Source organism: Salmo salar, chromosome 01 (assembly GCF_965601325.2).
Source record: "Salmo salar chromosome 01, fSalSal1, whole genome shotgun sequence".
Taxonomy (NCBI): domain Eukaryota; kingdom Metazoa; phylum Chordata; class Actinopteri; order Salmoniformes; family Salmonidae; genus Salmo; species Salmo salar.
In genome coordinates this window covers 36,909,553-37,053,731 of record NC_138291.1, presented here as the reverse complement: position 1 = coordinate 37,053,731, position 144,179 = coordinate 36,909,553, and the positions used below count along the sequence as shown (strand labels likewise).

At 41.9% G+C, this 144,179-nt stretch overlaps 1 protein-coding gene across 1 annotated transcript; it reads right to left on the bottom strand.

Moving 5' to 3' along the window:
* Positions 1–35,685: 35,685 nt before the first annotated feature.
* LOC106601106 (leucine-rich repeat and fibronectin type-III domain-containing protein 5-like) lies at positions 35,686–92,919 on the bottom strand. Its single transcript, XM_014193038.2, is given in 4 exon segments — positions 35,686–37,347; positions 44,136–45,298; positions 45,300–45,544; positions 91,936–92,919. Coding segments are annotated over 3 exon segments (2,382 nt in total). The 5' UTR covers positions 45,525–45,544; positions 91,936–92,919; the 3' UTR covers positions 35,686–36,353.
* Between the last annotated feature and the right edge of the window lie 51,260 nt (positions 92,920–144,179).

The following is a 144,179-nucleotide window of genomic DNA, read 5'->3' as shown; positions in this document are numbered from 1 at the left end:
TAATATGGAATTCCAGTTCATTAAATACCAAAGCACAAATCGAAATAATGCATAAAGCAGCACCTAAAAATTATGCAAAAAGTATACATAGCCTTTGTTAATCAAAAGTTAATGTGTTTAGATGGGCACAATTTTTTTATTTTTGCATCCACAGCCGACTGACCAGGCAGGCCACCTAGGACACTAATTAATTAAGCTCTGAATTCATTACTTATTCATGTATGCTATATCAGTGAATGGTAAGCAGCCCTTACCTTTGTCATCCCCGCTTAATTATTTAATATCCATTCATTTGCCTCCCCTGGTTTTTGTCTGACACATGCATATTATCTAGGGTGTGCTGACAGGTGCCATTCTCTCCCGCTGTATAGTAGAACAGAACTGCCCTAACCCAAAGTGTAAAATAAACATGCACAGATAATATCAAACTGGTAATGCAGGTATTAGTATTAATGCCAGTTCCCTATTTAAATATGGATGTGATTCAGTATCAGCAATGACATTTATGACAACTTTCAGCTCTCGTCCGAGTCTCGGTGTGCTTACCAACCTTCAACAAGATAGAGAGGTAAGGATAGCAGGGGCCAAGGGGGTGACACACTGAAGCAGGAGTCAGTGGTGGAGGGCACCCTTTAGATATCAAGAGCAGACAAGGCTTTTTAACCTCTCTGGTATCATTGGGACGCTAGCGTCCCACCTCGACAACAGCCAATAAAATTGCAGAGCGCAAAATTCAAACAACAGAAATCTCATAATTAAAATTCCTCAAACATACAAGTATTATACACCATTTTAAAGATAAACTTGTTAATCCAACCAGTGTCCGATTTCAAAAAGGCTTTACGGCGAAAGCACACCATGCGATTATGTTAGGACTGCACCTAGAAACCATACAGACATTTTCCAGCCAAGGAGAGGACTCACAAAAGTCAGAAAGAGTGATTAAATGAATCACTAACCTTTGATGATCTTCATCTGGTGGCACTCCCAGGACTCCATGTTACACAATAAATGTTCATTTTGTTAGATAATGTCCCTCTCTATGTCCAAAAACCTCTGTTTTGTTGGTGTGTTTAGTTCAGTAATCCAAAAGGCACAAAGCGCGCTCTCAACATCCAGACGAAAAGTCAAAAAAGTACAATAAAAGTTCAAAGGAACATGTCAAACAATGTTTAAAATCAATCCTCAGGTTGTTTTTGTCATAAATAATCAATAATATTTCAACCTGACAAAAGCTTTGTCAATAGAAAAGGAGAACCAAGAAAGGCGTGCTCCCGATCACGCGCTGGACTCATGTCTGGAAATTTCCACTGTCGACTCATTGAAAGTGCTGTATCTCCATCATTTTTCAGAGTAAACGCCTGAACGAATGCCTAAAGACTGGCCACATGTAGAAGAAGCCATAGAGATCGTGAACTGGGTCCTAAGTCTTTGTATGGTGGATAGGCTTTCAATGGAAAAACAGCCTTTCAGAATAATAGTACTTCCTGGATGGATTTTCCTCAGGTTTTTGCCTGCCATATCGGTTCTGTTATACTCACAGACATTATTCTAACAGTTCTGGAAACTTTAGAGTGTTTTCTATCCAAATCTACCAATTATATGCATATCCTAGCTTCTGGGCCTGAGTAGCAGGCAGTTTAATTTGGGCACGCTTTTCATCCAAAATTCCAAATGCTGCCCCCTTCCCTAGTGAAGTTAAATGTTCTTTATACAGTATAGGACTTCAGGGCATATGTTACAAACACACGAAAAAAAGAAAACAGTTTAGGAGTCTGAAAACAAACACAGCCCAACTTACTGAATCCACCTGCTGGTTGCTGACTCTGTGGCTAAATACAACACTGCCTTGGCTTCCATACTGGATGAAGTTTCCCTTTTGAAAACCTGCCTGGTGTCTTTCTCCAAATTTTCTCCCTGGCACACTAAGGAGCTACGCTCTCTCAAAGCAACTGACCATCGTCTAGAACAGCAGTATAAGAAAACTGGGCTAACTGTACATGCACATATATAGACCAACCTCAGCAAGACTACAAACGGGCCATAATAGCAGCTCATACATTATACTATTCCCAACTGATCAGCAAAAGCAGAAACTTCCGGGAGCTGTTCTCAACTGTGAGCTCCTCCGACCTGTGAACAATTCTGCTACCTCAGCATCCCCAGAACGGTGCAAGCAATACCTATGCTTCTTCCAAAGCAAAATTGGAAACATCAATTACACCATATTGTCCTCTCCAGCCCCGGTAGTTGACCTACCCAGTTCTACATTCCCCACTTTCACCACAGACACTGCAGCTGATGTAACCAAACTGGTTAGGGCAATGATGCCCACCACTCGCTCACTTGACTCTATCCCCACCTCCTTTGTCAAGACCTGCTTACCTTCTCTGGTGCCTTTCTTCACAGAACATCAACAAGTCCCTCATCAGTGGATGTGTCCCTCCTCAGCTCAAACGGGCTGCAGTCACAACCGTACTTAAAATCGAACTCCAAAACCATTTGGCCACTAACAACCTACTTGAGCCCTTCTGGTCAGGTTTCAGAGCTAGAGACAGCACAGAGACTGAATGCAGACTCTGGGGCTGCCAGCATCCTCATACTGCTGGACCTCAGTGCAGCATTCGACACGGTCAGCCACGGCATCCTGTTGGGCCACATAGAGAAGCTCCTGGGCCTGCCAGTCCTGGACTGGTTCAGGTGCTATCTCACTAATCACTGCCAGTTTGAAGTGATTAGTTCTAGTAGGTCAGAGACAGTTGTGGAGACAGGGGTCCCTCAAGGTTCGGTCCTGGGGCCACTACTGTTTTGTATCTACATGCTGCCACTGGGAAACATCTTGAGGAAACACGGACTGGCCTTTTACTTTAATTCTGATGACACTCAGCTGTATGTCTTCACAAACATGGATACTGTCAATGCCACTGCCACTGCACGCTGTCAGCTGCCTGCAGGACATCGAAGCGTGGATGTAGTTGAGTTTGCTGCAGTTAAACTGCAAAAAGATAGAGGACCTCCTGATTGGCACTCGCACCATTAAAAACAACACCAGCAGCTACAGTCTCAATATTGATGGTGTCAAGGTCCTCCCCTCCAGTGAGGTTCGCAATCTGGGTGTGATATTTGATTGTCAGCTCTCGTTTGAAGCCCGTATTAAGATTAGACCAAAGTCAAATTTTTCCATCAATGAAACATTATCAGGTTATAACCTATGCTATCACAACCTGCAACTGAGGCCTTTATTTAATCTGCCAAGTTCTTAAACAGGCTACAACATGTCCAGAACTGTGCTGCACATGTCCTTACCCACACCTCCCCCGCAAGCATATCACTCCATTGCTGTTCAACATCCACTGGCTCCCTATATGCTCATGCATCGACTTCAAAATCCTGGTTCACACATACCAAGCAATCCACAACTCTGGACCCAAGTACCTGTCTGACCTCATTCTACCCTCCTGCCCCACACGCACCCTTCGCTCCGTCTCCCTTCAGCAACCCCGCAGCAGACTGAAAGCTATTGGTGACATGCATGTCTCTGTGGATGTGAAACACACTTCCAGACACTTTTAGGGCTGCAGAGTCTCTGTCTTCTAAGGCACAGCTCAAGACTGTGCTGTTCAGAAAAGCTTTCAAGGACCCTTTCTAATTCTGATCTCCGGATCTGATGGCACCTGTAAATGGCTTTGTTTATTGTCTGTTCTATGTTTGATTGTTTTTAATATTATAATAAACAAATAAAAAAAATGTAATTGCACCTTTAGTGTGAGAAAAGCGCTTTACATATTTTATAAATTATTTTTATTAAAAATGTCCACGAGACAAGGCCCCAAAAATACAAACAAAAAACACACAGTTCGTCTCTCATGGTTTAGGCCTAGTTGTTGCGTTACGGGTCAATTTGAGGTATGGACTCAGCCGCCCGCCACTTCAATGGATACTGAACATGCAGAGGGGAGAAGCAGAGCAAGGGTAAGTAGTAGGTCATTCTCACGGAATCATTCAGTCTCACTCACAAGGTAATAATTTGTCCCTATCTGGGATGTGGCTTGAGTTGCAAAAGTCACATCTCTATGTCATAGCACATTGGTTGGTCTGGTTCGGCTCTCGGTCTGGGTCCAGGCGGTAGCAGTGGAGGCGGGGTCAGCAGCAGCTTCATGGCGGTTGTGTTTCCCCAGTAGCAGCTCTGCAGAATTGAGCTCTCAGCTCCGCTTTCAGCATTGGCTCATTAAGGTGATTGCGCACAGGTGCGCCAGTCCATGGGTTGGCATGTCTCGAAGGAGACCAGCCAAAAAGGAGTAACTAAATAAATAAATTTGTGAAACACACAAAGAAAGAGAACAGCAAACCAAAAGGATCATGCGTAATACAAATTAAGCACACATTAATTACTTAAGGTTACTGCCACTCAAAACAAGTATATTACACAAAAACGCTGATCTTTATGAAGGGCAAAAATAAACTGACTGGAACCTCCCAACATTTAAACATAGTTTAAGTTAAAAGTCATACTTGATTAACATTCAAGTCATTTACTGTAAGTGACTGGCATCCGAATGTTTTTACTTTTTTTATGAACATGGATTGAACACAGTCGGCGACAGGATACATCCCTGTGTTCCAAATTACACCATATTTCTTATATGGTGCACTACTTTTTAATAGGGATAGGGTTCAATTTGGGATGGAGCCTCTGTAAACTGTTGTCTTTACCGGCTGCCTTACCACCTATTATCAGGTCACACTGTAAATACTGCTATATACACTAACCTACTGTGGAAATGGAGAAAAGTATTAAACATATTCCCTGCAGCGTAAAAATATAATGTAATAACGTGATAGAGTGTGGATGTGATTATGTTTCTAGCCAGGGAGCTATCCAGCCAAGTATCTCCCCTTTGCCAGGCATGGGTGCAGCCAAACGATAACGGTCTGGAGCCTGAAGGAGGCTTTGTTTGCTTTCTCAGGCTGTTTGTTTGTTTCTGCTGCCTGTCTGCCCAGCGCACCAAACATAAGATCACTTTTTATTTCGTTTTCATCCGCATGAGTGGAAGTGCTTAACAGCACAGACACTCCTCTTATCTAGCCGGTCTCTCAATCACAGGAGAACTGAACACAGAACACAGAATACTGTCTGTCACTACTAGTCACCAAACTGAATTCCATATTATAACACTCACTGATACTGTTTACATCCATCATAGAGCACCATACATTGACATTTAGAGGGAAATATTTTTTTCCCACCAATAAAAACACACAGTTCGTCTCTCATGGTTTAAATCTAGTCTTGGAAATTCCACCATTTCAAATTTACAATGTATTAATGCAATAATGCATACTTGCATGTAATCAGAATATCACAATAAGATACATCTAAAATTTTCATTAAAAGGTTCAACATTAGAAAAAAGCAAAAGGCAAAATCATGTTTTCATTTAATTGGGTACCAAAATAAATACGTTTGTGGCTACTAATTCTTAAACATCTAAGTCGTTGGGAGCGGATGGGGTTGGTGGGTTGGGGGGGTTCTAAGCTGATATATGGAATTGTTTTAAGGTCAAACCATGGATCATTTAGCTATTTTAGAATTTTAGGACCCCTTTAGGTATAACAACAACAAAGAAACTATAAAATATAGAATTTGGCCTTTACGACTATAGAAACACATTGAATAACACATTCAAAAAATGTATCATAAGGAATAAGGTTTTGAAGTGTCTGTCCTACATGTTGGAGATAAAAGAAAGCTCAGGGAATCCACTATATACCCAAAAGTATGTGACACCCCTTCATTCGGCTATTTCAGCCACACTCGTTGCGGACAAGTGTATAAAATCGAGCACACAGCCATGTAATCTCCATAGACAAACATTGGCAGAAGAATGGCCTTACTGAAGAGCTCAGTGAATATCAATGTGGCAGCGTCATAAGATGCAACCATTCCAACAAGTCAGTTTGCCAAATTTCGGCCCTGCAAGAGCTGCCCAGGTCAACTGTAAATGCTGTTAATGTGAGGTGGAAACATCTAGGAGCAACAACGGCTCAGCTGTAAAGTGGTAAGCCACACAAGCTCACAGAACGGGACCGGTGAGTGCTGAAGCACGTAGCGCGTAAAAATTGTCTCTACCGACTTCCAAACTGCCTCTGAAAGCAACATCAGCACACAAACTTTTCGTCGGGAGCTTCATGAAATGGGTTTCCATGGCCGAGCAGCTGCACACAAGCCTAACATCACCATGCGCAATACCAAGCATCGGCTGGTGTGGTGTAAAGCTCGCCGCCATAAAACTCTGGATGAATCACGCTTCACCATCTGGCAGTCCGACGGACGAATCTGGCTTTGGCGGATGCCAGAAGAATGCAACCTGCCCCAATGCATATTGCCAACTGTAAAGTTTGGTGGAGGAGATCTGGGGCTGTTTTTCATGGTTTGGGCTGGGCCCCTTAGCAAGTCCCCATTGCAATGTTCCAACATCTAAGCCTTCCCAGAAGAGTGAAGGCTGTTATAGCAGCAAAGGGGTTCCATCTCCATATTAATGCCCATGATTTTGGAATGAGATTTTCGACAAGCAAGTGTCCACATACTTTTGTTAATGTGGAGTGGAGAAAGTAAAAAGCTTCAAGTTCCTTGGCGTACACATCACTGACAATCTGAAATGGTCCACCCACACAAACAGTTTGGTGAAGAAGGCTCAACAGCGCCTCTTCAACCTCAGGAGGCTAAAGAAATTTGGCATGGCCCCTAAGACCCTCACAAACTTTTATAGATGCACAATTGAGAGCATTCTGTTGGGCTGTATCACCGCCTGGTATGGCAACTGCAGCGCCCACAACTGTAGGGCTCTCTAGAGTGTGGTGTGGTCTGCCCAACGCATCTTCAGGGGCACACTACCTTTCCTCCAGGACACCTACAGCACCCGATGTCACAGGATGGCCAAAAAGATCATCAAGGACCTCAACCACCCGAGACATGGCCTGTCCACCCCACTACCATCCAGAAGGCGAGGTCAGTAAAGATGCATTAATGCTGGGACCGAGAAACTGAAAAACAGCTTCTATCTCAAGGCCAACTTAAAACTCTCCACCCTCTCCACTACTGTCCCATCAAAGTAGATAGGGGGCTGCTTCCTCTGCTGTTTCCTGAAGTCCATGATCATCTCCTTTGTTTTGTTGACATTGAGTGTGAGGTTATTTTCCTGACGCCAAACTCTGAGGGCCCTCACCTCCTCCCTGTAGGCCGTCTCGTTGTTGTTGGTAATCAAGCCTACCACTGTAGGGTTGTCTGCAACCTTGATGATTGAGTTGGAGGCGTGTATTTCCACTCGTTCAATTTGCAAAGTAAGGAATCTGTGAAAATCGAACCCTAACCGTTGTTTCAACCAGCCATATCACGAGAACGTAACCAGACTTCACTATATAATTAGAGGTGTAGTATATCCTATAGGACACCAAATTTGATCAGAGAGCGACGCCTTCATGGCACGCCGATGACGCAGGCGGTCTTCACTTGAGCAACTCTAACTTTGTCAAATAAGCACCAATCGTGGTCAAGCCAATGAGCTGGGCTTTACAGGAGTATCCGGAAACCCTGTATCTGTTGTAAAATGTAGCTACTAACCTTCTGCGACAGCATCCCTTTCCCTTTTTGACCAAAATTATAACAATATTCAGAGTTATGAAGTTATGAAAACTGGTTGTTTTGCAAATGTTGAACTTATAATATGGCTACTAATACTGGAAAAGATAAATCAAAGTCCAGATTTGATGATATGCTTGCAGAAAAATGTAATATGAATGCAAATGTCTCCTTCACGATTTGCCCAAATGTACCTGGGTGACTTTACACTAAATGTCATGTAGTTCGTTCATACTTCAAGTTATCCGTCTGAAACTTTGTACATACACTGCTGCCATCTTGTGGACACCATTGGAATTAACCAGAGTGATGGCTAGAACTTGGACCTTTCTCTTGCATTTCAAAGATGGTGGTAGAAAAAAAACAGATGTTTTTTTTCTTTGCATTTTCTTCTACCAGATCTATTGTGTTACATTCTCCTACATTCAATTCACATTTCCACAAACTTGAAAGTGTTTCTTTTCTTTCAAATGGTACCAAGAATATGCATATCCTTGCTTCAAGGCCTGAGCTACAGGCAGATAGATTTGGTATGTCATTTTAGGTGAACATTTAAAAAAAGGGGGCTATCGCTAAGAAGTTTTAAAACTACCACCCCCAGTTACTCAACTCTGCAACTTAGAGGCTGCTGCCATATATACATATTGACATGGAATCACTGGTTACTTTAATAATGGAACACTAGTCACTACAACCAAATAATTTCTGTACGAACTGTCAGAAACCGTCTCAGCGAAGCTCATCAGCGTGCTTGTCGGCCTTACCAGGGTCTTGATCTGACTGCAGTTCGGTGTCGTCACCAACATGAGTGTGCAAATTCTCACCTTCAATGACCACTGGCATGCTGGAGAAGTGTGCTCTTCACAGAATCCCGGTTTCAACTGTACCGGGCAGATGGTGTCGTGTTGTGTGAGCGAGTGGTTTGCTGATGTCAAATCAAATCAAAGTTTATTTGTCAGGTGCGCCGAATACAACAGGTGTAAGACCTAATGTACAGTGAAACACTTACAGGCTCTAACCAGCAGTGCAATTTTTAAGTTAAAAAGGTATTAGGTGAACAATAGATAAGTAAAGAAATAAAAACAACAGTAAAAAAAGACAGTGAAAAATAACAGTAGTGAGGCAATATTCAGTAGCGAGGCTATAACAGTAGCGAGGCTATATACAGGCACCGGTTAGTCAGGCTGATTGAGGTAGTATGTATATGAATGTATAGTTAAAGTGACTATGCATATATGATAAACAGAGAGTAGCAGCAGCGTAAAAGAGGGGTTGGGGGGGGGCAATGCAAATAGTCTGGGTAGCCCCACTGATTAGCCCCAGTGATTTACTGGGCCGTACGCACTACCCTCTGTAGTGCCTTGCGGTCGGAGGCCGAGCAGTTGCCGTACCAGGCAGTGATGCAACCAGTCAGGATGCTCCCGATGTTGCAGCCGTAGAACCTTTTGAGGATCTGAGGACCCATTCCAAATCTTTTCAGGTTCCTGAGGGGGTATAGGCTTTGTCATGTCCTCTTCACGATTGTCTTGGTGTGTTTGGACCATTCTAGTTCATTGGTGATATGGACACCAAGGAACTTGAAGCTCTCAACCTGCTCCACTACAGCCCCGTCAATGAGAATGGGGGCATGCTCGGTCCTCCTGTTCCTGTAGTCCACAATCATCTCCTTAGTCTTGGTTAGGTTGAGAGATAGGTTGTTATTCTGGCACCACCCAGCCAGGTCTCTGACTTCCTCCCTATAGGCTGTCTCGTCGTTGTCGGTGATCAGGCCCACCACTGTTGTGTCGTCTGCAAACTGAAAGATGGTGTTGGAGTCATACCTGGCCACGCAGTCGTGGGTGAACAGGGAGTACAGGAGGGGACTGAGCATGCACCCCTGAGGGGCTCCAGTGTTGAGGATCAGCGTGGCAGATGTGTTGCTACCTACCCTCACCAACTGGGGGCGGCCCAACAGGGAGTCCAGGATCCAGTTGCAGAGGGAGGTGTTTAGTCCCAGGATCCTTAGCTTAGTGATGAGATTTGAGGGTATTATCGTGTTGAACGCTGAGCTGTAGTCAATGAATAGCATTCTCACGTAGGTGTTCCTTTTGTCCATATGGGAAGAGCAGTGTGGAGTTCAATAGAGATTGCATCATCTGTGGATCTGTTTGGGTGGTATGCAAATTATTGTGGGTCTTGGGTTTCTGGGATAATGGTGCTGATGTCAGTCATTACCAGCCTTTCAAAACACGTCATGGCTACGGACGTGAGTGCTACGGGTCTGTAGTCATTTGGGCAGGTTGCCTTAGTGTTCTTGGGCACAGGGACTATGGTGGTCTGCTTGAAACATGTTGGTTTTACAGACTCGGTCAGGGACATGTTGAAAATGCTGCCATGTTGAAAATGTCAGTGAAGACACCTGCCAGTTGGTCAGCACATGCCCGGAGCACACGTCCTGGTAATCCGTCTGGCACCGCAGCCTTGTGAATGTTGACCTGTGAGATAGGCATCCCGCTAGCGGAACACCAGCCGACAACATCCGGTGAAATTGGAGGGCATGCCATTAAAATAAATAATCGTAATATTAAACATTCATGAACATACAAGTATCTTATATAATTTAAAAGCTTAAATTCTTGTTAATCTATCTGTGTTGTCCAACTTACAATAGGCTTTACGCCGAAAGAATTCAATGCGATTGTCTGAGGACGGCGCCCCACATCAACATATTTTTCAACCAGCACAGGCTTCATAAAATCACAAATAGAGATTAAATAAATCACTTACTTTTGAAGATCTTCCTCTGTTTGCAATCCCAAGGGTCCCAGCTACAACATGAACGGTTGTTTAGTAAGATAAACTCCTTCTTTATATACAAAAAAGTCAGTTTAGTTGGCGCCATCGATTTCAGTAATCCACTCATTCAACCAGCAGACAAAGGAGTCCAAAAAGCTACCGCTAAACTTCATCCAAACAAGTCAAATGATGTTTCTATTTAACCTCAGGTACTCTAAAATCTAAATAAACTATAATATTTCAGACAGAAAGTAATATGTTCAATAGGAAAGGAAAATTAGTAAGCGCACGCCCTCTCCCTTGCGCACCGAAAGACTGAAATTGTTCCGGTGCTCTTCTCACCAAAACTCCAAATTCTTCCTTGTTTTTCAAAAAACAAGCCTGAAACCTTGAATAAAGATTGTTGACATCTAGTGGAAGCCATAGGAATTGCAATCTGGGAGACGGATTTACATAGGAACAATAGGTTTCCGTTATAAGAGCCTGGGACCTCAAAATAAATATTCTGGTTGGATTTTCTTCTGATTTTTTGCCTGCCATATCAATTCTGTTATAGTCTCAGACCTTATTTTAACAGTTTTAGAAACTTTAAAGTGTTTTCTATCCAATGGTACCAATTATCTGCATATCCTGGCTTATGGGCCTGAGTAACAGACATTTTACTTTGGACACATCAGTCAGGCGGAAATTCAGGAAACTAGAAGTTTTAAAGGTCTTACTCAAGTCAGCTACGGAGAGCGTGATCCCACAGTTATCCGGAACAGCTGATCCTCTCATGAATGCCTCAGTGTTGCTTGCCTCGAAGCGAGCATAGAAGTGATTTAGCTCGTCTGGTAGGCTCGTGTCACTGGGAAGTTCGCGTAGTCTGTAATAGTTTGCAAGCCCTGCCACAAAGACTAGCTTTGGAGCCGGTGTAGTACGATTCGATCTTAGTGCTGTATTGACGCTTTGCCTGTTTGATGGTTCGCCGGAGGGCATAGCAGGATTTCTTATAAGCTTTCTGGTTAGAGTCCCGCACCTTGAAAGCGGCAGCTCTACCCTTTAGCTTAGTGCGAATGTTGCATGTAATCCATGGCTTCTGGTTGGGGTATATTCATACAGTCACTGTGGGGACGATGTCCTCGATGCACTTATTGATAAAGCTAGTGACTGATGTGGTGTATTCCTCAATGCCATCGGAAGAATCCCGGAACATGTTCCAGTCTGTGATAGCAAAACAGTCCTGTAGTTTAGCATCAGACCACTTTTTTATAGACCAAGTCACTGGTGCTTCCTGCTTTCATTTTTGCTTGTAAGCAGGAATCAGGAGGATAGAAATGTGGTCAGATTTACCAAATGGAGGTCGAGGGAGAGCATTGTACACATCTCTGTGTGTGGAGTACAGGTGATCTAGAATTTTTTTCCCTCTGGTGGCACTTTAACATGTTGATATAAATTCGGTAGAACTGATTCAAGTTTCCCTGCATTAGTCTCCAGATGAGTGGTTTTGTTTGCTTTTTGTCCTTATACAGCTGACTGAAGCTGGTCTTAGTGCCAGCATCCATCTGTGGTGGTAAATAACTTATTCTGGGTAGGGGGCAGTATTCGGAAGTTTGGATGAATGAAGTTCCCAAAGTAAACTGCCTGTTACTCAGGCCCAGAAGCTAGGATATGCATATTGGTAGTATTGGATAGAAAACACTCTAAAGTTTCTAAAACTTTTAAAATAATATCTGACAGTATAACAGAACTAATATGGCAGGCGAAAACCCGAGGAGAATCCATCCGGATCATTTTTTGTTGTTGAGCTCACCACTGATTATAATGGCTCTCTATGGGAATATAAAAGGAATACCTCCCAGATTGCAGTTCCTATGGCTTCCACTAGATGTCTTTAGAATGAGTTTCAGGCTTGTTCTTTGAAAAATGAGCAAGAATTTGTAGTTTTTGTAAGTGGCTCCCATTTTGGCTGTAGTGTTTTCACGTGAGTGTTTTCACACTTCATTATTTATCTCCGGTAATGAACATACTATTCTCCGTCTTAAATTGTATCATTTATTTACATATTAGGTTACCTGAGGATTGATTAGAAACTTGTTTGACTTGTTTGGACGAGGTTTATTGGTAACTTACAGGATTCATTTGTATGCATTTTGAACGAGGGAAACCGGTGGATTACTGAGTCAAGCGCGCCAACTAAACTGACTTTTTTGGGATATAAAGAAGGACTTTGTTGAACAAAAGGACAATTTGTTATGTAGCTGGGACCCTTGTGATTGCAACCAGATGGAGATCTTCAAAGGTAAGTTATTTATTTTATCGCTATTTCTGACTTTTGTGACGCCTTTGCTTGGTTGGAAAATGTATGTAATGCTTTTGTGCGTGGGGCGCTGTCCTCAGATAATCGCATGGTGTGCTTTCGCCGTAAAGCCTTTTTGAAATCTGACAAAGTGGCTGGATTAACAAGAAGTTAGCTTTTAAATTATGTATGACACTTGTATTTTCATGAATGTTTAACATTACGAATTTTGTAATGTGAATTTCGCGCTCTGCAATTTCACCGGATGTTGGCCAGGTGGGACAGTAGCGTCCCACCTACCCCAAAGAGGATAAACAGCCACAAAAGTATAGATGAAAACTCAAATAGTGTGGTCTGCAGTTTATCATAAGATGCTCTACTTCAGGCGAGCAAAATCTAGAGACTTCCTGAGGCCCATTGTCATGCCATTCATCCGCCGTCATCACCTCATGTTTCAGCATATTAAATTCCTGGAAGCTGAAAATGTCCCAGTTCTTCCCTGGCCTGCATACTCACCAGACACGTCACCCATTGAGCATGTTTGGGATGCTCTAGATCGAGGTGTATGACAGCATCTTTCAGTTCCTGCCAATATCCAGAAACTTTGCACAGCCATTGAACAGGAGTGGGACAACATTTCACAGGCCATAATCAACAGCCTGATCAGCTGGCTGGTTTTCTGATCCACATCCCTACCTTTTTCTAAGGTATCTTTGATCAACAGATGCATATCTGTATTCCCAGTCATGTGAAATTCATAGATTAGGGCCTAATGAATGTATTTCAATTGAATGATTTCCTTACATGAATTGTAACTCAGTAAAATCTTTGAAATTGTTGCTTGTTATGTTGATATTTTTGTTCAATGTAGTTTGTAGGCCAAACATTTCGGATGCTACAGATGTTTTCGATTTTCGGGATGTCTCCTGGGCAGAACTACAGTGCTGTAGTTCTGCCACTTTCCACCGCAGATGCAAACAGACGACATATACCTCTAGCTTAAACTGATGGATGTTGATGGGGATTTTTTTATTATGTTTCTTAGATTGACACACCAGTTTTTAAATAGTCTTTCAGCTAGCTCTCAGTGCATGCCTGTACTCTGAGTGGTTGAGGAGGCAGTGTATGTTTTATTCATTTGCTGTAGATCTTACCGCTGGCATAGATGGGGATTATTGTTCATCACTAACATAGGAAATCTCACACACAGCTCCACAGGGGTGGCTCTGCTTGTCAGGTTTGCTTGGAGGAGGTTGAGATTTTACATTCAATGACTCCTCTTGTATCTCCCCACATTTGTTTTGTAAAGCATTTTTGATTGTGACATAAGTCTTTATTGCAAGCAGGGCTCTAAAGCTGCGCAGAAATATTTTTCTGTGCTACCAGGAGTTTTATTTTGGGAGCCACAGCGCGACTAGGAGAAGAAATCTCCCAGATAATAATTGTTGTAATGATAAGGCTTAGCTGTACTGTTGTTTCTGAGTGCCCTAAAGAAAATAGCGAGTGTAGCTTTGATAACGTCATGGTTGCACTATTACTGCAGTGAAAACGGCCTGCTTCTCAATGGGAAAATAGTGCTTTTACACAATGTAGAAACCTAATATTCCACAAATTACTAATTTCAATGACATGTATTCATGTCAAAGTTTTGCTTTTATATTAAACAAATGTCTTTGAGGTGTTATATATTATATATTTATTAGGCACAACACATACTTCAAAAGTAGCTAGAGTTCATACAGGCCCAATATAGGCTATATTTCAATCAATTAATAAAGTTGGATTTCATTTCATTTAGAGTTTTTTTCTGAATGAATGAAAAAGGCTATGGTGCTGATTTATTCTATTTCTCTCACTCTTTCCTTCTCTCCGTCTCTCTCTCTCTCTCTGCAGAGTGTAACTCTTGGAAAGCCCCTTGCCTTATTTTCATATGGCTCAGAAAGTCAATAGTTGTGCTCGATCATCATTTCAACAGTGAGCTGCTTTTCTGAAGATATTCAGAGGACCCTGACTTCTCTTAACAATTAATGGCAGAATCATACAACTCTAAGTGAAAGTGGTGGTGTTTGAGATCAACATACATGAACACATGTTAATCTGGAAGAAATATTTACAATGACTATTGAGAATATACTTTGTCATGGTTGAATACATTGGTACAATGTAAAAAAAATGTTGGAATATATACAGCGTTGTCTATGTATAATGAATGGTGATACATTTTCCAGTATGTGAAATGTATTCAGTAGCATCCAGTGTGCTAAAACAAGCTATTTGTAAACTACGTTAATATTGTCAAATCTGTTGACTGTGTCTCTGGTGTCCAGTGTCTCTGGCCAGTTGAGGTCTGCCATCAAGCCAATTAAATATTACATCTACTTACCTGTAGGAGTGTTATCCATTTTATTCAATTTCAAGTTTGAGGCGGAAATACTAAAGCCTATCTGTGCATCTCACTACCTTTAAGCAGCTGAAGGAAGACCATCATTATGATTCCCAGCAGGGTAAATGGAGAACGATTAAAATAACTGTAGTATTCTTAATTTCCCACCTTTCAGAAAAGTGAATTGGACTGCAGTGTTTAGTTTTGTTCAGTGACAGAACAAAAATGGTCACACATTAGCCTCCCAATACCTGCTTTCCTACGCTTTCATTAATGATGAGACTGCATTAAATGAGAAAAAATTATTTGTTTCATCTCTGTGGCAGGAATGAGTGATTTAATTTTAGATACCGTACCTCTGGGACATAGTCATAATCAACACCAAACACAAAATCAGGCCTCAGAGCTGGAAATGTACTTTCCAAACTAGCTAAGGAGAGTGTGGTTGTAACATTTAGAAGTAACAGAAATGCAGAAATTGGAGAATGAAGAGAAGCAACCACAGTCCATACAACATATTCAGCACTCATAATCATCTTTGCTATCACTAATATCTGACTGTGAATGCTGGAAAATCTCAGCTCCTTCAGCTTTGAGTAAAAGTTTCATAATTTGAGTCTCATGCAGCTCCCTATTCTGCAGAATATCTAAAAATGAATTCTCTGACAGGCAATTGATTTCCGAAGTCAGGCTTTCTGCTTTGACATTGTTTTGGGTTTCCTTTGAAAATGAGCAAGATGGCCAGAAGTTCCCAAAAGATACCAGTATTTGCATAGTGCACACCTGCAGTTCTTTCTAATGGATTCCTAAAGTGCTTACTCTTGCCCAAAAATCGGGTAACTTCAATAAGCAGAAAAAGCTACTAATAATGGCCCGGTGAAGGTTCTCTACCGCCTTTATGCCATAAGCTCATAAGATAATGAACAAGGTAGCCAGTTTACTTCAAGTAGGCTGAATTACATTATTTTGTTAGAGCCTCCCTTTGATCAACATCTGTGACTAAATAGGTAAGGCATTCAATGCCATCCTTCCACGTATTATCCAAACATCCACTCATTCTGCCCCACCAACATTTCCATGCTAAGATCGCCACTGAACGGGTATTTACCGGGGTTTTACATGGTTGTTGATGTCTTTTTTCCTTGTTGTTTCTGTTACTTTCCGGTTGTTATCCTGTTATTTCAGCACTGTAAACCAAAGTGCTACCCACTTCAACAACAATGGCCAGTGGCAAACCAAAGTCCTTAGTGACATTTTCTGTAACACTGAACTACTAGAATTCGCATTGTTTGCATCAGAGTTTTTCCTACTGTAAGTATATCTGTTTTCCTGATGTTTGTATGTCATCCAAGTCAAGAAAGTGGTTGAATTACAGTTAAATCAAATAACATGTTTGAACAATACATTAAAGTTCATTATTTACGAAATATGTTATTTGTTTTATTCCTATTGAATATACCTTGTTATAGAAGAAGAAAATATTTTTCAACAAACTTTATTTGTCTCCAGTACCCTCCATTTTGAGCTCATGGACAAAATGTAACTAGGATGGATTCCTCTGATCCCGTGGGAGACTAGTCTGTTATCGCATAAATCTTCCTTGATAAGACTGAACTGTTGTTAAAACCAAAACAAACTAGTCAACGTACGACCACCGACAGTGTTTTGGACTAAAGCCTTAATTTGACGATTTGAAGATATATAGTTTGAACAGTACTTTCATTACAGGCCCGAATACATTTTAGCAAAATGCGACAACAGCAAATTCTCAAAACATGTTCTTGTTTTTCTCATGTTGAGACATTCTGTGTCTATCTGTCGCTTCAAACCACATTTTCCTTATTCATCTCTATTATACTAAAAACCCAGAAGGGTTCTCTTTTGTAAGCTCTAAGGGGATAAAGTGTCAAACAGACAGAGCAAAGAACAAATGACTAATTGCTTAATAGGTCATGCAGCCATGTCACTTTGGAATTAACTGCAGTGTCATGTCATGCAGCTAGCTTGTCCTTTTAAAATCCTTAAGCACCTGTGCGTCAATCTAAGTAACATACAATAATAAAAAAATCCAGCTCAAAATCCATCAGTTTTGCATGGGCTGCGTCTTAATCGACCACATCCACCTATGTCAGCCTTCCTCATCTGCGTTGGAAGGTGGCTGAGCTACAGTGGTCTTTGTCAGACCATGAGACATCCCGAAAATTGGTCTGTAGCGTCCAAACAGTTTGGCCTACAATATGACCACTCTATGCAAAGATGAGAATTTTCCTTTTTGCTCTATGGCCCCACTAGCGGTTCGGGGGGGGGGGGGGGGGGGCAGTGCCCCTGTGACCACAATTTTGGCCCCCCTAAATGTGGAGTATGAAATAATTTTTACATAACACATTTTTGCTATCGTTCTTTTTTTACATCCGTTATTAGACAGTAGCAACGTGGAACATGGTCATTTGCCTGGTAATGCCTGCAATGCAGTGAAGAAAACGATATGAAAACAATAACGTCTAATGTAACTGGCCCCTCTAACAGTACAACTGGCCCCAGCTTGGCCCCCCCGGTTGAAATGTTCTCGAACCGCCACTGTATGGCCCCCCAAGTGCCACGGGACTCGTCTGAAGGTAACCTATACAAACGAATGGAAGTACGGAGGTAGTTTTGTGGCAACAAAAATAAGGGGTTAAGCCTCCCAAGTGGCTCAGCGGTCTAAGGCACTGCATCACAATGCTTGAGGCGTCACTGCATTTCAGTGCTTGAGGCGTCACTACAACCCTGGGTTCAATCCCAGGCTGTGTCAAAGACGGCCATGACCGGGAGACCCGAGGCGGCGCACAATTGGCCCAGCGTCGTTCGGGTTAGGGGAGGTTTTGGCCAGGTTAGGGAAGGGATTTCCTTGCCCCATCATGCTCTAGCGACTCCCTGTGGCAGGGCGGGCGCCTGCAAACTGACTTCGGTCGCCAGTTGTACAGTGTTTACTCCGACACAGTGGTGCGGCTGGCTTCCGGGTTAAGCAATCAGTGTGTCAAGAAGCAGTGCGGCTTGGGAGGGTCGTGTTTCAGAGGACGCATGGCTCTCGACCTTCGCCTCTCCCAAGTTGCAGCGATGGGACAAGACTAACTACCTATTGGATATCACGAAATTGGGGAGAAAAAAAAGGGTAAAAGTATCAACAACAAAAAATAAATAAGAATAAATAACAAAATAAGTGTTTAAATATGTGCCCAAAAAAAATAAAATATTTCCTGACCTTTCTTATCTCCTAGATAAAGGACGGACACTTCAAAACCTTATTCCTTATGATTTATTTCAATTGTCTTTTTTGCCATTTATGAATGTGTTATTCGATGCATGTCTATGGGCTAGTAAAGCTCAAATTCAATATTTTATCAAATAATACAAATATATCATAATTTGATACCTGAAGGGGTCCTAAAATTCTAAATCAAATAGCTAAATTATCAAGATTTGGATTTGATTTGAAGACAGGAATTTAGTGACAGGTCATCAGAGGTGTGAAATGTACACAACCTCTGTGTATGGCTTTGGCTAATGGTGTGTCTCTCTGTGAGTGAGTGAGTGAGTGAGTGAGTGAGTGAGTGAGTGAGTGAGTGAGTGAGTGAGTGAGTGAGTGAGTGAGTGAGTGAGTGAGTGAGTGAGTGAGTGAGTGAGTGAGTGAGTGAGTGAGTGAGTGAGTGAGTGAGTGAGTGAGGAGAGAGAGAGAGAACGAACTGACTTTTACCAATAATACTTCCACCTGTGCAATAGAGTTACCTAAAAGAGGATGTGGTGGGTAACAAGATGACTGTGTTCTTACAATGAAACACTATGAATGTGTGTACTACAGTGTGTTCATGTCTAAGAGCCGTAGGAGGGATGGAAAATAGATTGTTGACATCAGCCTGACAAAATTGTTTATCCTCAACATTTCAGCAGGAAATTAGGAGTTTGTTCCGAGGACAGGAAAATAGTGACTTAAAGCTTTAAGAAAAGTGTTGTGATGATACATAGAGACATAACATAAGCCTTATCATAAGACATAAATGGACATAGATGCTTATATTAATTTACAAAGCATTATACCTGCCAGGCTTTAACGCTTTGCACTGGTGGAAATTGGCATATATGGATAGGGTCAAATTGAAATATTTCTAACACAAGAAATACAAGAAGCATATGAATAACTATGGTACCAATTGAAAGGAAACAGTTTGGAGATTATCTGGAAATCATTACACCAAAGCTGAGGAAACAACAGTTCACTTAACACAAGACTGAATCCAATCATTACACTGTTGATTTTATGTGCATTTTACATTTACTGTACTTTTTGCCGCATTTGTCAACAACGAAATCTGAAAATACTCAGGATACATTTAGTAGCATTGAGGAACACTTGCACACTTGCTTCAGTCATAGTTTATTGTCTTGAACACAGCCCTGCTTCACCACCATCACACAATTATGGTTGTTTACACAGTCCAAAAACGGTCCATTACTAGCTAAATTCTAAAATACGATTTTACAGTGTTAGGCTTTCACAAGGTACTTCAGAGAAACAGATAGTAATTTTGATGTGCATAGAATGGAGTCTGAGTGCATTCACGTGTTGGCTACAGCAAATGGTCTTACCAATATGACAAACATAGGTTCACTCTGTTCAGAACAACCTAGGGTATGATGTCGCCAATTAGCAGGATGGATGGGGCCATCTTCTTGTGCTGCTTGGTAGTCACGTTTTAGAACAGCTTTAAGTTAAATCCTATACAACGCTTTATATCAGAGACCCTGAGCTCTGATGTCATATAGCATTTTACTTTACAGCCACTGTGTTCCAATTTAGGTGCTTATCAGTGACCAAATCTGTTATTTTAAATCCATTATCGGTAAGAGAGTAAAGGGCTACGTAAAGTATTGCTGAAACTATGATCTGTGGAGGTTATTGACACACGCGATTAATGTATCATACTTTAAATGTCTTTCATTTTTAACCACCACTTATAATCAATCGTAAATCCATAAATGGAACGTTTGTTTATTTTTTTTCCCCAATGTGTCATCACTTCAAAAGCCCTGTGTCCAGTCCTCTGGGGTCTGAAGTCAAACACTGAATGCCTGGTTTGTGTCAGATGAATGAATGCTGTGGTTTATTTCAATTTGGACCACATTGGTTATCACCCCCTCCCCCTTAATCCTCCCTCCCTTTTAACCCTCTCTTCCTCTTTGCCCCCTTCTCATCCCAAGCTGACACACACTCATTAGGAAGGCATTCTGGACAACAGTGGAGGGATTAAATAATGATGATATGGCTTGTTATGCTGAAAATGTTTGCAAGGCCAGGAGGTGTGGGTCTTTATATGTGCCTGTGGAGAGAGAGAAAGAAAATGGAGAAGAGAGAGGGAGAGGAAGAGACAGAGGGAGATACAGATAGAGGGAGATAAACAGACAGAGAGAGAGAGAGAGAGCGGGAGTGTTGTCGCATGTGTCTTTTCTCCGCCCTGTTTTACTGTGGCCGATGGTGGAGGAGGAGAAGAGATCCTTACAAAGCTACTTACAATTAAGTGTTTAGTACTTAAGAATGCCAGAGCAAGGTCAGTAAAGTTGTGAAACACGGCAGTTATTGTCACCATTGGGTGATTCACTGGAGCGCTGATAGGAACAGTCAGACTGCATGAAAAGCAGTTTCTCGGTAAAATCGTATCTGCTATATTCCTGTGAAATTTGAGGTGAGCGGTCATGGGTGGAAATTGTCCAATGCGAGTATGCAGACTCCTGTAGACTCCCGTGCATCCCTGAACACTTTCATGATGGAATTTTTTGGGATAGTAAATTCCCAGTTATGCATTAATACGTTTCTGGAAATTTACAGACCGTGCACGTGACGTAAATTCTCAGCTGTTCGAAGAGAAGCCCAGTGAAAAGAAGACAACTCTCTGTCTTCTTATTTATCCTGTTTTCAGGTTTGTAACATTTATAAGCATGGTTTTGTTTTTAAAATCTAAAGTGTGATGTGTATTCTGGTCATTTTGATGTATAATTTAAGTGTTTCGACCGAGTGAAAGATTTGTGAGATTTTCTCATTCAAATGAGTGTATTCAAGCTAAACTAGCTGATTTGTATGTAAGTTAATGAGAACAAGATGTCACAGATCATTTTTTATTTCTGTTATAAACGTTTGTACATGTGACCAACACTAATGATATGTATTTTTGTATCTAATGGTTGCATGCTAATTGCTAACCACTAACGTTCAGCTCAGCACAAGGCATTAGCTAGCCTACCATTTCTCCCTACAAGCTAGATACTTTTAGCTTTTGTTGTTGTTGGCTAGCTTTTCAGGAGGAATGGGCCAAAATTCACCTAACTTATTGTGGGAAGCTTGTGGAAGGCTACCCGAAACGTTTGACGCAAGTTAAACAATTTAAGGCAATGCTACCAAATACTAATTGAGTGTATGTTAACTTCTGATCCACTGGGAATGTGATGAAATAAATAAAAGCTGAAACAAATCATTCTCTCTACTATTATTCTGACATTTCACATTCTTAAAATAAATTGCCGATCCTAACTAACCTAAGACAGGGAATTTCTACGACAATTAAATGTCAGGAATTGTGAAAAACTAAGTTTAAATGTATTTGGCTAAGGTGTATGTTAACTTCCAACTTCAACTGTATAAAACCAACTGGACACAGTGAAAGGAGAGCTCAAAAAACTTACAAGGACAACTGTCTACCAACCTGTTTTACAGATACGAACTGGGCAGAGAGATTCTATGTAAAATTTCACATTGTGCACTTTTGGTGCCATTTCCTTTATGTCTATGGTGAAGATGGAGTAATGTCCATTATTATTAACTGAGCTTAACTTGTTAGCTATTAGCAGTGGGCACTCAAGACACTACCAGGGTGCAAACGGGGCACTCGTATGAGCCTTCTGAATCGTACAAATTGCGTCAGTCAAGATTCAAGGGCTAACCTCTGTCCTTTAAAACAAATTAAAATATTTAACCTCTTAGGGATCCCTTAAGCTCGAATCCTGTTACCGGGATAGATTTGACAACATCTGGTGAAATTGCAGTGCGCCAAATTCAAACTACAGAAATATAAATATTTAACATTCATATAAATACAAGTGTAATACATCAAAATAAAGCTTAACTTCTTGTTAATCCAGCCGCTGTGTCAGATTTCAAAAAGGCTTTACGGCGAAAGCAAACCATACAATTATCTGAGAACAGCGCCCAGCAGACAAATCATTACAAACAGTACCCAGCTAAGTAGAGGAGTAACAAAAGTCAGAAATAGCCATAAAATGTATCACTTACCTTTGATGATCTTCATATGATTGCACTCCCAAGTCTCGCTGTTTGATAAAGTCCCTCTATGTCCAAAAAATTCCGTTTTGTTGGTGCGTTTTGTTCAGTAATCCATTCAAACAAAGCGCGGTCACAACAGACAGACGAAAAATCTAAAAAGCACCATAAGAGTTTGTAGAAACATGCCAAACGATGTTTTTAATCAATCCTCAGGTTGTTTTTGTCATAAATAATCGATCACATTTCAACCGGACAATAGCTTCATCAATAGAAAAGGAAAAACAAGAAAGGCACACTCCCGGTCACGCGCTGGACTCGTGTCTGGAAATTTCCACTGTCCTCTCATTGAAAGTGGTGTTTCTCCCTCATTTTTCAGAGTAAAAGCCTGAAAGAATGCCTAAAGACTGGCCACATGTAGTGGAAACCACAGGGATCGTGAACTGGGTCATAAGTCTTTGTATGGTGGATATGCTTTCAATGGAAAAACAGCCATTTCAAAATAATAGCATTTCCTGAGGTTTTCGCCTGCCATATTCGTTCTGTTATACTCACAGACATTATTTTAACAGTTTTAGAAACTTTAGAGTATTTTCTATCGAAATCTACCAATTATAGGCACACCCTAGCTTCTGGGCCTGAGTAGCAGGCCGTTAATTATGGGCATGCTTTTCATCCAAATTTCCAAATGCTGCCCCCTATCCCAAAAAAGTTAACGAGTAGAATGCGAAGACACCCGACAAGGCCCAAGTTCTGGTCATTAGTATAAAGAAGAGATGGCCATATCGAGGACGTAGGTCGTGGTGCCTTGTAAGGATCGGACGGCGAGTGTGTAATCCGCCTCTACCATCAGTCCTATTAGCCAACATGCAATCATTGGATAAAAAAATAAATGGATGAGCTCCGATCAAGACTATGTTACCAACACGACATTAAAAACTGTAATATCTTATGTTTCACTGAGTCGTGGCTGAACGATGACATGGTTAACATACAGCTGGATGGGTTTTCCGTGCATCGGAAAATAGAACAGCTGCCTCTGGTAAGACAAGGGGTAGTGGTCTGTGTCTGTTTGCAAATAACAGCTGGTGCACAAAATCTAATGTTAAGGAAGTCTTTAGGTTTTCCTCACCTGAGGTAGAGTATCTCATGATAAGCTGTAGACCACACTATTTACCAAGAGAGTTTTCATGTATGTTTTTTGTAGCTGTCTATTTACCACCACAACCCGATGCTGGCACTAAGACCACACTCAACGTGCTGTATAAGGCCATAAGCAAACAAGAAATTGCTCATCCAGAGGCGGCCCTCCTAGTGGCCGGGGACTTTAATGCAGTTAAACTTAAATCCGTTTTACTTCATTTCTACCAGCGTGATACATGTGCAACCAGAGGAAAAAAAACTCTAGACCACCTTTACTCCACACACAGAGATGCATACACAGCTCTCCATCGCCCTCCATTTGGCAAATCTGACCATAATTATATTCGCCTGATTCCCGCTGACAAACAAAAACTAAAGCAGGCAGTACCAGTGATTCGCTCAATATGGAAGTTGTCAGATGACGCAGATGCTAAGCTATAGGACTGTTTTGATAGCACAGACTGGAATATGTTCCGGGATTCTTCCTATGGCATTGAGGAGTACACCACATCAGTCACTAGCTTCATCAAAAAGTGCATTGATGAATCGTCCCCACAGTGACCGTACGTACATACCCCAATCAGAAGCCATGGATTACAGGCAACATCACACTAAGCTAAATGGTAGAGCTGCCGCTTTCAAGGAGCGGGACTCTAACCCGGACACTAGTCATAGACGGTTCTCTCTGCTACCACACAGCAAGCGCCAAGTCTAGGTCCAAAAGGCTTCTTAACAGCTTCTACCCCCATGCGATAAGACTCCTGAACGGCTAATCAAATGGCTACCCGGACTGTCCCCCTCCCCGCCACCGCTGCTACTCTCTGTTTATTATCTATGCATAGTCACTTTACCTCTACCTACTTGTACATATTACCTCGACTAACCTGTGCCCCCCCACATTGACTCTGGATCGGTACCCCCTGTATATTGCCTCGCTACTGTTATTTTATTGTTGCTTTTAAATTATTTATTTTTCACATTTTTTCTTTTTTTTACTTCATTTTAGTAAATACTTTCTTAACACTTATTTTTCTTAAAACTACATTGTTGGTTAAGGACTTGTAAGTAGGCATTTCACTGTAAGGATGTTGTTGTATTCAGAGCAAATTTGATTTGATTTCATTTACATGTTTTATTTGCGCCAACAAAGAAAAGGCTAAATAATATTGTAAAAGTAACAACTTGCTTATTTGAAAAGTAACTAAGTAAATTATTACTTAAATTGAAAAATGAATGAAGTTACTCGTTACCACAAAAAAGTAATCTGAGTACTCTAATGTGTTACTTTGTAACGTGTTTCCCCCAACATTGCTAGTAAGATATACATTTTTTGCAAAGGCAATTAGCTAGTAAAGTAGATTATTCTAGAGATTGTTAAATTGAGTTGTGACATTTACACAAATGTAACACTTTTGCATTCTGACACACAGATTTAACTCCCAGCACAATGTGTCTGTTCTATGTCAAAGTGCACAAACGTCACCGGATGTTGTACTAAATTTTCTCTGCTCATTCAAACACTGAAAAAGAATGATACTCTCAAAGGTATGTTTAATGCTCTTTTTACATGCAATAGCAAGGCTCTGCACCAAAACAATATAAAATTAACCTTGTGCTTATTTCCATTGCAGGTTCTTGTGCCATCTATTACGGGACGTGCATATCTCTTAGGTTTACCTGAGAACATAGGGGACACAATCTTGAAGAACCATGCAAAGAAGGGTCGCCAGAGGAGAAAGCCTTTTTGTAAAAGTAGTTTCTGTGTAACATTAAGTTTATTACTCCTGTATTACTCCTGGTCCTTGGAATACAAAATGCACACATGACCCTATTACATGTTTCAAGTTATATGCCATGGCGTTTATTCATGGATGCCAGGCTTCCCCAAATATTTGACCAATAAAACATTTTAAATTATAAAATAATTTGTATTTCATCTCTGTGTTTTCATAATTTTCAGTTAATTCGCAATTGGCTGAATCTCACCAGAAAAATAATCTGAACGAGGGAAACAGCGCCCCTCCGTCTCAGTATGTGTAGCCCATGTATCTGATGCCGTCTGGACCAAAAGAGTATGACATTTTGCCGCCGTAGCATTTGATTGATTGATTGATGTCAGAAAGAATTTGGCCTCCCTTAATAAAAAAGTATAAAATAATTAGCCAATCAACTGTGGGGTTGCCCTGGTGCAGCAAACCTTGTTTCTAGTCTGCTTGTGTTGATATCCTGCATTAGCTAGCTTGCTAAATCGGCCCTTTCCTAGGCCATGGATGGAGATGGAGATTTGGACTTCATTCTCTGTACAGGCCAATGATTATGACTGCGATTCTGATCTAACCATGAATTCATATACTGTGCCACTGGTCTGAGATGACTGAAGTTCAATATGTAGCCTAGATGTATCCTAGTAGACTCACATTAACTAGCCTGCTAACTGAGCTGGTTCATTGTTGCCTATGCGAGGAAGTTAAGCTAGCAAGGTTTTTAGCTGGGTAGCCTATGTCAACGAAACTAAAAGCGTACTGTATGATAAAGCCATAGACCGTTTTGTCTACATCAAAGAGAGGAGGGTGGCGTTCAACTAGTCTACAAGTAGGGGGATTCAACATATTTTGTTTTACCTGCACACACACTCACACAGACAGACAGAAATCAGTCCCATAGACAGCCACATGATATTTAGCAACATTGACTGGACAACATTTTTTCTGGTATCTTTAAGTTTGTTTTCAATGTATTAAACTAAGCATATAGCCTTGTTGATTAGATTATGTTTAAATGTTTAAGTTGAAATGGTGCTGGAACAGCGGAGGCAGTAATCTTGTTTTCTTTGTGCTGACTTGGGCTAACTCAGTGGTTCTAAATCAGTTTAGCAAACTGTTTAAAACATTAACTTACTTGACCATGCTGCAGGTCATGTAACATTTTGTTACATGCAATATTTGCTTTGTAGACTTTACCGGACAGATGTTGCTTTCCGGTTTTGTGACTAAACAAACATATGTGTTGTTCAATTTATTCTACCACTGTGGGACTGTTGTCTTTTTGTTGTCTCTGCCTTATTGTATATCACTGTGGCGTGTGAACGAATGGGTTATAGAAAAAACAATTCAATTATCACAAGATACAGAGCATTCGGAAAGTACTCAGACCCCTTCTATTTTTCCACATTTTGTTACGTTACAGCCTTATTCTAAAATTGATTAAATAAAGGTTTTCCCTCATCAATCTACACACAATACCCCATAATGACAAAGCGAAAACAGGTGTTTAGACATTTTTTGGAAATGTAAAAAAACACACAAAAAAACACTTATTTACATTACAATTCAGACCCTTTGCTATGTGACTCAAAATTGAGCTCAGGTGCATCCTGTTCCCATTGATCATCCTTGAGATGATTCTATAACTTGATTGGAGTCCATCTGTGGTAAATTCCATTTATTGGACATGATATTGCAAGGCACACACCTGTCTATATAAGGCCCCACAGTTGATAGTGCACTTCAGAGCAAAAACCAAGCCATGAGGCCGAAGGAATTTAATAATCGGGGGAGAAAGGCCTTGGTCAGGGAGGTGAACAAGAACCTGATGGTCACTCTGAAAGAGCTCCAGAGTTCCTCTGTGGAGATGGGAGAACCTTCCAAAAGGACAAACCATCTCTGCAGCACTCCACCAATCAGGTAGAGTGGTCAGATGGAAACCACTCCTCAGTAAAAGGCACATGACAGGCCATTTGGAGTTTGCCAAAAGGCACCTAAAGGACTCTGACCATGAGAAACAAGATTCTCTGGTGTAATGAAACCAAGATTGAACTCTTTGGCCAGAATGTCAAACGTCACGTCTGGAGGAAACGTGGCACCATCTCTAAAGGGAAGCACGGTGGTGGTAACATCATGCTGGGGATGTTTTTCAGCGGCAGGGACTGGGAGACTAGTCAGGATCGAGGGAAAGATGAACGGTAAAGTACAGCAAGATCCTTGATGAAAACCTGCTCCAGAGCGCTCAGTACCTCAGACTGGGGCGAAGGTTCACCTTCCAAAAGGACACCGACCCTAAGCACACAGCCAAGACAAACCTAAACACACAGCCAAGACAAGCCAGAAGTGGCTTCGGGAAAAGTCTCTGAATGTCCTTGAGTGGCCTAGCCAGAGCTCAGACTTGAACCTGATAAAATATCTCTGGAGAGACCTGAAAATAGCTGTGCAGTGAAGCTCCCAATCCAACATGACAGAGCTTGAGAGGATCTGCAGAGAAGAATGGGAGAAACTCCCCAAATACAGATGTGCCAAGCTTGAGCTTCATACCCAAGAAGACTGTAGGCTGTAATCGCTGCCGAAGGTGCTTCAACAAAGTACTTAGTAAAGGGTCTGAATACTTTAGTAAATCTAATATTTGTTTTTATTTGTAATACATTTATTTTAAATTCTAACAACCTGTTTTTGCTTTGTCATTATGGGGTATTGTGTGTAGATTGGGGGAAAAACTATTGAATCAAATTTATAATGAGGCTGCAATGTAACAAAATGTGGAAAAAGTCAAGGGGTCTGAATACTTTCCTAAAGTAAGTTGTAATATGGCTTCTTTACTGGCTTGGCTTCCCCACACACTGCTACTGGTTCTACATTGGTCTAGAGGAGTAGAATGAAAACGGACTTTGAATTCCACACCCCTGGTCTAGAGTGGCTGCTTTCGCCCCCGTAGTTCCATTAATCACCCATTGCTGTACTTTGTTGGAACACTAATTGCCTATGTATCAGAACTGCATTGACTGTTTTACTCAAAATAACAGTAATCATGAATTTGCTACACATTTGGCAGAAATTATGTTTCCTATTCTAGTCCATATGCCTGAAGCTTTGCACTGTCAGTATCACATGCAAAAATGGTAGCATATATTTTTTGATTATATACTGAATAAAAATATAAATGCAACATGTAAAGTGTTGTTTCCATGTTTCATGAGCTGATATAAAAGATCACAGAAATATAAAAAAATACATTTTCCAAAAAAGCGTATTTCTCTTAAATTGTGTAAACATATTTGTTTACATCCCTGTTAGTCAGCATTTCTCCTTTGTCAAGATAGTCCATCCACCTGACAGGTGTGGCAAATCAAGAAGCTGATTAAACAGCATAATCATTACAGAGGTGCACCTTGTACTCAAGACAATAAAAGGCCACTAAAATGTGCAGTTTTGTCACACAACACAATGCCACAGATGTCTAAAGTTTTGAGGGAGTGTGCAATTGGCATGCTGACTGCAGGAATGTCCACAGAGCTGTCGCCAGAGAATTACATGTTCATTTCTATACCATAAGCCGCCTCCAATGTCGTTTTAAAGTTTTTGGCGGTACGTCTGAGACCAGCCACCTTGACAAACTGAGGAGTATTTGTGTCTGTAATAAATCCCATTGTGGGGAAATGTCACATCCTGACCAGTAAAGGGGTCATTTGTCATTGTAGTATGGTCAGGGCGTGGCAGTGGGTGTTGTTTTTTGTGTGTTTTGGGGTTGGTTTATTTAGAGGGGATTTGTTCTAGTTTTCATTTTCTATGTTCGTTTTCTATGTGTGGCCGAGTATGGTTTCCAATCAGAGACAGGTGTCTTTCGTTGTCTCTGATTGGAAGCCATACTTAGGCAGCCCTTTTTCCTTTGGGTTTGTGGGTGGTTGTTTTCTGTATAGTTTGTGGGTCGTTTGTTTATTTTGTTTGAGATTTCTCTCTAAATAAAGTAAGAAGATGAGCACTATATCCTCTGCGCCTTGGTCTGTCCCTTACGACGCTTATGACAGGAAAAATTCATTCTGATTGTCTTGACCTGGCTCACTAGTGGGTGGGCCAAGCTGGATGACTCCTGTCAGTACTGTGCTTGATTCTTTTAAATAGACTCGTACATATTCGTCAATATGCGATATGCACCCCCATCCCCCTTTAACACTAGAACCGCAAAAGCAGTCATTTTGACTGCTTATTATTTATTTATTTTTATTACTCCCCATTAGTCTTTAACTTTTCCTAAATAAGTCTATATATCACGCTGTCGATGTTAGAATCTTAATATCAGTTTTAAGAGGGCATGTCCTTTTTTGGGAAAGGTTTTCCCTGTTTCCTCTCCTTCTCCCAACAGCCTTAATAAAAAGCCTTAAATCAGCATTTTATAGATGATTGCAGTTTATTTGAAAAGGTTCAAGATCTAAATGAGCCCCCTGTGAATTTACCTGAGACCCTGTGCACTCCTTCGTCAGGTTCTCCTTCTCAGTTTCAGAAGTGCTTAAAGGCCTGAAAGAAATCCCCTGTTCGTGATGATCTAGACCCCCGCCTCTTACACCTAGCTGCAGACATCATTGCTCCCCCTTAACATGTATTTTTAACCTCACGCTTGACGTTAATTTAAAACTTCTTAGTGCTAAGCCCACCTGTCGACAATTTTCGGTGAAATTGGAGGGCACGCAGGTCAAATAAATAATCGTAAAAATTATGGATATTAAACATCGAGGTACATACAAGTGTCTTATATCAGTTAAAAGCTTAAATTCTTGTTAATCTAACTGCATTGTCCTATTTACAATAGGCTTTACAGTGAAAGCATGCCATGTGATTGTTTGAGGACGACGCCCCACATCAACATATTTTTCAACCAGCACAGGCTTCATAAAATCACAAATAGCGATTAAATAATCACTTACTTTTTGAAATCCAATTTGCAATCCAAAGGGTCCCAGCTACAACATGCATGGTCATTTTGTTAGATAAAATCCTTCTTTATATCCCAAAAAGTCAGTTTAGTTGGCACCATCGATTTGAGTTCAACATGCAGACAAAGGAATCCAAAAAGCTACTGCTAAACGTTAAAACAAGTCAAACTACATTTCTATTTAATCCTCAGGTACCCTAAAATGTAATTAAACTATAATATTTCATACGGAAAGAAGTATGTTCAATAGAAAAGTAAAATTAGCAAGTGCACGCCCACAGACTGATTTCCAACTGTGACTCCCAGTACCAAAACTCTAAATTCTTCCTCGCTTTGGAGAAAACAAGCCTGAAACCTTGAACAAAGACTGTTGACATCTAGTGGAAGCCATAGGAATTGCAATCTGGGAGCTGGAATTGCATAGGACCCATAGCTTTCCATTGTAAGAGCATGGGATCTAAAAAAAAAAAAAAAATCTGGTTGGTTTTTCTTTGGATTTTCTCCTACCATATCAATTGTGTTACAGTCTCATACATTATTTTAACATTTCTACAAACTTCAAAGTGTTTTCTGTCCAATGGTACCAATGATATGCATATCCTGGGTACCAATTATATGCATATCCTGGATTCTGGGCCTGAGTAACAGGCAGTTTACTTTGGTCACATCTGTCAGCCAGAAATTTTGAAAAATGTACCCTAGCCCTAAGAAGTTTTAAGGAAACCCCGAAGTTATTGTCACGTCCTGACCATAGAAAGATGTTATTTTCTATGGTAGAGTAGGTCAGGGCGTGACAGGTTTTTTTTCTATCTCTATGTTGTCAGGTTCTAGTTATGTATTTCTATGTTGGGGTTTGTTTGGGAAGATCTCCAATTAGAGGCAGCTGGTCCTCGTTGTCTCTCATTGGAGATCATACTTAAGTAGGGGTTTTTTCCACCTGGGTTTGTGGGAGATTGTTTTTTGAGTAGTGTATGTTTCAACTCTGCATCACGGTTTGTTGTTTTGTTCTTTAGTTTATGTTTATGTATCGCATAGTTTCACAGTGTAAGTAAAATGTGGAACGACACACACGCTGCACTTTGGTCCGCTTCTCCTTACAACAACCGTGAGAGTTATGGAAATCTGCTTTTGTACTGCCTCCCTTGAAAGGTTGAGATCCTTCACTACTTGACAACTATCGACTCATATCAAAATTGTCTATACTGTCTAAGGTACTGGAGTCCTTAGTTAGTAGGCAGCTGATGGTCTACCTCAAAGAAAACAACATCTTAAATGGAACACAATCAGGTTTTAGGTCTGGCCACAGCACTGTTTCAGCAACATTTAAGTTTTAAAATGACATCCACTGTGCTCTTTGTCAAGAGAAGAAGTTACATTCCGTGTCTGTCTTAATTGATTTGTCGAAGGCATTTGACACCGTGGACCATGCTGTGTTGGTGCAAAGGTTAAAATGTTGTGGAATTACTGGTCATGCTCTAGATTGGTTTATAAATTACCTATCAAATCTTACTCAATGTGTAAGGGCGGATGGTTGTAAATCTTAGTCCATAGAGGTGTGCTCAGGTGTTCCACAAGGTTCTATTTTGGGCCCACTGTTGTTTATTTTGTGTTTCAACAACATTGGGGATCATATTGAAACAGCGGATGTTCATTTTTATTCAGATACTGTTCTTTATTCAAGTGCTTGTAGTTTATCTTTAGCTTTTGAAAATGACCAAAGAGCATTTAACCATACAACAGAATCTGTATGATTTGAAGCTGGTTCTGAATTCGGGTTAAACAAAATGAATGGGATTTTCAAATGCCAGGCATATTACTAATCATGTCATTGCTACATTGGATGGACATACTATAGAGCAGGCCAAAGTGTACAAATATTTGGGTGGATGACAAGCTGAGCTTCACTGTTCATGTGGAGAACTTGATAAGGAAGCTCAAGCTAAAAATAGTTTTTCATTACCGGCATAAGGCTTGTTTTTCTCTGGAGGCCAGGAAGGAGCTGGTACGATGTACATTATTGGCGGCTTTAGATTTTAGTGATGTTATATATATGCAGGCCTAAACCACTACCCTGAGAGCAATTGATTCAGTATATCATGTGTCCCTCAGGTTCATTACCAATCAAAAATGTCAAACACATCATTGCGATCTGTACAGCGACATTGGCTGGTCAAATCAAATTTAATTGGTCACATACACGTGTTTAGCAGATGTTATTGCGGCTGTAGCGAAATGCTTGTGCTTCTAGCTTTGACAGTGCAGTAATATCTAACAAGTAATATCTAACAATTACACAACATATACCCAATACACACAAATCTAGTAAAGGAATGGAATTAAGAATATAAAAAGGTCATCACTGGTTGTCATTGACCTTGCGTCAGCTTAAACACTGGTATACATTGATTTATACGACCATATTGGGTAAAATGCCACTTTATCTCTGTTCCTTTTTAATCAGGTCAGTAAATAAATATAAATTACGGTCCTATTCTCATTTGCTTTTAACAGTACCTAGAATTAGAACAGGTCATGGTACAAATAGTTGTAGTTACTCAGCTCGATGGTCCTGGAATTCTCTTCTGAACATTTTAAAATGTGATTATCTAGTCACGTTGGTGGAGTTTAAACACTTGGTTGATGTAAACATCATAGAAGATTGTAATTGTCTTTAGGACAGCTGTTTTTTAGTTATGACATTTGTGTTTCTTTACATAATATGTCATTGTTGTACTGTATGTGTGTCTATAGGTTTGTTCAATGTTGTGTTAGTGTATGTAAGTTGTTTTGTCTGAAACTTTGTTCCCCCTGCTGTCATATCAACACTTATATTTACTATAACGCCATTAGTGCTTTTGAGTTTCACTATTAATCAAGGCCACTTGGCTCTTATAATGATGATTAGGCTACTGATGTTTTCGTCATTTGACCGTGTGTCTTGACCATGCGTCTTGGTGGTTGTGGTATTTGTTATGTATTATGTCCTTATAATATTAAGCTGTTACTGTGATCCAAGACATACTGTATGCTTTCTGTTTCACAGTTGTAACAAAGTCACTCCACAAATAAAATTGATTGAACACTTGAAATGTTATGTTTTTAGTTTTTACATATAGCCTACAGTTACAATAACTAATTGAAATGCTATTGTTTTATTTAAAATAAAATATAAAATAGGCCTTCATGAACACAACCAAATTATACTTTTTTTCTATATCATATATGAGATGAATTAATTACACTTTTAGGGGGGTTTGTTAGGGGGTCTGTCGAGGCCCAGTGGTTCTAGTGACAATAGCTGTGATAGGAGAAAAGTGAGGACTGATCAACAACATTGTAGTTACTCCACAATACAAACCTCATTGACAGAGTGAAAAGAAGGAAGCCTGTACAAATAAAAATATTCCAAAACATGCATCCTGTTTGCAACAAGGCACTAATGTAATACTGCAAAACATGTGGCAAAGCAATTATATTTTTGTTCTGTATACAAAGTATTTTTTTCGGGCAAATCCAATACAACACATTACTAAGTACCACTCTCCATATTTTCAAGCACAGTGGTGGCTGCATCATGTTATGGGTATGCATGTAATCATGAAGGACTGTGGAGTTTAACATTTTTTATGGAATGTAGCTAAGCACAGGCAAAGTCCAGGAGTAAAACCTTAGTTGAGTCTGCTTTCCTGGGAAATAAATTCACCGTTCAGCATGACAATAGCCTAAAACACAAGGCCAAATCTACACTGGAGTTGTTTATCAAGAAGTCTGAAAATGTTCTTGAGTAGCTGAGTTACAGATTTGACTTGAAAATCTATTTGAAAATTTGTATTTTGTATTTATCATTGATCCCCATTGGCTGCTGCAAAGGCAGCAGCTACTCTTCCTTGGGTCTAGCAAAATTAAGTCAGTTTATGCAACAACAAAAAAATATACAATACATTCACAGATTGCACAACACACTGTGTGTCCTCAGGCCCCTACTCCTCCACTGCCACTGCCACATATATACAGTACTAAATCCATGTGTATGTGTGTGTGTAGTGCGTATGTTATTGTGTGTGTGTGTATGCATGTGTCTGTGCCTATGTTTGTGTTGATTCACAGTCCCCGCTGTTCCATAAGGTATTTTTTAATCTGTTTTTTAAATCTAATTTTACTGCATCAGTTACTTGATGTGGAATAGAGTTCCATGTAGTCTTGGCTCTATGTAGTACTGTGCGCCTCCCATAGACTGTTCTGGACTTGGGGACTGTGAAGAGACCTGAAAATTGTTGTCTAGCAATGATCAACAACCAATTTGACAGAGCTTGAAGAATTTTGAAAAGAATAATGGGCAAATGTTGCACTATTCAGGTGTGGAAAGCTCTTGGAGACTTACCCAGCAAAACTCACAGCTGAAATCACTGCCAAAGGTGCTTCTACAAAGTATTAACTAAGGGGTGTGACTACGTATGTATAAATGAGATATTTCGGTATTTCATTTTCAATAAATTTGTCAACATTTCTAAAAACATGTTTTCACTTTGTCAATATGGAATATTGTGTGTAAATTGATGTGAAAAAAAAAAAACATTTAATTAATTTTGAATTCAGGCTGTAACACAACTAAATGTGGAACAAGTCAAGAGATATGAATACTTTCTGAAGACACTTTATCTGTTGTTTTTCCATATATTATCACCTCACTTCTGTGTACCTGCAGACATTTATAGGCATGGTTTGCAATTGCATTACATAGCTATAGCGCAGTAGAATGAAATGTTTAAAGATTTTGCAAAATATTTACCCAGAGTTCACTCACCTTGTGCATCAGGCCCAAGCTCAGGTATCTGGGTTTCGTGTGGAATAATCTATTAACCCCTTCCTGAATTGTACTAAAACATGTAAATACTTTTTCTACTGTATCTGGCATCAGATTGATTAAAATCTCCTGAGGTGGAGTCCTGAGAAACATCAAACCTGCACGTCAGTTTCCATGCTACATGAATGTAAGCGTTATCTAATAAAATGGATTGGCTACTGAAACATTGACTTGAGTCCCCATACATCAGTAGTTATTTTCTATCAGCCTTCATAAATTCATTTGAAATACTGTGCCAGTAAATAAGCATGCCTACTGTAGTATCATGTTGCAATAAGTGCAATTTTCTTATCTTGGTATAGATAACTCCATATGGATTCTGTTAGTGTTTCACCTAATGGTGGGTCCCGTCTGAACTATTTAGGGCTGTAGCTAAAGACTACAGATAGAGTCTTAAAACATTTGCTTGGTTTATCTGGTAGGTCAGAGGAACATTTTGACAAGCTTTGGGAACACCAAAAAGTTGGGGGACCACCGGGTTAGGTTACATTGAACAGTATTGAATTGTGTAGGTATGGTAGGGCTTGTCTGAAAATATACCTGTCTGGGATGAAGAGATTACAAATGTATTTACCAACGCAAAACCAACAAAACATACTTGTTTCATTTTTATTTTATTTTACACAACATAACAACACAGCAGATGTTGTTTCTCTGTACAGGGCTTTTTTGTGCCTTAAAACAAAGGCAATATCAATGTCACTGAAAAGAAAGCTTGAATTGTTCTTTAAAAAATATCAATTTATTAAGAGGTCCAGTAACAAGTCTTTGATAGTTGTTTTTTGTGTTGTCTCTATATGCAGGTAATTATTTCCCTGTAATAGAAAGGCTTTTTGTGAAATCTCTCATGTTCCTCTCGATCCCAAATCCCCTGTCAAGGACAACTGAAATCCTATTGGTGCTCCTTGCAAGAGGAAAACTGTAATGCAGAGGAAGGCACCAATGCTTTTCTCTTGCCACAACGACAACACTGGGTGTATGTACTGTAGAACTGGATGGGTGTGTTGGATTTATTTTTCTACATTTTTTGTATGGGTATGAAAAAACACTGCATGGACTGCCGAGCACTGGGCTCTGAGCTGCTGGAGATTCTCCACATCAGAGGAGAACAGTGATGAAATTCTGATTACTACAAGGCAAGCATCCGTTTTACTATTGGTTTTAGAAAAAGAAAAGTAAACTGAAACGCAAAAGAAATCTAAAGAATCAAAAACAGATGTCCCCACACACACACACATTCAATCACACACATACATACAAACAGAACAGTCACACAGTACTTTCTAGAATCCACTCTGAACTGGAAAAGGTGGCCTTGCCACTGTCTATATTTTCCTGTTGAAGTAGCATCCCATTCATGGACATACTCCGCTTAGACCACATATTCCCAAGTTTTGTGACCCCAATGTAGCAGTGGGCCTTGGACGAGTCCTCGTTTAGAGAGTACCTACGTTTGGCCTTCACCCCTTCCACCGGTAAGGTCAGGTACTTGGAGGATGGTCTGGGGTGTGCGCGTCTTAATATGGGCGTGTCCTTGATGCGTGAGTAGGGTAGGGGGGAGTGGAATACCGGGGCGGGGGGATGCTGCAGAGCCGTGGAGTTGTTGCGGTTGGTGTTCTGGGTCTCAGCGTTGGGGAGGGCCTCTATCTTGGGCTCAGGTGTGACAGAAGCAGTAGCGGAGGGCTTTGGCGCAGGCTTGCGCTTTGGCTTCAGAGACCCTGAGGAGCCAGGCGTGTTCCAGCTCTGGCTCACCAGAGAAGTAGCAGTGGAGCAGTCTGGGAGAGAGGTCTCAGACGAGTCCGTCAGCGTGTCTGGCGCGTGCCCAGCGGCCTTTATAGACCCTCCGCCCCCTCCCTCTGACCCCAACCCTCCCACGGCCTGTTTGGACACAGAGGGATTGACGGTGCACCCCTGAGACTGCGCCCCATTGGTCTGGGAGTGGACGTTGGTGACCAGTGTGCCTTTGCCCGAGTCACTGGTGTTGCAGACCTTATAGCGGATCATGAGGATGATGATAAAGACGAGGACGGAGGCCACGATGATGCCGCCGATGATGATGATCATGGTGCCTCCCAGGAACTGGGACTGCATGAAGTGACAGCGCAGGTACTCAGACTCGGTGGTGAACTGGATGCAGCCCACCACACGGGTGGCGGTGAGGGAAGTGATACCATCATCGTATATGGCCAGAACACACAGGTCATACGACGTTCCAGCAGCCAGGTTATTGACTAGGAAGTTTTTGCTCGTGGGGGGAATCATTCTGAGAGGAGAGAAGGACAAAGGAAAGATATCAATGTGGAATCAAATAATGAGCGTCATTCATGCATGATATTTTCTTACCAATTGTTCCAAATGTGCTTCTGCTGTTGAGAAGCATTTTCCTATATTCTTAAATCAATCCTAGTTGCTGCATTTAAAAAAATATTGTTTAACATATCATTATCCCAAAATGACAATGCTGTGTTTCATTAATCAAAAGGAATCTATTTTTGGAGAGTAATGAATCCTAAAATATTCAAAGGCAACATAAACAAGTAACAACGTCAACATGTTATACCGTGTGTGAGTGCTATATTCCTGTATAACATTAGACAGCATACATTGACTGGGTGAATGCTAATGTCATTCATACTTCTGAACATCGTTTGGCCTCTAATGTACATGGTACTTGCCTACAGAGCAGAAAGAGGAAGTGCCCTTCCCTACCTTCAGGCTATGCTCAAACCCAACACCCCAACCCGAATACCCCGTTCTGCCACCTCTGGTTTCTTGGCCCTCCCACGCCTACGGGAGGGAAGCTCCCACTCAGCCCAGTCAAAGCACTTCTCTGTCATGGTCACCCCAATGGTGACCCGGAAGCTGGTACAGCAGAGTCCCTGCCCATCTCCCGAAAACATCTGAAACCCTACCTCTTCAAAGAGTACACTATATGACCAAAAGTATGTGGACACATGCTCTTCGATCATCTCATTCCAAATTCATTGGCATTAATATGGAGTTGGTCCCACCTTTACTGCTATATTAGCCTCCACTCTTCTGGGAAGGCTTTCCACTAGATATTGGAACATTGCTGCAGGGACTTGCTTCCATTCAGCCACAAGAGCATTAGTGAGGTCGGGCACAGATGTTGGGTGATTAGGCCTGGCTCGCAGTCAGCGTTCCAATTCATCCCAAAGTTGTTCGATGGAGTTGAAGTCAGGGCTCTGTGCAGGCCAGTCAAGTTCTTCCACACCAATCTCAACAAACCATTTCTATATGGACCTTGCTTTGTGCACCGGGGCATTGTCAAACTGTTGCCACAAAGTTGGAAGCACAGAATCGTCTACAATGTCACTGTATACTGTAGTGTTAAGATTTCCCTTCACTGGAACTATGAGGCCTAGCCCGAACCATGAAAAACAGCACCAGACCATTATTCCTCCTCCAAACTTTAAAGTTGGCACTATGCATTGGGGCAGGTAGCGTTCTCCTGGCATCCGCCAAAGCCAGATTAATCCGCCAGACTGCCAGATGGTTAAGCGTGATTCATCACTCCAGACAACGCATTTCCACTGCTGCTGAGTCCAATGGCAGCAAGCTTTACACCACTCCAGCCGACACTTGGTATTGCGTATGGTGATGTTAGGTTTGTGTCTGGCTGCTCGGCCACGGAAACTCATTTCATGATCTCCTGACGAACAGATGTTGTGCTGACGTTGCTTCCAGAGGCAGTTTGGAACACAGTAGTGAGTGTTGTACATTTTTTTCGCGCTACGCGCTTCTGCACTCGGTATTCCCATACTGTGAGCTTGTGTGGCCTACCACTTCGGGGCCGAGCCGTTGTTACTCCTAGATTTTTCCACTTCACAATAACAACACTTACAGTTGACCGGGGCAGCTCTAGCAGGGCATACATTTGATGAACTGACTGGTTGGAAAGGTGGCATTCTATGACGGTGCCATGTTGAAAGTCACTGAGCTCTTCAGTAAGGCCATTCGATTGCCAATGTCTGTCTATGGAGATTGCATGGCTGTGTGCACTGTTATACATCTGTCAGCAACAGGTGTGGCTGAAATAGCCAAATCCACTCATTTGAAGGGGTGAATACCAGTAACTACTGTATCCTTTTTCTTTGTTAATTATGATTTTGCTACACTCAAACCCATATGGAACTGATTGCATTGCCAAAGCAATGAAATTAATTGAATCATATCATGTAGAAAACTTAGACCATAGCAGACACTGATTATACAAAACGTTAAGAACACCTGCTCTTTCCATGACATAGACTGACCAGGTGAATCCAGGTGAAAGCTATGATCCCTTATTGATGTCACTTATTAAATCCACTTCAATCAGTGTAGATGATGGGGAGGAGACAGGTTAAAGAAGGATTTTCAAGCTTTGAGACAATTGAGACATGGATTGTGTATGTGTGCCATTCAGAGGGTGAATGGGCAAGACAAAATATTTAAGTGCCTTTGAATGGGGTATCGTAGTAGGTGCCAGGCGCACAGGTTTGTGTCAAGAACTGCAACGCTGCTGGGTTTTTCACGCTCAACAGTTTCCTGTGTGTATCAAGATTGATCCACCACCCAAAGGACATCAAGACAACTTGACAAAACTGTGGGAAGCATTGGAGTCAACATGGGCCAACATTCCTTTCGAAAGCTTTCGATACCTTGTAGAGCCCATGCCCCGACAAATTTAGTTTGTTCTGGGGGCAAAAGGGGAATGGGGGTATATATTAGGAATGCGTTCTTAATGTTTGGTATACTCAAGTGTACATTGTCAAGAAAATTACTGCGTTAAACTCTTAAAATGTAAAAGATAAAAACAACAGCCCCCAAAAAGTAAACAACACTTCCACTGATGTATTTACCATTAACATGTACTGAGCCTGAGGGTCTCAAACCAAGATAACTGCATGTAGGGTGACTTCACGTGGAGGTTGACCTCCCTGAAATTCACCAACAGCCAATGGTAAAGTGCCCTACTAATAGTTTTGAAAGCCATGTCACTGTGGAAAATAGCACAGCACAGCACAGTCATCGAAAATCCATCCCGCCATGTCATCAAAAATCTAATGGAATATCTGTATTATTTTAGTTAGAACCCATTTACAATCATGTGAGAGACAGTCAACAATATTGTTATGTTAGCCTGAGTGTGTTTATTAGATATGCAGTACAATGGAAATTGGAACCATATCATTTGAATAAAGTGGTTTATTTTATACCTTAAGCAGATCTGAGTCAGGTATTACCTGTTCCACGGGGCCTTTTTCTGGCTAAAATTGCACGAGTTGGAGTGCTTTAAAAGAGGCTCATTCTCCTGATTTGTTTGCACATAAAACTTGTCACACAATTTGTTTGATGCCCAGATTGTTTTATCACATCCTCATTGAGTAATGAATAACGTTGAAAGGGAAATGAATGTGTGCAGGTGAAACAACAATGGAGAACATTACAATAAAACCGAAAAGGCCTGTGCTTGTAGGATATATTGACAGGAGATATGCTATTCAAAAGGTCAAGGTACTCCAGAGACCTATGGTGATCCTCAATATCAACACAGGTCTTGTAATAGGGAATAATGTGGCTTTGTGTCACGCCCTGACCAGGTGAACTCGGGTATATTGGGTCAGGGTGTGTCATGTTAGGTATTTTTCATTGGTTTGTGTTTGGTTTACGTTTTAGCCTTGTGTAGGCTCTAGGTGGGTTATTTCTATGTTGGGTTCTGTCGATTCCCAATCAGAGACAGCTGTCGCTAATTGTCTCTGATTGGGATCACATTTAAGTTGCTGTTTTCCCCACGCTGTTTGTGGGGTGTTGTCTCTTTGTTTGAGCACGTAACGTATCTGCATTTTTCTTGATTTTTGTGTACATGTTTAATTCCAGTGTGTTGAATAAACATGTGTTCGCTCCCAACTGCGTTTTGGTCCGCTTCCTCGTCACCAGGTGACGAACGTTACAGAACACCCCACCGAACCAGGACCAAGCAGCGGGAGGAAAAGGAGCGCGAGAGATGGGCTCGCGAGGGGAAGGAGTTCTGGACCTGGGAGGAGATCATGTCGGGGAAAGGACCCTGGCGGAAGGATTCCCAGGTCGAGGAGGTAAAGCCAGCCGGTAGATGGAGTCGCAGGCGGCGGTCGAGGAGGCCCGGAAAACACCCCCAAGAAATTTTTTTGGGGGGGCTAATGGGGTGGTCCGGAAGGACAGAGGAAGAGCCCAGACCACTGCTCTCGTGGGGGATGACGACGGAGGAAGAGACGAAGATGATGAGGCAGTTGATTGAGGACCTGCAGAGGGAAGATCTGGAGGAGGAGCCATGGTATGCGGAGTTGCGCGCTGTGTTGCCAGTGCGCCCGCACAGCCCGGTGCGTCCGGTGGACATGCCCAGCACATGCCGTGCTAGGATGGGCATCCAGCCAGGACGAGTGGCTAAACCGGCTCCACGCTTCAGGTCACCAGTACGTGTTCACAGTCCTGTCTGGCCCGTCCCTGCTCCCCGCACCAGGTTGGTGGTGCGTGTCCCCAGTCCTGTCCGGCCCGTCCCTGCTCCCCGCACCAAGTCAGTGGTGCGTGTCCCCAGTCCTGTCCGGCCCGTCCCTGCTCCCCGCACCAGGTTAGTGGTGCGTGTCCCCAGTCCTGTCCGGCCCGTTCCTGCTCCCCGCACCAGGTTAGTGGTGCGTGTCCCCAGTCCTGTCCCGCCCGTCCCTGCTCCCCGCACCAGGTTAGTGGTGCGTGTCCCCAGTCCTGTCCGGCCCGTTCCTGCTCCCCGCACCAGGTTAGTGGTGCGTGTCCCCAGTCCTGTCCGGTCCGTCCCTGCTCCCCGCACCAGGTTAGTGGTGCGTGTCCCCAGTCCTGTCCGGCCCGTCCCTGTTCCCCGCACCAGGTTGGTGGTGCGTGTCCCCAGTCCGGCCCGGCCCGTTCCTGCTCCCCGCACCAAGTCAGTGGTGCGTGTCCCCAGTCCTGTCCGGCCCGTCCCCGCACCAAGTCAGTGGTGCGTGTCCCCAGTCCTGTCCGGCCCGTCCCTGCTCCCCGCACCAAGTCAGTGGTGCGTGTCCCCAGTCCTGTCCGGCCCGTCCCTGCTCCCCGCACCAGGTTAGTGGTGCGTGTCCCCAATCCTGTTCCGGTCGACGGCTCCGCTCCGGAGCCTGAGCATGCCGCTCCACAGTGGTCCAGTCCGGTCACGCCCTGACCAGGTGAACTCGGGTATATTGGGTCAGGGTGTGTCATGTTAGGTATTTTTCATTGGTTTGTGTTTGGTTTACTTTATTGCCTTGTGTAGGCTCTAGGTGGGTTATTTCTATGTTGGGTTCTGTCGATTCCCAATCAGAGACAGCTGTCGCTAATTGTCTCTGATTGGGATCACATTTAAGTTGCTGTTTTCCCCACGCTGTTTGTGGGGTGTTGTCTCTTTGTTTGAGCACGTAACGTATCTGCATTTTTCTTGATTTTTGTGTACATGTTTAATTCCAGTGTGTTGAATAAACATGTGTTCGCTCCCAGCTGCGTTTTGGTCCGCTTCCTCGTCACCAGGCGACGAACGTTACACTTTGTAGATGTGTGAAGCTTTTAAAACACTATTTTTTATTGGAGCGCCAGCAGCATATCGACCTGCATCCCACTGCTGGCTTACCTCTGAAGCTAAGCAGTACTGGTTGAACCCTGGATGGGAAACCAGATTCTGCTGTAAATTGTGTTGGAGGGCCAATAGGAGGCACTTTTCCCTCTGTTCTAAAAAAAATATCCCAATGCCCCAGGGCAGTGATTGGTAACGTTGCTCTGTTTAGGGTGCTGTCTTTCCTGACTCTCTGTGGTCACTAAAGATTTCATGCCACTTATTGTAAGAGTAGGGGTGTTAACCACGGTGGCCTGGCTAAATTCCTCATCTGGCCCTCATACCATCATGGCCACCTAATCATTCTCAGCTTCCAATTGGCTCATTCATCCACCCTCTTCTCCAGTGTAACTATTCCCCAGGTCATTGCTGTAAATGATAGTATTCTCAGTCAATGTATCTGTTAAAATAAGGGTAAACAATGTATTGTAATACTGTTCAGATTAAGCAATGCACAATCTGAAGATAAGATGATGTTAGAAACTCCTTTAAAAGAAGCCTGGTGTTCACCACTCTCTACTCTCTGAGGATAGATGCTGCTGACAGCCATTACGCACATTACATATTCCTCTGATAAGGGATTGATTTCCATTCATGCCTATACAAGCAAGTAAAGGTTGATCCTTCTCTATTAGATCAACACAAAAAAGTGACAGATGTATAGTATTTGTTAATGAACCGAAGACCGTTTGCTCCTGCCCATTGGAGTTACAGCTAATTGTTTGTTATTGAGACCGAATCAATTTGTGTCCATTACAGTGCCAGTTAATTGTAGTTCAGACTGAATTAGTTTGTGTTGAACTGACTAAAACGGGCCATTTCACTGACGACCTCGTTGAAATCTAATAACCTCCTATTCACATCACAGAGAATACATGGCAGTTATGTTCAGCTCATCTTAATCAATATGAGATCATGATGCGCCTGAGTCCATTTGGGGGTTTTGCTTTGCGGGGGTTTTACTAATAAGTATTCAAGGATTACAGATTATCTAAAAAAAACAAATGTAATAAAATTGGGATTTTCTATAAATGATCTTTTTGTTTTTGTAATTCCACTCCCATTTATATATTTATTTAGTTGTTGTTTTTGTAAAACGCTTCACAATTAAGAATCAGCTACTAGTTAAACAGCTTTAAAATCTCATATCGTGGCTACTGTAATTGCTTAGCAATTGAAACTTGTTTTGGTTGTTTAGTTTATTGCCTTGCTTAGTTAGGATGGTCGCCATCATTGATTTTACAAACAAGTGGTTGAAAGCCTATAAAACATACTTTTGTGTTTGCACGTGATTGAGATGAATCTACATCAAAAACATACAAAACATCTCTGAACCTAAACTATAAGTGCACTTGATGATTGAAATTAAATCCATTAGGGCCATTACGCATTTCATACACAAATCATACACAAATAATTTGAGGGGATTGAATGGAACCTACCTGTAAACAAGAGAGTCATCATAACTGCCATTGTACTGAATCTGGAACATGCGGATCCCAGGTATATTCCTCTGGAAGTTGAACTTGATGAGTGCCGTGGAGGATGTGGCCTCAGCGATGACTACTCTCTTATCCGGACTAGTTTTGGTGTCTCCAGTGTGGTTGCTGCCATTTGCTCCAGGCCTGGTGGATGTGGAGATGTCTGAGGAGCCAGGGTCAGGCTCCTGGATGTTGTTGGTGCTGTTGGAGATGTGTGGGAGTTTGATAATCAGCAACTCAACAGTCTGATGTGCCTCACCCGCCGGGTTGGACGAGATGCAGGTGAAGGATCCTGTGTCCTTCACAGTGCTGATCAAAATGTCCAGGGTGCCATTGGTGTAGACCAACGTCCGGGAGGAGTTCGACACCAGCTTCCCCTCTGGAGAGATCCAGTGTATGGCAGGCTCAGGGTCCCCCCTGGCCTTGCACCTCAGGGCCACCCTCTGGCCCTCCAGCACCCTCATCTCGTGGGAGTACCGGGTGATGAGTGGAGGTTCACACAGGAACTCCTCCTCCGGGATGGACCAGAAATAGCGTCCAGAGAGGTGTTGCGGCGATGCGCATGTCTCCAGATCATCCTCTCGACTCAGGCGCCTCAACCACAGCAGCTCACAGTTGCAGTGCAGTGGGTTCCCGCCAAAGCTCAGTGCGAACGAGGAAGGGTTCATGATCCCAGACGTGGCCAAAACCTGGGCCCGCTGGAACAGAGGATCTGGAGGAAGCTTCTGTAGCTTATTTGAGGTTACGTCCAAGCGGTTGAGTTTTTGGAGAAGAGAAAAGGTCTCCTCAGGAATGTAATCGATCATGTTGTGGTCCAGGCTGAGGGTGTGGAGGCTCGTCATCCTCTGGATAGCCTCCCAGGGGATGGACTCCAAGTTGTTGTAGGACAGGTCGAGCTCCTCCAGGGCCAGCAGGTCGTTGAAAGCCCCCAGGTGGATCAACATCAGCTGGTTGTTGTTGAGGATCAGGTGGTGCAGCTTGGACATGCCGCTAAAGGTGTCGTTGGATATCCGGGTCAGACGGTTGCTGTTTACATGCAAGGCGCGGAGGTTCTCCAGGTCAGCAAACGCGTGTGGCGTGATGAAGCTAATGGTATTCCTTGACAGGGTGAGGTCCTGCAACCCTGGTCATGTTGGCAAAGTCTTTCCTCTTGATGCTGGTGACGAAGTTGTCTGCCAGCCGTAGCTCCACGGTGTGCCTGTCAATGTTCGGGGGGACAAAGAGGAGACCTTTTTTGGCACAGAGGGTTGCAAGGTTGGGAGATAGTATTTGACAGACACAGCGCTTCGGACAGATCTGGGCCTTCACTGCCATTCCAATAACCAACAGACAGACCAGCAGTTTTTCCATTGTAAGTCAGGTTCAAACACCTGCAACATAAGACAGAGAGAAGAGATAATTAATAATTTGAACTGGATCATGACATTCACCACCAGAAATTACACCAGCAGTGACACTAACATCTTGAGTAAAGATGCTCTGAGTTAAATTCCACCCCAGTCTTGAACACTTATCAGTTCCCAGTATAATGGGGCCATTTAGTAAGAAATACCCAGGGGTCAAAACTGGTTGAAATGACATCAGTACAACTAGAAACTGGTTACAATAAAGTCTATGTGACGTAATTACATGTCCCTCTGTGACTTCTAGGAAGATTTTAACCCACTTAATTCAGACATTTATCCAAGTTTTCACCATCATTGTAGAGCCCTAGCTATTTTGTTGCTATGACAAAGTAATTTCAGAAGATTATTATTTATTTAATGTTATTAGTAATTCATTTTAAGGAGAAAAAAAACTCTTCCTCATTTTTGAGGTCAACCCTTTTATGTGATCTGAACTCTCATTTTAATATGGTGAAAAAAATAAAATAAAATTACAAAAGAAACATTGAATAGTCAAATCATAGTGTAAAAGCAGGTGAGCTAGTTTTCCTCTTTTTGGCCATTTTCTTGTGTTTTGTGGTGGAAAACTGAGTGGGTCAAGCATAACACGTCAACCCTAATACCCATAGATAGACAGACAAGAAATGTTTAAACAATCTCAAATTTTTTGTGAAGCTTGCATTCAATTGCCCTTCCCTGTTGTACACAACAAGCTTCCATTCCCCCTGTCACAAGGGGATTCATGGATGATTTAAGATGAGGTTATCAATCCTACTTTATATGGCACTTAATAGGCACTACTATAGTCTTTTTTTTAATTTAACCTCTTGAAATGGGGAAAAAGTTTTTTCTTAAGTTGAACATGTGGTCTTTATGACAGAATGATAAAATTAGATGAAATAAAACCTTTTTATCACTTTACACTACTCAAAAGGCACCTAATAGGTGGAACGACAGAGCTTTTTACTTTTAAACACATGTTCTCCTCTCCTCCATACCCAGAATGAGTCATGCCATCCCTGTGTTGGGTCACTTACTCAGCATTACAAGTGTGTGGGGGTGCAGAACAGAGGAGCTGTTTTATAATGCTTCAGCCTGAACTGCGGACTGCAGCGGACATATCTGACACGTGGGAAGATATCACCGCTGTAATTACACTGAGGAAAGTATGTAATGAGAAGATAAGTGTCTCGCTACTCACTCAGCCTGCCTGCCTGCCTGGCTTCACAGGAAGGATGATGGGCAAATTAAATAAAATCAATGTAATGAGGTTGAAAAAACCTGACAGGAGACTTTTATTTTGTGCTGTAGAGGGAATGTGATCATGTCGACATAACGGTCTATCATCATAGCCAGCAAGAGCATACATGACACGGAAACATGTTAAAACCACAGGCTTGCCTAACATATACACATACTATATGATTACCTCCTGTTTGATGGAAAAGGCCTCATTTAGCCTATAGGATGATCTGGCATAACATGTCATTTCGATGAAGGAGAATAGGTACTCGTCACATGACAGGCTACTAATAACATGACAAGGGCCCTTGAAAGGTAGGTACAGAGTCAATATATGTATCCCAAATGGCACCCTATTCCATGTATAGTGCACTACTTTAAACCAGGGTCCATAGGGCTCTGGACAAAAGTAGTGCACTGCATAGGGAATATGTTGCCATTTGGGACACAATGGATCACATGACATGCAGCTCCAGAGAAAGGCTTGCATGGCATGGCAGCCTGTGTGATTTTCTAATCACGGGGGGTCTTGTCTCCAGAGCACACAGGAAGGTCATAGCACCACAGGGTAATGAAAGCAACACTGCTGCCCACTGACAAAGCAGACAGCAGGATCATGTTCATTACCACACTGTAATTTTTTAACATTGATTTCTCTTTCAGGCTATACATACTGCTGTTTGTGTTTGTGTGGGGGGACCAGAAATAAAAAGGATGGAGGGAAGAACGAGGAGGAAATAAATATGATATTGTAATGGATTTATGTGCATAGGATTACAAACAAAGAATGTCACACCCATGCAAATATACCCATGAATGTAAATTAGTAGTTATTTTTACTGAGGCTAAAACCTCAATGCAATCTCTAAGTGACAGCTACGTGTGATGGTTTATACACATAGAGACAGAGAACCTTCAAAAAGCACTTTTTGATGATTCTCCAATTCCCTATTTAGTGCATTGCTTTTGAACAAGACCCATAGATTTCCATAAACACTACCGTTCAAAAGTTTTGGGTCACTTAGAAATGTCCTTGTTTTTGAAAGAAGAGCACATTTTTTGTCCATTAAAATAACATCAAATTGATCAGATATACAGTGTAGACATTGTTAATGTTGTAAATGACTATCGTAGCTGGAAACGGCTGATTTTTTTATGAAATATCTGCATAGGCATACAGAGGTCCATTATCAGCAACCATCACACCTTGGTTCCAATGGCACGTTGTGTTAGCTAATCCAAGTTTACCATTTTAAAAGGCTAATTGATCATTAGAAAACCCTTTTAAAATCATGTTAGCACAGCCAAAAACTGTTTTCTGATTAAAGAAGCAATAAACCTGTCATTTACAACATTAACAATGTCTACACTGTATTTGTAATCAATTTGATGTTATTTTAATGGACAAAACATTTCTAAGTGACCCCAAACTTTTGAATGGTAGTGTAGTTCCATACTACCGTACCTCTTCTATTACTTCCATTACTTGTTGTTTTTGACTTGACTCTTTTATTCTTATTATTGACATTGATTACATTAATGTACTGCATTGTTGAGGGAGCTAGCACATAAGCATTTCGCTGCACCTTTTATACCTGCTGTCAACTGTGTATATGATGAATAACATTTCATTCGCTTTGATTCGATTTAGTAAACATAATTTTATCTGTGCCACAAATCTCAGGAAGTGACTACTTTTCTGAAACTATTGGATTGACTGCCTTCAACTGATGGCAGGGCTAGATCTGGAACAGCATGTTGACGATAGAAATAGAATAAATAGAGCACAAAATCTCCTATACTATTCCAATCCATCTGACAGTCACATTTGACCTACACATTCTCTTAAATGTCCATTGCCCCAGGTGTACATAATCAAGTCAAACCAATTGACCAATTATATTTTGTACAGATACTCTAAGTATAAATAAGTTGTGACGCTCAACTACTGTATGACTCTTTCAGCATACACTGAAAAGATCAAAAGCTGCAATTAATTGAATTATACCTGAAAATACTGCAGAGGGAGGCATCTGAGGGTAAGCGCTCTTGTTTCAAACACACACCCTGAAGAAGGCACAGTGATAACAAAACGTTGGTGATTTACCCAATAAATTACTGGGGAGATAATGTATAGAGTGTGCGACTCTCTTTATTTGAATAGCTTATAGTTTATTCGCCATTAGTCAGCACCTCTACATAAAATAATTGTCTCTGGATGTGCGCCAGCTCAAGTTTTTAGTCAAAAAAATGCTATACCATCTTTAAAGGGATAGTTTACTCAGAATACAAACAAACATCATTTTCCACCTACCTTGGCTTTAGTTGATTCAAGCAGGTATTTTGGGGATATTTAGTTTCCTTTCGACACTTAATAGCCACGTTTTGTTACTCTTAGCATTCTCAGTAACACTTAAGATTATACTGTTATTATGCCTGTGTAATAAAACTGTAATTACTTTTGGAGAGACATTTTATTAGCATGTTGTTACCATAATACCTTGGTAATTGCATGTTAATTGCAGAGCAATGAGCTGAGAGTTTGTTCCCTTTTCCACTCATGCAATAATTCCATTATTATGTAATTAAATAAAGCAATTTCCAAATGTAACAACAATGTTGCTATTGTAATAATCACAAAGTTACTATACATGTATAAGAACTTGATGTCAAGTGTTACTATATTATCTTATGTCTCATTCTTTATGAAAATATATTTGTTAGTCATTTTGAAGCTGCAAAAGTGACGTACTCTAATGTTCAGGTGATTCCATGTCCTTCATGTATTTAATTATAGGCTATATTAAGATGAATATCTAAGAGCACTCCAAACCTTCATATATTTAAAGTAAATCAAGTAAGTGCCAGTTATGCAGCCAGGAATGATTGTTAGTAAAGCAGTGAGGTAGTTAAGCTGAGCACACTCTATGATGCCCTGATCAACGTTGAGGTGTAGAGAAGTAAGCTAAGATCATCCTTGGACGCACACAGACAGCATTTTCATGATATCTACTTGATATTGATATTACACTGAGAGTGAGACAGATATATAGAGAGAGTGAGAGTGAGAGAGAGAAAGAGAGAGAACGAGAGAGTAGAAAGTAAGACATTGTCGGTAGGATATGTCCTTGAGGCAAGTGGAGGCACGATTATGCAATGTAGATGGATGTTCCTTCACGTACTCCAACGCAGTGCTCTGCTCATGGGATGTTTGTTGCTTGTTTACGTGTAAGCAAATTAAAGGGTGCTACAGAATACAGAATGGGAAGGGCCACAGCATTGAAAACAACATTTTTGCCTTCCTTTCATGATGGAACATTTGTCTGTCCTGAATGTGTAATTGACAACAAGAGTGGCAATACAACTACTGTCTTATTACATTCAATCAAAGTTCAGAAAGTCCATGCTAATTTAAAAAGTCTGAAAGGGTCCTTTATTTACCACTCAACGAGTTTGAGGCAGGATTGAAAGGCTTCTTTTACCAGACTTTTCTCTCTTATTAAAAAAGGAAAACATCTGAACAGAAGTAGTACTCATATTGGCCAAGTCTCACTTTATTACACAGCCAGAACAATAAACATTCAAATCTCAGTAATATTAAAATGTTCTTCTGTCTCACAGCATACTTGCCTTCAGCCTTCTAACTATACTACAGTGTTCATATTGAGATAATTCTACATTGCTTGAGCTCAACAACAATGTGTTATGAAATTAACTATCACAGCACAGCGCTTGGACACATGGAACAATGGTAAATTACTAATAATCCCACTCGTCAACACAGTCACACTCAATGTTTAGGACAAGGCAGAGTTGTGCAAGTGGTACTGTTCCGTTTCTGTATCCTGTTCATCAATAAAATATGGCTGAGTGACAGTGCAGAGCAATGCAAACAGGAGGAGTATTAGGGGAGCGATGTGCAGAAGACGCTCAAACCAATGAATAATGCACCCGGCCAAAACATGAACACTCCTCTATAATTAACACTGATCACATTTTACACGCAACGCACATGTGCATTTTTAAAGTACTGTAAAAGGAGACGTTACCATTGCACTCAAAATATTATCATATTGTTTTTAATATGTCAATACACACACACCCGGCCGGTGGGTGTACACAGAAGAGGGGGATGAGGAGAAGGATGAAAGAGCCATGTGGCTTGGCAGCAGGCCCTGAGAACAGTGAGAGCGTTGACATGAACGTCAACTGGAGTTAGACTGGAATTGTGTCACGGTGCCTAAAATACCCATAGTAGAATCACATCAACGTGAGGACGTGTAAACTGTAATAACCTAGTCACATGTTGTTTTCATCACATCACCACCTTAGTATTTTTCAAAGTGTTATGGATCATATTTACTTCTAAGCCTAAGCATAACCTTAGAACCTCTTAACCCCTAAACCTTAACCACTACCCACTGGGTGCAGATGTCAATTCAATGTCTATTCCACATTGGATCAACGTAAATTCATTGAAATGACATGGAAACAACACTGATTCAACCAGTGTGTGCCCAGTGGGTAACCACTTAACTGTAAACATTATCCTTATCTAGGGTGCCTGCCGAGGTGGCAGGTAGCCTAGTGGTTAGAGTGTTGGACTTGTAACCGAAAGGTTGCAAGATCAAATCCCTGAGCTAACAAGGTAAAAATCTGTCGTTATGCCCCTGAACAAGGCAGTTAACCCACTTTACTAGGCTGTCCTTGAAAATAAGAATTTGTTCTTAACTGACTTGCCTGGTTAAATAAAGATAAAATAAATAAAATCCTTATCCTGACACTTAACCTAATAACTAGTTTCAGGAAACTAAGGGTATGTCGCATGTCACTACTTCACAGGAGAGGAATTTGAAAGTAAACCTTTTTTTCTCTCGCAGAAATGCCTTTTGGAACATGTGAACGTTCATGTGCCTTAATAACAAACTTGTATGCCATCTGTAAATACAAATAACATTTTTAAATTACGAGCCTAGTTGGTTTAGCCTGGTAAAAAGACAGGAACCTTCCAATTAGCCATGATTGGTTGAGATAATGGATGGGCTGGACATGCCGAGACATGAGTTCAGATTGGTCTGCCATGTAGCATGCTTCTGTCTATAACATGAGCTGGTCAGTATGTGTACTGTAGGTAATCCTTTCTAACATGGATTCTTTGAAAGATATCACGTAGTAGAACTGCAAAAGTGTTGCTCTCCACTTTCTGGAGGACAGAATTTTGAAATCAGTGGAATGTCCGGTGGAAATAGACTATGATAGCTAAGGAGATGGAGAAAATTCTGGCATTTGATTGCAAATATGCAGAGGGAGTCGAAAAGAGAACACTGTTGTATAAGGCTGTTGTATAAAACACCTGTCTTCGGATTACATCTTCAAACTAAGGAAAACCATGGCATCCTTGACAGAAAGGGAGAAGCGTCCATCCATGTATACGAGTAAGAGAGTCTAGCTAGCTACATTTTCAGATATTACACGTTTCTAATTTTGTCAGAAAGTTAAGTAAGTAACGTTAGCTGGCTGGCTCACTAGTTAACGTTACCTGTATGATATGTGTAGTAATATTATTAGTATCTCAAAGCCATTTGCATTGCTAGTTATCGCATAATGTTAGCTAGCTAGCCAACACTGAACCTGGTTGGTTAGCTAACTGCAGATTCATGCAGGGTATTAACGTTATGAGTTGGGTTTATGGTTAATTGTTTAGCTAGCTAGCTACATGTCTAAACAAAACATTTACATTTACATTTAAGTCATTTAGCAGACGCTCTTATCCAGAGCGACTTACAAATTGGTGCATTCACCTTATGATATCCAGTGGAACAACCACTTTACAATAGTGCATCTAAATCTTTTAAGGGGGGGGGGGGGGGGGGGGGGTAGAAGGATTACTTTATCCTATCCCAGGTATTCCTTAAAGAGGTGGGGTTTCAGGTGTCTCCGGAAGGTGGTGATTGACTCCGCTGTCCTGGCGTCGTGAGGGAGCTTGTTCCACCATTGGGGTGCCAGAGCAGCGAACAGTTTGGACTGGGCTGAGCGGGAACCGTGCTTCCTCAGAGGTAGGGGGGCCAGCAGGCCAGAGGTGGATGAACGCAGTGCCCTTGTTTGGGTGTAGGGCCTGATCAGAGCCTGAAGGTATGGAGGTGCCGTTCGCCTCACAGCTCCGTAGGCAAGCACCATGGTCTTGTAGCGGATGCGAGCTTCAACTGGAAGCCAGTGGAGAGAGCGGAGGAGCGGGGTGACGTGAGAGAACTTGGGAAGGTTGAACACCAGACGGGCTGCGGCGTTCTGGATGAGTTGTAGGGGTTTAATGGCACAGGCAGGGAGCCCAGCCGACAGCGAGTTGCAGTAATCCAGACGGGAGATGACAAGTGCCTGGATTAGGACCTGCGCCGCTTCCTGTGTGAGGCAGGGTCGTACTCTGCGAATGTTGTAGAGCATGAACCTACAGGATCGGGTCACCGCCTTGATGTTAGTGGAGAATGACAGGGTGTTGTCCAGGATCACGCCAAGGTTCTTAGCACTCTGGGAGGAGGACACAAGGGAGTTGTCAACCGTGATGGCGAGATCATGGAACGAAAAAAAAGACTCCACTATGCAAGGTACCATTTCACTGTACCGTTTACACCTTCTGTATCCTGTGCAAGGGGCAAATAAACATTGATTTTATTTGATACAGTATGTGTTTACCAGAGAAGGTAATGTAAAGACATGACCTGCACCAAAGTCAAATTAGTATATACTGTAACATTATGCCAATGAGACAGTGTCCAAGATCTAAAATTCTGAGGTAGAATGGCCTGCTTTTATTTCACCACACTCACAACCGTAAGCAATTTTCTGTAATTGGCTCGCCATTAACTTGTAAATAATTATCTTGTTGTGAGTTTATTTTCCTGTAATAATGAAGACAAATGAGCAAAAGTGAAGACGTTGTCAGCTATATTATATGGTCGTTATTTGAACTGGCTAGCCAGCTAACTTAACATTAGCTAGCTAGCAAACAAGCTAGAAACAAACCAAAACATTGTTTAGAAATTAGCTTTTAGTTGCCTAGTTTGCTAGATTGACATATACAAAATGTGTTTTTAAATAGGTGGGTTTATGGTATTAAAATACACAAGTTATGCTATTTTGGACAACCAAGCTGCTGATGTCATGCAGCCTGTAGTTTTGTGTTTATACTTTTTCATAACAACAACGACAAGTTTGATGTAGGACGATAATAGAATGTTCATGATGTCACTGCGACAACTGTCGACAGACGTAGTATAAACCAGCCTTCAGTCTTGAAATCTTTGGTTGTTTAGTATATGTGAATAATTAAAGGAATGGGTGGACCTAAGACTTGAGAGGGTGTGAACGATGCTGAATGGGTGTAGACAAAGAAGAGTCCTCCAATAGGTTTACCAAAAGATTTAAGGGACGTTTTTTCAAAAGAGAGGTTACAAGATTACCAACTATCAAAGCAGAATTACTTTCCCCTTGTTCCTCAACTGTAATGTATTATATACAATTTTCTAGCTCTGAGTCTCTACTTTTATCCAATGTAAAAAGCATAATTTCTACATAAGACTGAATCGAGCCAGTCGGTCAGATATAATCCTGAGCAAAAAATTATAAAAGATTTGACAACATTGTCAATACTATATGAAATGTACTGAAATAAAGATTTGGCACAATTGAAAAAAAAAGTGACCATATGTTGCTAAATATAGAACACCAGTGCAAATATAGTCATCGGTTCTGATTAATGTTTTTGACAACTTTGGAGCAGCTTACATATACAGTAGAAGGGAATCATCTGGTGAAGGGGTGCTAAAGGGTTGTTATCTCAGCTTGGCAGCCTTGCTGTTTAGCCTAGAGTCTCTCTTTCTCTCTCTCTCACTCTCACTCACTCTCTCTCTCTCTGTGCAGTGGAGGGAAAGTGGGGTGGACAGTGTATGGATGCTTTCTTTATCGTAATAAGAGTGGTCAGCGTTAAAGCTGACCCCAGACACACACACAAACACACTCATGCAGATGCAGATGCAAACACACACACACACACACACACACACACACACACACACACACACACACACACACACACACACACACACACACACACACACACCACACACACACTAAGATAGCAGCTAGTGGCCATGTCTTCAATATCAATATTTCTGTCAAAACAATGTCTTCTAAGTTATTTGTATGCATGACCTGTGGTAGCATGTTTTTTCACTATTCCTTTTTCTTTTGTTGTAGACAAAACAAGACATAATGAAGCTGCGGATTCATTCTTTCCGTGAATAAGTGACATGGCATTTCTTTCAGTTTCCTTTGGAGGAACATTTGCGATTTTCTTTAGTCTCTGCAAGGCTTTGACACCATTTTGCATTGTAAATTAGAATAGTTTGAGTTGCGAAAAACACATTTGACTATTCTATTCCAATCTCCCCTGAGTGAACATAACTTCAATCTGATTCAACAGAGCTAAGGCCTTCTAAAGACCTACAGTATATCTATTTATCTATTTTCAAACAGCTGAAGACGTAGCTTTAAAAAGATGATGATTTACGGGATGAAAATGTCACATCTGCTCCTGCAATGCCCTTTACTGCTCATCCTGTGTCTCCTTGACCTGCCTGCACTCCCCCAGTACTCTCTCCCTCCCTCTCTCTCTCTCTCTCTGTGTGTGATTGTGTGGGAGAACACAGGTGTGCTGGAGTCAGAGCAGATCTCCACCAGCTGCAACCTGTTCCATAATCAAGACCTCTACAAACACTCAGCCCTGCCACTTCCACGCTGCCAGATCGTAATCTCAGTCAGTCTACGTTTCTAGCCGTTTGTTACTATTCAGATCCTGTTATCCTGTTTTTCCTGTTTTCCTTGCCTGACGCTGTTTTCCTCTCTGCTACAGTTCTGCCCGCTCTGACTCTGGTCCCTGTCTCCAGTCCCACGTCTCGTCATCCTGCTACTCTGTCCTGGATTCCCCACTCTACTACTCCCTTGGATTCCCCTCCGGACCTGCTTACCCTGTCTCAACCCCTTTCGCTCCAGCCTCAGCCTCCGCACCTGATTTCCAGCAACCCACCTGAGCTTCCCCTTGACCTGCACTCCATCTCCCCGCTGCGTTTCAATAAATTCTTGGTTACTTCATCCCAGTCTCCTCATCTGAGCCTGCTCTTGGGTTCCCCTGTTCCACTCCGCATAACAGAATTCATTTTTCCTCAGCGATAAATGGTGGTGGCAGCAGTTTCTGGATAATATTTCACATAAATCAGCAACTTAGAGGAAACATGATATTAAATCCAGAGCTGGAGGCTACAAAAGGCTGCTCCCCCCTAAGAGAGGCAGCAGCCGCCATTGTGCTGTATAAAGCAGGAAAAGCCTCTGCCTACTCTGATCACAAGGAGACAATGGAGCATTCTGGAAGGAAGGTGCTCTGAGTCACAGACTCCCTTTTCCCTCTCCTAATTTGTCTTCCTTTATCATTCTCTCCATCTCACTCTCTCTCTCATGCTCTCACCATCTCACATTCCATATTTGATAGTCGAAATATGCTATGGCTGTATTGTCAGCAATTTGTGATGTTAAGTTGGGAGGCCAAAATAAATCAAACACTTTAGTGAATGAGGGATACAAAATATATTGAAAGCATGTGCTTCCACATAAGTGTGGTTCCTGAGTTAATTAAGCAATTAACATCCCATAATGCTTGGTCATGTATAAAAATGCACAGTTGCCCATTATTTTGGCTAGCAGAGCTAGAAGAAAATGTTACTATGAAAAAGGTGTCTCAAAGGAGCATTGGGACGTTAAAGGGTGTGTGCGAGTGTGTCTCTCAGTCACCAGAGCGGTGCCTGAGACAGCAATTTCCATCACCATCAACAAAACAACCATTGATGGAATTTCTTGTGGAAGAATGGTGTCGCATCCCTCCAATAGTTTCAGACACTTGTAGAATCTATGCCAAAGTGTAGTGGAAAAATGAAGAGAGTGAACAAATGTGAACGATGAAGACCAGTGATAAAGATAAATCTAGCGACTTGCTGGCGCCGGGGCCCAGCGTGATGACACAATCACGATGTATGGCATTGGTAGAATGACAGACCATATGTGGGCTATCATAGGGGTCAAACACCTTATCTGTTTAAATTTCAATGAAGAGACATCCTACAGTAGTCCTAGGGTCACTGAAGCCAGGAGAGGTGTGAAGACTGATGAAACTTGAATGGATGAAATTAATGTTACTGTGTGAAATAAATTGTTTTGATTGTTTCAAGAGTTCATGAAGATCTATCAATTTTGATATGTTTCAATGTAGTGTAAGTGGTATGGATTTATTGTTACAGAGAAACGGTGTGATTCTGTTCGTCGGACTGCACGTAGTTCAAAGAGGAGCGACACAGGTGCGCCCGTATAATTTAGATAAGAGTTGTGATGATTAGATCCAAGAATCTGTGCGTTTTCATGCCTTTGGTTTAATGTTTTCGGCCATGCAACGTGATGTTAATTAGCCGATAGGAGATACTGGGAGTTATCGCTCTTGGTAGAATAAAAACTGGGTTTAAACGTTGGTCATTGAGTCACTGGTAAACTGATATCCTGAAATACACTTGTATGTCATAGTGGTGAATTGTCTATGATGCTAAAATACTTTCTATGATGCTAAAAGATTTCTGGTACGTACCATTTGTTAATTGTATTCTTATTGCGTAAGTGTAATACATCTGATTAAATTGAAATGGATACGAACCGTAGTCCTCACATTTCTGAGTAATATTCTTTGAATTATTATTTGGTGAACTGTCTAATGTTATTCACAATATACATAGCATATATGCTCGGTCTCTAACTGTGCATCTCTGAGCTAAGGTTAACTCAATCATTAAATGCTAGGACATTGATTGCAAGATATTAGCTCTTTGTTCCATAGCCATTTAATAATTGCATAACGGTAAACCTAGACTCTTGCGTCTTATAGTATTCTGAGTGGTGAGGCAAGGCTCACAACCTTGGCTATACCCACTGGATACAATTATGGGCTTTCCAATAATAATGGAGTCAGATAATACACTACCAATCAAAAGTTTTAGAACACCTACTCATTCAAGGGTTTTTCTTTATTTTTACTATTTTCTACATTGTAAAATAATAGTGAAGACATAAAAACTATGAAATAACACATATGGAATCACATAGTAACCAAAAAAGTGTTAAACAAATCAAACTATATGTTATATTTGAGATTCTTCAAACAGCCACCCTTTGCTTTGATGACAGCTTTGCACACTCTTGGCATTCTCCCAACCAGCTTCATGAGGAAGTCACCTGGAATGCATTTCAATTAACAGGTGTGCCTTGTTAAAAGTTAATTTGAATAATTTATTTACTTCTGAATGCATTTCAGCCAATCAGTTGTGTTGTGACAGGGTAAGGGGGTATACAGAAAATAGCCCTATTTTGTAAAAGACCAAGTCCATATTATGGCAAGAACAGCTTAAATAAGCAAAGAGAAATTACAGACTATCATTACTTTACATGAAGGACAGTCAATACGGAAAAATACAAGAACTTTGAAAATGTCTTAAAGTGCAGTATGAAAAACCATCAAGCGCTATGATGAAACTGGCTCTCATGAGGACCGCCACAGGAAAGGAAGACCAAGAGTTACCTCTTCTGCAGAGGATAAGTTTATTAGGGTTACAAGCCTCAGAAATGTAGCCCAAATAAATGCTTCACAGATTTCAAGTTACAGACATCTCAACATCAACTGTTCAGAGGAGACTGTGTGAATCAGGCCTTCATGGTAGAATTGCTGCAAAGAAAAAAACACCAAAGGACACCAATAATAAGAAGAGAATTGCTTGGGCCAAGAAACACGAGCAATGGACATTAGACCGGTGGAAATCTGCCCTTTGGTCTGGAGTCCAAATTTGAGATTTTTGGTTCCAACCGCCATGTCTTTGTGCGATGCGTGTGGGTGAACGGATGATCTTCGCATGTGTATTTCCCACCATAAAGCTTGGAGGAGGAGGTGTTATGGTGTGGGGGTGCTTTGCTGGTGACACTGTCTGTGATTTATTTAGAATTCAAGGCACACTTAACCAACATGGTACCACAGCATTCTGCAGCGATATGCCAACCCATCTGGTGGGACTATCATTTGTTTTTCAACAGGACAATGACCCAACACACCTCCAGGCTGTGTACGGGTGATTTTACCAAGAATAGTGATGGAGTGCTGCATCAGATGACCTGGCCTCCACAATTCCCCGACCTCAACCAAATTGAGATGGTTTGGGATAAGTCGGACCGCAGATTGAAGGAAAAGCAGTCAACAAGTGCTCAGCATATGTGGAAACTCTTTTGGAAAAGCATTCCAGGTGAAGCTGGTTGAGAGAAGGCCAAGAGTGTGCAAAGCTGTCATCAAAGCAAAGGGTGGCTACTTTTAAGAGTCTCAAATATAAAATATATTTTGATTTGTTTCACACTTTTTTGGTTACTACATGATTCCATATGTTTTATTTCATAGCTTTGATGTCTTCACAATTATTCTACAATGTAGAAAAAAGTAAAAATAAAGAAAAATCAAATTTACAAGTGTTCTAAAACTTTTGACCGGTAGTGTACATCATATTAGGGTCATAGACCCTCTACACTCATTCTCTGTATTCCTCAGACAAAGTGAATTTTCACTATTCTACAAAAGCACATTGAAGCTGTTCTGGCAGCTTGTTGTGTCCCAATGCCCTATTAAGACACTATGTTGGTGTTTCCTTTATTTTGGCAGTTACCTATAGCTGACTGTAGACCCATATTGTATTTCATGTGCACCACTTCCCCCTGTTCTGCAGCCAAACCTGGGGAAAAGCATGGTGAGAAAAGAGTAGCAGTAACAAGAGAGGAACGACACTGAGTAACACAAGACTACACAGTTTCAGTGTGCTTGTGTTTGCGTATTACGAGGAGTGCCTGTACGACTGTGTGTGTGTGTGTGTGTGTGTGTGTGTGTGTGTGTGTGTGCGCGGGTGTGTTCGGGCGTGCGTACGTGCATGTTTGACTCTCCACTCAGGCCTTTTAATTGGAGAGGAACATGAATCCATCGCTACATATAATGAGATGCATATTAATAAACTGGGTGAAGCAGCTCATGACACTGTGAAATCAATGAGCTACCAATCTGATTTCCCCTGGTTCTTTAGACATGTTGTTTACTGGTCACTGAATCGCAGGTTGTCATCCAGAACAATTGAACCTGTACCCTTCCCGCTGCCTGTGTTTCACAGAGGAGAAAATGCTCCCATCTGTTGTGCACTGTGCTACTGTAGCAGCTGCTGTAGACAGGCCACTGGCTACACAACCTGGGTTTGCATGTTTAATGCAGCTGAACTTTAGATCATTTCCTCTAGCAGCACTATACTGTTTATGGGCTTGGTGGGAGCTGATGAAGAGTGGTGTGGTGTGTGTGTCAAATTAAATCGTCAAATCAATCATCAAATCATATGTTATTTTATTTGCTTCCTAAGAAACAAGATTAGACTAACAGTGAAATGCCTACTTACGGGTCCTTTTCCAACAATACACAGTTGTGTATAAAAAATATAAAATATAAATAGTGACATGAGTAATAAATATACACGTGTGTGTGTGTGTGTCTCTGTGTGTGCATGCCTATATGTATGTGTGTGTGAGTGTGCATGGCGGCAGGTAGCCTAGTGGTTAGAGCGTTGGACTAGTAACGGAAAGGTTGCAAAATCGAATCCCTGAGCTGACAAGGTAAAAATCTGTTGCTCTGCCCCTGAACAAGACAGTTAACCCACTGTTCCAAGGCCGTCATTGAAAATAGGAATTTGTTCTAAACTGACTTGCCTAGTTAAATAAAAGTGTGTGTGTGTGTGTGTGTAGCTGTTGTGTGGTCCAGAGCATCCTGCAGTAGACGAGAGTCAGTGGAAATGCCGGAGGCACAAGCAACTAGCGGGCCAACATAGTAAGCAGCCGAGTGCCATGGAGAGGGCAGGAGGAGCAGGCTGCCTAGTGATTCGTATATACACTGAACAAAAATATAAACACAACATTCAACAATGTCAAAGGTTTTACTGGCCTACAGTATTCAGAAACCTTCCCTTTTTCCACATTTTGTTACGTTACAGCCTTATTCTATAATTTATAAAATTAAAAAAAATTGAATCAATCTACATGCAATAACCCATAATGACAAAGCAAAAACAGGTTTTTAGAAATGTTTGCAAATTCATTTTTAAATATTCAGACCCTTGAGACTTTGCAATGAGACTCGAAATTGAGCTCAGGTGCATCCTGTTTCCATTGATCATCTTTGAAGTGTTTCTACAACTTGATTGGAGTCCACCTGTGGTAAATTAAATTCATTGGACCCGATTTGGAAATGCACACAGCTGTAATATTTTTTTTAAAATGTTTTAATTCACCTTTATTTAACCAGGTAGGCCAGTTGAGAAAAGGTTCTCATTTACAACTGAGACCTGGCCAAGATAAAGCAAAGCAGTGCGACACAAACAACAACACAGAGTTACACATGGAATAAACAAACATACAGTCAATAACACAATAGAAAAGTATATATACAGTGTGTGCAAATGAGGTAAGATAAGGGAGGTAAGGCATTAAATAGGCCATAGTGGAGAAATAACTACAATTTAGCAATTAAACACTGGAGTGATGTGCAGAAGATGAATGTGCAAGTAGAGATACTAGGGTGCAAAGGAGCAAAAAAAACAAAAACAATATGGGATGAGGTATTTGGATGGGCTATTTACAGATGGGCTATGTACAGGTGCATCTGACTGTCAGAGACGTAGTTGGTGAACCAGGCGCGGCAGTGATTTGAGAAACCAAGCCTGTTGAGTCTGCCGATAAGAATGTGGTGATTGACAGAGTCGAAAGCCTTGGCCAGGTTGATGAATACAGCTGCACAGTATTGTCTCTTATCGATGGCGTTTTTATGATATCTTTTAGGACCTTGAGCGTCGCTGAGGTGCACCCATGACCAGCTCGGAAACCAGATTGCATAGCGGAGAAGGTACGGTGGGATTCGAAATTATCGGTGACCTGTTTGTTAACTTGGCTTTCGAATACCTTAGAAAGGCAGGGTAGGATAGATATAGGTCTGAAACATTTCGTGTCTAGAGTGTCTCCCTCTTTGAAGAGGGGGATGATCGCGGCAGCTTTCCAATCTTTGGGGATCTCAGACGATACGAAAGAGAGGTTGAACAGGCTAGTAATAGGGGTTGCAACAATTGCGGCGGATAATTTTAGAAAGAGAGGGTCCAGATTGTCTAGCCCGGCTGATTTGTAGGGGTCCAGATTTTGCAGCTCTTTCAGAACATCGGCTATCTGGATTTGGGTGAAGGAGAAATGGGAGAGGCTTGGACAAGTTGCTGGTGGGGGGTGCAGGGCTGTTGACTAGGGAAGGGGTAGCCAGGTGGAAAGCATGGCCAGCCGTAGAAAAATGCTTATTGAAATTCTCAATTATCGTGGATTTATCGGTGGTGACAGTGTTTCCTAGCCTCAGTGCAGTGGGCAGCTGGGAGGAGGTGCTCTTATTCTCCCTGGAATTTACAGTGTCCCAGAACTTTTTGGAGTTTGTGCTACAGGATGCAAAGTTCTGTTTGAATAAGCTAGCCTTTGCTTTCTTTACTGCCTGGTTCCTAACTTCCCTGAAAAGTTGCATATCGCGGGGCTATTTGATGCTAATGCAATACACCACAGGATGTTTTTGTGCTGGTCAAGGGCAGTCAGGTCTGGAGTGAAGCAAGGGCTATATCTGTTCCTGGTTCTACATTTTTTGAACGGGGCATGTTTATTTAAGATGGTGAGGAAAGAACTTTTAAAGAATAACCAGGCATCCTCTACTGACGGAATGATGTCAAAATCCTTCCAGGATACCTGGGCCAGGTCAATTAGAAAGGCCTGCTCGCTGAAGTGTTTTAGGGAGCGTTTGACAGTGATGAGGGGTGGTTGTTTGACCGCAGACCCATTACGGACGCAGGCAATGAGGCAGTGATCGCCGAGATCCTGGTTGAAGATAGCAGAGGTGTATTTGGAGGGCAGGTTGGTTAGGATGATATCTATGAGGGTGCCCGTATTTACAGATTTGGGGTTGTACCTGGTAGGTTCCTTGATAATTTGTGTGAGATTCAGGGCATCTAGCTTAGATTGTAGGACGGCCGGGGTGTTAACCTGTTGGGGATAGGGGGCAGTATTTGCACGGCCGGATAAAAAACGTACCCGATTTAATCTGGTTACTACTCCTGCCCAGTAACTAGAATATGCATATAATTGTTTTATTTGGATAGAAAACACCCTAAAGTTTCTAAAACTGTTTGAATGGTGTCTGTGAGTATAACAGAACTAATTTGGCAGGCCAAAACCTGAGAAGATTCCAAACAGGAAGTGCTCTCTCTGACTATTTCTTGACCTTCTTGATCATCTCTAACCAAAACAGGGGATCTCTGGCATAACGTGACATTTTCTAACGCTCCCATAGGCTCTCAGAAGGCGCCAGAACGATGAATGGTGGCTTTGCAGGCCATGGCTGAAAAACATTAGCGCATTTGGATAGTGGTCGATCTGAGGACAATGAGAAAGAGGCGCGTGCACGAGGCGACACCATGTTTTTATTTTTTCGTCTTTGAACTAAAACAGGGTTTCCCGGTCGGAATATTATCGCTTTTTTACGAGAAAAATCACATAAAAATTTATTTTAAACAGCGTTTGACATGCTTCGAAGTACGGTAATGGAATATTTTGAAATTTTTTGTCACGAAACGCGTCGGGCGCGTCACCCTTCTTTACCCTTCGGATAGTGTCTTGAACGCACGAACAAAACGCCGCTATTTGGATATAACTATGGATTATTTTGAACCAAACCAACATTTGTTATTGAAGTAGAAGTCCTGGGAGTGCATTCTGACGAAGAACAGCAAAGGTAATCCAATTTTTCTTATAGTAAATCTTAGTTTGGTGAGTGACACACTTGGTGGGTGTCAAAATAGCTAGCCTGTGATGCCGGGCTATCTACTCAGAATATTGCAAAATGTGCTTTCACCGAAAAGCTATTTTAAAATCGGACATAGCGATTGCATAAAGGAGTTCTGTATCTATAATTCTTAAAATAATTGTTATGTTTTTTATGAACGTTTATCGTGAGTCATTTAGTAAATTCACCGGAAGTGTTCGGTGGGAATGCTAGTCACATGCTAATGTAAAAAGCTGGTTTTTGATATAAATATGAACTTGATTGAACAAAACATGCATGTATTGTGTAACATAATGTCCTAGGTGTGTCATCTGATGAAGATCATCAAAGGTTAGTGCTGCATTTAGCTCTGGTTTTGGTTTTTGTGACATTATATGCTAGCTTGAAAAATGGGTGTCTGATTATTTCTGGCTGGGTACTCTGCTGACATAATCTAATGTTTTGCTTTCGTTGTAAAGCCTTTTTGAAATCGGACAGTGTGGTTAGATTAACGAAAGTCTTGTCTTTAAAATGGTGTAAAATAGTCATATGTTTGAGAAATTGAAGTAAAAGCATTTCTAAGGTATTTGAAAATCGCGCAAGCGTCCCACCTAGCCCATAGAGGTTAAGCATGTCCCAGTTAAGGTCAACTAACAGTACGAGCTCTGACGATAGATGGGGGGGCAATCAATTCACATATGGTGTCCAGGGCACAGTTGGGGGCAGAAGGTGGTCTATAGCTCAAAATGTTTTGGCACAGACCTGGATAGTATGACAGAACTCTGCAGGCTATCTCTGCAGTAGATTGCAACTCCGCCCCTTTGGCAGTTCTATCTTGTCAGAAAATGTCATAGTTAGGAATGGAAATTTCAGGGTTTTTGGTGGCCTTCCTAAGCCAGGATTCAGACAATGCTAGGACATCCGGGTTGGCAGAGTGTGCTAAAGCAGTGAATAAAACAAACTTAGGGAGGAGGCTTCTAATGTCTAAGGCTTTTGCGGTTACAGAAGTCAACAAATAAGAGCGCCTGGGGAATGGGAGTGGAGCTAGGCACTGCAGGGCCTGGATTAACCTCTACATCACCAGAGGAACAGAGGATAAGGGTACGGCTAAAGGCTATAAGAACTGGTCGTCTAGTGCTTTCGGAACGGAGAGTAAAAGGAGAAGGTTTCTGGGCACGGAAGAATAGATTCAAGGCATAATGTACAGACAAAGGTATGGTAGGATGTGAATACAGTGGAGGTAAATCTAGGAATTGAGTGACGATGAGAGAGGTATTGTCTCTAGAGACACCATTTAAACCAGGTGAGGTCACCGCATGTGTGGGAGGTGGAACAAAAGGGTTAGCTGAGGCATATTGAGCAGGGCTGGAGGCTCTACAGTGAAATAAGACAATAATCACTAACCAAAACAGCAATGGACAAGGTATATTGACATTAAGGAGAGGCATGCGTAGCCGAGTGATCAAGGGGTCTAGTGAGTAGCTAGGCGGGCTGGAGACATGGCGATTCAGACAGCTAGCGGGCCAGGGCTAGCAGGCTAGCAGAAGGGCCTTAGGGGGACGTCGCGATGGAAGAGTCAGTTGTAGCCCCCTCGGGCGGTTACGTCGGCAGACCAGTCATGATGGATCGGCAGGACTCCGTGTAGTAAAAGGGTCCAGGCCAATTGGCAAAATAGGTATTGTAGCCCAAGAAAATTGGCTGATGGACCTCGTCAACTAACAGTCCGATATGCTCTAGACAGCTAGCGGGCCTCAGCTAGCAGGCTAGCAGATGGGCATCCAGGGGACGTCGCGAAGGAGGAGCCTGTTGAAAACCCCCTCGGGCAGATTACGTCGGTAGACCGGTCATGAAGGATCGGCGGGGCTTCTTATCGGCAGTAAAAGGGGTCCAGGCCAATTTGCAAAATAGGTATTGTAGCCCAAGGAGTGGCTGATGGACCTCTTCAGCTTGCCGGGAGATGGGCCTAGCATAGGCTAGCTCCAGGCTAATTGGTGCTTGCTTCGGGACAGAGACGTTAGCCAGGAGTAACCACTCGGATAGCAGTTAGCTAGCTGCGATGATCCAGGTGAAAAGGTTCAGAGCTTGCGGTAGGAATCCGGAGATGTGGGGAAAAAGAGTCCGGAACGCTCTGGGATGAATCACGCAGTGCAGACTGGCAGGAGTTGTTCGGGCTAAAGGTTAGCTGATGACCACTAGCAGTGGCTAGCTTCTGTTGGAAGTTCCGGTTCTAAAGTAAAGAAAATAGCAGATCCATACCACACTGAGTGAGGCGGGTTGCAGGAGAGTATGTTGAAGTTGAGGTTAACCTGTTAGGGCTAGGGGGCAGTATTGACACGGCCGGATAAAAAAACGTACCCGATTCAATCTGGTTACTGCTCCTGCCCAGTAACTAGAATATGCATATAATTATTGGCTTTGGATAGAAAACACCCTAAAGTTTCTAAAACTGTTTGAATGGTGTCTGTGAGTATAACAGAACTCAAATGGCAGGCCAAAACCTGAGAAGATTCCATGCAGGAAGTGGCCTGTCTGACAAGTTGTGTTTCATCTTGGCTCTTTTTATTGAAGACTGAGGATCTTTGCTCTAACGTGACACTTCCTACGGCTCCCATAGGCTCTCAGAGCCCGGGAAAAAGCTGAACGATATCGAGGCAGCCTCTGGCTGAAACACATTATCGCTTTTGGCAAGTGGCCGATCAGAGTACTATGGGCTTAGGCGCGTGCCCGAGTCGACCGAATGCTTTATTTTCTTTCGTCTGTTTACCTAAACGCAGATTCCCGGTCGGAATATTATCGCTTTTTTATGAGAAAAATGGCATAAAAATTGATTTTAAACAGCGGTTGACATGCTTCGAAGTACGGTAATGGAATATTTAGAATTTTTTTGTCACGAATTGCGCCATGCTCGTCACCCTTATTTACCCTTTCGGATAGTGTCTTGAACGCACGAACAAAACGCCGCTGTTTGGATATAACTATGGATTATTTTGAACCAAACCAACATTTGTTATTGAAGTAGAAGTCCTGGGAGTGCATTCTGACGAAGACAGCAAAGGTAATAACATTTTTCTTATAGTAAATCTGACTTTGGTGAGTGCTAAACTTGCTGGGTGTCTAAATAGCTAGCCCTGTGATGCCGGGCTATCTACTGAGAATATTGCAAAATGTGCTTTCACCGAAAAGCTATTTTAAAATCGGACATATCGAGTGCATAGAGGAGTTCTGTATCTATAATTCTTAAAATAATTGTTATGCTTTTTGTGAACGTTTATCGTGAGTAATTTAGTAAATTCACCGGCAGTGTTCGGTGGGAATGCTAGTCACATGCTAGTCACATGCTAATGTAAAAAGCTGGTTTTTGATATAAATATGAACTTGATTGAACAAAACATGCATGTATTGTATAACATAATGTCCTAGGGTTGTCATCTGATGAAGATCATCAAAGGTTAGTGCTGCATTTAGCTGTGGTTTGGGTTTATGTGACATTATATGCTAGCTTGAAAAATGGGTGTCTGATTATTTCTGGCTGGGTACTCTGCTGACATAATCTAATGTTTTGCTTTCGTTGTAAAGCCTTTTTGAAATCGGACAGTGTGGTTAGATTAACGAGAGTCTTGTCTTTAAAATGGTGTAAAATAGTCATATGTTTGAAAAATTGAAGTTTTTGCATTTTTGAGGTTTTTGAATAACGCGCCACGGGATTACACTGGCTGTTACGTAGGTGGGACGATTTGGTGCCACCTACCCTAGAGAGGTTAAAAAATATTGTAAAATATATACGAAATATATGTGAGGAAAATACGAAGAAAAAATATATATACATGGGACACGACAACACGAAGACAGATGCCTGACTGCTACGCAATCTTGGATTTGCAATATAAGGTCCCACAGTTGACAGTGCATGTCAGAGCAAAAACCAAGCCATGAGGTCGAAGGAAGAAACCTGGCACCATCCCTACGGTGAAGGATCGGCGATGAAGTATCATGCTGTGGGGATGTTTTTCAGTGGCAGGGACTGGGAGACTAGTCAGGATTGAGCCAAAGATGAACTGAGCAAAGTACAGAGAGATCCTTGATCAAAACCTGCACCAGAGCACTCAGGACCTCAGACTGGGGCGAAGGTTTACCTTCCAACAGGACAACGACCTGAAGCACACAGCCAAGACAACGCAAGAGTGGCTTCGGGACAAGTCTCTGAACGTCCTTGAGTGGCCCAGCCAGAGCCCGGACTTGAACCCGATTTAAAATAGCTGTGCAGCGACGCTCCCCATCCACCTTGACAGAGATTGAGAGGATCTGCAGAGAAGAATGGGAGAAACTCCCCAAATGCCAAGCTTGTAGAGTAATGCCCAAGATGAATCGAGGCTCTAATCGCTGCCAAGGTGTTTCAACAAATTACTGAGCAAAGGGTCCGAATACTTACTGTATGTAAATGTGATATTTCCGGGGTTTTGTATTTATACATTTGCTAAAATTACTAAAAACCTATTTTGCTTTGTCATTATTGGGTATTGTGTGTAGATTGATGAGGGAAAAACAGAATTTAATCGATTTTAGAATAAGGTTGTAACGTAACAAAATGTGGAAAAAAGTGAAGGGGTCTGAATACTTTCCGAATGCACTGTATAAGGAAATCAATTGAAATGAACAAATATGGCCCTAATCGCTAGATTTCACTTGACTGGGAATACAGATATGCATCTAACGGTCACAGATACCTTAAAAAAAAAAGTAGAGGCATGGATCAGAAAACCAGTCAGTATCTGGTGTGACCACCATTTGTCCCATTCAGCACAACACATCTCCTTTGCATAGAGTTGATTGGGCTGTTGACTGTCAGCATGCCAATTGCACACTTCCTCAAAACTTGAGACATCTGTGGATTTGTGTTTTGTGACAAAACTTCACATTTTAGAGTGGCCTTTTATTGTTCCCAGCACAAGGTACACCTGTGTAATGAGCATGCTGTTTAATCAGCTTCTTGATATGCCACACCTGTCAGGTGGATGGACTATCTTTGCAAAGGAAAAATGCTCTCCAACAGGGATGTAAACAAATTTGTGCGCAAAAGTCTGGGGATATTATATTTCAGCTCATGAAACATGGGACCAACACTTTACATGTTGCATTTATATTTTTGTTCAGTATATACAGTTGAAGTGGGAAGTTTACATGCACCTTAGACAAATACATTTAAACTCAGTTTTTCACAATTCCTGACATTTAATCTTAGTAAAAATTCCCTGTCTTAGGTCAGTTTATTTTAAGAAGGTGAAATGTCAGAATAATAGTAGAGAGTGATTTATTTCAGCTTTTATTTCTTTCATCACATTCCCAGTGGGTCAGAAGTTTACATACACTGAATTAGTATTTGGTAGCATTGCCATTCAAATGTTTAACTTGCGTCAAACGTTTTGAGTAGCCTTCCACAAGCTTCCCACAATAAATTGGGTGAATTTTGGCCCATTCCTCTGACAGAGCTGGTGTAACTGAGTCAGGTATGTAGGCCTCCTTGCTCGCACACACTTTTTCAGTTCTGCCCACACATTTTCTATGGGATTGAGGTCAGGGCTTTGTGATGGCCACTCCAATACCTTGACTTTGTTGTCCTTAAGCCATTTTGCCACAACTCTGGAAGTATGCTTGGGGTCATTGTCCATTTGGAAGACCCATTTGCTTTAACTTCCTGACTGATATCTTGAGATGTTGCTTCAATATATCCACATAATTTTCCTCCCTCATGATGCCATCTATTTTGTGAAGTGCACCAATCCCTCCTGCAGCAAAGTACCCCCACAACATGATGCTTCCACCCCAGTGTTTCACTGTTGGGATGGTGTTCTTCGGCTTCCAAGCCTCCACCTTTTTCCTCCAAACATACCAATGGTCATTATGGCAAACAGCTCTATTTTTGTTTAATCAGACCAGAGGATATTTCTCCAAAAAGTATGATCTTTGTGCAGTTGCAAACTGTAATCTGGCTTTTTGTACGGCGGTTTTGGAGCAGTGGCTTCTTCCTTGCTGAGCGGCCTTTCAGGTTATGTCGATATAGGACTCATTTTACTGTGGATATAGATACTTTTGTACCTGTTTCCTCCAACATCTTCACAAGGTCCTTTGCTGTTGTTCTGGGATTGATTTGCACTATTCGCACCAAAGTACGTGCATCTCTAGGATGGTAAGTTGTCTTAGGACGGTAAGTTGGTGGTTGGAGACATCCCTCTAGTGGTGTGGGGGCTGTGCTTTGGCAAAGTTGGTGGGGTTATATCCTGCCTGTTTGGCCCTGTCCGGGGGTATCATTGGATGGGGCCACAGTGTCTTCTGATCCCTCCTGTCTCAGCCTCCAGTATTTATGCTGCAGTAGTTTATGTGTCGGGGGGCTAGGGTCAGTCTGTCACATCTGGAGTATTTCTCTTGTCTTATCCGGTGTCCTGTGTGAATTTAAATATGCTCTCTCAAATTCTCTCTTTCTTTCTTTCTCTCGGAGGACCTGAGCCCTAGGACCATGCCTCAGGACTACCTGGCATGATGACTCCTTGCTGTCCCCAGTCCACCTGGCCGTGCTGCTGCTCCAGTTTCAACTGTTCTGCCTGCGGCTATGGAACCCTGACCTGTTCACCGGACATGCTTGTTGCACCCTCGACAACTACTATGATTATTATTATTTGACCATGCTGGTCATTTATGAACATTTTAACATCTTGACCATGTTCTGTTATAATATCCACCCGGCACAGCCAGAAGAGGACTGGCCACCCCTCATAGCCTGGTTCCTCTCTAGGTTTCTTCCTAGGTTTTTGGCCTTTCTAGGGAGTTTTTCCTAGGGAGTTTTTCCTAGCCACCGTGCTTCTTTCACATGCATTGCTTGCTGTTTGGGGTTTTAGGCTGGGTTTCTGTACAGCACTTTGAGATATCAGCTGATGTACGAAGGGCTATATAAATACATTTGATTTGATTTGATTTTGATTTGATCTCTAGGAGACAGAATGCGTCTCCTTCCTGAGCGGTATGACGGCTGCGTGGTCCCATGGTGTTTATACTTGCATACTATTGTTTGTACAAATGAATATGATACCTTCAGGCGTTTGGAAATTGCTCCCAAGGATGAACCAGACTTCTGGAGGTCTACAATTTTCTTTCTGTCTTGACTGATTTCTTTTGATTTTCCCATGATGTCAAGCAAAGAGGCACTGAGTTTGAAGGTAGGCCTTGAAATACATCCACAGGTACACCTCCAATTGACTCAAATGATGCCAATTAGTGTATCAGAAGCTTCTAAAGCCATGACATCATTTTCTAAAATTTTCCAAGCTGTTTAAAGGCACAGTCAACTTAGTGTATGTAATCTTCTGACCCACTGGAATTATGATACAGTTAATTATAAGTGAAATAATCTGTCTGTAAACAATTGTTGAAAAATTACTTGTGTCATTCTGTCATACACTTCGTCGTCTGAAGAGGAGAAATCATCGGACCAATATGCAGCGGGTATATTGCTCATCTTCGTATTTATTGAAGGTAACACACTTAAACAAAATAACGACGATAACAGTCCAGTAAGGTGCACAGACTAAACCGGAAACAACCACCCACCAACACAAGTGAAAACACACACAACTAAATATGGCCTCCAATCAGAGATAACAAGAAACAGCTGCCTCTGATTGTAGGTCATTGACAAAACTAACATAGACATAGAGAAAACATAAACCAAAAACCCGAAACACACTAAACAAACACCCCCTGCCACGCCCTGACCAAACTACAATAACAACAACCCCTTTTACTGGTCAGGACGTGACACATGCACGAAGTAGATGTCCTAACCGACTTGCCAAAACTATAGTTTGTTAACAAGACATTTCTGGAGTGGTTGAAAAACGAGTTTTAATGACTCCAACATAAGTGTATGTAAACTTCCGACTTCAACTGTATACACTGAGTGTATAAATATTAGGAACACCTTCTCTTTCCATGACATAGGCTGACTAGGTGAATCCAGGTGAAAGCTATGATCCCTTATTAATGTCAACTGTTAAATCCACTTCAATCAGTGTAGATTTTTAAGCTTTGAGAAAATAGAGAAAACGATTGAGACATGGGACCAACACTTTACATGGTGCGTTTATATTTTTGTTCAGTGTAGCTGTCCTCCTTCAGGCTCAACGAGCGGCCAGGCCTCCCTAAGCCCATCTTTCATCTCCCCAGGAGAGCACAGCCACACTGCTGCCAACCTCAGTCTGGTGGGTCTGATCAGAACAGTCTGACACCACTGCCAGTGTTCTGTGCCCGGGAGGAAGGAGATCTCAGTGGGTGATGACGATGAGGTGAGGGGTTTCCAAAATCTGCTACCCCAATCACTACTAACCGCCATGACCCCGGTGCATTGAACAGCGCAGTGGGGAAAGGGGCTCAACAGCTGCATTGAACTGAGTCGCAGGCCAAGGACAGAACACCCCAGCTGAGAGGCAGGTGGTGCAAAGATGGTTAACCGCAAGGGTGATTGGTTAAAATACCCTGCCTTCACACTCTCTCTCTTTTTACACCGGCCTGTAAGACACTCTCCATGAACTGCTTGTGTGAAGTTGCAATAATGGCACCAAGTTGAGCTGATCAGCCTGCAGACAACATCCATGGATTGGATGATCTGATGTGTGAATCTGGATGAGGACCCAGATGAGGTGAGGAGAGGATGGAGATGGATGGCAGCCTCCAGCTACGTTGTTATCATGGCAGCCATGATGATTCCCAGGCAGGCAGACCTCTTAGATGGACCGATAATGGGCTGAGTAGCTTCCCACTGGCCACAGGCCTGCTTATCACCAATTACACAACCCCATCCCCTGAGATAGAACAATTAAACAAGACAGCATCCATGTCAATAGCCTGGGTCTGAGCTGGGACAGAGCTGGGACTGACTGGCTGAAGAGGATTTGAGAAGTAGCCTGCAGTACAGTAGGCCCACATTATGCTCTTTTGGCAAATTCTGCTTTGGTTGCATATATTAATGCTATTCACTGTGAGATTAGGGGCTCTATTCAATCTGTATCGCTGAAGAGTTAGATATTGGGCTCTAGAAATGTAAAGGTAATTTCCGGTTGAGCCGACATATGCAGAGTTTACCGTGAATGTAGTCTCTGGTAACGCAGGAACATTGCCTTTACATTTAATTCATGCTGAATAGAGCCCTAGGTTTAAGGCTGTCTCTTCCCCACTGACAGACACCATGAGTCTGACTGCAAAGGAATCCATTTGATTGTGTGACAGCGTTTAGCAGCTTTTTCATATATCCCTCTTTCAGAGAGCTTAAATTGCCCAGGATGTGTAATGACTAGCATGGAAAACAGCTTAGCTCACCATTACCATAACAAATCCATAAGCAGTTTGTATGATGGCATTACACTTATTAAAGCAAAATGGAGACAATTACCCATTTGTAAAGTAGATATGCCTTGTTACTAAAGGGTAAATCAATAACAAAGTATCATTATATACATTTACATTTTGCACATCATTTTACTTTTCCCTGCTGTTAATTTCTACTCATGCAGTTAATGCGACGCCATACTTTCTAAACATCATATTATTACTTTTCTAAACATCGTCCAAAGTCAACATTTGTGTTCACTATCTGTTGGTTTTCAATATCTTTAAAAGACAATCGGCATTTTGTGTTACACCAAATTCACTTTCAATAAATGTGCAAAACATTTTCACTTTGTTATTATTGGGTATTGTGTGTAGATGGGTGAGGAAAATATATATTTAATCAATTTTTTATTCAGGCTGTAACACATCAAAATGTTGAATATGTCAAGGGGTATGAATACTTTCTGAAGGCACTGTATATACTGTTTTCTAGTCATGGCTCATCCTATAAAACTCCTGCTGTACACACCTTTTCTATTCATATACTGTCTATACACACCATTATATACATATACAGTATACTTATATTCTGGACTCGGGCGTTGCTTGTTCTGATTTTTCTTTATTTCTTACATTTTTGCGGATTTGTGAGTGTTGTTTTGTAGTGTTTGGTATTACTACACTGCTGGAGCTAGAAAGATAAGCATTTTGCTGCACCTGCAATAAAATCTGCAAAATATGTGTACGTGAGCAATACAAATTCTTTTTTTTATTGGAATTTGTAACATATCATACGAAATGGATGACATTGTACACAATTGTGCAACATTTTTGGGGACCTGTTTTGGCTCGAGTGCTACTTTCAAACCTACTGGCTAAAAAGTATACAAAAGCTCTGTATCACATCTTTAAACCTGCATCTATCATTATAAGAAACTATGCCATTCAGATGTATATACAGTACTGTAAGTAGCTGCCACTGTATGCAAATGACACCGTATTATTATGTCTAGCCCTAGCAGCAGCAGCTCAGACAGAAACAACGGAGTTGACCTGAAATCATTGAGATTGATATTGAGCCAAAACAATATCAGCTGGAAAGAACAGCTATATAGACAATACAGAATGATTGTATGTGATTGCCTTGAATCGGTAGTTCCAGCAACAGCCATAGACTGATTATAGGTGTGATCGCCTTGTATTAGCAGGTCCAGGGACAACTATAGACTAATGATAGGTGTGACGTGTGAATGCTTTATATGCCTGCTGCCGCTAGGCGGGCACACATATGGAGGAGGAGAAATATTTGAAGTGGTTGCCCATTAGGCCCTGCATTAATCCTTAAATGTGAAATCAATACAGGAAGTGAAATGAGAGTGGAATAAGAAATCAGGTAAAGGCCATACAGTATGCTTGACATTGGATCAAATAGAAATCAATTAAAAATAGACCCGTAATCGTTGCAGCGGCACATAATTATTGTATTATAAAACATGCTTGTTGATGTTGAAAATAAGCATTTCTGAAAGCCAAATGCATAGTTTAGTAACAACATACCCATGCATGTGTTTTGATTCCATCTCATTCCCAAAGAATGTGAAGTCAAAAAGCAGTAGCCTACGTTTTGTCAGTCAATACCATGTAATTGTTTGTTAGCTGCCTGATACAGTAGATGCATTCTGCATATTAGATATACTGTAGTGTAGATCATTCTATCATCCAAATCCATGTAGCTAAGGGACGTGTGAAAGCTGCAGTGTACCTGATATAGGCCTATTGTTGTAGGCCGATGCAAAAGTATAATCCTGGCATCCTATACTGCAGTACAAATGATTAAGCCAGGACTGCTACCCCCCGTTTGGAAAGAGCTGCCTTTGTTGCTTGCTACAGCACCAAAGAGAGATCCAACACATCTTGGAATAAGTCTTGGAAAAACAAACACACAGCACATTCAATAGACATCATGGTCTACCACCTAGCTATAATAATATTCTATAATCACGCAAAAATCAGTCTGCTTTGTCTCGTCTCGTAATGAGGCCACAGGAATTGGGTCATTTGTCTCTTTCTGGATCCCATACAAGTTTCACGAGAGCAGCAGAATACCAGAGCAGCAGCCACTATATATGTATGTGCTGCTGCCAGTCCAACTGAAGAAATAGCTCTGAACTCTGGACCTGTCCATCTGTTGCACGTTTTATGTTCATATCCCCGGCATCATGGCAGACACAGGCCAGGCAGGGAGGCAGCCAGTGTTTTAGAGGGAGAGCCACAAGCACTACAAACAGACAGATGGCCTCTATAGATGGTCCGCTCCTTTTAGACATTTGGGGTTAACTCCAAAGTTATCCTGCATGCACGGCAGAGTGAACACACATTGTTACATAAGCAGAACGTTCTGTCTGCTGCGTCTGCTAAGGGTCGTAAGCCAGCCCACCTCATCGATAACAAAAACAAATCCAAAATGATTGGACAGATTTAATTACCTCACGATCCCCACCACCCTCCCATTAAAAAGTGCTTATTTGTTTTTTGCATTATTCAGGTCTGTTTAATTGCACAGGCCTCCTGTTTGAATTATTCACTGGTTGCAACTGTCTGGCCTTTTTTCTCTGAGTTTAACCAGACGATACACAGAGAGAGAGGTCATACAGGTGTACTGCAGCTGTGTGTTATTTAACATACCGTACTCTGGGGCACATTGAAGATGTATATGCTGGTTGAAGGCACAGCTCTTCACAGTTTCACGCGTGAAGGCTTCATATTTGAATTCACACTTCAATCACTACACTTACAGTACACTACAGACAAAGGCAGAGACACGCACACAGAGATACTCATTATGAAGTGCCCCAAGGGGACTCCTGCCTGTCGCATGCACTAGGAAGTTTCCCCCAATGTAGCAAGATATGACAAGGAGGAAAATAATAGCCACAAACAGACGGCACTTCCGTTGCGGAGAAATTATTATTGTGCTAGCATTGGCAGGTGTTGAGATCAAGCTTATTGATCACAACAGAGAGCGCTTAATCTCAGCTGGGAATCCACACAGGGAAAATGTAACGGACCACAATGTCAGTGAACATTTACCTGGCAGGGTTTACTCATGTATCATTTATCCTCAGATGGGCTTTACTCAGTAAAAGAGAGCGGCACTGGACTGGTGCAGCAGTCATTGTTGTTTCTTCAAAGTTGCTGAGGCAAGAAATTAAAGCCCTTCTTGACAAAGCCATTACTCTATCTCATTTCAGGTCATAATGAAAGTGTACGTTTTTACAAAATCAGGAAAAAGTCCCGCCATATCTTGGAGCTTTGGGGAGATTCCATTTCATTCTGTATTGATAACATATTGTGGTACATTAGTTTGAACTGATTATTAGATCTTGAGGTAAACAAAAAGATTCAGGCAAAGTCATTTTTCTCATGCGATAACATAACACAACTCTATACTTGTCCTGATATGTAATGTTGTTTAACCTCAATTTTAGAGTTCAAATTTTATCTTAGATTTTTCTCAAGTGATTGTTTTATAATCCCATCATGCTTTGCAAGGCTCTCAGTAGAGTTGTCTGCATGAGGTTATCAGCTCCAGTTGATGGGTGGTGTGCTGCTGCCTTCTACCCTGTCTTATAAATATCAAAGCCATTCTGCAAAGTTGAAGCGATTGATCATACACTCCTCACACTCTCATCTCTATGTCAGCTCTAAAGTGTACGTTGCTCTGCTCTCTACTGTATATAATCAACAGGCGAGTTTCCTTTACAGGGTACTAGAGATACTGTAAGTTACTGTAGCATACATAAAATATTTGGTTGTTGATAATAAGGTTGTAGAAAACTGCACAGAGGCTCCGTTGTGCCTTCTTCACCACACTGTATGTGTGGGTGGTCCATTTCAGTTTGTCAGTGATGTGTACGCCAAGGAACTTGAAGCTTTCTACCTTCTCCACTGCGGTCCCGTCGATATAGATGGGGGGGGGGGGGGGGGTGAACCCATGGATGTTGTATTGTGAATATGTGATAGGAGTAGGGCCTGAGGGAACACATTAAATGTATTGGGTAAAGTGTTATGAAATGTAATGTCATGTAATATTTTAAACAGTATATAACTGCCTTAATGTTTCTGGACCCCATGAAGAGTAGCTGCTGTCTTGGCTAATGGGGATCCTTAGTAAATACAAATAACTTTCTACATGCCTCAAGCAAACAGAGCTGCTGATTCTACAGTCTGTGTTATCTCTAGCAACCATCTTAAAAACTCCATTCGTGAGCTGAATTCAAAGTGTCCCCCGTACAACAGCCTCTGCTACATAGGCCTTCAACGGACTGAGGTAGCAAGATACCATGCTCTCACAGAAAGGTAAGATAGATAGTGATATTATATAATGTAATTAGAATCATTACGATGCGATGCTATAGTGAGGTTCTGTATCATCATATGTGAGAGAGATTCAAAAAGACACTCCCACATTTGAGCTATTTTGTTGCAGGTGCATGGTAACAGTGAGATAGGTTGAAAGAAAAAATAAAGTGTGCGGGTTTCTCTTTTCTTTCAAAATGATAAGATGAGAAAACATTCTTGATTTTATCAACCACAGAGCAAAACGCACGCAGCGAAAAACAATAGTCCTGGGGTTGATTGGATCTGTGTGTAATCCAATTCCACCATATCACCCTATTTGACGCTGTACTGCGGCTGAGGTTCATGGCCGAGCAAGGCAAGCATTGTGATCTAAGGTCGAATAATAAACGCAAACTACTCAGAATTCACAACCTGTATTGATCTTCATATAGGAGCACATTAATTCAAGCTCAGAGTTAAGTTCCCACCAAATATTTGACCTTTCTGAGACATATTTTTGGCCGCCATGTTGGGTTCTCTGTGCGTGAAGGAGAGAGGTGTGATGATTAATAAGGATCCTGTCTTTAATGGCCCTCTGGTCAGCTATGATGTACATCCTGTTCAGGTTACATAACCTGAACATGTATAAAAAGCCATAACATTTGATGACAGGTTACATATTCCACTGGTAGCGTGTTGTGCCTCCGCGTCGATCACTGAGAATACGACGTGCCATTTTGTAACTCCCATTAAACATATTAAACTGTGTATGCTGAGAAAGAAAGAAAAAAGGTGTAGGATTTGTCCACCCTGCGTGAAAATGCTGCTAGGTCTGTCCATTTATCTGTGAAAAGAATATGGAAGCACATTTTTTTTTTTACAAAATACTACTCCCATGTTTGTGCCCTTAAGTGAGGTTTTCCTAGCACTATGGTTTGATAGTTTGCTGCTGTTCATGCAATGTCTACAGGCCCTACAATATTATTTTTGTTCATTCCGATGCTAAAGGCTTAGCAATGTCATGAGCTACTGAGACATGTTTGTAATTAACTGTGTTTGGTAGAGTTTGTGACTGACTGCTCAAAAACTAAGAAGTGTCATCCTTGCGTTTCACACTCTTGGGCCTGAGCAGTGCTAAATGTGCTAAAAGGTTTCTCTGTCGTCCTGGTGAGTACAGGCAGTGACTACTTTCTCCCTCCGTGCCTGGCGCACAGACACAGCACACCATGCAATGCTGATGTCCCATCCCAGCATGCAATGTGTCATTAAGATTCCCCTCTCGAGTCATCACACACGCCCCAAACCAGCACCAACACACTAACCAACCAACCCAGCTCAATCATCTGCCAGTCTCACCACCCATCTCACCAAGCCTCGATCAAGCTCAAAAAGCATACTCCTGTCTGCACTGCAAAACTATTTCTCAGAAAAGCCCACTCTCTCTCTTAATCAATAAAACTGGTGCATGCTAATGATTTCCTTCCTCTGAAGGTCAAGCAGACAACCTGCAAATGACTGGCGACGGAAAGCAATAGAAACCAGTGAAGTAGGAGAACAGAGATGGATGCACTGTGGGCTTATCCAATACATGCAGGGCCTCATTAAAGGGTCATTATAGGCATAATCTCTCTCTCTCATATATTTATATGTATGTGTTTGTCATTCATTGACATATTTCATCACTATCTCCCCGGGAGGTAATTAGAGAGCGGATGAATATTGTCACTGTGAGAAAACAGAGGAGGAAGGAAGGAGTGCCAGTCTGGAGCTTCTGAAACAATGCATATATGTGGCACTGCACTGAGCCTGTGGGATCACACACATCAAAGCAATGTTAATTCACAATAAGTAAGAATGGGCTCAAAGCTTTCTATTTCATTCCTGTCAGCACAGTGTGTCATGCAGCCTGTCAACATTTAAACTCAGCTGCTGCAATGGGCCAATGCAATGGGTTTTGCAAAAAACATTTGCCTTTTTGATATGACATAATGATCTCTAACATTAAACACAAGCTGGTTCACCACTTAAGAAAGTAGTCGTAAGTGGAGCATTCACAGTAAGCATAGTGTGCTATGTACTGAGCAGACAAATAGCATTACCGTGGATAACTACTAAAGCCATGGCAGCAGAAGCTAAAATGGAGTGGGTTTAGCATTATTAGCCCACTATGCATAGATACATAGATATAAAGGTATGGCAGCATTGGCAGATTAAGCTCATCTCTAGTCCAAGGACCCAGCCAGGCAATTAAGCAATGGAATAATCCAAAGAAGTGTAAGGAAGAATTATAATTGTAATCTCTCTCCCTTTCCCTCTCTCTCATCGATTCTCTTCCTACCTCTCCCGCTTCCCATTAGGGTACTTACCCAATTTAGTAGCTCCACAATAACACATTGAAATTAGGTTTGATAAAAGCCCAATCTAACGTCATGTGATTTATAGAGTTTCAGTCATGTACTGCATTTAACTGTGTTCACACTCAGACAGAGCAAATATTGTGGAGTGGAGACTGTCCTATCATCCTTTTACCTGTACTCATGGGTTTATTCAACTCAATGCCCTAACTTGCTGGGCTCCTCCAGACACTTTCCTCTAATGCAAGAAATACTTCAAATATCCCCACCACAACCACCACCACGGCATTAACGTTATCTCTCTCTCTCTCTCTCTCTCTCACACACTTTCTCTCTCACACTTTCTCTCTGTCCCGAGATATTTGGCTTCCTCAATTATTCATCTCCTAATCTTCTGGCTACTCTTTTTTTTATTTCTGTGTGTGTGTTTCTTTAAGTGCATCGGGGAGAAATAATACATTACATACAGTATTTAGTACTCAAACTATTACTCGGGTCACAGAAAGAGAATATTAACCTGTTTCCATAAGAGTGCATGCTCAAAGGACCTAAAACTAGTTGGTGTTTGAGCCATCGTTTTCATATTGTTTGTTATTTTTCATTTTATTTTCTCAATAACAACCATACATAAACAAAATACAATCAACAGAGGAACACACATTTCAACAAACATCAATGACATCATACCTGCTTATACCCACATGTTCCCACAGCAAACATACACATCATGTCTCACAACCACACTCCCCCTCATCCTTCATCCCCAGAACATTCCATCAACCATTTTCAAATGAGAGAGGTAGTGTAGGGGCCTACATTTGTACTCAGCACTACTGTCTGCAGGTTTATGGTACAATACATTAACAAAAGTTTGTGGACACCTGCTCGTCGAACATCTCATTCCAAAATCATGGGCATTAATATGTAGTTGGTTACCACTTTGCGGCTATATCAGCCTCCACTCTTCTGGGAAGGCTTTCCACTAGATGTTGGAACATTGTTGCAGGGACTTGCTTCCATTCAGCCACAAGAGCATTAGTGAGGTCAGGCACTGATGTCGGGTGATTAAGCCTGACTCACAGTCTGCATTCCAATTCATCGCAAAGGTGTTTGATGGGGTTGAGGGCTCTGAGCAGACCAGTCAAGTTCTTTCACACCGATCTCAACAAATCATTTCTGTATGGACATCGCTTTGTGGAAGCGGGCATTTTCATGATGAAATAGGAAAGGGCCTTCCCTAAATTGTTGCCACAAAGCTGGAAGAACAGAATCCTATCGAATGTAATTGTATGCTGTAGCATTAAGATTTCCCTTCAATTGAACTAAGGGGCCTAACACAAACCATGAAAAACAGCCCCGGACCATTATTCCTCCTCCACCAAACTTTACAGTTGGCACTATGCATTGGGCCAGGTTGTGTTATCCTGGCATCCACCAAACCCAAATTCGTCCGTCGGGCTGCCAGATGGTGAAGCGCGATTCATCACTCCAGAGAACGTGTTTCCACTGCTCCAGAGTCCAATGGCGGCAAGCTTTACACCACTCCAGCCGACGCTTGGCGTTAGGCGACGCTTGGCGTTAGGCGACGCTTGGCGTTAGCCGACGCTAGGCTTGTGTGCGGCTGCTCAGCCATAGAAACCCATTTCATGAAGCTCCCAACGAACAGTTCTTGTGCTGATGCTGCTTCCAGAGGCAATTTGGAACTCGGTAGTGATTGTTGCTACCGAGGACAGACTATTTTTCTGCACTACGCGCTTCAGCACTCGGCGGTCCCATTGTGTGGGGTACCACTTCGCGGCTGAGCCGTTGTTGCTCTTAGACGTTTCCACTTCACAATAACACACTTACAGTTGACCGGGGCATCTCTAGCAGGGCAGAAATTTTACGAACTTTCTTGTTGGAAAGGTGGCATCCTTTGGCGGTGCCATGTTAAAAGTCACTGAGCTCTTCAGTAAGGCCATTCTACTGCCAATATTTGTCTATGGCGATTGCATGGTTGTGAGTTCGATTTTATACACATGTCAGCAACAGGTGTTGCTAAAATAGCCAAATCAACTAATTTGCAGGGATGTCCACATACTTTTGTATATATAGTGTATGACCCCATCCTCATTGAAGCAATAGACACCATTATAGTATTACACTGTGGCTTCTATATTGAATACAGATGTGCACAAAGCAATTCCAATTCATTACTGTGTGTGCAGCAATTAGGGGGCTGGCTCCCAGAGAGCACTCAGATGCACCATAAAACCTAAAACCCAACCTTCGTTATCACAACGCATCAGGAATAGTTATCTGATCCCATCTCTGATAAATACACTGCATGTCTACATTATGACAATTCCCAACAATAATCCAACAATGAGTATGGTACAGGCCACATCACCACAGAATGAGATAGCCATTCTGTCAATCGACAACAGGCATGAATAATAGAAGATGAGCCAACAAGGGCAGATGGCTGCCACCTCATAGGAGTTGGGGATTAGGGTTGCATGCTCCATCACACTAAACATGATATATGACAGACATACAAACTGTACACTGTACCAGGCTGGCTACCTGCTCAACATGCATCATTAACAGTATCCTAAGTACAGAGGAACACCACTATTCATGCATGTATTCAAATCCACCAGGCAAACTCAATCAAGCCCAGCTGAAATGTTTGAAATAAACTCATTTGAAGGTCCGGTACAGTGCAAGTCTGGACTGTACCTGGTTAATCACTAGCAGTGTCTTGAGTATGGTTCCAAATGATCATCACTAATCACACTGATATACACACGCAGCTATATAAAGCAATCCATCAGCTGTGTTAATCAAACCAAACTGTTCTGGGAACAGACACCAGGTGGTCCAACCAGCTCAAAGCACCATCAATGATCCATATGGTTTCAACCACGGATCTCTTTGTTCGTTGTTTGGAAAATGCAATATATACAATAAATGTATGGTTTTGCCAATTGCATTAAAACTGAAATTACAAGAATAAAAAAATATATACAGTACCAGTCAAAAGTTTGGGCACACCTACTCATTCCAGGGGTTCTTAATTTTTACTATTTTCTACATTGTAGAATAATAGTGAAGACATCACAATTATGAAATAACACATATGGAATCATGTAATAACCTAAAAAGTATTCAACAAATTAAAATATACTTTATATTTCAGATTCTTCAAAGTAACCACCCTTTGCCAGGATGACAGCTTTGCACACTCTTGGCATTCTCTCAACCAGCTTCATGGGGTAGTCACCTGGAATGCATTTCAATTAACAGGTGTGCCCTGTTAAAAGTTAATTTATGGAATTTCTTTCCTTAATGCATTTGAGCAAATCAGTTGTGTTGTGACAAGGTAGGGGTGGTATACAGAAGATAGCACTATTTGGTAAAAGACCAAGTCCATATTATGGCAAGAACAGCTCAAATAAGCAAAGGGTATGACAGTCCATCATTACTTTAAGACATGAAGGTCAGTCAATACAGAACATTTTCAAGAACTTCGAAAGTTTCTTCAAGCGCAGTAGCAAAAACCATCAAGCGCTATGATGAGACTGGCAGTCATTAGGACCGCCACAGGAAAGGAAGACACAGAGTTACCTCTGCTGCAGTTCATTAGAGTTACCAGGAGGAGGAGACTGCATAAATTAGGCTTTCATGGTGGAATTGCTGCAAAGAAACCACTACTAAAGGACAACAATAAAAATAAGAGATTTGCTTAGGCCAAGAAACACGAGAAATGGACATTAGACCGGTGGAAATCTGTCCTTTGGTCTGAGGAGTCCAAATTTGAGATTTCTGGTTCCAACCGTCATGTCTTGTGAGACGCAGAGCAGGTGAACAGATGGTCTCCACATGTGTGGTTCCCACCGTGAAGCATGGAGGAGGTGTGATGATGTGGGGATGATTTGCTGGTGACACTGTCTGTGATTTATTTAGAATTCAAGGCACACTTAATCAGCATGGCTACCACAGCATTCTGCAGCGATACGCCATCCCATCTGGTTTGTGCTTAGTGGGGCTATCATTCTTTTTTCAACAGGACAATGAGCCAAAACACACCTCCAGTCTGTGTAAGTAAGGGCTATTTGACCAAGAAGGTGAGTGATTGAGCTGCACCAGATGACCCGACCTCAACCCACCAGGTCGCAGTTGTAAATGAGAACTTGTTCTCAACTAGCCTACCTGGTTAAATAAAGGTGAAATAAAAATAATTTTAAAAATTGAGATGTTTGGGATGAGTTGGACTGCAGAATGAAGGAAAAGCAGCAAACAAGTCTTAAGCATATGTTGGAATTCCAAGACATTTGGAAAAGCATTCCAGGCGAAGTTGTCATCAAGGCAAAGGGTGGCTACTTTGAAGAATCTCAAATATAAAGTATATTTTCATTTGTTGAATACTTTTTTGGTTACTATGTGATTCCATATGTGTTATTTCGTAGTTTTGATGTCTTCACTATTATTCTACAATGTAGAAAATAGTAAAAATAAAGAAAAACCCTGGAATGAGTAGGTGTGTCCAAACTTTTGACTGGTACTGTATAATCATCCCTTTAGAGTAATATAGTTTAGAAGATGAGGTGGCGTCAGCTGGGAACACTGTGTGACGGTGCTGTAGTGAGCCAGAACGGCTCTGTACAGTAGTTTCATGTAGCTCTGCCTCTATCACAGCCAAAGCATTATAGCTGTACAGAACAGCTCTGCCTATTCAGTTTTTGTAGCTCTGCCTCTATCTGTTACAGCCAAAGCCTTGTAAAGGGCTTATCCCATCAGTGGTGTGTATAGTCTTGTCAAATGTGTCATAGCAGGTTACGGCAGGGTCCATGTGTGTTCCTGGGCAGATTAAGGCCAGGCAGAGACCATATCCCCACCTATTCAATCTAATCTCGTCATACTACAGGAAGTCAGCCCAGGGCCTTACAAACTACAATTTACACAGAGACTAGAGGTCGACCGATTATGATATTTTTTTTTTATATATACCGATACCGATTATTGGGGGGGCCAAAAAAAAGCCGATACCGATTAATTGGCAATTTAAAAAAAAAAAAATTGTATTTGTAATAATGACAATTACAACAATACTGAATTAACACTTATTTTAACTTAATATAATACATCAATAAAATCAATTTAGCCTCAAATAAATAATGAAACATGTTCAATTTGGTTTAAATAATGCAAAAACAAAGTGTTGGAGAAGAAAGTAAAAGTGCAATATGTGCCATGTAAAAAAGCTAACATTTAAGTTCCTTGCTCAGAACATTTGAAAGCTGGTGGTTCCTTTTAACATGAGTCTTCAATATTCCCAGGTAAGAAGTTTTAGGTTGTAGTTATTATAGGAATTATAGGACTATTTCTCTCTATACGATTTGTATTTCATATACCTTTGACTATTGGATGTTCTTATAGGCACTTTAGTATTGCCAGTGTAACAGTATTGCTTCCGTCCCTCTCCTCGCTCCTACCTGGGCTCGAACCAGGAACACATCGACAACAGCCACCCTCGAAGCAGCGTTACCCATGCAGAGCAGGGGGAACAGCTACTCCAAGTCTCAGAGCGAGTGATGTTTGAAACACTATTAGCGCGCACCCCGCTAACTAGCTAGCCATTTCACATTTGTTACACCAGCCTAATCTCGGGAGTTGATAGGCTTGAAGTCATAAACAGCACAATGCTTGAAGCATTGCGAAGAGCTGCTGGCAAACGCACGAAAGTGCTGTTTGAATGAATGCTTACGAGCCTGCTGGTGCCTACCATCGCTCAGTCAGCCTACTCTATCAAATCATAGACTTAATTATAACATAATAACACACAGAAATACGAGCCTTTGGTCATTAAAATGGTAGAATCCGGAAACTATCATTTCAAAAACAAAACGTTTATTCTTTCAGTGAAATACGGAACCGTTCCGTATTTTATCTAATGGATGGCATCCCTAAGTCTAAATATTGCACAACCTTCAATGTTATGTCATAATTAATTACGGCCTTTGTTAGGAATAAATGGACTTCACACAGCCCAAAATGCTGCATATACCCTGACTGCTTGCACGGAACGCAAGAGAAGTGACACAATTTCCCTAGTTATAAGAAATTCATGTTAGCAGGCAATATTAACTAAATATGCAGGTTTAAAAATATATATTTGTGTATTGATTTTAAAGAAAGGCATTGATGTTCATGGTTAGGTGCATTGGTGCAACGACAGTGCTTTTTTCGCAATTGCGCTTGTTAAATCATCACCCGTTTGTCAAAGTAGGCTGTGATTCAATGAGAAATTAACAGGCACCGCACCAATTATATGCAACGCAGGACACGTTAGATAAACTAGTAATATCATCAACCATGTGTAGTTAACTAGTGATTATGTTAAGATTGATTGTTATGTTTTATAAGATAAGTTTAAGGCCAGCTAGCAACTTACCTTGGCTTCTTGCTGCCCTCGCGTAACAGGTAGTCAGCCTGCCACGCAGGCTCCTCGTGGAGTGCAATGTAAGGCAGGTGGTTAGAGCGTTGGACTAGTAACCGGAAGGTTGCAAAAACGAATCCCCGAGCTGACAAGGTAAAAATCTGTCGTTCTGCCCCTGAACAAGGCAGTTAACCCACCGTTCCTAAGCCGTCACTGAAAATAAGAATGTGTTCTTAACTGACTTGCCTAGTTAAATAAAGGTGTATAAAAAATAAAATACCGATTACCGATTGTTATGAAAACTTGAAATCGGCCCGAATTAATCGGCCATTCCGATTAATCGGTCGACCTCTAACAGAGACACAAAAAGCTGTTAGCGACCTACAATACAATGAGATTAGATAGATATTATGATATGTTTGTATTTACAAACACCAAATAGTCAGAGAATATTATGAATATTGATATATTTTAACTAAAAGTGGCTAGACCACATAATCATGAAAGATTCTACATTACCTTGAAATATTGTCATTTTTGGTTGTTAAACCTTCCAGATCTTCTTTATGAATATTCACTTTTTAAAACAGGAACTAAGATTTTATTGTCATTTCATTTGGGACTTAACACAGTGCATATCAATCTATCAATATTTTAGAAAATAGGGATCAGTGCCTTGTCAGTCAAATACGTAATAGCATTACAGACTCACTGGCCTTCACCACAGAAACTAAACTATTACCATTCCTGACTACCACTTTTCTCCTGTTTAAACCAGCGGGTTGTAGCGGGATCAAAACAATTTGCCGCTGTCCCCTTGACAGCTCATTATCACAGACAAACATCCCTCAAAGTACCTCCCACTCACTGACAGAGAGAGGAACTCATTCTAGTCACCCCATCACACTGACAAAGATCTCACCCTGCATCAACAACTTGAGGGACACCAAATGAAAGAAAATAAAACATTGAAATACCTGGTGGTTTTAATTAGTTGTTACCAGATTAGGTTTTCTCCTGCACTAATGAACAGTAAATCCTAATTTGGTTTGGGACCCTCCACAAGCCTTAGGACTCCAAAGCTTCCTATGGTTCTATCTAGAGTATGCCCGTCTAATTCGATGCTGTCTTTAAAATAAGATAAATTGGGTATGAGGTTTTTGTCTATACTATATATGCAAAAACTGTCCCCAAATACTTGCTTCCATTATATATCACAAACCAATATTGAAAGGACAACATGTATTCCTTTTTTCAAATCCCAAACAACAAATGTTAATATAAATCCATGTGGTGCTTCTTATCAGTCAAATAAAGGCATTGTATCACCTTTCTAGGTGATCCTGGAACATGGGTTTAGACTAAAGAGATCAGTAGAGCGGTCTTCAACCATACTAGGTGTCTAGCCAGTGTGTCATGGGTTAAAGACCCACTAGGGTCTATCTACATCTCATCTGGATCATTTTCATAGAGAGATCATTATTAACTAACCTCAACACATCATCAGACCCCCAGTGTAGACCAAACTAAATAAACTAAAATAAACAAATCATCAGACCGCCAATAAACTAGCCATCCTGCAGCTTCTACAGGACCAAGTAGACCTGATCCACTGATTGGTGTTTAATTAAAGAATTTATAATTAAATGTACACATACAGTAATCCATCCTGGCCCAATCTCTATTAACCTAGAGGGGGGATTTCGACCAGAGTTAAGCGCGAGTAAATGGAACGTAATTTGCTTTTTACGTTTGGGGTGGAGATCGAAGAAATGAAGGTGTGGCGGAGGTGTGTCTACAGATTATGTATTCTGACCCCAGAGTCGGGGGGCAGGGGGTTGGGGGCCCCCCAGAGTTAGGATGTGTGGTACGCCAGTGCTTCTGTGTGGTTGTTCCTGAGGATTGCTAATAATAGTGGATCATAGTAGGATAACGTATTACAAGTAAATAATTTGGAACACGTGGCCTATTTCAATCATTATGGAACGCAGACCATACATAGCAGTTTTAACCTGGAGCCTGGTGCACGGTTCACCACAACTGGACCGTTGTCATCACAGTTCCATCATTGAGAATTATTAGGGTAGATTTACAGGACTACTCTTCAACCCCTATTGTACACTTTTATCACCATCCAATATTTTATGGTTAGAACAATTGAATATGGACATTTTCAGGATGATTCCAACCACTATATTTTTGATTCATCAATATATTTAGTGCGTAAAGGCTCTCCAAACAGTTTTTTGCATTATTTTTCATAAATACTTCTCTAACCCTAAATAATATACAAGATCAGAGTATTTTTTTTATCTACCAATTGGTGCTGAAAAGGAGATGAATATGTGTCTATTGACATGGCTTCTTTCATTGATCCCTAATATTCTGAACTGTTCTCCATATATTCTAGTGAGTCTGTCAAGAAAATTCAAATTAAAGGTACACCAAATATAAAGGGATGGCTTTCGATAAATGTACTGAATATGTTGGCCAGCAAGTGGGAGGGTTTTTAGAAATTGAATGAAATCTATTCAGAGTGTGCAAGGTAACCACTCCTGCAAAGCCTGTTACCACCTGCATAAGGTAAGTCCGAATGCCAACTACTCAGACATACGTAGGGAAGGTGTTCATATGAAAAGGTGTACATTTCCTAAATCTGGATTGGGCCCTTAGCGCTTAAATTCAATGCAGCCTGGTGACTTTTAGAATTGACTCAACAATCAACTCCTTGTTGAGCAATTAACAAATCATACAAACTAAGACATCCTTAAACTCAGTAAACACAGTATGCTAACAGATAAATTATTATCACAAAATCTAATGAGAACATCACATAAAGGTCACATACATAATAAATTCACCTCTTGCTCATAAGATTAGCAAAGCTGTTTTGGGAGCAGCAAAACCTTCAGTATATTCAAGCAAACAGAGAAAATGGTTGCTGTCCATGGTGCTGATTGGATGAACGAGTTTGTAAACACTGTTGTGTGCACTCTACCATGCGGAACACAGACCAAGATTGAGGGGCTGTCCATGGTTCTGACTCCACAATAACACTTCTAGCTTCGTAAGCTTCTGACACAATCTCACTTGTAACTGTTCATGGAGCTGGACTCTTGGCCAAACTACAACAGTCACCACATCGCCAGTTTCTTTGACACCACATGATGACTGCATAACACAGCATAGAGCATATACCACATCATGGTAAAACATACTATGCTAACGCCTCTAGAAAGAATACACAGGCATGTTGGGTTACATTAACTCACAATTCATGGGTGAGTCCTATGTCTAGTCTAAAGTTCAACTCTATCCAGGTTTCATCCCACCAGAGCTGTCAAGTATCTGCAGACACTTATCAGTCTCAGACATACATGTCTTGTCTCAGGTATAAATAAATGTGTTCAAAGCTGCCATGGTACATCCTCACAGACTCACAGGGAAAAAGCACACACATATCAAAGATGTAAAGACATTGTAGTAGAGGACTGTAAGTACTTGCTGATCATATGCTCTCTGTATGAAGTAATATTGGGCACCAGTGCTCTGCTTGTAAATGTTATAAAATATGTCATGGTAACTCCTCACACATGCACCCAGAGGGCATATCAAAGGCAAGATGTTATAGTAGACTATGTACTTGTTGAGCACCCAGGTATGTGGTGCTAATCCTGCCTAGAGGAGGATGTTGTTTTGCAGCGTTTGATTCCCTCAGTCCCCATATCACACTAACAGCAGGATCCTCATACCGTGCCCTTTGATTCCTTGGCTCGGGCTCACATCATCACAGGGTCTTAATCTCTACTAGCGTAACTAAAACAAGTCTCCAAGCTACAGGGATCGCTGCTACGCCATCTCCAACGTGCCAAATCCCACCCTGATTTTCAAAAGATCGAACTTTCAAATGATATCACAACAACTGAAGAGATCCCTGGGTCTAAAATGAATACCTAATGCACTAGACATAATATATGAATACATGCTACTTTGATAACCTAAAGGTGTATTCCACTGTCCACTCCACCCTAATAGGTGTATGGTAAAGCTGTGGTTGGGCAGTCTCCCCGTCCTCAGTGTTACCCAGCCCTTCAGAGCTGCAGCAGGCAGCAGTATGGAGGGAGAATAAATTGAATTATAGCACCACCAGCCACTGGAAGTGGAGCTGCAGCTCAGTTTGTCTATATAGCTTCTTGCTCATAGGATAAGCAATACAGAATAGCCTTACATACAGTACTAGTGAAAAGTTTGGACACCTACTAATTCCAGGGTTTTTCTTTATTTTTACTATTGCCTACGTTGTAGAATAATAGTGAAGACATCACAACTACGAAATAACACATGGAATCATGTAGTAACCAAAAAAGTGTTAAACAAATCAAAATATATTTTAGATTATTCAAAGTAGTCACCCTTTGCCTTGATGACAGCTTTGCACAGTCTTGGCAGCTACCCTGCCCTATTAAGGATGACATGTTGTGGGGACTGAAGAATTGAAATATGACTTGTTTATCAGATTACATTTATAGAAGCGCATGTGACAACCAACATTGCTGAAATAAAAGAAACGCCTTGTTAGAATAATATGGAATTCAAATGGTCATTGATGTAGCCTATTGTACTCACTAGATCCAATAGTTCATAAGTGCAAATTGTACAAACATAAATACGCGCGCACGACCACTGAGCTGAAGTGAATTTCCTTTGGGACACGATGCTTTGCCATTCTAAATCACATCCATACATTGCCTTTACCTATTCAATGGAAATATACACTTCAGATAATTTGGATCACCACATGGTTATTATATCATCATTTTGACTAATTTACATATGATCCCTATACATATCATTCCAGTGATACATATCATTCCAGTGCATCAAGAATATGTGGGTATGGTTTGAATTATATCATAGCGCGTCTATAGCAGCCATTGGTGCCATGGTAGTGAGCATGATATATCGCTTAGGACGGGGCAAGAAGACGACGACGCCTGAATCCTCTATCATCATTTGAGCATATGCCAAGGTTGAGGACTCTTGTAACCTGCCTGGGTAGCCTACATTTATAAGGCTATACACACTTCGTGGAGGGCATTAAGCGAAAATATCTATCAGGCTGAACTGGCATGGGAACTCAGCTTCCATATAAATAGAGGTGATTTCAATCTAGCCCATCATGACCGGGTGAGGCAGTGAAAGAGGGTGTCTACGTTAACAACCACCCCTCCCCCCTTTACACACACACACACACACGCACGCACACACACATCATTGCCACCACCCAAGTATACCACCACATTCACCCAAATCAATTAGAGCTAGATTAGGTCTATGGATAGCAGTGACCTGGCCAAATAAATTATCCCACTAGGTAATTTTTTATCTACGCCCAGACACTCAAATTGAAATGCAGTTAGACAGCCAGCATTCGTTCAAACTAACCATTATTTAAGTCTCGTTTTTTACCCTCCGTTGTTCCTGAATAACCGGTAATACTGAACACACCTGGTTTTCAACAACGTCCTGCAGGTTATCTGGCTTTAGAGCCCAATGGGTTCAGCCTTGAAATTCGGTCAACGAACGATGAACGAAAACAAAAAGGACTGATGAAAATGTACAGACATGTACAAACATTTAAACAGTAAAAGTTTACCTTAAAAAGGAACGCCAGCCCTGCTCTGAGCACCGACGGTCAGGGGTATCGAATTTTCTCACATTTCATATTTTCCCATGTTCCAATTTTGTTTTGCCCCATTGGATTTAGGCTAAATTAGGCTATATCAATACAAGGTGCGCTGGATTTCAAAGCCCACAACTCTGCCCAGCCATCTCTTCATTGTGCCCGAGTAATTTTACATCGGTCTGTGCTCCTCAGAACCCAATCCACTTGTGTTACTTTACTTTTCAGTTTAAAATAAAGATCCAAGAATACCAACACGAAGAGACAGTCAAATTCCAACGCGCTTCGACAGAATCCTTTGGTGAAAAACGGGCGTTTGCTTTCCCCTCAGACTCGCCGAAGACCTTGCCATTCTCCTGCCGCTCGTCGACGCGCCTCACAACAGTAGAGGCTTTCCTCCGCAGTAATACCGGCTTGCTCTATTTAGCTGAGTGTACGTCTCTGCAGCCGAGTGCTATAAAGTGGCTGCTATGGGGAACTCAGATCAAATCTCAGCAGGGAGACCGTTGCACCGCTGCACTTTACGCGCACTTCCCCCGTTCTGCCTCCACCACGTAATCCACAGAGTGACTGAGTGCCTATAGCACGCTTGCCCTCCATCCAAGTTATCAAAAGGCTAGGTCTTTCTGTCCCTCTTCTCCAGTTTATTCTCAGCTATTCAGCCCCGAATAAGCGCCTAATTATCTAAATTATGCTGCTCAATAGTTATTACATTTAAAATCTCGACCAAAAAAAAACGTCCATTATGAGGCACAATTAACGGTTCTCCCCCATTGCCATCATTGTGCTTTTTCCCAATGCTCAGTTCTACCATTCCAGATGATTTAACAAACTAAGAGCTGCAGTTACTGGGACATGTGATGGTAGCTGTTTTCCCTCTCCTTTCGATTGGAAAAAATTGAGGAAGTCACCACGGATTGGCTCAGAATCACGTTCGTTCGCACTTCTTGATTCAGCCTGTCTCTCAGTGGGACCTGCTAAGAAATGCTGGCGGTAGAGCCTTTGCAGGGCAGACAGAATATCATTGCAATGAACAAAAGATGGAAAGAACGACGCCTGACGGGCAATAGGACAGTCGCTGATGTAAAATAATAGGATCCAACGCGTAGGGCCTAATATTGTAGAAAACCAACTACATGCACCCGACTATTTTGTTGCAGAACTTTTACAATTGAGTGTGAATAATAAAGTGTTGTGTTTTTGCACTAATAATTAAGATGTATACTGACTAGAATATAGGCTTATGGTCTTCATAGACTCTATGCCTTTACATAGATGATCAACAGTAGCAATGGAAACTGAAGTCTATTGGGTAACTGCACTGAACATTGCAAGAGTAGGATATTGGCTCCTTTAACATAGTAGGATACCTGATGTATGTATAACCTGCCATATCATTCATATATGCACAGCAACGATGATAAAATGGAAGTGTGAGGTCATTGTTGAGTGGGTTACCAGATTTCAGGTGCTGTTTTCTAGTGTTGTAGCTACAAGAGGTTGAAACATTTTGACAATACATATTTTCCATTTTAAGGAGTAATAAAGTACTGCTATTGTAATAGCTCAATAGCTCAAGTTGATTCTCAGTGAGCTCTTACAATAGCAATACATTCCATTGGACATGACTCGGTGCCATCAAACCAAGGCCTCTCCACTCAGAAGTAACATGCAGCTGATAGTACATTTAAAGTAGAGTTATTATGACCATAGTCTAGACTTGTTGTACTAAGCTATTTTAAACAGTCCACAAGCTACAGTGCATTCTGAAAGTACTCAGACCGCTTGACGTTTTCCACTTTGTTACGTTTTAGCCTTACACTAAAATTGATTAAATTGTTTATTTTCCTCATCAATCTACACACAATACCCCATAATGACAAAGCACAAACATGTTTTTAGACATTTTTGAAAATGTATAAAACATTTTAAACTGAAATATTACATTTACATAAATATTCAGACCCTTTACTCAGTACTTTGTTGAAGCACCGATCACAGCCTCAATTCTTCTTGGGTATGACACTACAAGCTTGACACAACTGTATTTGGGGAGTTTTTCCCATTCTTCTCTGCAGATCCTCTCAAACTTTGTCAGGTTGGATGGGGAGCGGCGCTGCACAATGTTTTTTCAGGTCTCTCCAGAGATGTTTGATCGGGTTCAAGTCTGGGCTCTGGTTGGGTCACTCAAGGACATTCATAGACTTGTCCCGAAGCCACTCCTGTGTTGTCTGGGCTGTGTGCTTAGGGTCGTTGTCCTGTTAGAAGGTGAACCTTCGCCACAGTCTGAGGTCCTAAGCGCTCTGGAGCAGGTTTTCATCAAGGATCTCTATGTACTGTGTCCTTTCTTCTTTCCCTCAAGCCTGAATGGTCTCCCTGTCCCTGCTGCTGAAAAACATCCCCACATCATGATGCTGCCACCAGCATGCTTCACCATAGGGGTGGTGCCAGGTTTCCTCCAGACATGTTGCTTGGTATTCAGGCCAAAGAGTTCAATCTTGGTTTCATCAGACCAGAGAATCTTCTTTCTCATGGTCTGAGAGTCTTTAGGTGCCTTTTGGCAAACTCCAAGCGAGCTGTCAGGTGCCTTTTACTGAGAAGTGGCTTCCGGATGGCCACTCTACCATAAAGACCTAATTGGTGGAGTGCTGCAGAGATGGGCTATCCTTCTGGAAGGTTCTCCCATCTCCACAGAGGAATGCTGGAGCTCTGTCAAAGTGACCATCGGGTTCTTGGTCACCAAGGCCATTCTCCCCCGATTGCTCAGTTTGGCCTGGCGGCCAGCTCTGGGAAGAGTCTTGGTGGTTCCAAACTTCTTCCATTTAACAATGATGGAGGCCACAGTGACTACTGATGGGGACCTTCAATGCTGCAGAAATGTTTTCTGACCCTTCCCCAGATCTGTGCCCCGGAGCTCTATGGACAATTCCTTCGACCTCGTGGCTTGGTTTTTGTTTTGACCTGTGCTGTCAACACCGTCATGTTTGCCTATTGCTCCCAGCTGCCATCCCTCATGAACACGACAATGTAAACAAATATTTGATGATTTTGACTTCTAAGACTGTAATCACTGAACTTTGTCAAGCGTGATACCAATATTCCCTCTTCTCTCATTGGCGCTTACAAAATACATTATATATCAGACTTGTACATTCATCGTCAGTGAGCTTCAAGGGCCTCTATTTGTGTTGATTACAATGTCTCTCTACTGAGGATTCTCAAGTCCGTCAATAGACTATCCATTGAGTAAGGTTACATGCATCCGATAACACGATTATTGTGGAGAGTCAGATTACTATAATAGTTACTTTAAAACATGTAATTCTTTGTAAGAAGAATGATTTCCCTATAATCCTGTTTACATGGGCACCACTAGCGGTTCTGGGAGGGGGCCAGTGCCCCTGTGACAACAATTTTGGACCCCATTGTGGCACCCCTAAATGTGGAGTATGAAATAATTGTTACATAACACATTTTTGCTATCATTCTTTTTTTACATCCGTTATTAGACAGTGGCAACGGTGATGATTATGAACATGGTCTTTTGCCTGCTAATGCCTGCAATGCAGTGAAGAAAACGATGAGAACAATAACGTCTAATGTAACTGGCCCCTCTAACAGTACAACTGGCCCCAGCTTGGCCCCCCCAGTTGAAATGGTCTAGAACCGCCACTGATGGGCACATCTGATGGAACTTTGATTAATACAGATAATCACCAATCAAAATGTTCTACCACAGTGACCATGTTATTTTTGCAAAGCCTATTTGATTCTGAGTTCGGACACATAACATTTGCATGTGAAAACTATTTGTAGTCTAAAATGGACTCTTTCAGTTTTTCGAATTCAATTCACTTGAGGGAGGCTTGTGCTCCAGCTGCAGGCACATGCACAGATCAAATATACTGCTGGAAAGCCAATTAAGCTGCTTACATTTCCTAATTATTAGAAAGATTGCTCAGAAAACCAGGTGTTTCAATCGGGTTACTCTTACTTAGATTTTGACCTTACTCCGAATAAAATAAGCAGAGTAAGGTGTTTGCATTACTATTTCCTTACTCCTCCTACTTCCATAATCACTTTAATATGAAATTAGTAGTGTGGATGTAAACGTACTTAATAATAATTGATGGTTATTATTTATTATTATCTACCTGCAGTGAAGCCACTCAACATTTACATTACATTCAGTCATCTAACCTTCTCACACAGGATCAACCAGGGTCAAGCGCCCCGCCAAAGGGCACGTCGACAGATCTCCCAACAAGTCAAAAAGGGGACCCGAACCAGCAACCTATCGGGCCACCAGCCCAAGCTCCCAACTGCCAGGCCCCCAACCATCCAAGATCCCCCGACAGTTCCCCGAGAGCTGCCCCTCAACCATCCGATGCTACCTGAGGGCAATACTAGAACAAATGGTTTATTGATTCTGTATCCTCACAACAAAATCTACAGAGCTGCGATGATGGTATGTCCCAAATATTCCACATTTTGTTGGTGGCAAGAATTCTGTACAATAATTTTAGCTGAAAGACATAAAGTCTTGAATCTTGAGTCGTTTCATGTATCAACTCATATACCCTGTGCTATGGAATCGGTACATCAATAATCTCTTCCCAACTATTTTGCAATCTGTATGGCACAGCTGTCAACATCCTGGTCCTCAAATGAAACCGGTATACTTTTCTGTTCATGCTATTTTTGTTCCTCCGCCAGTTTTGATCCTTTATTTTGGGCAGACAGCCAGATCCCTACCTCCTCCCACTGCCACCTGCCTCCTCCATTTGTAGGGTAATGCTGCAATCAATTGGTTTTAATCTTGAATTGAGCAGACCTTCCCAAACAATTCCGATAATTTAATGAAAGACATAACTCTACCATTCAAATTTAAAATATAATTTAAAAACAAAATACCCTTTTCAAACATATTTTCCATAAATACAGGTATTTTATCAACCAGCACATTTGAGTTCAACCATAATATTTGTGGTAATATGTGTATCTTTTCTGGGGGATGAAATTTAAATTGATAGTTTGAACAAGGTTTCATTTTCAATTAATTGAAAATGAGACATGGCAATGTGCACAAAGGCAGAAAGGCCACTATTAAACAATGGTTGTGCTTTTCTTAATAATCTCCTAGAGAACCATTTTGGGTTTCAGTATAACTTTTGAATAAGTGTGTCACGAATGTGTGTAGGAACGGACCAAAGCGCAGCATGGGTATCGTTCCACATATTTAAATTTGAATGTGAAACTATGCAAGACATACAATAAACCATAAACAAAACAACAAACCGTGACGAAGAGGTGCAACATACACTAACTCAAAATAATCTCCCACAAACACTAGTGGGAAAAACAACAACTTAAATATGATCCCCAATTAGAGACAATGATGACCGGCTGCCTCTAATTGGGAATCATACAAAAAAAAAAAAAAACTAGAAAAAAGAACCTAGAACACAACATAGAAATAAATAAACTAGACAAAACCCCCAACATAGAAAAAAGAAACTAGAACAAAACATAGAAATAAATAAACTAGACAAAACCCCCCAGTCACGCCCTGACCTACTCTACCATAGAAAAATACAAGCTCTCTATGGTCAGGACGTGACAAAGTGAAGATTTTAGAGAGAGGTTTAGTGTTTTTATATTTAATAATCGCAACCCACCCAGTTCATATTCATGATATAAATAGGCACGCTTTATCTTGTCTGATTTAGCATCCCAGATAAAGATACATATTTTCTGTTCATATGATTTGAAAAACAAAGTAGGCAGCACCATAAGTAAGTGAGTAAACTGAGATATGAGTGATGGTTATTCTAATGAGTTACCCTGGGGACTGTCTCAGTGTCGGTCAGCGCTGCCTACAGCTGACAGATGTGGTGAGATGGGGGAGCTGTTGTAATTTATACAACGGTGGGTCTAATCCTGAATGTTGATTGGTTAACAGCGCATTCCAGCTGGTGTCTATTCCACAAGTTACCACCGGCTAAATCTATGACGTTAAAATGCCTATTGACTCTGTTCCATCTGACTGTGCAATCCACTGTCTCATCAGCCCAGGCAGGGAAGTTATAAACTTGATCTCCACTATAAAAAGCATCTAGACATTATCTCAAATTTCTTTTAGACTAACATTTAGTTTTCAACAGCGGAGATTAGTATAAACCTTGCTGTCTGTCTCTCTGACATTTGCAACACTGTTTCAATATTCAAATTCGATCTCCAACTGTCCCATAGTAATGAACGTGTAGGGGTCGGGAGTTGGGACGAGAGAGAGAGTCATGAATCAGCTGGCATCATTTTTATGGATATAGACAATAAAATGTCAATTGAAAAAAGGTCAAATGAAACAAAGTGCAGCTAGTATGCAGCTTCAGTTTGAAGTGATTGTGTTAACTGTGTTGTTGGATAGCTCCTCTGACCAACAGTGTCCTAACGAGGGAGCACATTTTCTATGCCAGGTGAAATCGTGCCTCATTAGCTCATTGTTATGGATGTATCCAAGTAAATGTCACTAGAAAACAGCTTAACCCTCCTGCTGTGTTTCGGTTGAATTGGACCGATTTACAAGTTTTCTCTCTGAAAAATGTAGTTAATTTAATCTGATTGTCATAAGGTTCCATGACTTTGTCCACACAGGGCATCTGAAAACACAAAATACATTTTAATGAATTTCATAAAATTTGGGGTGTTTTATTAAACTTTTGTACACCTGTGGTGTTCCCGCTCAAAAATAACCGGTCATTAGAAGTGAATGGGTGAGACTACAATTAGTGTATAAAATTGAGTTCAGGCACATGCCCATTCATCAGATGGACACGCTTCCTCTCCCAGACCCCCACATGCATGTGTGTTTGAGCACACACACCTCACTCTCCTTCTTGGCTTCCATGGCAACCCTCACAGGAACCTTTCCCCAGTAGAATCTTTCCCCATGGGGACCACACCTGTTGGCATTCTCACAAACAATCGCAACATTGTTTCAATAATATATAGAACTTTTCTCGCAGCTCTGGTATATAATGTTTTTTTGAGGCCTTGATCTTATGGATTTATAATCAGCTATAATGGGGCAGTCATTTTGGACCGGGAACACAGAATTAATTAACATGAAACGAACACAACAGGAGGGTTAAACACATGCAGCTACTGTTGTTATTCAGTCTGCACTGTTTGGCATGACTGTAAGTTGTCTGCAGTTGGTTAGCTAGCAAGCAAGGGATAAGAACGTTGCCAGCCAGTATGGCAATGGAACATATAGAATGAACGATACAGAACAAAAAGACTGAACGACTAGGTCGCGTCTGTGGTAACCAAACCAATAGAACGAACGACCAGCCGGCTTGGGTAGCAACTCTAAATTTGTTTCAGGACTATATCGTGTGGAAGGATGAGATAGTATGAATAAATTCATCAAAATAATGATTTTAATGAAAATATGTCAATCATTATTTGAATATGTTGGTAACCCGTTGTATAAAAGTGATAATGCCCTCGAAGCCAAACTGATGTATGCCAACCTTTGGTGTCTTTTCTTTAAAGACAGTACACCAGAATCCAGACCTCTGACACAAATCACAGAATAATGTCCAGAAAATGATAGTTGCAATTTACAAGACCTAAACAGCTGATACAGACTTACTGATATAAAAATATTCATTATTTTAGGAATTATATTACAATTCCTAGACAAAGATTAAAAAGAAAGGGGCCTTTTCCAGATGGATAGAAACATACATTACAGACCACCTCTTCTCAGAGTTCCAACATGATCTCAAGACCTCTCCACACAGATGGAACAATAGCAGCAAAAAACAACAACACCTGAAGTGGAGTTATTATGGCCCTGTAGTCTAGACATGTTACATTACCTACACTCTAAAAAATGCTGGGTTAAAAACAACCCAATTTGGGTTATTTGGTAACCCCAGGTTGCGTAAATGTTTTTTTTTTGTGTGTGTTTTGTCTTCCACTTAAAACAAAAAAACTTAAAACAATAAAATATTTGAAAGAGGACAGAACTCATGCTGGGTTATTTTAACCCAGCCAGTAGAGTTGTGTAAATTACCCAACATGTTGGGTTAATGGGATTACCTAAACATGGATTAATTCAACCATCAGTTGGGTATTTTTTACAATCATGCTGGGCTGACCTAGCAGCTTGGTCTTTTTTTAATGTAATCCTTAGGTTCTTTTCAGGAAGTGTGGCTTATTAGGGGCATAGCTTTCAGATAGATCTTATTGGCCACCTATGAAAGTAAAATGAATTCCTGTTCATCATGTTAACTATGGACAGGACAGCACAGATGTGCTTCAGGCTTACCTCACAGCAGGTATAGGCATTTAATGATGGCATACTCTACATGCAATGTTGAATACTGCCACCACCATAAAACTGAGTTCTTTAGTTCTATGCCTCCAACATGATCTCATGATTATGACAACATACAGGCTTTCCATACAGCATAACAGTTATGTTATGTATAAGGTGAAACAGATACTGTGAAACGTGAAACTCTTCTGATTATAATTGTACATATGAGCTGCACTGAAATCCCAAATGAATCATTCTCTAACACCAGTAGGTTTACAATAAAGGTATGAGGGCCACAATTTATCATCTTCAGAGGGAAAACCCATTCAATCACATTTCCAGCATTGTGATGCTAGTGTATCAGTATAAATTACATTTATATTCATATACATATCCTGAAAGAGATCACAAGTTGACCTACAGTAGGTCATTGATTGCAAATCATTGTGGGTTTTCTCTCCCATTCTATAAATTGGAGATACAATGTAAATGTCAACCCACACGTTTTTCTCAAGACAATTGCCACAAGGTTATGGTGAATTATATTTCAGAGACTAGTGAAAAAAAACGGTCTAATTGTATATACAATATTGCAGAGACAAAGTTGGCTGTTTTAAAGTAAACGGTTTTATTTCGATAACTAACCACACTGACACCACTGCATGAAGTGGTTAGATCAGTTATACTGCTGCAACACCATCACCTGATGAAATGCAGTCATATTAGAATGAATTACACTAACGTGTGTGTGCTGCTCTTGGAAAGACATATCACAATGAGGGATGTAGAATGGGAATAATAATCCACTCGCCCTGTCAGTCATGCACCTGTCCTATTAATCAGACACACCTGGTGCCTTCATTCACACACCTGTGGTATTCAGACACATTTCATTTGGATACCTTAAACATATTATGATCTTGACAGGCGACCAGAGAATGTATACAATATTCCCTCTGGGATTTATTTCATGGTGCATATTTGGATAAACTCCATGTTACATTGGTTTATCTAGAGGAGAACATGTAAAAGAGGGCTAATTGCCCTGACGGAGATTAACCACTAGCTTTAATTTTATGCAACAACCGAACAGGAATACATTAGTAACAGCCAGGTAGGATAAATTAGATAATATGTTTTTTCTCCCTCCCGAATGTTCTCTAGACAATGAAGCTAATGATTTATAATGGTTGCCTCCATAAAGCCTTCATAAGCACTACATAAATGTGTCATAAATCATCTATAACCCTACGTCATGCTTTATGAAGGGTTAATAAATGTGGCCTAACTGTGTTATATAATCAAGACAAGTTTAAACCATACTTTCCCTTTTATTTTTACATTTGAAACCCCTTAACATGAATACAAGAAAGTTCTTTGTTTCTAGCCATTTTAAGCCTGTAATCGAACCCACATATGCTGAAGCTCTAGTCTAAAGAAGGCCAGTTTTATTGCTTCTTTAATCAGGACAACAGTTTTCAGCTGTGCTAACATAATTGCAAAAAGATTTTCAAATGATCAATTAGCCTTTTAAAATGATAAACTTGGATTAGCTAACACAACATGCCATTGGAACACAGGAGTCACTGTTGCTGATAATGGGCCTCTGTACGCCTATGTGGATATTACCTAAAAAATCTGCTGTTTCCAGCTACAATAGTCATTTACAACATTAACAATGGCTACACCGTATTTCTGATCAATTTGATGTTATTTTAATGGATGGAAAATGAGCTTTTTTAAAAAAAACAAGGGCATTTCTAAGTGACCCCAAACTTTTGCACTTAAGGTTGGTCCCGGGAATCAAGCCCACTATCCTGGCATTGCAATGCTCTACCAACATACAAAGTTTTAGATGGTTTGTGAATCCTCAACTTAATATGATTTATAAAGCTTTCATTCAGCAGTGCTTATAGCACAGGTTTATGTTACATTTGATATTAGTGGTTATGTCACACAGTTATGCCACATTTATGAACCCTGTATAGAGCATCACATACTGTTATAGATGATTTATTACATATTTATGTAGTGCTCAACAAGGCTTTCTGAAGACATTAAGAAGCCTTAATAAGCTGCACTTCATTTAAAGCGGGACCAAACTTTTACTGTGCCATTGGGCTGGTGCCTTTCCTATCCTACTTATGTACTGTATTGTAGGTTATTAACTACTATATATGTGCCAGGGATGCAGCCGGAGCTGGAGCTTGGTATATCCATCTAGGACCCTCAAGGCATAGCCATAAAGTCCAAAAGTCTCCATATCAAACACTCTGTCTGGGTTTGATGTCCAACGCTATTTGAATAGGAAGATGAGATTTCTTTTACACTGTACTCATTTGCATTTTGTCCTCCTGCTGTGCAGTCTCCGTGCTCTTTCATGATGTGCCTTCATTGTAGCTGCACATCAGACTGTACAGCACCAATCCAGCGTCATTAAAGTATGTGTGTGTACTACAGTGTGGTTAAATTGGCTGAGCGACTGAATATGAAGTGTTTACGATAGTATTTCATGTGTGGTCTGATCTCTGATTCAGGGTGTTTTGAGCTTAATGTGACACAGAGGCCATTTTGTTCCTTTTTTCCGTCTGCACTTTATTTGTCTCCCTGCATGTGCAGCACACACACAGACACTGTCACAGGAGTCGTTGAAAGGGGACCAAGGTGCAGCGTGTAAAGTGCTCATATTTCTTTTATTAATGATAACACTTCAACAAAATAACAAAACGACAGCCAACAGTTCCGTCAGGTACGTAGACAAAACGGAAAACAACTACCTACAAACCCCAAAGGAAAACAGGCTACCAATCAGAGACAACGAAAGACACCTGCCTCTGATTGGAAACCATACCCGGCCAAAACCTGGAAAACAAAACATAGAAATAGAATACTAGAAAAACCCCCACATATAAACAGAAAGCCCAAAACCACCCAACACAACCACCTGTCACGCCCTGACCGCTCTACTATGGCAAATGACCTCTTACAAGGGTCAGGACGTGACAGACACACGCACATGCAAACACACACACACACACACACACACACACACACACACACACACACACACACACACACACACACACACACACACACACACAAACACACATCTGATCTGGCAGAGAAGAGAGAGAGAGAGAGAGAAGCCAGAGTGACCCTGTATAAACCTCCTTCAAGTGATATAATCACACACTTCTCCGTGACATAGACAGCTGGCAAAAACACAGCACCACTCCCAGAAACAATGGAAACACAAATCCACAAGTGGATTCTAAAGACAGAAATCCACTGCATAACGCTATTCACCATCCATCCCTCCCTCTTCCCTCTCATTACTGGCCAATCAGTGACTAAGCCAAACAGTTAGTAAACATTTGTAGATATTTTTTGTCTGCATGATGTTTTGGGAAACACATTAAACGTTGTGCACATCAGGAGCAGTGCATCATTTATAAAAACATGTATAAATAAAGTCGAAAGTCACTCTATATACACTCCCAATAAATGAATGGGTATAAAACACCAACATTTTGGCACACAGTGCATTCTTCAGGGTTGGAGTGGTGCGTCATTAAAATCATCGCAGTGTCCAAAGCTCCATTGAATGCAACAAATGAGATGCTGATCATACAGTGGAACATTGCTTAAAAAAACTTACCTTCTCTCTTTCTCAGTCATACAACACAATGTTATTTACCCCGCACATACAACACGACACAGAAGACTGAACTCCACTACAGACATAACAAGATGGATGGTTCTACTGTTTGTTGAAGCATGTGGCCTGTCTGTAATCAGCTCAGTGGTGTGTTTGCCAATGGGATATGTCATTGGAGATGTCCGTCTTCATTACAGGGCAGATGAGGAGAATGGGGCATGGACTAACACACGCACACACACACACACACACACACTGGAGAGAGGCTGGAGAGAGGATAACATCACATCAGACCATTACAGCACACAGAGGAGAGAAGAGGGTCTGACAGCTAGGCTATACTTATACCACAGGTACTGTATGCTTCTATCAAACTAACTGCACAACACATACCAGAAACATTGTTACTGTAGCTAACTATGAGAAACACAACTGATCATCACCCCCACACTACAGTACCTTGTTCTCCTTTTCACAGATGTAAAAACCACTTAGACCACCTGTTTTTTATTCAGTGCATTGTGCCATAATAACTATCCCATTTTGTACTTGTTCATACAATCTTAAGCCATTTTATTTTAGCTAGTGTTTCTTGGTGATAGATCATTTCACATAGTCACGATTTGGTTGATTTAGTGATGCAGTCGAAATCTGCAGCAATCTGAGTACATGTATTATGAAACACAATAGGACATGACTTTGCTACACTCAGATTAACTAGACAAAAATGGCTTTACGAGACAAATAATGTTCAATTTAATGCCAATTCTGCATTTTGAAATCTGATAATAGTGTGAAATAAAGGGAACAAAGACTTTGGTCACACTTGAATCCGACTGAAATGGAAGCAAAAGCAAGCAAAGAAACGACTACTCATCTGTGTGACTTCTTCTGAGGGTTTTGTTGTTTCACACAGTATGTGATCAGTTTACCTGATAGACGAGAGATCAACGTGACACAGCACAGCATTGAATAAAGCAACACCACGTCTACAACACCGGCTACTTCCTAATGTCCATATGAACATTCAAAGTTGTATTGGTGTTGTTCAGACATTTTCCATGTTCCATGTTCCATGCATTCCGGGAAGGAGAAGCAGCTGAGACTGTCATGCTTCTTTGAGTCTCAGAGGAGAAGGCAAGCTGTTCCACCTCCATCAAAGACAGGGGCTGCTTCTGAAATGGCACCCTATTCCCTGTGTAGTGCACTACTTTTGACCAGGGGCAATAACTAATAGGTAATAGGGTGCCATTTTGGACACAGCATGGCCTTGGGACTTGCTTTTGTTCTAGCTCATCCTGCCTCTCCTCCTGCCTCTATCCATTCCTCTTGCTTTCATGTAAGGTCTTGTTCATTACCGTTTGTAATTTAAGCTTCTTGCTCCTCTTGCTTTGTTTAGGCAGAGTATAGCGCTGTACCAAGGTTCCAACATAGTTCACTAGCATACTACTTGGAATGAGGTAAGGTATTCGGGCATGCATTAGGAATAGTATGCTAGCAAGGACATTGTAACATGATAATCAGAGAAAGTGACATAACAGGAAGGCTAACATATGCACAGGGAACAGTTGATCTCTTGGTTTGATTTGGTTTATCTCTCCTCTATTTTGTTTTATGTAGTGATAAAGAGCAGAACATGTGAGCCTTGCTACACAAGACTGACCCCCTTTGACTCTGTATATGACTTCCCAAGCTTCAGAGGATATGCTAATAGATAATACTATTGAGCTGTTGCTGGGTGTCGAACTGCTTTGACAGACAGGTGGGAATTGTTTCTTTAGTGGTTTTTGGATGGGTTTGTTTTTTATTCGAGGAGGCAGCTTAATGTGTTCCTGGCTCTGGAGATAAAACAACAGGAGAGTGCATCCGTGCTGAAACCCACAGGATCACTGTTCATACAACATTTTATTCCTCACAGAGAACTGTGAATATGCGCCATACTGTGCGTCAGATTGACCGTTGTTGTGCATTGGCTGTGTAGACCGTTTTAATGTCAATGCCAATTCACTTTAGTCTCACACGCCAACAGCACATCTTATACTGTACCAAATCCTACATTGAATTTTGAACAAGAAAATACATGCAGTGGAATATGGAGATAAATAACCTAAGCCACAGCTTTAACACCATGCAACCACATGACAAAAGCAGGAAGTATGCGAATGAACGGCTCTCAATGGGAATGATAAGGAGAGGAATCGCATTACAGATATGTTTAGACTTTGTTTGTTTTAGCTACTCGGTATCAAGGTAGTGTAAAATGAACAATATCACAGGTCATGTTAGAAAGGGTTAAGAGATATTGTCACCTGTCACTCATTTCAGATCCCTTATTTGCCTATGAAGCTGTCCCATTCTTTCTTACGACTAAACAGGTATGGCTGGTAGTCCATTCCTGAACTCCAGATTTTTTTTTTACCCTTCAGATTATCCATAATACAGAAGAAAAAAAATTACAGGCATCCCGGCCAACAAGTTTTTTTTTTTTACAACATCTCTGGAAAGAAAAAAATCTAGTTTCCCCAATGAAGATGAGTGGCTTATTATGATAATGATTATGATTATGGTGCAGCCTGGTCGATCACAGAAGCTCAGTGTCACACTGTTAACCAGCCCTGCCCACACTATGTATGAAGACTAACACTGTGCATTAAACAATGATGCAACGAAGACACTTCCTCATTCAATAGGAATCTAGGGTGATGAAAATGATTTAATATGGAGATATTGTCTCAATACATCAATGGGTAAAGGGGTTGATAAGAGGGGCCACTGCACACAGCGTGTGCTCTACAGTGCACTTAACACATCTGGTTGAAGCAGCATTTGGATGCTCAACAAACCACCCATCCAAAAAAATAAGTGGCCAGTGAATGACCCTCATTCAAATGGACCCGTACATTCAGACGCCTGGGGCAGCTGTCCTGAGCCACGTTTAAATGGAGTGCTGGAAAAAAAACATGAGAGAGAAGAAAGAGAGAGGAAGGGAGGGACAGAGAAAGAAAGAAAGAAAGAAAGAAAGAAAGAAAGAAAGAAAGAAAGAAAGAAAGAAAGAAAGAAAGAAAGAAAGAAAGAAAGAAAGAAAGAAGAGAGAGAGAGAGAGAGAGAGAGAGAGAGAGAAGGAATGAGGGCAGAAAAAGAAAAACACAAGCTAGTGTTTCATGGGCTCTGATGGATAGCTCCACACTCTCATCCCAATCTGGCTCCACACGCTCGTCCCAATCTGTCAGGCTGCTAGGGTCTGAACACCACAACACAACATGGGTCAGGTCAGGCTTTGGCTTTGATGGCTGCCCGCCTTGCGTGTTGACATAACACATCCCTCTAAACCCCCCTTCCTCTCCCTCCCCACTTCTAACTCTAAAATAAATCCCTATGAAATCCAGTGATCTGTGCAATCAGCTCAGCCCTACTGGGACCACACAGCAGGATAATCAAATGACCAGCACCCTCACACGATAGTCAGACAGCATAACAGGCAAATGACCATCACTGTCACAAGAGAGTCAGCAGGACATGTGACCTCGAAGAAATAGAGAATGAAACAAATGTTATGCCCTTTCTACCACGATATGCGCTTGCTCTTATTCCAGAAAGCACACCAGATATACCCTGGCATTATGTGGCTGTGATGAGGAGAAATGTAAATGTTTTTTTGTCCATTGTGTATTTCCATTTGCGGAATATTTACATAAAGCATGGAATAAAATAAAAAGGTCGACCTATAATTAAATAGTAAAAATATTTATCTTCTATGTGGTTAATGGTGTGTGTATATAGATTGTGTATAGGCTTGTCTACCATATGCATTTTCTCTTTGTGTATGTATAATATTGTACTTCTCTAGGGATGTAATTATTGTCTGGATAACCTTATTGACTATTATGTATTGATGTATTGTATTTTTTCACTCCATGTGATGCACAATGCAGAGAACGCCGGAAGAAGAATTATCATTTAATTACCATAGTGAATTATTGTAACGTTGTTAATGTGTCAGTTAATCCAATAAGGGATGGGTTGCCAATTGGCAATTCGACACAAAAATAACATTTCATTCATTCATTCATTCATTCATTCATTCATTCATTCATTCATTCATTCATGCAGTCAAATGACTTCACACTTAGACAAGAATCCACATGACATAGAGTCAAATAATCACAGTCATCAGCCAAGCCAGTCTCCACTTTCAATTTAATGTAGTCCTTCATTGGGCCATAGGAAATAATTGACAGTTTGACTAAATAGTGCACTGCATGTACTTTCCCTCCCTTCCTTGAAATATTGTAAGCAAAACTTAATAATGTGTTGGAATGTCTGACTTCGTGTTAGAATTCCAAGGTGGCCTAATATAACCCTAACCTCAACCCTAACCCTAACCTTAACCCTAAAACTAACCCTAGCTCATTACCCTGAACCTAATTCTAACCCTAACACTAACCTTAACCCTAAACCCCCTAGAAATAGCATTTGATGTTGTGGGGACCAACAAAATGTCCCCAGTTGTTCAAATGTTTGTTTGTTTACTATTCTTGTGGGGACTTCTGGTGCCCACAAGTATAGTTAAACAAACACACACACACACACACACACACACACACACACACACACACACACACACACACACACACACACACACACACACACACACACACACACACACACACACACACACACACACACACAGAGAGAGAGAGAACTAACAGCAGGGGTTCAGTGGCATTGGACTCACCCCTGGAGGATTGAAATACACTTTCTGCTAATGAGCAGTTCAGGTGGCAGACTAGAGAGAAATGGATGGATGGAGAGAGAGAGACAGAAGGAGAGAGGGAGATGGAGAAAGAGAGAGCCAGAGAGAGAGAGAGAGAGCAAGAGGGTAAGATGGAAAGAGATGGACAAAGAGAGAGCGAGAGAGAGAGTGAGAAAGAGAGTTATGGATGGAGAGAGGGAGAAGAGAGCACCCACAGCATGCCCTGTCACCTGTCAGTCTTCCCTGGACCCGGTGTGATTTTTAATGAACAGCACCCAGTCTGTGGGTGGGTCAGTCGTGAGACAGGCAGGAAGGCTGCTGTCGGTGACAAACAGGCAGACTGAGCCATCCTGACAGCCACAGTCCTCCCGTGAACCCCTATCATCGACAACGTGTGTCACAGAAACACAGCAGTCTCGCTCCAAGCCTTCACACACACAGACACACACACAGACACACACAGACACACACACACACACACACACGCATGCGTGCATGCATGCACACTCCTGAAATAGATCAGCTAAGCGTGTAAGGATGAGAAGTGGTATGGGGAGAGGGGGTTAGGGGGAGAGACCTGTCCTATTCTAATCTCGGGGCGCTTGTTTCTCAAGCCACATTGCTCCCCACCTTCAACCCATCAGCCAGTTATAAATATAGAGACACCTTAAATAATGTCAACAAGTCTGCAGCAGATCTGCTTTAATGAGCCCATACGGAGTTCAGTACTGCCCTATGCTCCTCTCTCCAAATAAGTGGGTGAGGCCTTTCTCCTGTTTTACCACTGTGTTCTGCTACTGAGATGTGATGACCGGACCAGCAGCCAGCCAGGTTGACTCAACAATGAAGACAGAGGGCTCTGCTCTGAATGACTGCATGCTAAATGGTACCCTATTCCTTAAATGGTGCAATACTTTTGACCAGGTTTCAAATACACTACATGACCAAAAGTATGTGGACACCTACTCGTCGAACATCTCATTCCAAAATCATGGGCATTAAAATGGAATTAGTCCCCCTATAAAAGCCTCCACTCTTCTGGGAAGGCTTTCCACTAGATGTTGGAACATTGCTGCGGTGACTTGCTTCCATTCAGCCACAAGACAATTAGTGAGGTGATGTTGGGTGATTAGGCCTTGTTCACAGTCGGTGTTCCAATCCATCCCAAAGGTGTTCAATGGGGTTGAGGTCAGGGCTCAATGCATGCCAGTCAAGTTCTTCCGCACTGATCTCTACAAACCATTTCTATATAGACCTCGCTTTGTGCCGGGGGCCATTGTCATGCTGAAACAGGAAAGGGCCTTCCCCAAACTGTTGCCACAAAGTTGGAAGCACAGAATTGTCTGCTGAAGCATTAAGATAGTTCCAGTGAAGGGCAAAGGGGCCTAGCCAGAACCATGAAAAACAGCCACAGACCAGTATTCCTCCTCCACCGGGCAGGTAGCGTTCTCCTGGCATCTGCTAAACCCAGATTTGTCCGTCGGACTGCCAGATGGTGAAGCGTGATTCATCACTCCAGAGAACGCATTTCCACTGCTCCAGAGTCCAAAGGCGGCGAGATTTACAGCACACCAATCGACGCTTGGTACTGCGCATGGTGATCTTAGGCTTGTGTGCGGCTACTCGGCCATGGAAACCCATTTCAAGAAGCTCCTGACGAACAGTGCTGGTGCTGATGTTCAAGGGCAGTTTGGAAGTCCGTAATGAGTGTTGCAACCGGCGGTCCCGATCTGTGAGCTTGTGTGACCTACCATTTTGTGGCCATTTAAGAGGAGTGGGAGAACATGCTACAGGCCACAATTAACAGTCTGATCATCTCTATGTGAAGGAGATGTGTCACGCGTGAGGCAAATGGTGGTCACACCAGACACTGACTGGTTTTCTGATCTATGCCTCTACCTTTTTTTTAAGGTATCGGTGACTTACAGGTTCATACTATATCTGTATTCGCAGTCATGTGAAATCCATAGATTAGGGCCTAATACATTTATTTCAATTGACTGATTTCCTTATATGAACTGTTACTCAGTAAAATCTTGCATGTTGCGTTTATATTTTTGTTCAGTATAGTGAGTTTCCCACCTCTCTATTTTGTAGTCTTTGGACTCAGCTCATCTCCAGCTCTGACTAGAGCATGGAAGTTGGCTAACAGAGGAGTGAAGCAGCTGCAGCTTCACCTGCACTTGAACACCTAGCTCTTGCCTATGTGTGCATGTAAGAGGTAGCCAGGAGAGAGGCAGGCAGAGAGAGAGAGACACCTGGTGAGGAAAACGAGTGTGTTGGGTTGGTCCAGATGTTTCACAGCATTGGAGTGGAGGCATCGATATGGAATAACCATTGGTTTATTTACAAGATATTTTGGAGTTCCAAAATCCAGGGAGGAATATTGCAGGACAAAAACAGAAAATAAAATTAAAATTACAAACTTGAAAATCATGATACTGGATACAACTGTTTTTTAGGCTATGGTCATTTGTCTATGGGCCTAAACAGTACATGCTTCTGCATCAAAGGTCCGTCATGGTCTGGCGGGAGGAGCTCTACTCTACTCTGCTCAAAGATAGGCGCAAGGATGGTGTGACCAAATGAATGCATGCTGTTAGGCCTTTCCAGACTGCAAACAAAAGTTACAAATGACAATGGAACAAAGTATGTGGATGTGTGGGTTATGTGATCAGCACTACACGGGTAAATATAACAAATATGTCATCTGATGTGTGCCAGCATGATGTTACTGAGATATATCTGAATTAAATGACTCTGATGTGTAGGTGACCACTACTCTTACTCTAAAGGGTACAGTTTAGCCCCGTGACATAGCATGTCGATCCAGCGCGGCACTAGAAACATGAAGGATAGGAAAATGTAATCAGGAGCAGATAAGTGGGAACTCATTTTCAAACTGTAAGTAATGGCCAATGTTTCAGCGAAGCACTCAAGAAGAATGGCTATTTATGTGCTACATATTACACATGCAACAGTCATTAAATAATTTAGAGGAGGGACCAGCACAGCCTTGGAAAACTTCCATCAAATTAGAACACTAAATTGAGCAAATTATAGTGGTAGATATGCGATTTAAATTGGATGGCGGAGCTACTGTACAGTCCATTTAAAATGTAACAACCTTCTCAGACTATAAAGTTGATTCATTTAATTGTGATTGGCAAACATTGGCATGGATCTTAGTAGTACAGAAATTTACTGAAAATGTGACTGCTTATTTTAGAACCATCTCAGGTTCATTTGAGACTCCTTAATATCAACATAATATAATACATATTTCTTAAATGGTTAAATATCAGTGTAGTTTGTAGTGGACAGAGTTTGTAGTTAATCATCTCATCTTAGTTACAGACAATGGATAAGAAAATATGGATATTATTGCAGCCAGACTAAGTTCCTTTCTAAAAACTTTGAGATAGCCCATTATATGAAGAAGCACTGCAAGCAGAACAGGCAGTGTGATTACGAGGATTTAGTAATATGGTGTTCTTTTGGGAATGGGAGAAGAAAAGCAGTGTGACTGTGACAGAGAGGAGATCCAAGGCCAGTGGAAGAAGAGGTTTTGATGCAGTATGAAACCAAAACCTATTTCTCTGAGATGTAGGGATTGTAAATTGCAGAGAGAGTGGGGTACATTGTCCCCCCCCCTCCCTTAGTCCTCCACAGATTTCACTCGCTCCCAAAAGGGAGCCCACACACATTTTCTTACCCCCTTGCTTCAGGAAAACAGTGCGTAATAACCCTAATATGTGGAGGATTGGACATTGAAGAAAAGTGAGAGAGTGCCACCCACCACCAACTAAGCTAGCTCTGCCAAGGAACTTTTGGCAAAGACTGGGTATCACAACTAATCTCTTTAGCTTCCAGTCTGTATGTGCCAGTCAGCAGCTGAGCTGTCTGTCCATGAATGCCAGTGGACTGGTCATCTGACCTCACATTTCAGACTGGTCTGATAGACTAGACGTAACATAGTAAATGTAAATCCGGGACACTCAAATTAGTATGATATGTTACATTTGGTATGGTTACGTAAGATAAGGTTACCTAAGGCAAAAACTAAAGGAGGGGGATTAGTCTGGGTGGATGGGTTGGTGTATAACACAAATGTCTAGCAACCCAAAGGAGGCGGCGTTTGAATCTCATCACGGACAACTTTAGCAGTTTAGCTAATTAGCATCTTTGCAACTACTTACTACTTTTTAGCTACTTTGCAACTACTTAGCATGTTAGCTAACCCTTCCCCTAACCCTAACCCTTTTGGCTAACCCTTCCCCTAACCTTAACCTTTTATCCTAACTCCTAAGCAGAGTTAACATTAGCCACCTAGCTAACATTAGCTACAACAATTTAGAATACGTAACGTATGACATGTTTGGCAAATTTGTAACATATTGTACAAATTGTAATTTGTAACATATCATACGAAATGGATGATGGACATCCACAAATGTATATACCAAACGTAATATATCATACTAAAAATGGAGTGTCTCAGATTTACATAGAGAATAATACGAGATGCTCAGAGACAATGTTGCACATTTAGCCTGTCTCTTCTATCTTTATTTTAAATCAACATGTTCGATTTTTGCTGTATTTTTTTATTTGATGAAAACAAGCAATGGGATTCAGTTAGTTCCTTCTGATGCTGAACTGGGAACTAGATAACATTATGATTTACGTGTGCAGTGGAGGGTTATGAATGAATGTAAATAAACAAATAGTGCTCCGTGATCCTCAGGTTGCACAGCAGATGTTGTGGAAATATGTGTGCCTACAGGCAAGGCTGCTTGACTACATAAACAAGACGGAACATACTTGAGAACTTGAGGGACATATGCACATGCATTCATGTAGCACTGTCTGTTTTCAAGGCAAAACCAATAGTTGCATTGTACATGTTGAGAATATGAGTCAAAATGTGTCTTGCCAGTGGGATCTATTGAGTCTGCAAAGTAATTATCGGTACAAATTCAGCTAGTGTTCTTATTAGGAAAGAAGCAATCAGAATTCATACAAATAATTCATTAAATAATTAAAATCGAAATATACTTAACCCTTATGTATTGACAGAAATGCTGATACAACATAGCAAGGTTATTCAGCTGATTAGTAGATGTGTCGTTTAAAAGCTGTAACATTAAAGTCGATACAGTAAAACCTTAGATGGTGTAAAGATTTGATGCATCTGAGAAACCATAAAACCATCAAATGTACAACAACATTTTCTGTTCAGAGGAGTCAGAAATGTTTAGTTTAAAACACTATTAGAGCTGTGGTGACATGAATATAAAGGACTGATGGTAGTAATGAGCTTGTTGTGTTTTACAGGCAGTCCTAGTGCCATTAAAGGATTTGCCCGAGCCGCTCTGTAGAAATACACCTCTGGTAATGGACTTAGATTTAACCTGGATGGGAACACTGCTCAAATTGCACATTAGTCTTAACCCTTTCCAGTTCCAATATTGGCTGTGAAGGACCGTGGCATGTCCATTGGTTTCCTAAAGAGATTCCAAAAAAGATTAGCCGCACACGGCTTGTGATTGCTTTCAGAGATTCTTTAGAATCAGAATGCTGCGGTGAAGTAGTTATTACATCGTTGTAGGTGCAGGAACATGTGATTAGAATCTACGGCGTCATTTTCGTCTTACAATTCAAAGAAGCAGGGAGGCATGTCGAGAACACTGAGAATAATGTTGACCGTGCGTGAAGAGTTGAAAGTTCAGATAAAAAATGTTGAGGAGCTGAGAGATATTTGAGAGCTCAGAGAAAACTGTTGCGTGCCCAGAAATGAACACTTTTTCAAAACTAATTAACTAGTTCCCCTGACTGTTTATTGATAAATTGGTAACTGAAAAAGTAGCAAAGAGGCTGTTTTGGTACAATTTGGCTGATAAAGAATAGGCTTGTACATGCACACATTAGTGTTTCATTAGTTAGCTAAGTTACTGACGGAGTAGGCACGTTGCTATTCATGTTTTTGTTATTGCATTTCAGGTGGAGAGGTAAAATCATTAGAAAAGGAGCATGCTGACAGATCAGTAAGAAAGCTGTTGTTGTACAGCAAAGGTATTACAGTCAATGCAATATGGTGTGAATTTCCCATTTATATCGTTGGCTCTAACAAAAGGGTTGGATTGTCCAGCAACATGAGCAAGAAATGCTAACAGGGCTTTGGTTATGAAAGGTACAGTATGTCACGGAGGTGACTGTGAATCTATTAGAAGCTGCCCCCATACATTGTATTACAGTATATGTCCAGAACCTAATTCTCCTGGTATGGGTTTCACCCAGACAAATATAAAGTGTGCAACTCTTTCACCCTTCCCAAAGCTAAGTACCTCTCCAATGAGTAATTTCCAACATTTGGTAACATCTGATAATACTGCCTGCTGAAATTCTCTACTGCTTTGTGCTACACTCGTTAATGTACGTTCACCCTTCCTTAAGTTAAGTTGCCTACCCCTCTTTCCATCCACCAGTATAGACTCACAATCAGGTCAAATTCCATTATATCACACTCGACAAGTCATTGTGGATTATAGAGACTTTTCTGCCTGAACACTCCCAGCTCACATCTGAATTATTTGATTCACTAGAGTTACTACAAAGACCATTGAAAACCTGAACATTCCTGAATAGACATGGGCCTTTATTGATACCAGATAACATTACTTGAACCACAATCCCGTTTCGCCATTTATTTTGGTTTAAATTACTGTATCAAAACTTTCCCTTTAAGTTTGTTTAAATCTATTTACTATTTCCCCATTATAGTTTGTTTTTGCTTTGATATTATTATACTCCTTTCCTTAGTTCTATTGTGGCTTCATTGTGATTTAGTTTAATAATTTTTTGAGCGGTATTGTAGTTTATTGTACTTGGCCCAATGGAACCTCAGCGCAATCTGACAATCTTTGTCTATCACTCAGTACGATACTATCTAGAAGAGGCCTGCCGCGAATACTGTATTGGATCCCTGAGAGCGTGTCTGCCGTGTGGGTACAACAGAACGTTCCTCAAGAACTTTTACATATTATTTTTGGACTTGTCCAGTTGGGACTTTTAGCCATTGCTAAACAAAGATTGTAGAACACCCTTCTGTCTGTGTTTGGAAGGTCTACATATCTTGTAACCACTTATTCATATAAACTGATACAAATGCAAGAACTGTCATTCACTTGTCTGTGTCCCATTTTTCGATCAAGTCTTTGATATACAGACAGTGGTGGAACTAGAGTTTTATACATGGGGTGGCCAAGGCTACTTCGGGGAGTCCATAGACCAAGGCAGAACATTTGTGTGTAAACATAACCTAGCATCTAAGGAGCATGAATTAATCCTATGATATCTGATTAGAGGTAGAAGTGATAATTAACTTAACCCGGAGTTCTTCAATGTAGCAGATAGTGTGGTCCAAAAGTGAACCTTCACAAGAATTCTTTAACATACTATGAACAGTCAGTGTCTCTACCTCGGAACTGCAGCTCAATTTCTTTCTTTCTCACACACACACACACACACACACACACACACACACACACACACACACACACACACACACACACACACACACACACTGGAGAGTCTTGGGTCACTCTGTTTTCATTAACATATAATCTGGGTCTATAAGCGTTGAACATCTAAAATATTTTCAGAAAATAAAGCTCAAGCACCAAGGAGAGAAGATAGCATTTGTGTGTAACATACATTTCATAGTTTATTTACAAAAAAAGTAAATTTACACGCTGCAATTTGACATACCAGGTATCAAGACGAAATGGACATGAAAAATATTAATCATTTTGGTGCCCATCAATATTACAAACTTGCAGTATCATATTTATGCTCATATAAATTATGTTAACTAATAGCAAAGAAAAGTTTGGGAATTGGCTTGATCAAGACCAAATTAAATCTGTGTGACATGATACCCTTTGGAATGATCATTTTAGAATGTCAGTGTACTAGCTAGTACACAGTGCAGGTTTTAATCATAACCAGAGGGACTGCCTAAGTGCCAAATTATCCTAGGTAGATTTAAAACTGCATAATTCTGCGGTTCTGGTGAGAACTGGCAAAATGTTTCACAAACTCATCCATGTTGAGGGAGCATGCCCTCCTTGACTCAACACTGAGAATTCCGAGGTGACTTAACCGGTCATCAACCATTGTTGTCCTAAGGTTAGTCAGCTTTAAAGCTGAGAAGCTTCTCTCGCAAGAACCACTGCTGACTGGTGTAACAACAGAAATCTTACAAAGTCGAAATAGCTCATGGAAGACCTCTTTAGAAGGTTGTAGAAACACAACAAACTCAAGGAGAGTACACCCTTCCACTTTTCTCTCTCCTATCAAGAAGACGCTTTGTTTGAGGTCCTCTAAATCTTACTCAAAGGTCTGAGCAAAGGCAAACAGACGCTCCTCATTCAAGAATGTTGTACTCTTTGGGTTGAGAGACTCGACCCCTTGCATTATCTCTCAATTCTTCTTTGAAAAACGCCTCTGCAGCTCAGCTGAGAGACTGTCAAGCACCTGATAAAAGATAGCTCTTTGGAAGCTCTCACCATCACTTTGGTCACTATTTATCTGTCCTACGGTGCTCGTCTTAATCTTAAGCTTGTTTTAGTCTTTTACACACTGTTTGTACACTTATTTTACAGTGCTCTGCAATCTCTTCAACCTCTTTCCATAGTTCTCCAAAGTAACCATCTTCTGTAGTCCTGTAATGTGTCTGTAAGGGCACCTACTAGATCCGCAGCCCTTGCTAGGTCAAGAAAGCTTGGTTGGAGCATGTCAGAAAGACATTTGGCATCACCAAGCACTTTACAAAAGGTAACCAAAAGCCCTATGAAATGTAAATCTATTTGAGAAAAAAGGCCCCTTGCCTCCACTGATATATCACCACTATTTTCAAGTGTGATATCCTGTAGCACTCTCAGAACTGCTGGAAGCCTGTCCCTCAGATTATGGCATGCCATGTACCTGCATGCCCACCTTACATCCGTAAGTCTCTGTAGTTCCCTGGGCTGCTGCTATGGATACAGCTTTTTCTGAACTGCAAGCCACTTGAGATGAACATACAGTTGAAGTTGGAAGTTTACATACACTTAGGTTGGAGTCATTAAAACTTGTTTTTCAACCACTCCAGAAATGTCTTGTTAACAAACTATAGTTTTGGCAAGTCGGTTGGCTTTAGAAGATTCTGATAGGCAAGTTGACATAACTTGAGTCAATTGGAGGTGTACCTGTGGATGTATTTCAATGCCTACCTTCAAACTCAGTGCCCTTTTGCTTGACATCATGGGAAAATCAAAAGAAATCAGCCAAGACCTCAGAAAAAAATTGTAGACGTCCACACATCTGGTTCATCCTTGGGAGCAATTTCCAAATGCCTGAAGGTACCACGTTCATCTATACAAACAATAGTATGTATGTATAAAGACCATGGGACCCTAGAGATGAACATACTTTGGTGCGAAAATTGCAAATCAATCCCAGAACAACAGTAAAGGACCTTGTGAAGATGCTGGAAGAAACAGGTACAAAAGTATCTATATCCACAGTAAAACGAGTCCTATATCGACATAATCTGAAAGGCCGCTCAGAAAGGAAGAAGCCACTGCTCCAAAACCACCATAAAAAAGCCAGACTACGGTTCGCAACTGCACATGGGGACAAAGATCATACATTTTGGAGACATGTCCTCTGGTCTGATGAAACAAAAATAGAACTGCTGTGCGGCCCCCCAAAGAAATGCCACCCCACACCATGACTGACTCACCGCCAAACCGGTTATGCTGGAGGATGTTGCAGGCAGCAGAACGTTCTCCACGGCGTCTCCGACTCTGTCACATCTGTCATGTGCTCAGTGTGAACCTACTTTCATCTGTGAAGAGCACAGGGCGCCAGTGGCGAATTTGCCAATCTTGGTGTTCTCTGGCAAATGCCAAACGTCCTGCACGGTGTTGGGCTGTAAACACAACCCCCACCTGTGGACGTCGGGCCCTCATACCACCCTCATGGAGTCTGTTTCTGACCGTTTGAGTAGACATGCCATCCTGGATGAGCTGCACTACCTGAGCCACTTGTGTGGGTCGTAGACTCCGTCTCATGCTACCACTAGATTGAAAGCACCGCCAGCATTCAAAAGTGACCAAAACATCAGCCAGGAAGCATAGGAACTGAGAAGTGGCCTGTGGTCACCACCTGCAGAACCACTCCTTTATTGGGGGTGTCTTGCTAATTGCCTATAATTTCCACCTGTTGTCTATTCCATTTGCACAACAGCATGTGACATTTATTGTCAATCAGTGTTGCTTCCTAAGTGGACAGTTTGATTTCACAGAAGTGTGATTGACTTGGAGTTACATTGTGTTGTTTAAGTGTTCCCTTTATTTTTTTGAGCAGTGTATTTGGCTAAGGGGTATGTAAACTTTCGATTTTAACTTTACGAGCCAGATACAAAGTTATAAAGCTTCTGCAGGAGAGAAGAAAAGTTAACTGCCTCATGGCACTGATTTTACAGCATCTACAAGAACCAAATTCAAACAATGTGCATTACGGTGAACATAAAATGCAAATCTTGCACTGATTTTAATCCCTGCAGACACACCAGAATCCTTTGCACTCATGACGGCTGCACCGTCATAGCCTTGCCTCACAAGATTAGTTCTAGTCCAGACCATGTTTTTCAAGGCAATCAATTATCATTTTTGTGAGACCTGCTGCATCTAAGCTTTCAGCTGACAAAGTGTAAAACGCTTTTGTGGATGGCCCCGTTGTAATAGTACCTCACAACTAAAGACATTTTTATTTTTTATTTGGTTTCATCTGCAATTACACTAAAACTTCACTTTCTTTTACTTCTCTTATTTCACTTTGTAACATCTCAGCTAAGCCCTCAAGAACTTTGTTCTGGATTTGGTGGCTTGTGTACTTAGCATTGCCACGTGCATTTATCTATGAGAGGGTCATGCTTTGCTATTTCTTCTAAGATTGTCAAAAGTTGACACTTATTGTGAGAGTCATCAGACTCTCGATGACCTCTCTGCGCTATATTTTGAGTGGCAGTTAATAGGAGCACATCTGCAATTGTTTTTAATGCAAGTACAGTTTTCCTCCACTTTATTTGGCCGGACCTCATTTATGACATCTAACATTGATGAGTTGCTGTCAATAGCCCTTTTATGCTGATTCCAAGCATACATAGTATTGATATGATGCTCTGCCTTCGAATGGAACTTAAAACCCAGAATCTTTAAACAGCGCCTTTTTCCAGTTACAAAAACCTGACTGTGATGTGAAGGCAGATTCAGGTGTACTGTATTGGGCAGAGAAAAATGCCTACAAGCGAAACAATAAGTCAAATCTTGATTTACAGAATATTTAAGCCATGAATTGTCCTTATACCAGGAGCTGTTGAAAGCCCTTTTCCTAGTACCATGCTGAGTTCTGGGAAACGTTTTCAAACACGGCTGTACAGAACCCTCTTTTCTGGATCTTGAAATGTCTGAAATAAACATTTAATAATGTCTCATATCTCTATAGAAATGTATAATTAAGGGATCCACAAAATTAGATACTAACAGCTGCTAACTAAAATGTGTAGTTTAAAGTATATGCCTGGCTTACCATTTGGTCATTTTGGAACAGAAGTCTGATATCTCTCCCTTTCTTTTCATGTTTAATTGACCCTATGCAAAAACAATAGTCTGTATGGTTACATCTAAGCATCCAATTACCCACATTTTAGTCCAATCTCAATCTTAATTACAAATCCCCATTATCATAACTGTACCTTAAAATCAACTACCAGCCTAAGTTACCGTAATTTCCGGACTATAAGCCGCTACTTTTAACCCACGCTTTGAATCTCGCGGCATAAACAATGATGCGGCTAATATATGGATTTTTCCCGCTTTAAAAATAAATATAAAAAAAACACCTTCTGTGATGTGCTCAGTTTTTTGGCGGCATGAAGCTTTCATTAGACCAATGAAATTGCCGAACGGGTTAAGGTCAAACAACTTTTTTGTTTACTGTAGTTGATTGTTTGAGAAATTGAAATTATTAGATTTTTGATGTTTTGAATTTCCAGCCTTGTTAGCAATCCCGGCTCGGGGTTCATTGCTAACCTGTAGCCCCAACAGGTTAACCTGTTATGGCTAGGGGGCAGTATTTTCACGGCTGGATAAAAAACATACCCGATTTAATCTGGTTACTACTCCTGCCCAGTAACTAGAATATGCATATAATTATTGGCTTTGGATAGAAAACACTCCAAAGTTTCTAAAACTGTTTGAATGGTGTCTGTGAGTATAACAGAACTCAAATGGCAGGTCAAAACCTGGGAGATTCCTTTACAGGAAGTGGCCTGTCTGACCATTTCTTGAACTTCTTTGCCATCTCATTCAATTACAAAGGATCTCTGCTCTAACGTGACACTTCCCACGTCTTCCATAGGCTCTCAGAGCCCGGGAAAAAACAGAATGTCGTCATCCCAGCCCCAGGCTGAAACACATTATCGCCTTTCTTAAGTGGCCGATCAAGGGACTGTGGGCTTAGGCGCGTGCCCTGGCCGCCCCCGTCTTTGTGATTTTTCCTCTGTTTGCCGAAAAGGAGATTCCCGGTCGGAATATTATCACTTTATTACGAGATAAATTGCATAAAAATTGATTTTAAACAGCGGTTGACATGCTTCGAAGTACGGTAATGGAATATTTAGAATTTTCTTGTCACGAATTGCGCCATGCGCACGACCCTGATATACCATTTCGGATAGTGTCTGGAACGCACGAACAAAACGCCGCTATTCGGATATAACGATGGATTATTTGGGACCAAACCAACATTTGTTATTGAAGTAGAAGTCCTGGGAGTGCATTCTGACGAAGACAACAAAAGGTAATCAAACTTTTATAATAGTAAATCTGATTTTGGTGAAGGCTAAACTTGCCGGGTGTCTAAATAGCCAGCCCGTGATGGCTGGGCTATGTACTTAGAATATTGCAAAATGTGCTTTCACCAAAAAGCTATTTTAAAATCGGACATATCGAGTGCATACAGGAGTTCTGTATCTATAATTCTTAAAATAATTGTTATGCTTTTTGTGAACGTTTATCGTGAGTAATTTAGTAAATTGTTAGTCAATTCCCCGGAAGTTTGCGGGGGTAGCTGTCTGAACGTCACATGCTAATGTAAAAAGCTGTTTTGATATAAATATGAACTTGATTGAACAAAACATGCATGTATTGTATAACATAATGTCCTAGGTGTGTCATCTGATGAAGATCATCAAAGGTTAGTGCTGCATTTAGCTGTCTTCTGGGTTTTTGTGACATTATATGCTAGCTTGAAAAATGGGTGTCTGATTATTTCTGGCTGGGTACTCTGCTGACATAACCTAATGTTTTGCTTTCGTTGTAAAGCCTTTTTGAAATCGGACAGTGTGGTTAGATTAACGAGAGTCTTGTCTTTAAAATGGTGTAAAATAGTCAAATGTTTGAAAAATTGAAGTTTTTGCATTTTTGAGGTTTTTGAATAACGCGCCACGGGATTACACTGGCTGTTACGTAGGTGGGACGATTTGGTGCCACCTACTCTAGAGAGGTTAATGAAGGATGAGAAAGACCAGGTGAGAAAGTTGGAAAATGTGACCTCTAAACAAAAGGAGGACATTGCATCACTGGATCTCTCACTCCACACTCGCGACCTCTCCCTGCAAACCATGACAGATAAGTATGAGGCCGAGCGAAGCAAGGGCGACACCTACGTGTCGAAAATAAACACCCTCAACTCCCAGGTGGACTCTGCGATGCAGCATAACACCACCCTTAGGTATCATCTGGAGGAACTCCAGAACAGTCACGAACTATCGCGGGACAACCAAACCAAGCAACCTAGCTCACATCCGGAGCTAAGAGAACGAGGGAATGTAGATGACAGGAGATTTCAGCCTTTTTCTCTTGGCCATTCGGCCCACAGTGAATTGGGGCCTCCTCGCCAACACAACCACAGCTTGACTTTTCCTCTTGGCCTCTCGGCCCACAATTCTCCACGGGAGAGTGCAGATGCTCCCCGCGCACTTGGCGGGGATCGCCTTGACAAAATCGTCAAAAACTTCCGCCTCTTCGACCCCGTTCCGGGAAAGCCAAACGACACTGAGACATTCTTAGCAGACATAGAGGACGCCTTGGATGGCTACCCAAACGCTACGAATGCAGACAGGCTCTATCTTTTGAAGCGAACGTCCAACAGACACGTGACAAGGTTCATCCGTCTACAAGAGCAACACGTGCAAAACGACTATGCTAAACTTGCCACGGTTTTGAAAATAGAATTCAGTGGTTCTGCGACTCGCAAACACGATAGTTCGTTGGCTAACAATATCAGACAAGCTCGAAATGAACACCCACAAGCCTACTATCACCGGCTTCGTTCAGCTTACTTTGGCATGCTCACTGAAACAGGAATGGAAGACCTATTACCGTTCAAACAACTTTTTCTGTCAAACATGTCTCCCAACTTCATTAACTACTTGGGCCCTACTGCCCACGTCGGGTTGCCAATCTCGACGCTCCGAGAGCTGGCTAGCACCGCTTTTGAAGCATCAAAAGCAAGCCGGGCTAAGAGCCCGGACACCTCGACTTTCGAGCTTAGGCGGGAACCATCACTCGAATTAGAAGGGGCTGCATCAGGGACATATGCGGTAAAAGATGACGATCAAAGGGGGTGGCTACCAAGTAACCACCACCCCGACAACCACCGCCGTAACAATAGCTACGATGAACGTCCCCAATCTAACAGGTCCCGTAGAGATCAACCTAGCCGACATGCCCCTCCGCCTAACTCTCACAAAGGGTCAGGACACAAGGGTAACAAGCGTAACAAGGGCAACAAAGTGTTCAACAATGATTTAAACGCTAACCGAAATGATATAGAAGCTCTGATAAAATATGTACTGCATCGTAAGAAATTTGAGAAAGAGGACAAGGATAAGTCCTCATGACTAGGCGTAAAATCGTTGGAAACCAAGTCTGCCGAAATTCATGCAATTCAAGAGGACGCAAACATTTCCATTACCCCCGCCCCCACTCAAATCCCTGTCCAGGTACCGCCCGTTCTAGACACAAGCCCGCAGGTTTTGTCTACAGACTTGGACACGGAGGTGGAGATGCACAAGAGAAGCAGCTTTGCAACAGATGATTCCTCTCCCATTCCGATGGAGGACCCACTGGGTCACGTAGGTGACTTATCTGTCTTGGAAATCGACGCAGATTACAAACCGCTCCGTTCTCCCAACCCACTCCATTTTGTTGGGGATATGACGAGAAAAACCAACTCGAACAGGCCATACCTTAGAACAGTCCTGGAGGACTGTGTGACCTGTCACGCTCTGATAGATTCGGGTTCGACAATTTCCCTCATATCCGAAACCTTGCTGGATGAACTAAAAAGGGCAGTGGACCCAACAAAACATTGGTTGAAAACGGAACATTGCGATACGAATCTTCGAGGATTCACTCAAGCTACCTCGCCCCTAACCAAACGTCTCCTACTTAAACTCAACTTCGAAAGCGTGTCACTGATACACCCCGTGTATGTGACTAGCATCGAAATCGAACGGATGCTGATTGGGAGTGATTTAATTGACCGTTTGGTACCACTAATGGATTGGAAAACCAATCAAATCTGGTCACAAATACCTATGCCAACTCCGTTGACTTCGCCGCATTCTTCCAAGGCTACCTGCCATACATTGTGCAACGACGTGGGTCCGACGTCAGCATCTGACGCAAACCCTGTGAACTTGGCCATGAGCCCGCCATTTGTGGCAAATGACAATGTGAGTTCGACTCGGAACTTAACCGAACATGAGGTTTTCTTGTGCGGCTTGGGTGATTCACCAGCCGACACTTACCGCCCTCCTCTGATAGGGGGCGTGTGCCTAAACGACACTATGGCTGAGGATACCAGTCTGGCCATCTGGTCAGAAAAATCCGCAATCAGTTTGGAAATGTTCAACGAAATTTTGAAAACGGCTAACTGCCATCCCCTTGTGCCGAAAACGTTTAGATTTCCACTGGGAACGACTCCCCAGACAACACTCACCGCAATAGGGGTGTGTGCGCTATCGATCCGCATTGGAACCAAGGAAGTATCCCACTACCTACTGGTTGTCACGGACCTCCCACATACAGTCTATGTGGGAGCGGACATTTTGGTAAGATTGGGTGTTAAACTTGATACCATACACCAAGTTCTTTGGTCTTTGGCGCAGCCAAGCCAACATGCCTTGTCTTTCGACCCGGTGCGAATGGCTTCTGGGCAGACTATTCCTGAAGCTTGCAAGGCGATAACTGAGTCCGCCATGTTGATACCGGCAAGAACCACAGAGGTTTCTGTAAGACTGAACCTGGCGCCCGGATACCGGATGGAAGGCACCACTGCGTTCTTCCAACCCTCTCCAAAACTATTCGACTTGGGGCTAACTATCAATGGCAACCCACTGTTGGAACTAACCGCTAAATCCACTTACCTCCTGGTACAAAATCTGACTCAAGCGGATATTTCCATTCCTCGGCACACTCAGCTAGAAACATTGATCGATTACGCCTTCCATGATTTTGAACTAGTTGTTCCCGTGATTGGGCCTCTTCCGTCCTCCCTAGACCTAGATGGCGAGGGAGGTACGCTGTTTACTTGTCAGTCAAAAGCAATAACTCCCGTATTGCCACTGGACGACACGTCGGCGTTCCGGCTGGATGTCGATCCTGACAGCAACCTGTTAATATACTCCATCGTCACAGAGGATGATATTGCGTCTCCTCCTGCATGCGAAGTACACTCTTGTGAGGTAACAACCGATGACTCTTCCAAAAGTGACATGCCGTCACCACCCGATGAAGACCTGTACAATGTTGCCAAACCATATCCTGGTTTCCATGCACAGGTAATACAACTACTGTCGGAGGCTGATGCTCTTGTCAATGACACTGAACGCCATCAGTTGAGAGAATTGTTTAACAAACACAGTGAGATCTGGTCGACAGACTCGCTGGATTGGGGGTTACGAGTATCCATGTGTTGTGTATTCCTACGCCACCCGGAGCAACTCCTACGTTTGTTAGACAATACAAAATCCCGCTCGCAGCATACGCAGCAGTACAAGAGATTATCGATTCCTTATTAGCTAAACGGATAATCAGGGAATGTAACAGTACGTACAGCGCTCCCGTGTGGCCCGTTCTGAAACCAACGGGTAAATGGCGTCTTACCATTGACTATAGACAACTCAACAAACTGGTTCCGTTGTCTCGTTGGCCAATGACACAGCTCGACCAAGAGTTGCCAAAGGTGGCAAACGCCAAGTACTTCTCCACCGTCGACGTGGCAAATGGTTTCTGGACCATGACAGTCGACCCGCGTGACCAACACAAGTTGGCTTTCTCTTTCTCGAACAAGCTCTTCACGTTCAATCGTTGCCCATTCGGGTATGCGAACTCCCCCTCAGAGTTCAACATCTTCCTGCACAAGGCGATGCCAGACGCAGCCTCTAGGGGGACGATAATTTACGTGGGCGACGTTCTCATGAGAAGTGAGACTTGGTCACATCACCTCAATGAAATGGACCACGTTCTCACCCAACTCGGGACTGCAGGGGCTAAGTTGGCCATCATGAAAGGACAATGGTGCAGGACCAAGGTAAACTACGTTGGGCTTCTGGTGGGTGCCGAGGGCATCCTGCCACAGTCTAACAGAATCCAAGCAGTCCGCAACACCTAAAAACCTTCACGAGGTGCGCAGCTTCTTGGGAGTATGTAATTACTCCCGTCAATTCATCGAAAACTACGCCGACTTGTCAAAACCGTTGACTCACCTTCTTCAGAAAGACACCCCATTCGTTTGGGATGCCACTCACAACGAAGCGGTGGCTTCCTTGAAAAACCTGCTTTGCGAGGCACCCTGCCTGGTATACCCCAACAAAGACATTCTTTTTGGAAGTCGGTTTCTCAGAGCACTGCCTTAGCGCTGGGTTGTACCAAAAATACGACCAAGACAAACGTGTGGTTGCTTACGCGAGCAAAACACTCAACCCCGCCGAACACAAATACTCAGACTGCGAAAAAGCGCTGCTGTCAACAGTCTGGGCGATCAAACACTTCACCAGTTATGTCGGCGGACAAAAGGTGATCATAGAAACATGTCACCAGCCTGTGACTTTTCTGAAAAGCCAACGAATCCGTGAGGGTGCTGTACACAACAGCAGGATAGCGGCTTGGCTCATGACGCTGCAGAGCCATGATGTAGTAATCAACTACGCAAAAGCAAAAAACCTGCCTTTGGGCAGTGCTTTGGCGGTGTGTCAACACTGTGGTGACGATGAAACCGACTCCGGACCACCCCCGCGTGACATCGCTCCGCCATTGCCTTCGAACCATCACTACTTTGAAGAGAACGTGTGTCTCGACATGCTGATGGCATTTGTAGATGGCTGTTCTTACCGCCATCTAGACCACTTGCAAGCTGGGGTGGGATTGGTATGGCACAACGACATTGCGTGCAAACCACTTCAATTTCAGCTTGGCAACAAGACCAGCCAGTTTGCAGAAGTGGCTGGCGTGCTGATCACCCTGCAAACAGCGGTGAAACACGAATTGGCAGAACTGGCGATCTGCACCGACTCAAACTACGCGAGACTCACCTTTTTATGCCACTTGCCGTTTTGGAAACAAAAGCACATGACTACTTCAAGTGGTAAAGAGGTGAAAAACAAAGAGCTCATTCTAGCTTGTGATGACCTCATCACCAAACACGACATACAGGTGTATTGGAAGAAAGTCAAGGGACACTCCAAATCACCTGGTTGTGACAAACTTGGCAACGACCATGCTGACAGCATGGCGAAATCTGGTGCAATTCACGGCACCCCTTGGGTGGTTGATGCTCGAGACGAAAAACCCACTGAGGAAGCTATGGTGTCTGCGGTAACGCGTAGCCATGTAGCACCACGGAAAACGTCTTCGCACGAACATAATGTGTTGCTAACGCATTCATTCATGAATGGCGACCTGGTAGCAATGCAACACCAAGATGAGTCCCTCGACACTTTGATGGCATTCCTGTCGGATCCTGTCAATAACCCAGTGTCCGAACTGGCTTTGGCAGGTTCACACGACTTGCGTTCGCTGTACGCAACTAAACAGCACCTCACACTTGTAGATGACCTATTGGTGTATGTTTCAGAAACCGACACCGCTCGAAGGTGGGTGGTTCCTAAAACACAGAGGGGGATAATGATAGCTCATGCCCACGACGAGCCATGTGGAGGCCATAGGCGGGTCAAGGCTACATGTGAAACATTGCGACAGGTGGCCCACTGGCCTCACATGGAACAAGACGTAGCACGATATGTGAGGGGGTGTCTAGTTTGCTGCCAGTTTCAACCCACCAAGCCACTTCACAGAGCACCCCTGCAACGCAAGGGTGTGTCTTACCCCTGGAGCTCGATCCAGATCGACTGGGTCGGCCCAGTTGCCAGGTCGGCCAGAGGAAACAAGTACCTCCTCACAGTGACTTGTGCATTCACAAAGTGGGTGGAGTGCCTGCCGGCGACCAATGACACAGCGGAAACCACTGCCGTTCTTTTGCTAAACCACGTTTTCAGTCGTTTCGGCCTGCCAGGAGAAACCGTGGACAGCGACAGAGGAACCCACTTTTCGGCAGCTGTAATGACCGAACTGTGGAAGCTCCTGGGAGTCAAAGCTAAACTCCACATCGCGTACCACCCTAGGAGCTCGGGGGGGGGGGTAGAAAGGAGCAACCAATCAATTGTCAGAATCTTGAGGAAATATGTGGCAGCCAACCACAAAGATTGGGACCTCAAACTCCCATTGGTACTGAGGGCAATCAGAGCCACACGCAACAGGTCTACGGGAATGACACCCTTTGAGATGATGACGGGCCGGCAAATGACCCTTCCACTGCATCTCCTGTACCAACCGGGAGATGTCGCCGCAGCCACCGCCTACACGGCTCATCAATACGTGACCGACTTGCGGAACCATCTCCAGACTACCTTTGCGTACGCTCAAGGACAATTGGAAAGAAGTGCAGAAGGTGACAAGACCTATTACGACAAAAAAGCTTCACACCAGGTGTTCGAGGTCGGAGATAAGGTGTGGTACTACATATACACCAAACCCGCGGGCGTCGCAACAAAGTTCCTGCCCCACTGGACGGGGCCACACGAGATTGTGGTGAAGCTATCACCTGTAGCTTACCAGATCAAAATCAGCAAAGGTCGACAAAACGCCACATTAAAGTGGGTCCACCGGAACCAAATCAAGTTGTACACTCCCCCCATGGGAATAGAAGGGGTGCTAGCCAGCACCGAATAGATAAAAACCTAGCAAAACCAGAGGTACTAAGAAAATTCTTAAGTACCCTCAGCTGATCCCTTCCAGGAGACCAGTACGTTGCACCTAACATCTTTTATTCTCTTCCCAGCTACCAGATATACATCTGTTGTCACTAGTGATATCGTCCTGCGCTGTACTGATTAAAAATAAGAAAAACAGAAATATAGTTGTCAAAACAACTTTTGTTTACGAATACAAATAACTGAAATAATCCAACAATCTCTGATTATGCGTTTCTGTAGGATGGAGTTCCTTTGGATGATCCTGACACTCTGCGCCCTGGTCAAAACCAACCCAGCAACGATCCAGGACTCCTCATAACTAACTGCAGAGTACACACGCAGAGGGTATATGTCCGCCTAGATGCAGAGAATGTGTACCGCCAACACATTCCACCTGCGGCGCATTTGAGTTGGGCCTGACTGGACCAGCCAGGCAATTAAGCACGCCCAGCTAGACACTGCCCATATGTTGGCCCAACTCCAAAAGTTCACAGTAACCCAGTCAGAACTAGCTGAGCCCAGGCGAGAAAAACGATTCGTCGGGGCGCTACTATCGATAGGGGCAGCCGTAGGGTCACTATTTGCCCCAGGTACCACTGCCGTCAACGCAGTCAGTCTAGCCACAGTCAAGAGGAATGTTAGGGAGATTACTGAAGAGATGCCACTTATCCAGCAGCAGATGAAGGCACAGGCCCTTAGGTTGCAACATGTGGGAAAGTCTCTCCAGGACACTATTCTGGTGGTCAACACACACGCTACTCTCCTGAACAAAACTATCCTGTCTGTAGGAAAGCTAGCAGAGGTCATGAACCATGACTATGCCCATGTCCAATTGGTTCGATTGTTACTGGAGGATTTTCTCTGTGAAGTTAGCTCTTCTATGGACCACTTGGCCATGAAGAGAATCCCCTCATATCTAGTGCCCCTCTCAATGGTGCACGACATATTGACCTCAGCTACTTCAACCACGATAAGGCCGTTACAGTCACATTTAGCCTATAGTCTGGGGTCGGCCATCCCAATACACGTTGATTTTGATCGTAATGAAGTGGGTTTTCTACTGACGCTGCCGGTTGTTGAACTGGAGAATATCTATAGATTGAAAACGGTTCTCAATGTAGGATTTTGGCGCGACAGTACCCACGTAAAGATTGCCACGCCCCCAGTTGTAGCTTACCAGGAAAACAACCCAGATTTCTATCTCACCCCTAACCTGCTAATGTGTACTCTAACCAAAGATGTCCACTACCTTTGTCCTAGCAAACCATTTGTCAGGGATAACACTGAGCGTCTTTGTGGTATTAAAGCTATCACCAGCGAAGAACGCTGTAGAGCCAAACTAACAGCCAGGGATGGGGCCACCACCACACAAGTGGAGGTGGTAGGGAACCGATAGTTGGTCAACACACCGTTCGCGTCCGCCACTATGACTTACGAACGCCATGACTCCATCACCCAATTGAACCTCCCCAACCAGACTGTTTTTGTTACGGTACCAGAGGGGGCGATTATTCACGTAGACGACCTCGCTCTATACCACCTTCCCGACGACCGGATAGACACAGAGATTGAAATGCCGGACAGTATCCTGACTGTTACTATGATCCTTGGTCTCATTTCCCTTGGTGTGTGCACCTACTACGTACACAGGCGCACACGTGCAATGGAAGACCTAATGAGGTCTTATACTAGGATCACCCGTGGGACGTAAGCGATCCCGATTTTTGGAAAGTTGGCAATGGATCCGGAAACCCTCTTACAGGGCCCAGTCCCAGCCTCCTCTCCCGAACTCGCTAGGCCAGCCCAGTAATGTCCCTGATGTAAGCTTTGGCCTTCAGGGGCCAAGTTTTTCCAAGTGCCTTAACCTGTTGGGGCTACAGGTTAGCAATGAACCCCGAGTCGGGATTGCTAACAAGGCTGGAAATTCAAAACATCAAAAATCTAATAATTTCAATTTCTCAAACAATCAACTATTTTACACAATTTAAAAGATAAACATCTCCTTAATCTAACCACATTGTTCGATTTTCAAAGAGGCTTTACGGCAAAAGCATAAAGTTAGATTATGTTAGGACAGTACATAGCCACAAAAGTACAAACATCCATTTTCAATTCAAGGTCAGGCGTCACCAAAAGCAGAAACCAGCTAGAATTATGCACTAACCTTTGTCAATCTCCATCAGATGACACTCCTAGGACATTATGTTATACAATACATGCATTTTTTGTTCCATCAAGTTCATATTTATATCCAAAAACAGCATTTTACAGTAGCGTGAAATTCCGAGTTTTTTCTTCTCTGAAATGCTTCCGGTGAACATAACAAAATTACTATTCGAAAACATTGGTAAATTATAATATTGTCATTCAAAGAATAATATATTATCATCTCGTAATTGCTACCGAATGGCCAGATCTCAAAATAACTTTACTGGGAAATCACATTTTGCAATAAACGGGGTGCTATGCTAAGAACAATAAGCTATGCTATACAGTTAGCATCATCTAATATCGATAATAACATTGTAAATATCCCCTTACCTTTGATTATCTCCATCAGAAGGCACTGCCAGGAATCCCAGGTCCGGAACAAATGTGGTTTCTTTTGACAAAGTTCATAATTTATGTCCAAATAACACCAAGTAGTTAGCGTTCATTATGCTCCCACAAAACGTGGTGGGGGGTTGTAAAATCACGCCGAAAAGCTAAAAAAAACTAGTAAATAATCTATTTACGTTCGTTCAAACATGTCAAACGTTGTTTAGCATTAATCTTTTGGTCCATTTTTAACGTTAAACATCAGTAATATTTTCACACAACCTATCCTATGTCTAGATAAACAATAATGACAAACTCACGCTTCTCAGATTTATGCGCAGGCGCAAAAAAATGAAGTGACGACATGTCAACTTCCTTGCATTCTAATTTGCTCTCTGTTTATCATAGACGCTTCAAACAACTTTATAAAGATCGTTGACATCTAGTGGAAGCCGTAGGTGTTGCGAAATGAATCCTTTCTCACTATGGTATCTATAAAACAATGACACTAAATAGTACAGTCACAAAATTCACATTTTTTTTAAATCTATTTTTCACAGGTTTTTGCCTGCAATATGAGTTTTGTTATACTTACAGACACCATTCAAACTGTTTTAGAAAATTCAGAGTGTTTTCTATCCGAATGTGTTAATAATATGCATATCCTAGCTTCTGAGTTGGTGTAGGAGGCAGTTAAAAATGGGCACATATTTTTTTCAAAATTTCTCAATACTGCCCCCGAGCCCCAACAGTACCCACCTGCAAGTCGGATCACCCTAGACATGACATTAGAGACAATGCCATGATAGAGCTATTTAGCCAAGACCTTGGACATATATAGAACATAGTCCATATTAGATGATTAAGGTGTGGTAGACATATTTTGTATACTTTTATGTTTTTATTCCAATTTTTGGTTTCATTACCTTTGACACTTAGGAAGCCTTAGAGCCAAGACGCCGCTCGTTTGGTGAGGAAATGTAATGATGTATTGCCTGAGTGTTGTGCGTTATTAACGTCTGCCAAGTTACTGCCTAGGTCCACTAGCCGGGATAACCGGACGACGGGCCGGAACACAGAGCCACTGCCAGACCTCCTAGGTCCATTCTGGTGGTGATCCACAGCTTGCGGAAAGCCTACCAGGGTGAACCACCAAAGGGGGGGGCTGCTCTGATGATCCACAGACCAGGACATCCGATGGTCATTCTTATGGTGGGTTGCAACATGCAGAATCATTCCAAGTTGAACCTACCAGAGGGGGACTGTCATGACTGTCCTAATCAGGTCAGGGTACAGGAGACCACCACCCTACAGATTATCTGCCCAAACCCCCAACAGAGGAGGAGAGATCTAGGGGTCTGAAGATATGGGGGTTTTATGACCCCTCACGCCCATAATAAACCTTAGGCCACAGAGAAATTCCTTTGTCCTCACAATGGAGAACTGGTCTCAGAACATTAAACATGCAATATAGGGACTTTGGAACAATGGTTTCTGTCAGCCACAATGGTGGTCATGACGAGAGGTGGAATATGAAAATGTATGTAACTTTTGTATTGTTATTAAAGGTTAAGAGATGACGTTATTATGAAAACATTGTACCTTTAAGAGTTTTCCCAGTATATGCCTGATGTTTATACATTGTACGTTGTGTGGAAAATATCCAAATCAAAGACAATGTATTGGTAAAGATGAAATGTGAAGTTAGTGTCTAAAATGGGATTTTAGTCAAATCTAGGCCTTGTCCCTTAACTTGGTACGCCCAGAGAATTGCCCTAAAGGCGGTTACGCCCACTTCTGACCCGAGGGTATAAGACAGGAGAGTGAAGAATTAACATATCAGACTAAGTGACCCCAAGCTGCAGCGAAGGTCTAACAAAGTCAACGAACCCCAATACGAAACACAAGGTTGAAGACAAAGAAATCTTTTTCTACACGAGCTACGGACGAGTAGCTGTGTCTACGCGGGTGAATTCAAGCCGAACCACCCAGCCTCCACTCTCCATTGAATCGTGGTATCTACACCGTTCGAGGCCTAAGCTGTGAGCTCTGAGCTACAGAGCTGTCTGTCCTCAGAAGACCCCTTTCAGATCAAGGGCGAGGGATCAGACCACTGAGCCAAGAAGGACACTGACATCGTGAGGACAACCAGAGAGTTGCGCCGGAGAAGTGCGTCATTGAGAAGCCTAAACGACCCACGCGGCGCTTCCCACCTGAGACCTCCAACACGTAATTACATCATTATATTCTGACCCATAAGAGCGGCAGTTCGGGGCAAGGCTAGGTTTAAATAAGCATGGCTGACAAATGAACCCAAATGTATATTTCTCTCGTGTACTTTCTTGGTTTCTCTCTCTTTTAAATCCCCATTTTGGGTAACACGTGCCATAGTGTGTTGGCCCGTTGTACTAAGTCCTAATCAATAGCTAGACTGTGTTTTGTGTATGTGTATTTTTATCATCATTTTAGCTTGCTAGTAAATAAATAATCAACTAAGATTGGTGTGGTAAACTCATTGGTGTAGCCCGGGTTCATGCAGATTCCCGGATTATGCGACGTTCAGACATGAGACAAGAGGTTGATTAATTTAGCGACTGTTGTAAAATCGATATTCTAATATCCTTTGAGTTATTTTGGGAAATAGAAACTCAATCAAAATAATTTTCCCATGGTGCCCCAGGTTAATGAGTTAATAATTGCTTGATTCATTGCTTAATTCATTTAATCACGCAATTATAAACCGTTAATCATTTGATGAGCAATAGTCGTCACATTAACTAATACAACGTCACGACAGCATGCAACATTTTTCTCTGAGCTTTCAACTATCTCTCAGCTCCTCAGTATAATCCTCTGCGCCTTTGACATTTTTTTATCTAAATTCTCAACTTTCTCCACGCGTGCTCAACATAATACTCTGTGTTCGACATGCCTCCCTGCTTCCTTGAATTGTGAGGCGAAAATGACGCCATAGGAATCGTATATAGCCACTCTGACAAGCTTAATTAATCTGTTTTTCCCAAACGAGTGTATGCGTATCTACAAGGGTATAGAAGCAAGCTCTTGTGTGCGTAACTGTAACCATATTTTGTTTATATTAAGCCATTTTTCCTCTGAGCTGTATGGACATTATTTTAAGTAAAAGTATACATCCTGTTGGTATCAGTTGAGATTAACTTACTCCTAAGTGCCCTTAAAATTGGTTTTAGCTAGCAAATGGGTCAGCCAATCTATTTTGGTCAAGGGTGTAGTACGCAGGGAGCTGGTATAGGTCAAGTGTGCATAACAACAACCATTTTGGGAAAGCTTTCTGCACAACAACTTAACTACTGCAAGAAGATGTCAGAGTATAGCAATACATACAGCCTGCCTTGATAGTCTGCCCTGATCCTGGCCTCATGGTGATGGATGCAGTGTTTGACCTTGCAGTGTCTGCCACTGATGCAGCCACACAGCCACCGGGGAGGTCTCACAGCAGCATCTGCTCCTGTCACACAACATCATAATCCTCTTCTCTCGTCCCCCTGCCCCTCCTACCCCGGGGCCAGTCTGGTCAGGACAGGACCCACTGGCAAGGGACATAGAGGACACTAAATAAAAACTAAAGAGGCTGGATCAAACTTTAGTTTTGTGGAGTGAGGCAGAATAGAGCTCTGTTCTGCTGTTACAGATGTTTGAATAGTATGCTTTCATAGGGTTATTATTGTAATTATACAATTATTTACTTTCAATTTGACTCGCAGCTTCCTCTAAATAGAATGCTTATCATGCTTATTGCTGAAACCCTATACATCCACTTACATATCCAGTTAAAGTCTGAAGTTTCCCTTAGCCTTTACATTAGCCAAATACATTTAAACTCATTCTTTCACAATTCCTGACATTTAATCCCGGGAAAAATTCCCTGTCTTAGGGCAGTTAGGATCACCACTTTATTTTAAGAATGTGAAATGTCAGAAAAATAGTAGAGAGAATGATTTATTTCAGCTTTTATTTCTTTCATCACATTCCCAGTGGGACAGAAGTTTACATACACTCAATTATTATTTGGTAGCATTGCCTTTAAATTGTTTAACTTGCGTCAAACTTTTCGGGTAGCCTTCCACAAGCTTCCCACAATAAGTTGGGTGAATTTTGGCCCATTCCTCCTGACAGAGCTGGTGTAACTGAGTCAGGTTTGTAGGCCTCCTTGCACGCACAAGCTTTTTCAGTTCTGCCCACAAATTTTCTATAGGATTGAGGTCAGGGCTTTGTGATGGCCACTCGAATACCTTGACTTTGATGTCTTTAAGCCATTTCGCTTTGGAAGTATGCTTGGGGTCATGCTTGGGGTCATGGTCATTGTCCATTTGGAAGGTCAATTTGTCCATTTGCGACCAAGCTTTAACTTCCTCACTGATGTCTTGAGATGTTGCTTCAATATATTAACATACTTTTCATTCCTCATGCGGACATCTTTTTTGTGAAGTGCACCAGTCCCTCCTGCAGCAAAGCACCCCCATGACATGATGCTGCCACCCCCGTGCTTCACGGTTGGGATGGTGCGCTTCGGCTTGCAAGCATCCCCTTTTCTCCTCCAAACATAACGATGGTCATTATGCCCAAAAGGTCATATTTTTGTTTCCTCAGACCAGAGGACATTTCTCCAAAAAGTACAATCTTTGTCCCCATTTGCAGTTGCAAACTGTATTCTGGCTTTTTTTATGGCGGTTTTGGAGCAATGGCTTCTTCCTTGCAGAGCGCCTTTCAGGTTATGTCGGACTGTAAGCCGACTCTGGAAGCTCCAGACTGTAGGCAGACTCACTCGGTTCCAGACTGTAGGCAGACTCACTCGGTTCCAGACTGTAGGCAGACTCACTCGGTTCTGGACTGCAGGCAGACTCACTCGGACCCGGACTGCAGGCAGACTCACTCGGTTCCGGACTGCAGGCATACTCACTCGGTTCCGGACTGTAGGCAGACTCACTCGGTTCCGCACTGTAGGCAGACTCACTCGGTTCCGGACTGTAGGCAGACTCACTCGGTTCCGGACTGTAGGCAGACTCACTCGGTTGCCGGACTGTAGGCAGACTCGACTCGGTTCCGGACTGTAGGCAGACTCACTCGGTTCCGGACTGTAGGCAGACTCACTCGGTTCCGGACTGTAGGCAGACTCACTCGGTTCCGGACTGTACACTGTTGCCGGATACTCTGGACTGGACACTGTTGCCAGATACTCTGGACTGGACACTGTTGCCGGATACTCTGGACTGGACACTGTTGCCAGATACTCTGGACTGGACACTGTTGCCGGATACTCTGGACTGGACACTGTTGCCGGATACTCTGGACTGGACACTGTTGCCGGATACTCTGGACTGGACACTGTTGCCGGATACTCTGGACTGGACACTGTTGACGGATACTCTGGACTGGACACAGTTGCCAGATACTCTGGACTGGACACTGTTGTCGGAAGCTCGAGACTGAGCTGACGCACTGGAAGCCTAATGCGTGGGGCTGGTAGTGGAGCTACCAGACTGGAGACACGCACTTTAAGGCTAGTGCGAGGAGCGGGAACAGGCTGAGTTGGACTGGGCTGACGTATTGGAGGCCTGGTGCGTGGTGCTGGTACTGGATATACCGGGCCGTGTACTGGATATACCGGGCGGTCTCGATCGCACCTCCTGCACAACCCGTCCTGGCCTGATGGTTGCCGTGCGTAGAGCGGGCGTAGGGTAGCCTGGACCTAGGAGACGCACCGGTGGCCAGATGCGCTGCGCAGGCATCCTCTTACCAGGCTGGATGCCCACTCTAGCACGTTATTTGCGAGGGGCTGGGATCAGTCGCACCGGACTGTGCGTGCGTATGGGCGAGATCGTGCGTACTTCCGCATACCTAGGCGCTCTCCACTCCATACGTCCCCCATAAAAAACACGGGGAGCTGGTTTAGGTCCACTACCTGGTCTAGCCAACCTACCCGTGTGCCCCCCCAATTTTTTTTATTGGGGCTGCCTCTCCGGCTTCCTAGCCAGCCGTGTTCCCCGGTAGCGTTCCCGGTCCTCACCAGACTTCCACCATGGGCCCTCTCCGGCCATAATCTCCTCCCACTTCCAAAACTCCCGATAGTCCATATAATTATCCCGTTGCTCCTTACCCCGCTGCTTGGTCCTTGGTTGGTGGGAGATTCTGTCATGGTTGTCGTAGGGTAAAGCGGACCAAGACGCAGCGGGGAAATGTGCACTCATCTTCTTTTATTCAATGGACAAAGAAGGTAAACCAAAATAAAAACGTACACAAAGAAACACAACGACTAATAACAGGCCGGTAAGGCACAGAGCTATACACAGCACAATCTCCCACAAAACACTAAAACAAACACATACCTATATATAGGACTCTCAATCAGAGGCAACTAGAAAACACCTGCCTCCAATTGAGAGTCCAATCCCCAATTAACTAAACAAAGAAATACAAAGAACTAGACTGAACATAGAAATACATAAACGTAGAACAGTGCCCAAAACCCGGAATACTAAATCAAACACCCTACAACTAACACCACCAGCCCGAACCACATAAAACAAATACCCCTGCCACGTCCTGACCAAACTACAATAACAAATAACCCCTATACTGGTCAGGACGTGACAACTCCTGCGTTGTCTTAGCTGTATGCTTAGGGTCGTTGTCCTGTTAGAAGGTGAACTTTCGGCCCAGTCTGAGGTCCGGAGCGCTCTGGAACAGGTTTTCATCAAGGATCTCTCTGTACTTTGCTCCGTTCATCTTTGCCTCAATCCTGATTAGTCTCCCAGTCCCTGCAGCTAAAAATGCTACCACCACCATGTTTCACTGTAGGGATGGTGCCTGGTTTCCTCCAAATGTGACTCCTGGAATTCAGGCCAAAGAGTTCAATCTTGGTTTCATCAGACCAGAGAATCTTCTTTCTCTTGGTCTGAGAGTCTTAAGGTGCTTTTTGGCAAACTCCAAGTGGGCTGTCATGTGCCTTTTACTCAGGAGTGGCTTCCATCTGGCCAATCTAGCTAAAAGACCTGATTGGTGAAGTAATGCAGAGATAGTTGTCCTTTAGCAAGTTTCTCCCATCTCCACAGAGGAACTCTTGAGCTCTGTCAGAGTGACCATCAGGTTATTGATCACCTCCCAGCTCTAGGAAGAGTCTTGGTGGTACCAAACTTCTTCCATTTAAGAATGATGGAGGTCACTGTGTTCTTGGGGACCTTCAATGCTGCAGAAATGTTTTGGTACCCTTCACCAGATCTGTGCCTCGACACAATCCTGTCTCGGAGCTCGTCAGACAATTCTTTCGATCTCATGGCTTAGTTTTTGTTTTTACATGCTCTGTCAGCTGTGGGACCTTATATAGACAGTGTGCCTTTCCAAATAATGTCCAATCAATTTACTTTACCACAGGTGGACTCCAATCAAGTTGTAGAAACATCACAAGGATGATCAATGGAAACAGGATGCACCTGAGCTCAATTTAGAGTTATAGCAAATGGTCTGAATAATTATGTAAATAAGGTATTTCTGTTTTTATTCAGCAAAAATGTCTAAAGTGTTTTCACTTTTGTCATTATGGGGTGCTCCGTGTCGATTGATGAGGAAAAAATGTAATTTAATCAATTTTAATATAAGGCCGTAATGCAACAAAATGTTGAAAAAGTCAAGGGGTCTGAATACTTTCCAAATGTACTGTATTTTGCACAGCTGTCAATTTTTTGGTCCTTAAATTGAACTGGTATACTGTTTTATTGATCGTAAGTTTCTTTAACCCATTTTGGTCTTTAATGAAGTGCTGACAGACAAGTTCCTTACCTTCTCCCCCTTCCACTTGCCTCTTCCATTTTTGCAGTAATACAAAAATATCTCATTTGTGGAGGCATTTCTGTCAACACTATTCAGGCTGGGATGTGTTCTCTCTTAGGACATAAACTCCTAGTATGTTGCTGTGTTTATGACTTCTATCCCTTCTCTCGGTGATACTACAGCACTTAGCATCTATTTCCAAGTCCTTACTATTACTGTATGATTCATGTTTCTCAGGGCACAGGTATACATGGGTCTCTTCAGAGGTGAGGCAAAAATGGAAACCCTTAAAAAAATATCCTGAGCTGGAAGAAGGCTTCAAACGGACATCAATGCTTTAAGTATGTGATAATGTTTCATCTGTTTGATGACAGTCCTGTTTCACCCTGAAATTAGAGCCAATGGTGGTTAGAAAATACGTTGGCACAAAGTTAGGAGACATGGGCTGTTGCTATGAGGCAATTCATTGAAACTTCAGATTTGATGAGCTTATAATTGGGATGTTGATCACATCTGTGCCAAATCAGTCCCATTTCTAATGAATAAATGAAACCAAGCATGATGGATTTATGTATTATCCTTCCCAACTAATTTACAAATGCAGTATTTTTTTCACTAGACATAATCAACAACAAAAAATGATTTCGCAATTCATTGCAAATGCTTCTCTATGTGTATATGTCAAGACAACAATCGTGAGGAACTTTTAGTGTGCTCTGACATTCTTCTCTTTGTCAGCAAACTATTAAAGTGAAACATGAATAATTGAGTCTCTGAACATTGTTTCATCTGAGGCAGAGAAAAACAGCCAATATGAATTGGTTTGTTTTTCTGTCTTATTTTCTCCTTAAATTCATCCTAGTCTCTTCCAGTACTTTTCAAACTGGGTGAAATAATGTGTGGTGTTGACATATTCTGGTGGTAAAGTTCAATCTTGTTTAGCCTAATTAATGTTTTTATTTCAAAGAGACACTCAGACTATAGCCAGGCATCCATTTACGGAGTTGAATGCAACTTTGGTGGTGCATTTAATAACTGGGACCATAGCACTAACCACTGGCTAATCCCCTTGAAGCATGATTGCACAACCTTGGCCCGTCTAGATTCCGGTTCCTGTATGTGGAGCTAGCTAGCTCCTGGGCCTGTGAAATTACCTCCCAATCCTCCGGTGCTGGTCGACGTTTAAACCCGACCAGGCGGAGATACGGATATGTTAGGGAAGGGCTAGAGGAGGAGCAGGGCGAGCATGACTGTAGATACTTGCTACACATATGTTTGTTTTCAGGATGAATGTCTTGTCTCCAGAGAGCTTGTGTGTTTGCTCTGCAAGAGTGGGGGAGGAGGGGAGGGAGGGACATCAAGCCTGCTTGTTCATGGGTGTGGGTGCCTCTATTTTCTGATGCTAGGCTGAGAATGAAAGATCATTCTAAATGCTTGAAGCAAGAAATGTGAGAGTTGGTGGCCCAGGCATAGACAATAATGGTATGTTTACTGTACATAGCTTAGCATTTAATCATTTTGCTTATTCTTGCAAATATTTCAAGACAACCTTATAGTCCTTGTGATGTAGCATACCAATAAAGTGCTACTATGTACCGTTCACGGATCCTAGTAGCTAGCAGGCTATCAAAGTTTCCTCCAACACAGAAACACACCCAGGCATTTCCTAACAATGAGAAATGGTTGGAGCGTGCTATAAAATGTGCTGTGAACAACATGATAGGCGAGAACCGCAGAAAAGATCCCCTCCTTAAGTAAATGTTGAATTCAATTTCAAAACCGCATTGTCTGGTTCTAAAAAACATTTCTGAACGACACAGTCCCCTCACCATTAACTTCGTTGTCTCTCACAGGAATGTGCAAAGAGATAGAACCCAGTGAATTACAAAACCATGAAATGTGACAATAAAGATGTGAAACATTTCCTAAACCTCATTACACACACATCCCACGGATCATTAAGGAAGTGAGAGAAAGGATGGAGATAGTGGGTGGGGTGGCGTAAAGTTAAGATGCATTTTCCAAACTGGAAACCTTCAATGCGTTTACCTCCTGACGTCTCTTTGATCTTTAACAGCCACAGTACATTATGTGTGACACTGTTTCCCAACAGTGGTGGAGATCTCTTCATCAACCTGCATGGCACATAAAGCCACAGAGTCCCTCACATCTGTGGGCTTCCAATCCAATTTCTATTTTCACTGAAGAGACATTTTCATCAGAGGGGAATCAAAACCTCTCATGTTCCTCCGAACACTTTGACCAACAAGGTCACACTTAAAATTATGTTCATAAACCCTTCATAATGCCTTCGTAAGCACTACATAAATGTGTTAAAGCATCTATAACTATGTCATTCTTTATAAAGGGTTCATCAATGTGGCATAAATGTACGACAAATACCAATGTCAAATGTGACATAACTCACTATGTCTAATATGATATAAACATGCTTTATAAAAGGTGACGTGCTGAATTTTTTTTTTTTTTAATTGAACCTTTATTTAACTAGGCAAGTCAGTTAAGAACAAATTCTTATTTGCAATGATGGCTTACCCCGGCCAAACCCAGACGATGCTGGGCCAATTGTGCGCCACCCTATGGGACTCCCAATCACGGCCGGATGTGATACAGCCTGGAATCGAACCAGGGACTGTAGTGATGCCTCTTGCACTGAGATGCAGTACCTTAGACTGCTGCGCCACTCGGGAGCCCAAAAGGTTGGCATACGCTCTAAGATTATGTTGTGTAAATCACATTACACCTAATCTCGTTCCCAGACACTTCCTCCCAAATGCTCGGAAGGTCTGGTCGCCCAACGCATCAAACTGGGCATTCATTAGTTAGGGTTAGGTTTAAAACTAATTTTAAGAAGATAAATTGTGGAAATGAGCAAGGTTTAGCAATAATTATTACTTTTTTACTGTGTTAAGTAGTGACGAGGACTACTGTGAATGGTTGATATCACAGGCTTATATGTGCTGTGTGTGCAATAGCCTGGAGACAACATTACACCAAGAAACACTTGATGAAAGCCCCCAACCTAAAGAAATTGAATGTTTTTTCTTCTAGAACCAAGTTACATGTTCCTCAGTATACAAGCACCCACACAACAAAAACAAGCCATACCGCGTGGTGCTGGGCCCAGTTAGGTCTTTGACACATTCCCCCACTCCCCCGCTGAAAGATCAGCCATAAAATGTTGGCACCATTGTAACATGTTGTAATCCAGCCTTGATCTCCAACATGGGAACAGAAGAAGAATACCTGGTGCAGTAGTCTCAGGTTGGACTACTCCAAATCATCTTGGTTCTGACACACACACATGCAAACTTTTCAGGTCCATTAACCTATTTAAATACCTCTCACACCCTACAGTAACTTGTGGATCATGAGAGAACCTTCATGAATCAGCAAAACGTTAATAACCTATTTATTGAAACATTGATGTAGTGTCCTGTAATACTTAGTTTGAAGTGAGACACCGGTCATTCATAACACATCCATATAGCATGACGCTGTACTTAATTTAAAGTCAGACCCTTTGGTCATTTATAACACATACATAAATGCTTAATGATGTAAACACAAATGTGTTAACACTTAGGGAATTATCACCAACAGCTAAAACAAATAAACATTAAAGACATGTTTAAACCATACATACATTTCCTTTTATTTGTACCTTTTTAAAACAATACAAATACATGAAGTTTCAAAAAGTCCAACAATGCAATTACATTAAACATTACACGGGGCAGTGAATAGTGTAGCTTGTCCCTGAGCTGGCGGACAAATAGTGCTTGCCTCTCTTCCTGCTGGAGGTACTGCATGTTTGCTCCAACCTTAAAAGTAACAACAAAGAAAGTTAGCAGGTCTGTTAGGAAATGCCTTTATCACACCTTATTTAGACGGCCATTTCTGTGCTATGCCAGAAACTCCATTCAATTCGTATTATTATATTACTCTTTCATTTACAAATCTCATGACGTGACTATGAGACATGCTAGCCATTGTTTTGATGTCACCAAAATTATTTTAAATAACAATTGAGGTAGCTACAGTATTTCATCTAACTCAACACTTAACCTTTATTTATTGTAATTGAAATTTGTTAACTTACTTGTTTTTTGCTGTCCAGTGGCAGCATAAGTGGGCATTTGATTTGCAAACTCATCACATGATCAGCATCTTGTCAGCAACACTAAACAGTAAGTAAATATATGAAAAATTATTTTCTAAACATTAAATTATTAATATGTATTCATATTTAAGTGACAGTTAAATGTGGGTTTTAAAACATGTTCTAATGTTGAATAATTGCCCCCAATGCAAATCACACATTCTGTGTGCTGCAGTAAAAGTGTTATAAGGAATACTCAGTATGTCACGCTCTGACCTAAGAGAGCAGTTTTTTCTCTGTTTAGTTAGGTCAGGGTGTGATAGGGGTTGGGCATTCTATGTTTTTTGTTTCTATGTTTTGGTATGGTTTCCAATCAGAGGCAGCTGTCTATCGTTGTCTCTGATTGAAAGCCATACTTAGGCAGCTTTTTGTCCCCTGGTTTGTGTGGGTAGTTGCTTTCTGTTTAGTTTGAATAACCTGACGGAACTGTTGGCTGTCATTTTTGTTTATTTTGTCTAGTGTTCGTTTTCATTAAAATATAACGATGAGCACTCAACACTCTGTGCCTTGGTCTCCTCTATA